Consider the following 124,300-nt stretch of genomic DNA (forward strand, 5'->3'; position numbering starts at 1 on the left):
TCCGGGCCTTCTTGGCCTTGGGTGATTGGACCGGTCTATCGGACCGAGTCTGGCCCATGCGGGGTGATGCGGGAAATACATATAACAAATATATTGATTCAAACTAGAATCAAAACCAAACTGTTGAAAACTAAAATCGAATCGTCAAGGAATTAAAATCGGAATCATTTATAGATGGTTTTAATCTAGTTTCACAAAAATGTAGAACTAGAACTGCTGATTTAGGAACTATGGTCAAACTTAACATAAACAATATAAACATATATAGAACTCGCTTAATTTATTTATTTATACGGTCTCTTTTTTCCCAACTTCAAGGATTTAACTTCATTATCTGATGGTTTATTCAAAAAAATTCAAACAAAATTCTTCATCTTAGTTGCATAAACGATCTTAGCTCAAGTGATATATTTTTTAGGTTGTAGGCAAACGGAAATAGGGAACGATATTTATTTAAAAAATAGAAACGCAAAAAAATGTATAAATAAAAAAAATATAGAAATTTTTTTGTAAATATATTTTTTAATATATAAAATTATAAAAAAGATATTTAATCTAAAAATAAACATAAATTTTATAATATATTCAAATAAATTATGGAACCAAAATCCAAAAAAAAATTAAAAATTTTGAGTTCGAGTCCCAAACCTCAAATCTCTTTATAGGCAAAAATACATTTATAATATTTTTTTAATATTACAAAATGAACTTGAAATATTTTTAAAATTATCAAAACAGTCTAAAAATATTTTCAAAAGTGTATTATGCTGAATAGCTAAGATTTATAATTAATAATAATTTTAAATAAATTTATCAAATAACATATTATTATAATTAATTAAATTTTTTAAATAAATTAATGGAATAATTTTTTATAATAAAAATCATCCCATTTCTATCTACTTTTACTTACCTCGGGGCTTAAGTCTCGTCCACACGGTAGCTATGTTACAAGCAGGTGGAAGTTGTTTTGTCCTAACATCGATAACTTAATCCATTCCAAAGTATCCCCTACGGCCTAAACTCTCTCTCTCTCTCTCTCTCTCTCTCTATGTCTTCGAAGCAAGCAAACACCGACGCGCAAGTGCCGGACCCGGAGGTGCGGCCCGTCGGCGGCACCGAGCACAGCTGGTGCAGGGCCGTCCCTGGCGGAACCGGCGTCACTGTCCTCGCCCTCCTCCTCTCCAAACCACCAAACCTCGCGCTTCTCCAAAATGCCCTCGACAATCTCCAAGTTTCCCACCCTATCCTCCGTTCCAAGCTCCACTTCGATTCCACCACAAACATTTACTCCTTCGTCACTCCCGCCACTCCTCACGTCCAAATCCAGCCGTTCGATCTCGCATCAACAGCTGAGATTATCCGGCGCCTCGCCGATCCATCGGTGTCGCCCTTCCACCTGATCGTGGAGCACGAAATGGAGCAGAACAGTTGGCGCGACAATGCTGAAACGGCCGTGATGTTTGCGAGTGTGTATGATCTGAGCGGCGAGGAGTGGGTGGTGGTGCTGCGGCTGCACACGGGGGCGTGCGACCGAACGGCGGCGGCGGCAGTGCTTAGGGAGCTGTTGGGACTCGTAGGTGGAGGGACGGGAAGGGAACTGGGGGGGAAATCGAAGGTCAATTTGGGAGTTGAGGATTGTATTCCCAGCGGCAAAACAAACAAGCCGTTCTGGGCGCGTGGAGTGGACATGCTTGGGTACTCTTTGAACTCTTTCAGGCTGGCGAATTTGAATTTCCTGGACGTTGATTCGCCCCGGCGGTCGCAGTTCTTGAGGTTGCAGATGAATTTGGATGAGACCAATCGGTTTCTTGCTGTAAGTCCTTTTATTGATCTTGATTTGATTTATCTGGCTTTATTTTGCATTTGTTGAATATTTGAAGAAAATAGGCCGTAAATCGTTAAAATCAAAACTAATATGATAAAAGGCCGGGAAATCAAAGTCACGTGAGGGATTAATGACGGCTGAGAAAAAGCCGAGAAGGGTTCTGATCAATCTCTTATATGGTCTTCATGATGGTCTTCATTGTGGAGTATCCTTGGACATTGGCTTTATCCTTTTTTCTACCTGTAAAGAAAATTTGGAAACTAACACTTCAATTAACAAATACTGAGTTACTGTGTGGGTGCAAAACAACAGGGTCTCCAGAATAAGACTTTGGGCTTCTGTTGGCAGCAGTTCTTTTCAGTTGTTTTTCTTATGAAGTTTACAGGTATTTTTAAGTTAATTTTTTTGTCTTAAAATGGCCCTGGAGCATTATAATTCACCTACCCTTCCCTAATCCAATATTAGTATTTGATTGTCAGCGTTTGTCTGCCTTGGGTTTACCCCTTTCCTTGGGTTTACCCTTCAGTATTTCACTAGGAAGGACTATTAAGGGTCCGTCCTAGTGAAAGTTATTGCAGATTGGATGCTCCAAGAAAAATACAGCAATAGGCAAAAACTTGTCCTTCGAATGGGCCCCATTACAGTCCAATAATGTAAAATCAATGATGTTCTTGTCATGTCATCTTTTGGGGTTTCTACCATGTGCTTTCCTTTGAGTAGAGTACTTTCGATTGATGACAACTGTATTTCAGGTTGAAATTTTCAAACTTTTCAGGAGACACGTTACAACGTTTTGATTTGATCTTTTAGGTTATTATATGTTATTTAAGTTTTACACTCCAGACATCTATCAATATTTTCAAATTGAGTGTTAAAAGAGGTCTATAGCACGAACAATTTAAATTTTTTTGTGTTTTTGTAATTTTATTTAAAAATTTTAATTTTGACAATAATGTCATGTTTGATTAATTGATTGCAATTTTATACCCAAATCCAATTCGAGATGCGTCCAAGACCCGTTGACGTGACATATCACCTGATATTTTAAAATATTTTGAGTGAATCCCACATGTACACGTGTAAAAAAATAAAAAAATTAAAATAATGTTAAATATATTATATATATGTGTGTGTGTGGCGGAGGATAGGGACAACGACGATGGTGACGATGCTGGGCTGGAGGTGGCAATGGAGGTCGAATCTTGAAGCTTGATGGCTGATCGTTGACATCGAAGGGGCCAGCTTAAATGACTAACGATGAGGGCGAGGCAACCGGCAAAGGACGTCATCGGCTATCAAGAGCAGAGGGTCGTCGGTTGCTTTCTGTGAGGTGGTCCTAAGCAGGAGTAAGCCCAAATTGGTGGTCGATCTAGCTTCCAAATCGATCATTGTTGTCATGAGTAGGAGGAAACCTAGATCGATCGTCGCCTCAAGCTTCCAGATCTGTCGTTGTCTTAGCTGTTGCCATCCTCCTTCGTCACCGTCATCGTCCTTCGGCTGGTTCATTCTCTCTACGCACACACACACACACACATATATATATATGTAACATCATTTTATTTTTTTATTTTTTTTACATGTGTGCATGTGGGCCTACTCAAAATGTTTTAAAATGCTAGGTGGCATGCCATGTTAGCAGGTCATGGATGCCTCTCGAATTGGATCCGAGTCGTGGATAAAATTATAACCAATTGATAAAATTAGGACCATATTGCCAAAATTGAAATTTTTGGATAAAATCGCAAAAATGCTAAAAGGTTTGGATTTTTCATGCTAATAAGCCTTTTTACTATTTCTTTTTTCTTTTTCTTTTTTCATTTTCCATAATGGTGAGAAGTTCGAGTTCTCATGTGTTTAAATAGACCTAAAAATTAACTCAAACCAAGCTAATTGGGTTTTTTCTTTTTCTCCTTTTTGTTTTGGTTTACATTTGAGGCTCACACAATCGGGTCTAAGGACTCAACCCAAATTGATCATCTTATATAAGATCTGTAAGAAGTTTTATCTTACCCTATACCCAAATAAGAGTGCCCCAATTTTTTGTTTTCTTCTAGTGGATGGCAGAATGACCCGACCTTGTGAGACCTCACCTTGCACTGATTGAGCTCGGCGTCAATGTCCATTGACTTGGGTCAAGGCAGGGATTCCCCTATTAATTTTAGTTATGGACAGGGTCGGGAAGGTATTTAGTTGCTTTGCCTTGCCTCACCCCCGTCCCAATTACCCCAATAATGTATTTATATATTATGGTAGTGTTTGTTAAAATAAGTAAAATAAGGTTGTATTAAGATAAGGTTGGAATGTTTTCCGGACTAAGATATGAGAATGGTCAAGAGAAGACTGGAAGTATTCTAAGATTTTTATCAAACTGTTTTTTAAATTTTTTGGAATGCACTAGAGGACACAAATGTAATTTTTTTTTATCTATAAGAACTAAGATATGTTTATCTTAAAGGGGGAAGGGGGAGAGATAAGTTTATTTGGAAAAACCAAAATAAGAAATCACGTGACTTCTTTGCTAAGGATTACTAGATAGGTTTAACAAACATATTAGAAAGGACAAAAGTGTGGAATGCTTTTCATGTCTTACCTTTTCCGGTCTATATCTTAGTTAACAAACACTATCTATATGTATTATATATAATCAAATATAAATGTAAATTTATTTGTATATTCTTAACTGAAAGATTACCCAAGGGGGGGGGGGTGAATTGTGTGTTTTGGATCTTTTTACAAATAGTGAAAATATCTTTAGAAAAATTATGATACAGTAAAGTTATTTGATGAAAATATTTTTCATAAACTACAAACAAGTGAAACAACAGATAAACTAAATAAGAATGCTTAATCACGCATGATTTCTCATAGAAGATAAATTAAGAAAGTACTTTTGACATTTGATTTATATATGAAGATATTGGTATGAGAATGTATGCATATTAGAAAGATGTTTAGGAAACATATTTGTTTGCAGTAACACTAATGTTTGAAAAACTTTGTATGTAACTAATGAAAACTGAAACGACAGAGAATGCTGATGGAAATTTCATGAAAGAGCATAGAAGAGATTGAAAGAGATGCTTTATGAAAATTGAATGTGAAGTAGATTTTGTACATATAATTTTTATGTAAAGATAAAGAAAAGTGCTTAAAATGAGAAGATTTTGAAACAATATTGAAAATGTAGAAGAGTATGATATTTAAAATAATTTGGACCATAAAAATGTTTTAATGACAGTTTTAAAACAATGTGATATGCTGAATTTATGTATGGAAGATATAGCATAACAGATAAAGAAAAATACTGCTCAAAAGAATATAGAAAACAACCACCTTGGATGTAACAGTTTTTAAGTGGTTCAGCCAACTGGCTTAGTCCACTACCTTAGTTTCTCACTAAAGATTTTGAAACCATCCACTAAGGATTGTAGTTTTTACAAGTTCAACTATAACCTCCACTTTTAACGGGTTAAGTAGGAATCCCCATTTTTACAGGTTAAGTAGTAACCTCTGTTTTTCACAGTCTAAGCAGTAACCTCTTCTTTTCACGAGCTAAGTAGGAACCCTCACATGAAGCTTTTTCATTCTAGGCTAAGGTACAACCACTACCTTTTAAAGGATAAGGCATAACCTATAACATGAGGCTTTTTCATTCTAGACTAAGCCACAACCACTATCTTTTAAAGGATAAGGCGTAACCTTTACAAGTTTGCAATACATATGAAAGGATTTCTCAAGAGAAAAATATAAGATGTACAAAGATATCACTTTTCTCTTGGACAAAAGAGAGTTCGAAAGAATAAATGAATAAATCACTCAACTCTCTTATACAATCTAGTTTAGACAGGTGTACAATTAATCTCACCAGATAGTAGTTTGGAAGTGAAAAAGATCAAGAATGAAGAACAATCACTTCAAGTATTGGCCCGAAAGAAGTTAGCTAGCTGAGTTTGGAATAGCTTTCATTAATTTCTAAACGACAGCTTCATCTCTAGATGCTCTTAGCCTTTTATAGAAGTTTGAGACTTGAGAAGAATGGCATGGAAACCTACACACACTCACAACTTCTTTGATTTGACCACTAACGGTCAAATTCGTTAGAAATATATGCATAATATATATAGGAAGCGTTTAACACACTTGCATAAATATATTCTAATATTCTTTTATAAGTGAACACAGTTAGATGCATTAGAATAAACAAATAAAGCTTTAACGGTCAAAACTGGTTCGTTTTTAGTTATTGAGTAATGGCTATAAAATTTGAATTCAGCTGTTAGTTACTCAACTAAGTCCTAGATTTACTCGAATAATGAAACACACACTTAATTGGACAATTTAAGTAATCGATTGTATAGAAGCCTTGCTAGGTCTTACTCGAGTATGACAAAGTCATTACTCGACTAACTCAAAAGATACAGATGCTTGACATTAGGCATTTGACTACTTGGCTAAGCTTACTCGACTAATAAAATGATATACTAGACTAATACTCGATTAAAAATAAGCTCAGAGACTTAGCCATTCTTCATCCAATCTTTACTTGATTAACATATATAAATAATCGATTGTAAAAATACATCAGTCGATTGAGAGAAAGATATACACAACTAAGGAGATTTTTGGACTTTTGATACTAGAAAAATACTTGATTGAAAATAGTCCTTACTCGATTGATTTTGAAAATACAGAGAGCTTGTAAAATTTACTCGAGTAGGAAATCTTAATGGTCGATTGAAAGAGGATTTTGCTAAAGCATATAATTGACTGTTTTTGAAAATAACACAAAGCAATACTCGATTAAAAATATGCTCATATTTTAGTTTCTATTTGATTTTAGAAATATCATACTTGATCGTAGCTTTGAAAGATATAAGATTTGTATAACACATATTCGAGTAGGTTTTTGATACACTCTATTAATTTGAAAATATACTAAGCAAATGATTCAAAAGTTATTTTTGATTGATGGCAGTTTTGAAAGCTTTGAAAGAAATGTTTGAGTACTTTGCCTTCAAAAGTTTCAAAAATACATATACTAATTTTAACAAAAGACCTTTTATACTTAGTCGAACTTTCTAACATATTTTCTCAAACATTTAGCATCAAGCTCGATTAATTCAAAATTATATTTTTCAGTTTTGAAGTATATAAGAGTATATGAGCCTGAAGTTCTTCAATTTAAAGGAAAGGAAAATATACTTATAAGTTTCATACTCCTTGATTAACCAACAATACTTAGCCATTTTGAAATATATTCATAACTATATGAGTATAAGGTTTTCCAATAAATGAAAATATTTTGGAAATCATCAATAAACTAAATTTGCTAAAAATATATTTTTCAAGATTATTTTCTCCATAAATCAAAATATAAATTTCTCAACAATAACTATTGAATAAGTAGTAAGTTCACTGACTAAATATTCTTAGTTATTAAATTAGTGAGCTTACTGCTTGCTATTTGCAAGCAACAAGTTACTGCAAGCATTTGTGCAAGTAGCCCCCTTTACTGCAAGCATTTGATTTTATTTCATTCAATATACTGTTCAATCCATAGTAGGTTATCCATTTCCTTGTTTAAATTTGGATATAGAAAATATTGATTGTTATATGTTGGGCTATAGTAAATCATCGGTTACAATCACAATCATCTTGCACTTGTTATTTTATTTATTTTTCATGGATGGCGAGGATTAGAGCAAGGTCTGGGATCCTGGTTCCCCTCTGTGGCAAGGTTTGGGATGAAAATTTTTGCTCTGACAGGGACCAGGGTGGCTAAAACCCAGCCCCTCCCTGTTTCCATCCTTAGTTGTATATACATTTTTGTTAATAAATGATATTCTTTAGAAAATAAATTGGGTTGGGTTTGATCAGGCTCTTTTTTGTGATTTGAGTTGGTTTTGGGTCTCAAACTACAAGCCCAATCATGATTGGGTTAGGTCCAGTCTTATATAAAACCCGATGAAAATTTGATCTTGGTGATAGATGAGGTTAGTAGATAACTCCTTACCATCAAATTAGCCCTAGATGTTGAGGTCTCTATTTCTTTAAAGCCATAAGTTTGTGCTCTTCACTTTTTAGGTATTTTCACGCATCTATAGAAATTTCAGTTTATATCTTCTCACTAGACAATGCAATGCCTTGGGGGAAACAATTAGATCTTTGAAAAATATATATATATATATATATAAAAGAATGACTGGTAGAAAGGGGAAAAAAAAAGAAGAGAATATTGAGTTTTTCAACAAAACCATGAATATGTTCTTAATGTGCCATTTTTTGTCCTGGATTTTTTCAGAGTTGAAAATTTAATGTTGTCATGTTGGTTGAACATGGAAGTACAAATTACCTTCCTTCTGTCTAACTCAAAACCAAGAGTCAATGTTCCAATTTTAATTTTTTTCCCTTGGCTACAATTTTTAGATTTAAGTTGTAGGCATTTTATGTGTTATCAAATGTAAATTTTGAAACAATTTGCATGCCTCACTTTTTTGCTGAAAGGTAAGGATTCTTTCTTGTAAGTTCTAAGAATTTGAGTAGTCTCAAAGAGCAAAACTTGTGGACCACAGTATTAGACATTTCGATGAAAGTAAATAACTAAATAAGGGCAGAGTCAATTTGACATGGTTGGTGGACATTTGACATTTCTTGTGCTATACTGCTATTGACCGGTGAAACTCCATGTTAGGTCTATATTGAATATGATATTCTTGTAAATTCCTATCAGCTACCCTCTATCCTTGCATAAACTTGTGACTTAATGTGTGAATTTTGCAGTGTTGCAAATCAAGAGGTATCGGAGTATGTGGAGCTTTGGCAGCTGCTGGACTGATTGCAGCTTGTGCCTCCAAAAACCTTCCTGATGATCAATGGGAGAAGTATGCTGTTGTGACCCTCATAGACTGTCGTCCAGACCTTGAACCAAGTTTTAATAGCCACGGTCTTGGTATGCTTTACTCCCCACTCTCTAATCACCCTTTGATCACTTTGCAAATAGGGGTTTATCACTTTTCTTGGCTATGCATTGCCATCCATTTTAAAAGTTTTGGTCTCATACCACCAACCCTAATTAAGTCAGCGCATGACATCGAGGCCGATTTCTAACCTTGTGGGCCAAAATATAGGATAGCACTCTTTTAAGACATCAGTTCTAGATGTCTCCAACTTGAAGAAAAGACAAAAAAGTTGGAAAAGGAATTTGGAAGAGTATCAAGTGCCTAAAATTGTATCTTTAACTTTAGTTACTCTGGTAAACAAGATAGTGATTAAGAGTAAATCATCCACTTTGTGAGCCCATAATTCCTCAAATAATGTTGGGGACCAAGTTCACTTATTTTCATGCTGAATGATGACAATAAAGATGAACTTAGTTTAGGTTGGATTTGATAAGTGAGAAGCTCTGCTGATGAGGACTGTTATATCCTGTTTTATAAAATTAAATCACCTGATTCTAGCTCTTCACAGAGTGCCCCTAATTTTATACATTTTCCTCTGTTTGAATTGGAAATGTATGTGCGCACGGTATTATTTCATTCATAACTAATCATGTTTTCCGTTAATGCAGTTTGAAATTCTTATTTTATTTTATCTGGATATAGACCAACCTTGATGAATTAATTCTTTTGCACATAAAGCATAGACAATCTGCTTGATAAAGCCAGTAATATGCTGTAGAACGATACACTCAAGTTCTCTTTTGTATTACTTAATTTATATTGTCTTACTGAATATGGTGCACCCGACCTATTCAGGGTTTTACCACTCTGCCATCCTGAACACACACGACATAAGAGGCGGAGAAAAACTCTGGGAGCTGGCGAACAGAACTTACATGTCCTTCGTGAATGCAAAGAAGAGCAGCAAGCATTTCACGGACATGGCAGACCTCAACTTCCTCATGTGCAGGGCCATCGAAAACCCGGGCTTGACTCCATCTTCATCCCTGAGAACTTCCCTCATCTCAGTATTTGAGGACCCTGTGATCGATAACTCTACCGAAATGCATAGAGAGATTGGACTCGAGGACTACGTAGGCTGTGCTTCTGCGCACGGTGTAGGGCCCTCCATGGCTATATTCGAAACGATCCGTGACGGACAATTGAATTGTCCATGCGTGTATCCTTCCCCGTTGCATTCGAGGGAACAGGTGCAGGGGCTGGTTGATGATATGAAGAGGATTCTTGTGGATGCTAGTTCTTGTGAGGATGGTGAAAGCTAAATCGTTCCTCTTTATTATGAGCTTAGCTTATTGGTGAACATGTTCTAAATGAGCTAAATTGTTTGATGGAGTGCTTAGCTTATTGGTGAACATGTTCTAAATGAGCTAAATTGTTTGATGGAGTCTCTCTCTCTCTCTCTCAAGTTATTTATCTGCAGGGCACTGAACTAACGAGATTGAATGCAAATGCTTTCTATCTTTTTGCTTGGGCCAAGACTTGAGGATCTTAGGCTCAAGTATAATGTCTAGTAGTTGTTTGGATATATAGTCATTTGTCTAACCATCATGGGTTTAATTAAGATCGAGATAACTACTGGACCATTAGCTTAATTGAAGCATCTTAGTACATTGGATGAAGATCTTTGTTCTACCGAGAGAGAAAGAGAGAGAGAGTCATCTCCCGTATTACCAAACAAGTCAAAGCCTATAAAGCAGAGAGAAGAACCCTCTTCCATTTTGATCAAAACTTTGCCACCCATCTTCTAATGGAAACTCAAATCCTTATGTACAACATATCTCCTACTCCAAACTGTACTAAACTCTTCTTACACAGTCTTTTGTATGTGGCTAGCTATCTTCTTCCCGCCATTGCAGCTTCCGGCCGGCGAGATCCCTCACAAAAACTCTTCCATCAGCTTCCCCAAATCAAACCTGCCATGGCAGCTCTCCACGGCGGCGACCACCTCCTGGAACGCCTCCACGCTGCACGGAACCACCAGCCCGTTTCGCTGATCGAACCCGAACTCGTCGTAGGCCTTCTCCAGCAGCATCTTGAACAGCGGGTGCGAGAGGTATCCCGTTGGCACCACAAACCGCCGCCTCTCCTCTCCCACGTAGATCGCCAAGAACCCCGTCGGCGTCTTGCCGGAACTCGATTCCTCGTCTCCACCGCAGCACTCCGCCCCCATCAAGAGACACTCATGCTCGGCTCCGCCCATAACTTTCACCTTCTTCTTGGCCAGCTTTTTCACAGAACCCATCTTCTTTCCCAGCATTTTCACAGAGAGAGAGAGAGAGAGAGAGAGAGGGGGGGGGGGGGGTTGCTTGATTGGAGCATTAACGGGGGAGAGGGTGGATTATTTGTAGTGTGGTTTGAGAGGGAGAATTGTCACCACTAAAATGATGCTCTTGCCAATCAAAAAAATAATAAAAAAATAAATGATGTCCTTTGACTATATACAGAGACCATATAAAATGGTTAGTTTTTGCAATTTCCACTATAAATTGTGATCAGTGGGTGGATTATTCCTCGTCTTATATGCAATCAGATGGCTTTGACTTGTCAATAGTTTAGACCACGGTTTAATACCCTCCTTCAAAGTCTCAGAATATAATTTGCATTAGCAGCATTACCAAATGACGAGGCTTCCCACTAATTCATCATGTACTGTTTCATTTTAATTAATATAAAAAGAGACTTGATTTATATATAATTTATATATATGAGTTTTGATCTTGTAAGCGACATTATAGTATTAAATAATATAAATTAAGCAACGTTGCATAAGGGACTAAAACTCATATATATATATATTTATTATGTATAACCAACCCTACAGTGGTGGTCCATGCCTGTTTTGCCAATGGGTGAGACCAAGATGTAAAGTTGGTAATAATAATGCCTCTTGTTTGAAGTATTAAGTAGTCTTCTCTTTATAATTCTTACTAAAAAAATTATTTTCTGAACTCAAATTTACTTCTCTGTAAACTAAAAAACACAGCACTTAGGACCATTTAATGACGACCGACACAATGCGTTTGCAACCATCTCGACGGCAATTTTGCAACTGGGAGGAGGAGGGGAATCTAGATTCAGTCATCTTGAGTTGGGAAGAGACAGGTGGCTGCATGCTGGCTGCTTGCAAGGGTATGTACATCCTTGTTTATACGTATAGCACTATAGCTTCAGCCAATTAATTAATTAGTTAGTTCCATATATATATATATTTTAAATCTCAACTTTCCTCTCTCAGAAAAAACAAAGGAAAGAAGGGAAGTGAGTCAACTTCTCAGAACAAGAGAGAGAATCAAACCAATGAAGATGACATCCCTCAATGTACCCACCTCCCAATAACTATATATATACATATATATATATATGGAGAGAGAGAGAGAGAGAGAGAGAGAGAGAGAGAGAGAGAGATGGGCTTTCGGTTTGGTGGACGGCTGAAAATGGCGGATCAATTAAGAAAGTGGAGGAGGTTGGAGCAAAGCATGGCCTCTTCTATCGCTTTGGGTGATAGAAGTTCAAAGCTACCGACTTCAGTTTTGTGACCCTCAGACGTGCTTGGAAGAAAGGAAGTACAACTCTGACCCACGCTTACAGACAGATGTATGTATATATACATATATATATATATCATTTAGGTGTTAATATATATCATTTCTATGGTAACTTAGTGGTTTAAGAATTTATCGGTCCAAATTTTAAATCGATTTTACTTGCTAAATAGTTTAGACTCGTGACAATAGCATTAAAAAGAATGATAGACGTAAGATATGAGAATGTGCACATTTGACGATCTTACGATATTCATTATAACTCAAATTATCGTTAGTTGACAATACCCAAACAAAATTATTGCATTAATTATCTTTTTTTTTTTCTTTTTTTACTAAACAAATGTATTTATATATACATATAAAACAATTATAATTCTATTATTACTCGAACATCATAATGAATTAATAAAGTGAAAATGTCATCATCAAACAATTTAGAGTCTGCAAAAATAAAAACAATCAGAAGACGTAAGAAAATTCTTATGTAAACATTGCAATACTTAAGTCAAATCTTAAAAATTTGAAGGTCGAGTTTTTCTAAATCCCCATTAAAATTCTTATCAATAATATCTATCTTAATATTTTAGACTTCTCTGGTATTATAATTCATATGAATAATATTTCTTCTAATATTCTAAAATTTTATTAGAATTAGAATTCTTTATTTATAATGTCTATTCTTTTCATATAACGCTTAAAAAGATTTTTAGATATCTAAGTTATCTAATTTACGTGTTATACAGACCTTCGATTTAAGAAAAAAATTACATAATTTTAACTTAAAAAATTATTTTAACCTTTTTTTTAATATCCTAATAGACATTTCGCTATGACACAACAAACTCGTTTGAGTCTGTTTTTTTACCGTCAATTAACTGCGATTCGCCATTGAATTGGGTTGGAGAGAGAGAGAGAGAATGGAATGGTTGACAAAAGAAAGGATCCAGTGAGAAGAGGACAGGAAGGAAGGACTCTGAGTGAGCATTAACTTGGGTTTGGGTTTGGGTTTGGGTTTGGTTTGGTGGGTTGAACAGATGATGTGATATGATACGATATGAGTGATGGAATGACAGTAATGCCACTCATAAGACAGAAGACTAAACAGACTTCCAAAGAGTCGCTATATATTCACATCATATATTAAAAAGTCTTCAATATATATGTCACTGTTAGTTAGTGTTAGGCCTCTTTGTTTCATATCCTTTTGCTTAATTTATATATTAATATTAATATTAATAATAATTCCTACTCACATATGTGCTTGCACGTACAATGCATGTACATATATATATATAATTAGTATTTTTATTAATAAATTAATCTGTGATTATTAAAAATACCCTTTGAATCTTCTCACCAAGTTTCAATTTCACACATGTGATTTTGGGTTTTTATTAGTAAAGAGTGTTTTGATTTTTAATTGAAATATATTATTGTTTTACAAATATACCACTATAATAAATTTAGATCAATATTTTTTTTTTATCAAAAATATAATAATTAAAATTTATAAACTGAGATGTTTGTGGTTGAGTCAGATAAGGAATTACAAGTCGACAGGCTGCTCGATTCGTTGTCTTGAAGAATTCAATGTCTTTATTCAAGGGAGAAATCAATAGTCAATGCTCTTGAATAAAGAGCTCAATGATTGAAGTAGGAGAAAGATGAGTTACTTGAGGAAGCTCCGAATATCCTTCTATTATCTATCTTATTTCGAAAAAACTAATATCTTGTCCTAGATGATAGATTATAACAGATATAAATCATAATAATTAAACTTATTAAAATACTCAAAATATTATACTATACTTAACATTAGTTTAAATAAATAAAATTGGATCATTTTGATCAAATCGTTTTTTTTTTTAAAGTTTTGTATATGATTCAGTTTTTATTACATACAAAGTCAATTAAATCAGTTTGGTCCCGAAATTAACCTAAATCATCGGATTCTTTCAACCTTTAAGAATAATTTTATTGACTCTCACTCCCACGGGGTCTTTGGCCACGTGATGTCTTTATAGATGATATATTCTTAAATTGACCTTGAAATGGGACCATGCGAGAATAACAAGTGCCATAAACGCTAATTTTCAAAATTCCTACAGTTTTAGCCTTTAGGGGACCCCAAAGGAAGAACATTTTGTGGACGTTTTTGGTCCAAGGGAGACACTTGGGCTTTGAAATCATGAGAGCCCCTCTGGGTCTGGGGGGGTCAGGGTCACATCTCATCGGGTGCTGGCCGTAATGCTTGACCGTACGGTCAATTTTTTAATAAAAAATTTCCATTATCTTTAAAGAATTAACAGGACTAGTTGATGTTAGTAAACATGATTGGATCATACATATTTAAAAAATAAAATTTAATTTTATTGATATCATATTTTTCAAATCTTACGGTTTAAATCGAAGGCATAAAACGAAAAATTACCTTAAAATGAAATCTGATTTTGTAGCTGATAGCCTACCTGATATCTCCCACGCATGAGATGTCAAGTCTGTCCACCCGAAATCTTCAAGATTTCGATAGACTTGAGAGAAAAATGGACACAAAAATTTTCTCTAAATTTTATGTTCTAATTCAACTGATTGATTATTGGATTCTGAGTTTAATGTTATATTTATAAACAAAAAACCCTAAAACCCTAAATGCTATTGGACTGGGATTTAGGTGCTAGCAAAAAGCCAAATTCAACTTAATAATTAAATAAATAATCATATTACTTATTTAATTATTCTTATTTCTTTAATAAATAATTATACTTATAATTTAGTAATTCCATAATTATTAAATTTGCTCTTTTTTCTTTTAAAACGATTTCTATTGGGTGAGACTTTCTGGATTAACAATTAAATTGGCAACGAGAATTAATTATTAATTCTGGAAAATCATGAGTGACACCTAGCAATATGTTATGATTACCCAATTTAATGTGAAGCGGGAATGTAAACCTTATACTACGGTGCCCTGTAATATAATCTCTCTACCATACTATATCCCAACAAGATATGAGATCACGATCAACAGTTCAAATCTCTCAATCTCGTCATATGACCAAATCCAATAATCACATTCGACTAATATGACACAATCTCTACGGAATTCAAATTCCGTCGTCATATTATCTTGACCAAGGATTTATCGTCAAGTGACCACTGGATCGTATAGGATATCCTCTTCGTATATCTCGAGGTGATAGATTCCATGTCTGATGCACACATACCTCATGTGTCACTGAACTAGGCACATAGATACGTATGGCTATCCCTGATTAGGACAACCATATAATATCGTTGATATCCTAATCCACCAACACACAGATATCCATGTCATCTGAGGTTTAAGGACTAATACAAATCCGTAGTTAATATTGAATCATTGACCCGTGAGATAAAACCCATGTGATTCAATATTAATAGTCCTATTCAGTGAACTCGTTCTTACAATGAGCACCCATTCGTATTCCTTATGTATCTCATATAGAGTGGTACGAAACCCACCAATCTTATCTTTCGGTATCTTATACTGAACAAAGATGAAGACTATGTGCCATCCTTTGCGAGTTGCTAATTATTCGGATTAGGAACTTTATGGCCAGGAATATATTTATAGTATAACGTATTGTGGATTATCTATCTCGATTATTCTTAACAATTAAGAATGGTATCCCACTCCTTATTATACTAAAGGATATTTCTATGTTCAATTCAAACCATATTGCTATTTAAATTAAACATAAAACTTACAGGTAAATAGTGTTTAAAAAATTACAAGATCAAATCATATTGTGTCACTAGAACTGATCTTAAGGGTTTATATCTAACAGTTGATGACTAACCAATTATTCTTAGGACTATTAACATGAAAAAATTAAATCTTTTTCAAATTTTGTGATTTTATCTAAGTATTTTAATTTTGGTATTAGATGTTTGATTTGGTCGATTGGTTCCTGGACCGTTCGGGCCTAATCTCAGCCCTCTTCTTAAGCCCAATCTTATCCCTTTCCTTAGGCCTAATCTTGGTCATCCCTTTGGACCTAACCTTGGCCCAGCACCAGCCTACCACGACATCATTGCGACTCTCACTAGGTATCTGCACGGCCGACTCAAATCATGTTCTCATTAATGGTGAATCTCATCCATATTAATGAGGGTCTTATCACCACCTTGCTACCACCTGGAATCTACATCGGCGCCGGATAATGAGTCTCATCACCTACAAACGCGTGATGCATGCATGCATGAGAACAACATCTCCTCCTCCTCTTACATCAATCAGATCTCTTCAGAGCTAATGTATATTCTGACATCTGACCTATTGATACACTGTCTCTCTTTACTCTTTTACTCACTCAGGCGTCGGAGTGCTTGCAGGTGCCAACCGCCCCCGGATGGACCCTTCGCTGGAGCTTGTGCCTTGCCGTTGCAATCCCGCCTTCGATCATTCTTCTTTGGTGAGAAAGGAACATATGTAATTTTAACCATGACCCAAATTCAATTTGAGAGGCTTGTATGTCTACTGACGTGGCATGCCACATAGCGTTTAAAATGTTTTGAGTGGGCCTCACGTTGACACACGTAAAAAAAAATAAAAAATATTAAATATATATATGTTATATATATATACACACACAAAGAGAAGAAGCACGCAGAAGACAGGGACGAGGATGATAACGAAAGAGGACAGCGACGACCAATCTGGAAGCTAGAAGCGATGATTAATCTGAACTTCCTTCTGCTTACGATGATCGATTTGGGCTTGCTCTTGCTCACGGTGATAATGACTAATCTGAAAGCTGGACCGACAACTGATCTGGGCTTCCTCTTGCTCATGGCCATCTCACAAAAAGTGACCAACATCCCTTTACTCTTTTTGGTCGATCACATCCTTTGTCGGCCCCTCAACAATTGGCCATTGAGCTTCCAGATTCTAGATCAGCCTCCATCGCTGCCTTCAGCTTCTAGATTGGTCGTCGCCTTTAACCCAGTACCGTCACCGATCGCGATCTCCGTCCTTGTCTTTCGCATGCCTTTCTTCTCTTTGTGTGTGTATATATATATAACACATATATATGTTATTTTCTTTTTTATTTTTCCCAAGTGTGTCAACGTGGGCCACTCAAAATATTTTGAAATGACAAGTGGCGTGCCACATCAACGAGCGCACATGCCTCTCAAATCGAATTTGAGTTGTGGCTAAAATTGCAACTAATTGATCAAATATGACATTTATTGTCAAAATTCCAATGTTCGGATAAAATCGTAAAAATGTAAAAATATTTGGCCTTTTCATACTATTAGCCCTTATTTTTACAGAGAATAGTAAGTGACATAAGTTTAAATTAATTAAAGTTAGGGTGCGTTTCATTAGCCAGATTTTTCATGAAAAATGCTCATTTTTCACCTAAAATCTAACATTTGGGGTGTTTGAATGTTTTTTTTTTAATAGGCAACTTATTTTCTAACTTTTGCTCACATGACCTGATTTTCCTCCAAAAGTTGAAAAATATTTTCTCAATCTCGCATTACCCTCTTTCTCTCAACAATTGCCACATCTTTTACCTAGTCTTAGGCCCACCATCGCTGCCTCTGCCTTGGCTCATCCATTACCGCCCTCCTCGGGGCCGTAAGAGGCCAAGTCATCTCCATCCTCGCCCCTAATGTCCCCACCATGTATGAGCTTTACTTCGTCGTCCCTATGGCTGACATCGTCCTCAACACCCTTAATACCCGCCTCAATGCTCCATCGCCTCCCTCCTCTGCCACATTAGCTCTAGGATACTCTTCCTCGACTCCCACTTCCTCCCCATCACCCCCCATGCCTTCATCTTAATTCCACACCAACCCTCGAAACTCATTCTCATTGCCAATGACACATCCGCAGGCTTGTCGACCATCACCAATTCATACAAGGGATTGGTGGAGAGGGGCAACCAAGAATTAGAGTGGATCCTGCTCGAAAGCGAATGGGACCCAATGATTCTGAACTACACCTCCGAGACCACATTTTTCCGGAAAGATGTCATGCATAGCCATCATTTGATCTTCATCATGGTCGTCGATTTGTTGATCGAGTGGTCTGTGTTGAAGCATCCCATGTATTTGTGGACCCTTTCCATGTGCCACTCCAACGGGTGATGCTTCACCTAGAGCATGGCTGTCGTCGGCAATAGCAACGTTTGTCTTTGGAAAAAGGTATAATTTTTATGGAAAATAATGGCACTACCAGACAACAAAAATTGAAAAAAAAAAAAAGACTATTTTTCATGAAAAAATATCAATTAAACACCAAAAGATTGAAAAGTACAATAATTTTTAGGTTAAAAATTAAACCAATCAAACACATAATTTATAGGCAATTCAATTGCTATAAGGGTGTGTTTGATTGTATTATCTAAAATTTAATTCTAGGTAATAATTGCCTAAAAAATAAAACCACCCCACCCCCTTGAAAAATGAATTCCATTAAAAAAAACTTTAAATGCTTGTACCATACATAACTTTTCCATATAAAAGTTTAAGGTGTTTGATTGTTTCCACAGAAAATATGTGTAATAATTACACATAATTATACATATTTTCTATGAAAATAATCAAACACATTTAACTTTTTTATTGAAAAGTTATGTATGGTACAAACATTTAAAGGTTATTTCCATGAAATTCATTTTTCATGGGGGTGGGGTGATTTTTGTTTTCTAGACAATCATTATCTAGAATTTCATATTTTCGGGTGTGTTTGATTGCATTACCTATAATTTAATTATAGGTAATGATTGCTTAGAAAACAAAAATCATCCCACCCCCTTGGAAAATGAATTCCATAAAAAAAAGTTTTAAATGATTGTATCATACATATATTTTTCATAAAAAAATTAAGAGTGTTTAATTGCTTCCATATAAAATATGTATAATAATTACACATTTTCTATGATAAATGTATGTAATCAAACACACTTTTAAGGATGTGTTTAATAACATTTAGTTGGAAAAGAAAACATTTTTCAACTTTTGGAGGTTGAAAAATGTTCATATTTAATATAGGAGCCTATTAAGTCCATTTAGATTAGGTTTAAAGGTGATAAATCTGACCTAGAATAATAAGCTTGAATATAAGTCGACATCTATATTATATTGCCAACTAACTAAACTCATAAAAGAATCAAGATTTGACCATCCAGATGTTACAATTCTAACTCTTGACTAGTCTTACATTGAACTTATATAAAGACACGATTTCTTAAAGAGTTAAGAGTACTTCATTTAATGCATATTGATGGCAACATTTAATCTTGAGTATAATAATTGATTTAAGTGTAGAATGATATGTCAAGTAATTTAGTCTTACCCTTCTCTTGACGAGTTAGTTCAAGTCAAGCTTAAGGATAGCAAGGAACACCTTAGGACTAAGCAAAATCAATAGCACCCCTAAAATCTCATTGATTACAATAACACCCCTAAAATCATGTGCATGTAGCACCAATTTTAGAGATAAATAAAATAATTTCTACTAGTTCTAAGTGGTACTTGACAAATTCAATTTATTTGATTTTGGACATATATTGATTTAAATCTCCCTCCATTAAGAGGGGTATGGACCATAATCCCAAATTGTAATATAGTTTATTTGTGAAAATGAACAAAATAATTTACGATTCATTTATTTTCACTCTTTTCGTACTAGGATGTTGACGATTAAGAACGTCGATCCATGCTAATAAGAAATTGGAAAGAAGATTATTACTATTACAAGGTGCAAGGAGATTTATTTTTATCCGTTAGGTGCTTCAATAAATTATCTTGTGAATTTGTGTATATTTTTACTATAATACTAAATATATTTCTTAATCAATTTAACAATAACATGATAAAAGCTCTATGAAATTTCACCAACAAGGATCAACCTTATTGTGTGATTCACGATCTAGTCGTTAACTAGTATTTTAAAGTTATTGTCTTGATATTTTTTAAGTGTCCGTTATTCATAAACTCTTAATTAGTTTTAACTTGTTCTAAACCCTAAAATTGAAAAAGAAAAGTAATTAACAATCTTGCTTATGAAAATTTAGCTGCTTGTTTAACTTGTAGAGTGTGTTTGATTGCACATATTTAACATAGAAAATGTGTAATTATTATACATATTTTTTATAGAAACAATCAAATACTCTTAATTTTTTTTATAAAAAAATGTGTATGGTACAAACATTGATTTTTTTCAATGAAATTCATTTTATAAAAGGGGTGGAGTGGTTTTTGTTTTCTAAGCAATCATTACCTAAAATTAAATTCTGCATAATGCAATTAAACACACCTGTAGTTTAGTAGATAATTTGACACTTTGTGCTTTTAAAAATTATTTTTTGAAAAAAATAAATGTTAAATTGGTCATTAAAATTTAAAATAAGTCAAATAAATTAATAAATTTGTATGAATGAGGCTAAATTAATCAATCATCAACTAAGATTTTCACACTTTAGAATAAACAAACTCAATTATTAACTAATATTACTATATTTATAAATATTCAATAATTTACACCACCAATTTTAAAAAATTTTCTTTTGTCCGTAGGGTTATATTTTTGGGTAAGAGTGAACAAAATTTCGATTTAATCCGAATAATCGAACCAAATTAATCAGAACCAATTGAAATTATCAGTTCAGTTCCATTTTTAGGTTTGACATTTTTTATTATTTCAATTCGGTTTGATTTTTATATAAAAAAATATCAAAATAACTTAATCAATCGAAATATAAAAAATAACATATTTTTATGAATTTATTCATATTTTTTTTAATTTTTAAATTTATTTAGTCAGTTCAACTTAATTTTTGATAAAATTTAATTATTTTAATTTTAATATTTCAAGGGATTCAATATCGGAACCAATCCAATCCTCATCCTTCACCCTATAATTTTGGACGAGGTCTCCTCCAAAATAGGTTCAGGGTTAAGTTACATATTTACCCAATCAGCAGACGTCAAGATTTTGGAGCCATAAATAAATAAATAATATTATTGGGCGTTTGGTCTAGTGGTATGATTCTCGCTTCGGGTGCGAGAGGTCGCGAGTTCGATTCTCGCAACGCCCCGTGCAACGACAAAACTGCCATTTTTTAATTGGGCCCCAGGTTGTCAAATTGGGCCTGAAGAGAAGTATCTTTTTCATGGGCTTTCGATTATCAAATGGGCTTGGAGAGAATCAGCCACTCCGACACCATATCTTTCTACCGATTTTTGAGCCTAAAACCACATTTACCTAGGGTTTTGGCTCTCTCTCTCTCTCTCTCTCTCTCTCTCTCAGGTAGGGTTTCACAATGAGCAGGTCGGGGCAGCCTCCGGATCTCAAGAAGTAAGTTGTTTCGGTTTCTGTCTTCTCAGTTCACGCGTTCTTCGGTTCTCTATTATGGTTTTCGATTGATTTCCTCCGATTTCCTGTTTCTTGTCGCTGATTGTTTGCCTCGTTTGTTGTTTCCTTTTCTTGACAGATACATGGACAAGAAGCTTCAGAGTAAGTTTTTTTTTTTCGTTCTCTAGAATGATGTAGTTTGGATACCCTGCGCTAATTTACTTCTCTGTAGTAGTTATCTGCATATTTTGCTGAGAGAACAGAACAACCAGTCGAGATCTTATGGTTCTTCTCCTGAAATTGGCGCTTCTTTCACTTGAAAAGTGAAACGTCATAAGCAAAACCCATAGTGGCGGATCTTTGTTGCGTGTTATTTATACAATAGCTGCCGCTCAGGGATGTTTTTGGGTCTTCGTTATGCCTTATCGCGTCTAAACAATTGTGTTCTTAAGTGGGATTTCTTATGCGATTTTTACAAAACATGCTATCTAAGGTTGTTTTATGTGGATGTATGTTTCATGTCTGAAGAGGAGTTATGCATCGTGATCTGTTAACTTAGTTTTTATGGCGTGCTAATTTTCCAAGATGAAACCTTACCTCATAGGATGTTTAAGAAGTTCCCAAGGTTAAATTCATTTGGGCAAAAGTTGAAGTAAACATACAGCAAAGAAAAACTGGTAGATTTATTTTCTTATGGTCAGTGTAGGTTGGGATTCCTCACTTCTTTCTCTCATTCAAAACCGTGCATGAGACTTTCATCTCACACGGCTCCTATGTGATATAAGTTCTTCTTTCTTTTTTTGATTTCCTTCCTTGCCTATGTATAAGACTGAATCCATTCAATTTCTAAAAAGGATTACTAATCCTTAACTTTTCGAGGAATCCTTCATCAGTGGTTGTGAATGACTGATTTTTTCAATCTTTTCGACCTTGGTTCTGTAGGAGCAAGTCAGAAAGATTGATACAATATTTGTTCATGAATTTATAGGAGGAATGTTTAACAAGCCAAGAACTGAAATATTTCTACTGGAGGAATCACGCCAACAAGGGCAGGAGCCGTCATCTCTCATGGACTCTATGTTGCATTTCATCTAAGCCACATATCATTGCAGTTTGCAGTCTAATTCTGTCACATGTGTTTTAATATGTTTTAGAAATGTTGTCCTCTATGGACATGCATGGTAGTGAAGGAAATAGCTTCAAAGCCCCCTTTTCAGCTATTTTTTTGTTTCCACTGTTCGGTTATATTTATGAACAGTAAAAGTATGCAGCCCACTTGAAATGCAGCGGAATAACTATACGTCCATTACGTGTTCTGTAACCTTACTTAATGTGGATACGAGTTCGTGCCCATCACTTTGAAGTTTATACCTGCTCTCTGCAAACTAATGCTTCTTAAACATCCTCGATAATATTCTGACTATATCTTCTCTAATTTGGCTGACCCTGGAGTTAAGTATGATCACTTGGTTAAGTTTTTAAGTTCTTGTAGTATGGCTGTTTGGATTTAGCTGGCAGTTTGGCTTTTTCAGTGTACCCATGAAAAACTTGCATAGTTGTTTAAAGCTCTAAGCTTTTTTGCAGTCAAGCTGAATGCTAACCGGATGGTGGTAGGAACACTCCGTGGTTTTGATCAATTTATGAATCTTGTGGTTGACAATACTGTGGAGGTCAATGGCAACGATAAAAACGAAATAGGCATGGTGGTGGGTTCCTGCTATTAGGCCCTTTATTTTATCCCTTTGAAAAGTGCTGTTTTCATTTTATGAATGCACTTTCATGATCTCGTCTTTTTAACTTGTGTATATCTTCACTCTGCAGGTTATCAGAGGAAATAGTGTGGTTACTGTGGAAGCACTTGAACCAGTAAGCAGAACTTAGCAATTGCTGGTAGAATGTATTAAGGAAAGAATGATGTACTAAACCGTTTTCAGCGGTTGACAGAAATTATTTTTTTTTCTTTTGAGCCTATTGTGGAACTGACTTATATCATGATTAGCCTTTTGTTATGTACAATTAGTAATTTGGATGGTATAACCTTTGGATCTTGCTTATCCAATCAAAGCCTATGACTGGCTAGTGAGCATGGAGGATATCTATGGATATATATGATGCAAATCATGCGTGTGTTGTTATTCTGAGTTAAATATCACCCTCACTTGTCAAAGCTTAAGCCTCAAAAGTTAACTAGGTAGGAGCGGCTGCATGAGTTTGATTTTATTGTATGGATAAGCTTGAGCTTGATAACCCAGCATTCCAAGTCCAAGCAGAACCCATTAATTGTGCATTATTTGAATTAGACTAATGGGTAAACGGTCGGACATTATGTATGGGAGGATTAGCTGTCTTATCAAAACCTGGTCAGCTCTCGGAATGGTAGGCTTGTTCTTCATTATAGGGAGTCAGTTATATGAATTTTAGCTTGTCTGTTAATTTTATCTGTGGCCTCATTTTTTATAATGGTAGGCATTTGTCTGTTTTCAATGGCTCCGTTTGTTGTAGCTTAATTAAAGAAATTATAGTTTCTAATTTCTTAGATTATAGTTTCTAAAATTTAGAATAAGTTGTGAACTTGTTTGTTGTAGTTTCTTATAAATTGTAGTTAAGTAGTTGTGGTGTTTGATATCATAAGTTGTAAAATAACTTATTTTTATATAATTATCCATAATACCCTTAGTAATTATAGAATGATAATTTAAAAATTAATTAATGTATATGTATAAGTTTCAAGTGTTATAAAAAAATTAATTAAAGTATAGAGAGGAAGATGGCGAGAGAGAGAAAGAGATCTGAAAATGGAGATGGCGGTAGAGAAGAAAAATCTATGATTGCGTAGACAAGAGGGTAATTTTTTATTAAAAATAAGGATAAAATTGTCGTAATAATATAATCATTTAAGCAGAAGTTGTAAAAGTTGAGGTTGAAAAAGTCAGGTTCTACCCTTTTTAAAAATTAGTAGAAGTTATAAGTTAAAATTCTATAAATTAAAACAAACACTACATCCTAATTTTTTTGAAGTTAGAAGCTAAAAGTTACAGTTTTTAAGCTATAACAAATAGGCCCGATAAATCATAGTTCTCAGCTGGTTTGAATGAAATTTTGCATCTTCTTTCCTCTTGGAATTTCTTAGTTTAAAAGTGTGTTTAAACGGCTGAATGTGTAGATGGTAATAATGTGTTAAGGTCATTAAATTTGGATGACTTTTAACTGGTCCAGGTTTCAAATTGCAGCATTATATTAAATGGATTTTGTTCTGTTGCCCTCATCCGGCAACTTCTATGTTGCTCTACGTGGGCAAAATGCCCACCACCCTTGCAAGCTGCGTTGGGCAACTCTACATAACAGGGCCCTATATTAAATCTTAAGATATTTTTTGTATTTTTTTTAGGTAACATTCTTTAAAATGAACAAGATAAAAGAGTATCAAGATAAATTTAGAATGATTTTTGGACTAAGTTATGGAATGATCAAGATAAAATTGAAAAACATTCTAAAATTTTTATCAAACTATTTTTTAAATTCTTTGGATTGCATTAGAGGATTTATGCATCATTTTTTTCTTATACGTGGGAATTAAGATATTCTTATCTTGAAATGAGGAGAGAAATGCATATTTTGAAAAATCAAGATAAGAGATCACAAGATGGTTTTTTTAAAAATGATCAAATAATTTTAATAAACATGTTAGAAATTATAGAAGTTTAGGATGCATCCTATATTTTGATTAACAAGCGTCCCATTAAATAATAATGAGTATTTTTTGTAATTACTTTAATTTTTTTAAGAAATGTGTAGAGTTTATCCTAATATATATATATATATAATTTACATACAATTATAATTTTTGTCATTTTAACTCAACCTACTTTAACATTAGATCAAGCAATTATAATTAAAATTTACCTTAATTTGAGAAATTTACCAAATTACTTCACACAATCACCGACACCCACGCCATAAAAATCTGAGTTGAGTCGTTTGGTTGAACAGTAGAAATCTATTAATATATCACCCGTCCTTTTTGTTGGAGGCCGGGATGGAACGTACTCAAATCCTGGGATGGGTTGGCGTGTGGCGCCTTGGCTGCTGCACCTGCAACGGCCGGCCAAATGACAAAAGGCAAAAGCTGTGTTATTATGATAAAAGCTCCTTTTATTATTAAACTACTGACAAGGAGGGAGTGAAAAAGCAGCGCAGCTGCCCAGCCGAGCCATAGAGCCCGCCGCTTGGCTTTTGAATTTTGAACTGTGAATGAAATAAATGAAATCTATTTCTTCCTCTTTAGCAATGCAACGGCACAGTATCTCTCCGATTCTGTACGTTTCCTTCTTTCTTTCTTTCTGTCTCTCTCGAAATTCCTCTCCTTTCTATTCTCAACTTTGCCGGCAAACCCCACAACAAACTGAAACCCTTTTGCATCCAACAGACATTGCCCAGTGCCCACATTCCAAACTCCTCTTTTATCAATCCATGTCTAATAATAACAATAGTGATAATAGAGAGCTAGCTACCTATGTGTGATATGCTTGGTTTGTATACTGTTACATATATCTGATCTTTATTCAATATATACCTAAGAAGATGATACATTCATGTTCCTCATTAAAAGAAAGAATCAGAAGAACGAAACAAATTACAGATGATGGGTTGTGGATTGGGTTGTTAGTTTGATTGCTATATTCTGTGTGTTTCTGATTTTTTTTTACTTTACATGCTGTCTGCTTATGATTGTTTATCCTGAACTGCATCATTCTGGAAAGGAATACAATGTAATGAGAGAAGATTCTTGGGTTCAAGTGACATGGTGATGATTTAAAATCCCCATTGTCTCTTATTCTAAAAAATAACCAAAACAGAATCTATGTTAATTAAAGAGTATTGGAAACAATTATTCTGTTTATGACCCCCTCATTTGGATGGTAATTAATTATTATTTGGAACCTCAAAGACTAACTACATCATGGGTTTTAGACATTTGGATGACTGATACATACCCAACTTACAGGAAAGAGATGGAAACCATCACTTTCCATTTATGCTTTTACACCCATATGAATATTTATTATATTATAATCATTTTATTCACTACTCAATGAAGTTTAAGGGTGAACTTTAGAAGTAAAATATAGAATTAGATTGAAAACCTTCTTAAAGCGGAAAATATCTTGCATTAATTCAAGAAAAAGACTGATTAAGGTGCATTAATTGCCTTCAATTTGAGGGTTTAGAAGGAGAAAAGAAATAGGACATACAGGATACAGCTCAGCTGCATGTTAAAAAGAGAATTATTCTGCATTATGAGTACCTCATTGCCAGAGCTTCCTTCTAAAAAGTTCATAATTTTGGTTAACCACTCCATTCATTTCCTTTTCCTTGTCCTCCTCCTCTGCATCTGTCTCCTCTTTTTCTCCATTTTTACTCTTTCAAGATGCCATTCAATCACAAAAATTTACATGAAACATGTAACAACATGTATGAATTCTTAGTACTTTGTCAATTGTTATTTGTCACCTTGTGTTTGTTTTAAACATAATTATAAGTATTTATTTATAACAATAATATATTAACTTTTAATCTCATTAGTTGAAGTCAGTAACATGAATTCTAATAGCCATAAGATCATATCTTTTATAATAAAACTTTTATAACTCATATTTAAATTACTTCAATAATGTGTGTCTTATTTTTAATCAGAGTTTTTATGATCATATTATTTCTTAATATATAGATAATATGATTTGTTAATAATATATATATATATCTGATCTTGGTTTGTAATTTTTGAGCTTATTAATGGTGTGGGATATATTTAGTTATGGCCCATAACCACCCCACTTTTAAGGGGCACAGCTTTTGGATTCTTAGGTAGTGGGGAGCCACCTGTTTTATGGCAGTGGAATTAATGAACCCAAATAAATATAAGCTGTCTAAGCAAGAATCATTGCTCTTATGACAAAGCCATCAATGTTTTCACACTAATCTCCTCCTTATCATCCAACCCCTTGCCTAATTGCTTGTCATCATTACTAAAATTGGTAATTAAAAAAATAATGTAATAATCATATCTACATAAATAAAAAGTATTTTTACTTAAAAGACTCGAGATAATAATAATATCTTTTAGCATAAGTTAATATACAATTTTTTTTTGTGTATTTATCTATTTTACTTAATTAGTAAGTGTCTTAATGACTATATTTAGTATTGTTATCAAGATACAACAATAAATTTATTCGATTGTGAAATGTCATTGTCAAATCGCCCAAATCTGCAAGGAAGAAAACAGTTAGTTGGTGTGGGAGGATTTCCGTATAAACATTCTAATATTTAAATTAAACACTGAGAGTGATAAAAATTATAAAATAGAATTTTTATTAGTATTAAAAACGTACATTTTATGGAATAAGTGATTACTTATTTATAAAGAAATATTGAGTAATTTAAAATATTATATAATTAGAATTTTCGTAGATAACATTTATCTTAATTAATCCAAATCTAACTAGGACTAAGATTGTTATAGATAACATTTATATTTTATAAATAATATTTATCTTACCCTTTTTTAGAATGAAATTTCTTGTAGATGGTTATCTATCATTTTCCTAGAATAATTTTTAATTATCGAAGTTATCAATGTTTGTGAGTTGTGTGGGACCATCTCGCATTTGGCAAAATATTTTGACAATGCACCGAATCTTCCTACGTACCTCGATGGAAGGAAGGGGGCCACAAGCCCCTAGCGCTGCGTGTCTTTTACAGTTGCCGGCCGTTCCCTTTCCTTGGGTCGTTCCATGGCCTCGAGCCTTTCCCAAGCCTAGGCCCATTCACACGGTCGCAGACCATCCCCTCACCTTGGGTTTTCGTATATAACACTTATCTTAATTAATTCAAATCTAACTAGAACTAAGATTGTTATAGATAACATCTATATTTTATAAATAATATTTATCTTAACCTTTTTTAGAATGAAATTTCTTATAGATGGTTATCTATCATTTTCCTAGAATAATTTTTAATTGTCGGAGTTATCAATGTCTGTAAGTTGTGTGGGACTATCTTGCATTTGGCAAAATATTTTGGCAGTGCACCGAATCTTCTTACGTACCTCAATGGAAGGAAGGGGGCCACGAGCCCCTAGCGTTGCGGGTCTTTTACAATTGCGGGCTGTTCCCTTTCCTTGGGTTGTTCAATGGCCTCGAGTCTTTCCCAAGCCTAGGCCCATTCACACGGTCGCGGGCCATTCCCTCACCTTGGGTTGTGCCATGGTCTTGGGCCATTCCCCCGCTTTGGGCCGATTTTATTTTTTCTTTTTTGCTTTGTCTTTTTGTATTATGGCATATCAAATATATTCATGAAAATTAAGTGAAAATAAGATGTTTTTTAGTTTATCATATGTTCCAAAAAATAACCAACCTTTATAGGTTTATAGTTAGCTATTTTACCTAGTAGATGCTAATGCTAGACATGACCATTATTATCATTATTATTGTTACTTGTGAAAATTACGACAGTTAATTTTTCAAGTTTCAACTTTTTTGGGTAATGCAAATGGTTCATCACATGCATTCAGGAGATTGAAATACTGTGAGATCGTGAATTTGATTCTATCTTTCGTACATGAGTGCGCAATTGCATGTGTCTATTCGAAGGGTCAAGTCCTAAACTTCGACTTGCGATCAAATCTATTCATATACCTATGTCGGGTTCAAGGCGAATTGTGGGTTTTAGAGAGAATGAAATCATCAGGGTCAAAGGTTATTAGTGATTAGGGATCCCTTGAATTTTTTATGTTACAAAAAAAGAAAAAAAAATGATTTTCAGTGCTAATTTATTGGGCATGTTTAAATATTTATAAATTGCATGAAGTAACTAAATATAAAAAAAATTTGTATATATATATATTATTTTTTAGGGATTCAAGCAAACTACTTATTCTATGTACATAAATAGTACATGCATAGTTTAATTAAAGAGGAATTTAGGTTGCATGATAACGAAAAAAAAAAAGATACAAAATAAAAAAATAATATTTTTTAATAAAGTAGAAAACAAAAACAAGTAAATAAAAAAATATAAGTATCTTTTTATAAATATAATTTTTAATATAAAAATTAATTATTTAATCACATATAAATATAAATTTTATTATTTATTCAAACAAATATAAACATAAATTACTTTTGCCTATAATGTGGTCATCGAGATAATAGATACATAATTACTTTCATTTTTAATATGATCGCGGAATAAAAATATATTTTTAATATTGCAAAAAAGATCTTAAATGTTTTGAAAATTATAGAAATAGTTTAGAAATACTTTGTTAATATTTATTGATGTTTTGAGAAAAAAAATATTTTAAAAATACTAAAAGGATATTATTTTGTTGTTGTAGTGGAGGGCATTATAGATGAACCTAGGATGCCTAGAAGTGAAAAAGAAGGAAGCCAAAGCGCGAAACGAGGACTTAGCAGTTGACGCAGGAATGTGCAAGTGGAGACATTCACCTATTATTCCCTAGAGATTATAATATATAGGCTTTTTTTTGGCACCATTACCGAGAGAATCTAAGTTAAATTGGTAAAATATTGTGAAGTGGTATTTTCTTGCTTGTGTTAGGTTTGTCCGACGCAAACAAAAGAGGGTGGCCGTGGGGGTGGAACTCACGCTCTTCTTTTGATTTTGCTCGTGTCAGGTAGATATTATGTTGTTCGATTCAAAAAATATAATAATTTTGTATATATTTATATATTATATATTTGTATTAATACATGACATGAATATAATATATTAATACATAAATATTATTAAAAAAATATTATAATTGAAACAAAAAGAGTCCAAACCACCTCCAATCCTCACCTACTTTTTTCTTAATCTAAACTCATCTAGAGTTAATTTAGAAGATTTTTTATGATTAAAATAACTTTTTAGGTAGGAAGAGTAAGTAATAATAATACTTTTAAATAAGAAGAGTATGTGTAGTCTTTTGTTTCACCAATTAGGTTTAGACTTGGCGGATTAGTGGTATTTTAATGGTTAATCTTCTTTTGTTGTATTTGAATATTGGTTTATAAAACTAATATTACCTTTTAATCAAGTCCCAAGAGGGAAGAGAGCTAATTGTGAGACTCAAGCCCGGAACTGTTCTCAAGTTGTTGGAAGTGCTGTGTCAGTATCCTTGCTAAAGTAAGGGCCTGAAAATACAATCTTTGGCAAGAAGAATGATCAATTTTCTAGATTTATTCTGGCTAGGTTTGATTTTGATTAGGATAATCTCAATCCAGTTCTGGTTTTAGTATGTTCTCGATGCCACCTTACTTGAACATGGCCAAATCTGATTGGCCATCTGGGAACTATTATAAACCAGTGGTTACTGTAGAGGCGCTGAGCCATCAAGTTGCTTTAAAGAAAGGTTTCCATTTCAAAAAGAAGCTCTAGTGTTCCACACTTCATTCCCAGCCCCTCTCTCTCTCTCTCCCTTTCTCTACTTTCTCTCTCTCTCTCTCTCTCTCATTGTGAAGCTCCAAATCAAAAGCCAGCCAGCCATAGATCAATTCATACATTTCTACATGTACAATCCACATGTGTATGTGTAAAGCATTGGAAATTGAGGATTTATAATGGAGTCATGATGTTCACTCCTCACCATCAACCACCTTTCCTTCAATCCAACTCCACTCAAGGATCCCCCAAACAAAATTCATTCATACCCCAGTTTCCAGTTTCCTGTTTCCTGCTCCTGTAATCTACTAATCCACCAACCCATTTCCATACCCACCTATTATTATTATTCATTACAGATTTCCTGCTCTTTCTTTCGTCTTTTTTTCCGGTAAAATATGACCGAGATACTGCAATCTCCATCCCCTTTGCCTTCATCCCCAAGCTCCATAACCAGAGAAAATGATGGCCCTGACGCCCTTTTTAACAGCCCCACTACATACTCTGTAGCTTTATACAGGGGAGAGGGAGATACAGGAGGAGGAGGTGGTAGAGAGAGAAAGAGGAGAGAGAGAGAGGAGGGCGACCAGCTTTCCCTGGTGGCTGTTGTGGCGACTGTGCTGAGAAAATCCTTGGTTGGGTGCAGGAGCAGTGGGAGAGTTGAAGATTTCTCATCAATGGAAATTGGGGTGCCTACTGATGTCAGGCATGTGGCCCATGTCACATTTGACCGCTTCAATGGCTTCCTTGGCCTTCCTGTTGAGTTTGAGCCTGAGGTTCCCAGGCGGCCTCCCAGTGCCAGGTATGTTCTAGTCTTGTCACCACAATTCAATCTCACGTCGGCAGTATTCCTAGAGGTCTTGAGTATGTGTCACTTGATTTTTTGGGCACATTGTTTGGTTTGGCGATCCTATAAGCTTATCTACGGCTTAACACATTTTGGTGACATCAAATCCCACATGATAATCTGTTGAGGAGGTCTTGAGCATGTGGTCTCATAAACTTATAAGTTAGCTTCAACAAGCGTATTTGGTTTGAGAAGCCCTGATGTTACATGTCTCTCCAATTAGTTTTGCAATATGCAGGAAACCCTAATTAAATCACTTCCCCTCTTAATCAGTTCTAATCCCTAATATTCAAACCTTGGAGTCATTGTTTTATCATAAATGATTTCTTTTCCCTCCCAATCAAAAGCAATAAACAATGATTTTCTCATATCTTTGTTCATCAGAAAGTGGTAAAATGGGAATTCAGTATGTTTGCACATAATTCACCATTCTGTCTTTAACTTTGTGTGAAGAATTCTTCAGTAGATGAGAACAGGTCAAGTGCTCATCTTTATCGTCCTACACCTCTCAACTCTGGTTTAGAATTTTCTTGCCATATTGAAGTATGTTCCGTGTCTTCCTCTCTGCATCTGTCTCATCCTTTGTTATTCTTTTTGCCTTTCCTGTCGCCTCGCACCTTTGGTATTGCCATCTGAAATATTGACAAATGCTTCATAATTGTTTTTCCCACTGCTGACTTGAAACTCTTTGATTTAGTACAAGTGTGTTCGGAGTTTCAACAGAGTCGATGCAGCTGTCCTTCGACTCCAGAGGCAACAGTGTGCCGACCATACTTCTGATGATGCAAAGACGCTTGTACGCACAGGGAGGCCTGCAGGTTTGTATCCCTGAAATATCCATGTAAGCTTAGCATTTTCCCAGTGGTTTAGCTTCTAAAATCAAGCTTTGAACTTCAACACATGCTCAGGCAGAGGGAATCTTCAGAATAAACGCCGAGAACAGCCAAGAGGAGTATGTTAGGGAACAGCTGAACCATGGAATCGTGCCAGATAACATGGATATGCACTGCTTAGCAGGTCTTATTAAGGTAATCTCATATCCATTGATGTTCACCGAATTCTTATTTGGAAGAAGGAAGTTGGTCGCTCAAGTGTGTCGAAAGGTTTCTTGCTACCAGTTTATAATTCAACAGATGCGTGTAGAAGTTTTCGAGGCATCCATTTAAGTTTTAACAATCTTCACATACAAACAACTATTCATGCAAGAAGTTGCAAATGAAGAGGTCAAACCAACATTCAAATACTTTGCTTGTAAACACCCTATTCAGACACTACTCACTCAAGGCGTGCAAAATGTCATGCACAATGTTCTCCACATATATTTTGTTTCTATCGATGTAGGATCTCTTCTCCCTAACTAGAAATACCAACCATTATTTGGGTTTGATTTTGTGGGGATCGATGTTTTCTTAGGCTTGGTTTCGAGAACTCCCAAATGGTCTGTTGGATTCTCTGTCACCAGAGGATGTAATGCAAGCCCAGTCGGAGCAGGAATGTGCCCGGCTTGTGAGACAACTTCCACCAACAGAAGCTTCTCTGCTGGACTGGGCGATAAACCTAATGGCCGATGTAGCTCAGCTGGAAAGTGCAAACAAGATGAACTCACGCAACGTTGCTATGGTGTTTGCCCCAAACATGACTCAAGTAAGTAATCCGGTGGCATTACCATTAAACTTATCTTGTGGCATAGTTTTCTGTGTAAGCCATTTGTTTAGTGACGATGATGGTGATACGGTTATTTCAGTTGATGGAAAGTAACCATTTTGATAACTACTGAATCTGGTTGCAGATGGCAGATCCTTTGACGGCATTGATGTACGCAGTCCAAGTAATGAATTTTCTGAGGACTCTTATTGACAAGACATTGAGAGAAAGGGAAGAGACTGTAGTTGATCAAGCTCCTCCATCCCAAGTCGAGCCTTCTGACGAGAACGGACACCACAGCTCCCAACAGCCGTTGTTTGAGGAGGTCGATGAGGTGACTGACAACGAAGAACGCGTCTTCTTAGCTGAAGAACCGTCAGCAGAAACCCCGGCTCACCATACTAGCAACGACTCAAACCCCGAAAATGATCATGGTTTCCTAACCTCGATCGAAAACATTTTTCCCGGGGGGAAGGTGCATTTGACTGATAGCTGCCCCAGGGAGGTTAAGGATGCAGCAGCCGAAGAGGGTGGCTGTGGGTATGGCTCTAGCTCTGCACAGAATACTCGAAAGAAGAAAACTGGCCAATCCAGCAGTCGCAATCTCAAGAAAACATCAAAAAAAGGAAACGACCGGGCAACATCGACAGAGAAGAACCGGGGGACGACCATCATTAGCCGGCTAAATTCAAGAACAACTGATAGGATCGAAGCTTGGAGATGAACGTATTGCCTGTAGAATTGATGTTTTGTTTTTAAGGAGATGAATTTGAGTGCAGACTGGGGGGGAGGAGTCAGAGGCTTTCTTTCTAAATTGGAGATAGTGTGAATCATTTTTTTTTTTTTTGTCATTTCTTTGGGTTTATGTATCTTTCCTTGTGAGTCAATTGAAGTTTGTAACTGCTTACTTGATTGGTTTGATCTTTAACAGAATTTTCGATTTTCAGCTAATAATCTCATCCTGTTCATTGTTATCCCTTCTTCATCGGTGCAGACTGGGGGGAGGAGTCACCCAGAGTCGTTGGGAAGCAATGGAAATTGCTACTTTACTGAAAGACTTATTAATTAATTAACAAAATTTGGTCAAAATGATAAAAAATATCCCACACCCATTTGCAAAATTACTTTCCCTTCCCTTTTCATGAGTGTATTCTCTCTCTTCTTCCCCTAGTTGCTTCCAGCAACCCTTTTCATCTCACCCCCATTGCCTCTTCGTCTGGCCTTACGTCGATTGCTACTACATCTTCCCTCTCTGTGATTAGTGCGAGAAGAAGGCGATGAGAGGAAAGGAGTTACTTGAGGTGGCCATGAAAAAATGGGGGAGAAAAGAAAGGAAGCGGCCATAAGAATGTAAAGCGAAGCAATTTTGCATTTGGGCGGGATATTTTTATTATTTTGGCCAAATTTTGTCAACCAATCAATAAATCTCTTGAGCCCTATAAAACGATTCGGAAGTAATTGTCCCTACTCCGTTCTAGTCTATCTCCCCCATCTATTCTTAGTCATTGAATGGTGGCTGCCATTGCTGTTGATCATTGTTGCCATTTTCTCTTTTGACACATTTTTTTTGTGTAACTTAATCACTTATATTTGTCTATACAATCACAACCATTAATTACCTTACTCTTATGGGGTGCAATGTAACTCTTAATTTTTTACAATTTGTTAGGATTCAATTTAAGTTTAAGCATAATAAGTACTTGAATTTAAATCAAATTCAAATGAGTTTGTCCAAACCCAAATATAAAGAGTTTGAACTTAGTGGTTGTTGATGTTTAGTGACCACTAATTTTTTTTCTAAATTATGAAGAGAGAGAATAAAGAATAAAATAATTATTTTATTTAATAACAAAAAATATTATTATTTTGAAATATAGTGAATATTTTTATAATTATATTAAATCTCAAATATGATGATTATAATTAATCGTAAGTTTTGAGTTTGACCTGGCATTGAGAAGGTGTTTGGCTAATCTTTAAAGGTGGTTAACACTTAACGCCCATTTAAAGTTAATAGGAGTGTTTAAACGGGTAATAACTGCCAAGTTTTAAAGGTATAGCTTTGAGCGATGGAATTTGATGAATTTAAGGATTATACTAAAGTACCCTCCAACAAATCCAAAACTGCCAAATCATGTCCTAAATCCCTAACCCAAAATCACTCCTTGAGTCAGTTTCTCATCTCCCTTCTCCTCCCTCGCAGCATCTCCTGTCCGTCATCTCTTGCTTCCATCATCTCCGGTGGCTGCGCGCGTTTCCGGCGTCCCTCGTCCGTCGTCGCTGACACATATCGAGAAGGTGTTGCTGCTGCTGTTTCCCGCGTTCCTTGTCCCGTTGTCCGTCGCCGCTGCTTCATCTTCCTCGCTCCGTTCGCCCTGTCATCTCCGGCGTCACAGCGTTCCCGATTCGGCTTCACATCTCCGGCGTCACAGTGGCCCATCATCTCCGTCTTCTTTGCTGTTGCCACTGCCGCTGCTCGCCGGCGTCACAGGAATTCGGATCTGAGAGGTATCCCATTTTTTTGCTGTATTTTGTCGCTGTTAACAGATTTTTGCTGTATTTTGTTTTGGGATTTGTTGTTCTGTTTGCTTTTTAGGGTTGCTGTGAACAGACATTTTAACTGCTGTGGTTTGTTGCTATAAACAGATTTTTGTTGTCATTCATCCCCTAGTGGAAATTTTTACTAGTAGACTTGTTCACAAGTAAACTGCAAGGTACCATAAGCAGCTCCAGTTGAAATTTTTGCATGTAGATTTGTTCAGGTGCTCCTGTGTGTCTGCGTGGATGCATAAATAGGACATTCTCCAATTCTTTGCCAATGGGCTGAAACTTGGAAGTTACATCCTTACAACTACAGACATCGAACATCGTGTTTTGTATGGTGACGGAATGATCTTTTTGGATCACAGATCATTGATATGGTAGTTCTTGTCACAAACTGATCCCGACACCATGAAAGAATGATTTAGCACAATCCCTGGCACACGTGCCATTTTTGCTCCTCAGAGGAAGTTCCATGTTTAAACTACAATGCTTCAGTCAGAGGTTCTCCAATGCTGCATCAACTCTGGTTCCTGTGCAACTTCCACAACAAATGTATGTAACCTTGTATTTCTTGATTTTGAATGCCATTTTAGACTTGCTGTCAGCTGGAAATTATTCTTGCACCACACAACAGTTTTGTCATGGATTAAGATAGTCAATGACCTTTGCTTTTGACCAGAATATTGCATGTGCAATGCTTACAAATACTCTTTTGCAGAAATTGTATTAGTCTTTTTTCTAGATATTTGTGTGAATCAAAATCTAGGAGGAGCATCTTTTCATAATAATGGATTTTAAATTTGAGGTCATCTTGCTTATTCTGGGGTTTTAAATATCCACCTACTTTCATGTAGCTTCTGGACTCTAGAAGTTAGTAGAGAACAAATATGTGAAAGTCTCTTTTATTTTCCAGGGAAACGCATTTTTGGTATATTGTACCAGATGAAGTGAAGAATGAATCGCTTCTTAATCAATATGTGGAACTACTATCATCATGTGAGAAAGAAAATGTTTTCCGCATGTGTGGAGAGGAGCTTAAGAAAAGGGCTCTGCTAGCTCGTGCCTTGGTTCGCACTACCATAGCAAGATGTAGGACTTGATATCTCCTTTTCTATTTCTGTAAGAAATTAAAATTTTCTATCAAGTAGATATTCTGAGCCATCCAGACAATGTAATTTGGTTGTCCTAAATTCAATACTTTTTATTTTACTTTTTTGATGTTTCATTTTGTAATCTCTACAAATTCTATAAGTACGGATGAAAAACCTGGGACTGTTCTCTTCGTATTTCAGTTTTAAGTTTTGAATTCATTTTCAGTTTTATGTTTTGAGTGTCGGTTTTGAGATTGCTGAAAACGTGTTTTTTTTGTCTGTGGCGTTCTGTGCATTTTGGAAATTTTGAGCGTGTTTGTGATGAAAATAGTCAAAACGATTTTTTGTTATTTTGAGTTTTCTTTACAAAATTTTTCTTTGTTTTCGAAAATAAGTTTTTGAAAATATGAAAGTAAAAACGTTTTTATTGTTTTGGAAAACTGAAAATTGAAAACGACATGAAAACAACAAAGAAAACATGGCCCTAATTTTTCATGTCCATCTGTCAGTAAAAATAGGAAAGATCTAATGGGTTTTCATATATATAAACATCAATATTAGATACACGAAAATGTTTAGAAGTTGAATTAGATGCAGACTCATGGACAATTAGCAACCATTAATCCCACTAGGTGGAGTTGGCTACATAGATGCAGACTTGTGATGCCAAATTTTGTTTTGAAGCACTGTTAAGCTAAAAATAATTCCAAACCGTTTCTCTCTATCCGTCCTCTTGAAAATTAGAATTTCGAGAGCCAATGGACTAACAAGTCATGTTAGGCACAAAAACTTATATTGCTAACTGCTGCTAACATCTTAGAGGTTATTCTTTCCAAATTTGGTGGCAAATTGACAATTCTCTTTACTGTATATTGGTTGTAAGTGGCTCTAAATATGATGGATGTAAATGACGGGAAGGAAAAAAAATAATAAAAATAAAGAAGAGGGGAACCCACAGTACTTGTATTTCAATACCAAAATTTCTTTTGTTTCTACTTTGGTGTCTAATGCATTAACACGTGACATTTTTGACTAATAAATAGAATATTCTGCTCTATTCTTTCTGCCCTATTTTGTTACTTTAATCTATCAATGTTGTAGAGAGAGATTGACAAATGGTGCCAAATAACTTGATTAAAACTTTTTCATGCTAGATCAGATAAATTCTCAAGTTAGTCCAAGATCCTTGAAATTTAGGAAGAACATCCATGGGAAGCCTGAGGTTTGTTTTCTTACTTTGAGTGGCTAAGGAGCTTTCCATCTATCTTCTCACAAACTTTGTCTATGTTTTTATGTTTTTGAAGACAATATGTTTCTTGTATATACTCATATTTTCATATGGAGTACATTGATAGGTTGAGAGGCAACTAGTTGACGGATGGGACCAGCCTATGCTACATTTCAACCTTTCACATTCTTCTTCTTTGATAGCCTGTGGGGTGACCCTTGATTCACCAGTTAGTGCTATCATACTTCTTATGGACTACATATACATTAAGTTGATGCAATTTACCTGCCAATTTTGTTTTAAAGTAACTTCTGATGTAATTTACCTTTCTAATCATAGATTGGCATTGACGTGGAAGAAAAGCAACGGAAAACAAAGAATGATATATTATCTTTTGCTAGGCGGTACTTTTCACACCATGAAGTGGATTTCTTAGCTTCCATTCCTGACCCTGAAATTCAGCGCCATGAATTTATAAAATTATGGACATTAAAGGTTAGCTATGCTTTTTCTTGATAACTAAATTAGTCACCTAAAAAGTTATTAGTATTGTCAGCAATAGTTGTAATTTATGTTTTCATCATTCAATTAAAAAGAATCAAAATCAAAAGTTAATCAGAATAATGTTTTTGCAATATATTCTGCTAAAAACCTTAAAAACTTTAAGAATAGAAATATATTGATGAATGGTATGTTGGTTTTAGGACACTGATGGAGAATAATGATTAGTATTTTTTTTTTTAATTAAGGAGTCTAGATGTTGTAGCAAGTTAGTCTTCCAGCCTGGCCTTTAATTGAGTCCATGGAGGGTTCTGGGGAAAATACGTTAGTTAAGGAGTCTTGGAAAGTTGATTTTCGTAATTAAGGGTCTGAGCAATTAAGAGCAGTCCAAAAGTCAGTCAAATGTCATGTATTTTAGTCTGTTAAGAGTCCAATATGTCCTAGAACCCGGAGGGGTCTATGAATAGGGGTTTCCCTCTGTATTTTGGAGCAGCTTTGAAGAATATTTCAATCTGATATCTTTTGATATTAACTTCTATTCTCTTGGATCAGTTATCTGAATTCTTCAGGTTTCTGTCCAAGGAGGTGGACTCCTCCTCCTACACATCCAACCTTTTTCTAATTTTCCTCTGGGCTGCATCCGACACTTAACATGTCTTCCAGATTGATGTATTTCCTGCAATGAGTTGCCTTCATCTTTCTGTCCTTATGTGTAGATGTCATGTTTTGATTGTGGACAGTCATCAGATTTATGCAATCATTTTCATCATAATTCGTTGGTATGTGGTCATTATTGGAGAAGATGGTCATATTGAAATAATTTTACATTTTTAATCAGTATTATGTCTAAAACTTATAGACCACACCAATAAAAAATGTCTAAAAGTTATTGTGGATGTTACTTGATTGTATGCTCTTCCATTTCATCATGATGATTTACCTTCAGATGCTATTGCAAAAGACAGTAAAGCATATGACTACCATGGCCCTTTCTATGGCCAATGAGACCTTAATCAAGTGTAGCATATCTTCTTTGTTTACTTGTTATGGGATGAATAAGCACGTGGGTTCTTATGATCTTCTGTATGTTCCATGAAACAAGCTTCTATAAATTTGCTTTGGGCCACTTGATTTAATGGAGTGGAGATTGTATATTTATTGATATGAAAGATAAACAGATGGCTTTGGTATGGTTGAGCTACTGAATTCAATATTTTTTGCTTCTCTTAAGTTTGTTCCTGTTCAACTTTTAGGAGGCTTATGTCAAAGCCTTGGGAACAGGTTTCTCGGGTGCACCTTTCAAGACCTTCACCATCCGGTATAGCACTGCTACTGGAGGAAGCTTTCACCTCCCCTGGAATTCAGACTCTGAGGTATGTAAATAAAACCTTCAACAGATGGGATCTAATGAACTAGTTAACTTATGGTTATTGCTAATCTAGCACTGTAATGTGACTACTTCATCACGTAGTCCATTTGTAGGAACAATTGAACTCCCAATCAATTGGATGAGTAAAAATTGTTATTAACAAAATTTATGTTTTCTAAAATGAGTTGCAGCAGGAGAAAAGATAAGTTAAATAGTGGCCTGAGCAGTTTGATGTATCAAATTTGGGACAATAAACTAGCTGGGATGTAGTTGAGGTGGAAAAATTACCATGCAAGCTCCCTCATTCTCCTTATTTTCCTCAACTAGTACAAATATCATTCATATAAATAATAAAAAGCAAATTAAATGACTGGTACAATGTCATGAAGATGTTATGAATATTTTGAACTTTTATATAATTTAGAAGTCATGAACTTGCCCGATTTTCTTGCCTAATGTTCCTTTGACCATCAAAGAACTTCCTTTTAACCATGTGAATAAAACCAGATTAAGGGTTGAGATAGCCTTTTTAGAGGATCTGGGCATGGGTAGTAAATCATGTAGCCTACCTAACCTAATGGGATTAAGGCTTGTGATTGTTGTTGTTGTTATTCAAGGGATTTAAGACAAAAACTTTAGCTCTCGACAGATGTTTCATCTTTGATATTATAAGTACTTTTTTTTTTTTTCTGAGGGGATATTTAACTTAATAGGATTAATTTCTTTTGTTTTTTGGGGGTACTCAAGAGGTGCATGCTCAGCTGCTATTTAGATGACTGTGTTACAGGATGACATTAACATCACATTTCACCTTTCTATTGTCGGGGGAGGGTGCTTACAGATGATTGATGTTTTCTTTCTTATTTTTGTTAGCCTTCCTGAATTGGGATCCCTGTTTGTTTATTTAAGGGATGAAAAATCCTACCTCTTAGATAAAGACCAGAAAAAGAGAGAAAAATGCAAGTACTAAATGTGAAATGGATATGGGGAAGAATGGTATCTGTTATCTGATATTCTTTTAGAACCTTGTGGGTTTGGCAGGAAAGTGTTAACCAGCAAAAAAATTACAATTTTCCTTTTTATTCTCCTTCCTTTTCTTAGAAAGATTCATGGAGTCCTTGAAGATGGAGGTGCAAAATAGTGGGTGTCAGAAGCAAATTGATCACGATGTGGGTTGATCAATTGCAGGGTTTTTACTTATTTTAAGAAAATACTACTTTGGATTATTCTTCAATCCATTATTAATTGACAAAAAAAACAAAAAAATCCAGTAGATATTACTTTTACGAGAACACCTTGTTACTTATTTGAAATTGTAGAAAATGTGATGGCAGTATGTATGAAATTTTAATCCTAGTCTCTTGGTGATTTATGTTTTATCACATATCTTTTGCGATCTAGTGTTTTTGAAAGTAGGGGGAGAAACACGGAGGGAACTTGTTTTTGCCCAAGTTAGTGAATTGCAGATATGTGACGGCAGTATGTAGATATTATTTTCTTGTTCTATTTCCAGTACTAGTTGTGAATTGCAGAAAATGGATTATAAAGATGGGGAGAAAGGAAAGCTGAAGAACAGTAAGAATCCTGTAATAAGTCTGAATGGAATTTTTAGAGATGATTGTCCATAAGCCTTTCGTTTTCTTGTTCACCTTCTGTTCATTTCTACTGAACTAACCTTAGGTTTTGTGTAGGGCCAGGTCAATTGAGTGTTATGACATTTTGACAATTGTCCATGGGTCATTAGTCTTCTGCAATATTTAACCTTTTGTTCATCTCATATGAGGCAATGGTTAGGTTTTATGTAGGGTCAGGTCATTTGAGCATCTCTGGCGTTTTGGTATATTCCACCGTGTCATATATTCCTGCTCCTTTCTGAAGGTTTTTAGGGCCTGTTTGCCATTGATGTGCCGTGTTGTGTTCTGTTTTTTTTTTTTTTTTTTGCGCTATGCGAAAGTAGTGATGAAAAAGTAATGTTTGATAACGGAGTGTAGTAATGTGTTTATTAATGTTTTAAGTAACGAGTGTGAGTCCAAGTATGAGTTGATTTGCTTTATATAAAAAAGTAAGGGTCCCTTTTTTGTTTAAAAACAGCTTAATCTATTTTTTATGAGTGCGTGGTTAAAAACAAAGTGCTTTAAAAACAGCTTAATCTATTCTAGAACTTTTTTGTTAAAAAAAGCTACCTTGCTTTAAAAGCGCAGCAATAGCAAACAGACTCTTAGTTTTGAAAAAGGAATTATTTGCTTTGCTCTAAACATGCAACGCATGAGACAACACAGTCTGCTGTGCTCAACATTTAACATTTTTACTTGACCCAAAATGAAACAGAAATCAGTTTTTATTATCAATCTGTGAGGCATCGACGAAGTTTTTTTCCAGTACTAATTTCTCAATTATCCTGTCAGGCATGTGAAATAGTTGTTGATCCTTCTGACTGCCCCTCAAACTCTGCAAGGAATTGGCAGTTTGCCCTCCTTGAATTGGCTGGTACTCATTATGCCGCCATTTGCAAGGACAATAGTAACCTTGCTGAAGGTGAGAATTTGTCTTTATGTGAACTAAATGGCGTGAAAATATAAAGAAGCTAAACTGTCTTCCATTACATGTAGACAAAGGAAGCAGGCCAATGAAGTTGACAGTGTGGAAGACTGTCCCATTTGTTGAAGATCAGTGTGTTTCTGGGACGGATGCAGTTATAGGGATTTGTGGCTTATCTTAGCAATAACTAAAATGAGATGATTTAGTGGAGGTGACCTCACATAGTCGGCATCACTTAAAGTACAAGACTTGCATGTTTCTGGACAGCGTTGCCCCTTTTTTTGGCTACATAATATCATACCAGGTTTTTAATGATATTGAGCATATTACCCTAATTCATTGTTGATTAACATTCATCTTGGCTTCTGTTTGGAAGTGATGCAAGTATAATGAGGTACAACAGTGGATTCTTTCCTAAAAAGCTTGTCACATAGTTTCTTGCAAAATAAACTCTTTACATTGAGAGGTGTGTACAAGAAGCAACTTCAATCAGCTGTCCCATAGGTTTTATCACCTAAAGCCATAAAAAATCCCCCGCCCACTACCTTTATACAGCTTCTTCCCTTAAGGAATGGATGCTGACCAATTATCTTTCCCGCATCCAACTTCATCTAGTTGTGGCAATCCCAGGTTCCCAGAATTCAAAGTTAAAAAGGTGCTCGAGTTTCCCCCTCTCTTCAAAATTTAGTATCTTTTTACTAGGTTAAAAGGGTAAGTTCTCAGTAATCAGGAACATAACATACTACCTCTGTTAGGATATTCGGAAAAACCTCTATTGGGAGTCATTTGAGACGGCGTTATAGCTCTCTCATCCTTAAACTTAAGGACCATATGATGAGTGACCACTCTAAGATTCAGTTTCTATAGGGAATCCTGACTGTCAAATTCAAAGCCTCGGGCATCACCAGTAGTCATTGCAAGAACAGACTCCATCTTTGAAATGATGAAAACGAGTTGCATCTCTAACAACAAATGGCCGATCTGCAATCTTGCTAACCGACTTTATAAACCAGTGGCAATCTCCACATATCCTCAGGTTCTTTATCACAAGAATCTCCATTCCTGGGTTAGTGTTTAGAAGCCCAAATGCAATGGCCAGTTTTTCACTGTGCACCTCCATTCCACTTGCAAGCTCTCCATTTCTTCGCTCTTGATAATTTTTTTCCTTTACCAAAACTTCCAACCTATCCAACATTCTGTAAATCTCCCCTGTTTGAGGGTGACTTCTATCTCCAACTGTAAAGAGGTGAGTCTCATCTTCGTGTTCAACATAACTACACCCGGGATCCTTCCTAAGCTTCCGGTCTCTCATCATAATGTGAACCGCTAATACTCCATCCAGGTTCGCTGTCTCTTTGTACAAGTTTGACATCAAAACATAGTATCCAGTGTTTGTAGGCTCAAGTTTGATAACATAGTCGAAAGCTATCTCGGCAATCTTAACATTCCTGTGGATCTTACAAGCACCCAAAAGGCTCCCCCATACAACACTATCAGGCTCCATTGGCATTGCTTCAATGAGCCTCTGAGCTTCTGCAAGCCGACCTGCCCGACCCAAAAGATCCACCACACAAGAGTAATGCTCTGGACCTGGCTGCAACCCATAATTCCTCTCCATCATAGCAAAATAGTCCAAGCCCTTATCAGTCAATCCTGCATGGCTGCAAGCAGATAAAATGCTTACAAATATCGCTCCATCAGGTTGAATACCTGTCTTAATCATCTCATCAAAGAGCTGCACTGCAGTTTCTCCATGTCCATGCATTCCATACCCACCTATGATTGCTGTCCACGATATCAACTTTTTCTCCGGCATGTCATCAAAAATAGCATGAGCTCTGGCCAAATTACCACACCTAGCGTGCATGTTAATCAAGGCATTTTTCAAGAAAGGATTAACCCCGAACCCACTAGATTCTATCAGCTGCTCAACCTTCCGACCAACCTTTCGGGCACCCAAATTAGCACAAGATGACAAAACCCCAACAAGTGTCACCGGGTCGGGGCAAATCCCTAGCTCTTCCATCTCTTGATAAAGCTCCAAAACATGGGTGGCATGACCATTCTGTGCGTACCCAGAAATCATAGCATTCCATGTAATCAACCCTTTGTCAGGCATGCCATCAAACAAATTCCTGGCAAGTTCAATCGACCCGCATCGGACGTACATTGTCAGCAAAGTATTCCCAACAGAGAAGTCAATAATCAACCCACACCTCACGCAGAAGCCATGAACAGACATCCCAAAGCCCAGACGCAATGGCACAGTACAGCCCGGAACCAAACCCAACATTGTGACGGCATTAACCGGCACCCCTAACTCCCTCATTCGGCAAAACAGAGTAACCGCAGGCAAAAGCTGAGAATTGTAAGTGTACCCAGAAATCAAAGCATTGTAACACACAGTCAGCATTCTTGATTGAGGGCTTTCGTCGAACACCTTGCGCCCATGGCCAATTAACCCACATTTGCAGTACACAGAAATCAGTGCGGTCTGGACAAATGGCTCGGACCCGCAGCCTGTCTTGGCAACATGCGAGTGGAGCTGGGCGGCGGCCGCCGGCAGCGAGAGGGCGGCGCAGGACTTGAGGACGAAAGGGAAGGTGAAGGCGTTGGGACAGTCGCCTGATCGGAGCATCCGGCGGTAGAGGTCGAGGGCTTGCTGGAAGTGGCCTTGCTTCGCCAGCAGCCGCAGTTGGGTGTTCCATGAAGCGCTTGCGTTCCTGCGGCTTAGAGAGTGGACGAACCTGCTTGCGCAGCGGCATGAGCATAGTGGTCGTCTGGTCATGACATTCCCTGCTGGGCGGGGTTGCCCCTTTCAACTTCATTCCAATTATATAGTTTTCTTTTTGAAATTAAAAAAATTGTGAAATTAAATTCTATCTTTTAAAACATATTTCATTTTAGCCTCAAACTATTTTCATATGTTTTTCATGCTTTTAATCATGTTGCTCTTGATTATAATAATAAATTTATTAATTAAAAATATCATCTCTTATATTATATTAAAATTAGTATCATAGACATTTTTTTTATAATAAAGATCATCTATTTATAATAGAGCATTGAATTTTTTAATTTTAAAATTAGAATTTTTTAAATAATACTTATCTTAATATTTTGAGTCTTATTAGAATTGAAATTCTTATATATAATGTTTATTTTAATATTTTAAGGTCTATTAGAATTAAAATATTTATGAATAATATATATCTTTTTTGTAAAAGTCTAGTAAGAATTTTCGAATGTTATATTTATCTTATTTACATTTTGTTTGAGATTTTAATTAAGAAAAAATTACATATTTTTAGCACAAAAAAATATTTTGAAATGTTAAAGACTTTTTTAATTTTTTAATCAACTTTTGGTTGTAACATATCACATGGTAACACTATATATACGCACACAATTTATATATATATATATATATGCATACACAATTTATATATCCACTGCAGTTTATATATATGGTTGATGATTAAGCACTAATAAATGTTTTTTATTTTCAAATAAAGTACATTTATTGTATATTTTTTAATAATTAAAATATTTATTATTATTAATTAAATTATTTAAAATATGATATATTTATCATAAAATAATAAAATTACTTATTTATTAAAAATAAAATATAATAAATACTCCTTATCTAATAACAAATAAATTGCATGTGTATATTTGTTTGTTAATTTGTTCTTGCATTAATTATTAATTATTAATTATTAAAATTAATATAAGAGCATACTAGGTATTTTACAGTGTAAGACTACTAATTTTGATGACAAATAATTTTGAATAATTAATAATTAATAATTATTGTAAAATATGTTCAATTAAACACAATTTATTAAAGTAATAAAATAGAAATCCGTACTCCATTATAATATAATATGAAATAATCAATTTAAGATAAATTAACTACACATCCTTTAAATTTTGGTCACGGAGAGGGTACATGATGTTACGCTACACCGCGTTGCTCGTGAACCGGCAACCGGATAGAACACCGATTCTCACTCTGCTCCGGAGGATAAAACCCACCAATAACTGACAGTTCATGGAGAAATCGCGGAGAACCTTTGCTCATCTTCTCTCTCGCCGTGGAAGCAGCCACTGCGATGCCTTTCTCAGCCGCTGCTTCCCGCCATTTCTCTGCAGCCTCTTCACCTTCACTTCCACCCCACAAAACCCTCTTCTCCATTTCCAGAAAATCAACCAAGTTCTGCTCCTCCTGGGCTGGCCCATCTCTATCCGTTGCCGTCTCTCTCAGGAATTCGTTCACTGTAAGTCCACAACTGACGCCGTCTCAGTGAATGTCATGTTTCTTCGGAGTTCGTTTATTATAGCCACTTGCCTTGGAATTTATATGTGCCTTTATTATTATTATTATTTTTGAAATATGACTCTGGATTGATGAAGAAGCAGACTTCAATTAGTGACACGGGTTTGGGAATTGTCAGTGGAATCATAAACCAAGTGGGTTTGGCCATACAAATCCACTTATTTCTGTTCAAGGAGTAAAACGAGATACCAAACCTTTATCCTACTACCTCTTTTGCTAAATATTTGTTTCATTTCATCCACCCTCCTCACAATAATCTGTAATTGTATTGTTCTTTTATCTCACATGATCAAATCATCTTAATCACGTTTCACACATCTTATCTTCACCAAGAGTACCTCTGCCATTATCATGAATAACCTTGTTTCTAGTTTTATCTTTTGGTTGTATATGTTTTGTTTGCAGAGAGAGATATGGAGCTTGGTGAATTCCAGCAGTGTTGTTACTGTAAGAAGGGATATGCGTGGCATTATCAGGGCAGAAATGTTTGGTCAGCTTACAAGTGGCCTGGAGGCAGCTTGGAACAAGCTCAAAGGAGAAGGTTTTTCCTTTTCCCTTTGTAATGTCATAAGATTTCATCACAAGTATAGTGATAGTCTTTTGACTTCTCAAGAGTCATTAAACTTGACAAATGTTCTATATAGCAAATAGCAAGTATGTTTGAGTGAAACAAGGAAACTTATGACTTTAAGGAAATGAATGTCATTTTCTCTAATATCAAACTAACATAAAGAGAATTTTATGAACTTGGCCTAAGGCTACCAATAATTGGATTTTGGTGGGTTTAGAATATAGGATTAGGTTTTGGAAGCAGATAATGAGTTCTAGGTTTCTTATATGGGAAAAAGAAATAAAATTAGTTGGTTTAAAAGTCTTTTGGCTAAACTTTCAAAGCTAAGGCAAGTTAAATGGTGAGTAATTCAGCAGTTATAATGGTTGAACCAAAGGCCCATAGGTAAAAGAGGGGCCTAGACTAGGTAGTTGATTAGTATTTGACTTCTTAATGCTTGGAGTTAAAAGCACACATTCTGAATATTGTGAACACGTAATTTGACCACACTTTTGTAGTTTTTTTTAATAGAAAAAGAAAGGGGGAGGGGAAGAGAGGAGAAATTAAACTTTACTTACTCAAAAGTGTTGGCAAATTTACATAAACACAATCTCAAGTTCTCATAACATTCACTTCTCTTCAGTAGAAAGCTCTAAGTCACATCATGGGCTGCTAGGTAAAATGTAATGCTATTTAGATTTTGACTAGCAAGGAGGAAACTAAGTTTATTAGACCGACTTAGAATATTATATCTTCAAATATATAGCATTTGTAATGTTTTGATATTGACAGAAATACAGTTTGCTTCTTTTGTAACTACTGATTAGTTCCATTATTCCAAAAGAATTGTTTGTTATAGGATGGATGTAGGCTACCTCTTTCTCAATGACCTGTCTTGTTCTCAAGAAGGTTCTCAGGTGCTCAGAAGACCTTTGAACTCCATATTTAATGGTCCTTTATAAGAATGAGATGTTCCCCCTCTGGCATGCACCTTTCACAGAATGGCGCTTCCAAAGCAGGAGGCTAAGCATCATGGTAGATGTATGCCTTAACACTTTGCACACAAAACCTAACTCCTATTCGCCTTGATGTCTCTCCAGCTTTGATTCTTTATTCTCAATTGTGCCCAGAAGCCCTACTGTCTCTTGCCAAAACTTTGTAAGAAAGCAAATGCTTTATGTTTGATCCTATCTGCCGGTGAATTGCTACTATTACCTAGTTTTTGATATTACAAGGAGAACCTCAAACTTATCCCAAAACTTCAGCTATAATTTCATAGAATGCTCCAAGTGAATTTAAGATTGCTCATTTTTGTGTTGACATATTCCGCACGATCAACTTCAGGATTTCTTGCCAACATTGAATTGATTGTGTTTTATTCAAGTTGACTAATTGACTTTTCATATCTGTTGTGGTGCAGAGGTCTTGACCAAGGAAAACATCGTGGAACCAATGCGAGACATTAGGAGAGCGCTATTAGAAGCAGATGTAAACAAGTCTATATGAATCTGTAGTCCAAAAGAAATTTCATATTTTTATGCTTTTACGTTTTACTTGTAGGAGATTGTATTTGATGTATAACATTAGTAACTATCCTTTGCAGGTAAGCCTTCCTGTTGTTAGAAGGTTTGTGCAATCTGTAAGTGAACAAGCTGTTGGCGTTGGCTTGATTCGTGGTGTGAAACCAGATCAGCAATTGGTCAAGGTATGATTTGCCTTAAATTAACGACACTTTTTATTGGGAAACCATCAGAATGCTATATAATTATATTGGAGTGCAATAGAGTCACCTACATGTTGAACATTTAGTGGATGATCCTTTATGCCTATAAGGGCTTTTTTGATCTTTTCAAGTGCAAACAAAATTTCTGTGACAAAGCTTCTATGCCCATATCCACAGACTGAGAATCAGCACAAGTTGAGAAATGTTTTAGCTAATTTTTGTACTTTATGGTAGAAGCTTTTGGGTTATTATTGTTGTTGGATATTGCCAGTAACCTGTTGAATTACAAAGAGGTATTACTTCCTTCTGGTATGCTTCAACTTGCACTTGAGCTTATGCCATTTCATGCAAGAATCTATTTCCGTTAATGTTCTGCGGATCAGAGGTGACTTGTATATACCTATACTTCCTTGTGACAAGGAAACATGAATAGATGTGAGTGTAATTCATCATCATCATCCCCACAAGCTTAAATCCTGTTATGTGAGGTCAGCTAACCATATCTTCTGTAAGACCATTATATCTCATGTCATTTATAAGGATTTCCTAGTTTTCTTTGGTCTTCCTCGTATCTCTTTTACTACAAACTTCTTTCATTCCATCCGTTCACCTTAAAGATGCATGTGTTGATCTTCTAACTGAAACATCATTTATGTTGCAGATTGTACATGATGAACTTGTAAAATTGATGGGAGGAGAGGTTTCTGAACTGGTTTTTGCTAAATCTGGGCCCACAGTAATTTTATTGGCTGGTCTACAAGGTGTTGGAAAGACAACTGTTTGTGCAAAGCTAGCTTTTTACCTTAAGAAACAGGTGGACTTTCAAAAGCAATTCTCTCTCTCTCTCTCTCTCTCTGCACGCGTGTGTTTATGTTTGTGTCTGTTTGTAATGTGTCCATGAGTGTGGACACACATTCACACTGTGCAAGTTAATATATTGAAGCTGTGAGATAATGTGGATTACAGGGGAAGACTTGCATGCTGATTGCAGGAGATGTTTACAGACCTGCTGCAATTGATCAACTTGTTATTTTGGGTGAACAGGTATTTGGCTTTCATTATCCATGACAAGTCCTGCTTCCTATTCTAAGGTGGTGTAAATCTTGTCAGTTTAATATGCAAATAAGAGTGCTAAGCATTTCTCTTATTTTTGAAAACTTTGCCATGCTAAGTTTCTTTAAACTGTAAACAAGTATATAGTGTCACTGATGAACGAAGAGTTGGGGGCTTGGTGTAGCAAGATATCTTGTTTGGTTTCTTTGAAGTCAATCAAAAACAGCTGTTTTACTTATAAATATTTTAAGTGGTTTGCTTGTAAAAGGAATAATATGATAGGATACTGATTATCGAAAGGAACTACAAGCTGGAAATTAACAAAATGAAAAGAAACCTGGGCATTCGAGAGGCCCTTAACTCTCCCTAAGACTCAATACCAAAATCATCTTCCCTTTCTCAATATCTTCACCCTCTACATATATCCCTCTCTCCCCCCTCAACCGCATTCTGTTACGCAACAACTCAGCAATTTCCCCACTCTATCCCTTATGCACATGGCTGGCTGTTATGCCAGCCAGCCAATTTACCTACCCCACCCCTGCCTCTTAGACCTTCTTTGGTAAGTCCCATGAATCGGGACCTATCATAATACTGAACAAACATCTCATTCCTAATTTTTGTCTTTTGATCTGCTACCAATCCTGTCTTCTTCAGCTTCAGGATTGCATAATTCATTCTCATATTGAATAAGCTTGGGACAGGTGGATGTTCCTGTTTATACAGCTGGAACTGGGGTTAAACCTGCAGAAATCGCTAGACAAGGTCTAGAGGAGGCCAAAAGGAAGAACATAGATGTGGTCATAGTGGATACAGCTGGGAGACTTCAGGTTATATCACCTGCTAGTTTTGAAGATAGTTTTAATGTTTTTTCAAATTCTCTTTACTTTTAGTATGGCTTTAATTTCTCTTTTCTTTTCATTCTTTTTTGACAGATAGACAAGTCAATGATGGATGAATTGAAAGAAGTCAAACGTGCATTGAATCCCACAGAAGTTTTGCTTGTTGTCGATGCAATGACTGGCCAAGAAGCTGCAGGTGCTTGAATTCATGTCCAATTAAGCTCTATATTACCTTTCAAAGTTGCTTATTAAATAAAAAGCAAACAAAATATTAAAGAGACAAAAGTGGCCTTTTTAGTTTTTTCCTGCATTCTTGCTATTAATTTGCTATCTTTCACTGGAGTAAATAGTCTGTAGCATTAGCCTACTATATGTGCAGGCCTTTCTTTAGTTCCTTTTTTTGAGAGAAGTAGTTCTATTTGTCATTAGATGCAGTTCTGTTAAGTGTAGTTATATAGTTTAGTTAAGTTTGTTAGTTAGGATTTGTCCACTTGTCTTTGTACAGTTGTCAAGGTTAGTTGTATGTCTAACAGAATTAGTTGAGTTCACAGTCTATAAATACTCAACTACTCTTCTGTATCTAATGTCAAGAATCATTTTTAGTAAATTCAGTTTCAATTCTCTCTTTTCAGTTTCTTTCTTTTTCTTCATAGTAGCTCTCATTTCATGGTATTAGAGCCAACAACCTGCGTCAATGGCTGGAAATCAAGAACAATTGAGTTCTTCTTCTCAAAGTCGATACTGCTCCCTTTCTTCTGCCTCGCAATATGATTTCTCCTCCATAACGACAGCTTTCAATTACAGTCCCATCAAACCAGATAGTAATAACTATCTGTTTTGGAAAGCTCAGATCTTGGCAACAATTAGGGCTTTCAATTTGATCCCTTCATCAACAAATTAGAAAAATTTCCAGTCAAATATCTACCAGATCTAGATTCTGGTGATCCTAACAAACAGAAAGTAAATGAAGAATATCTCGCCTGGCTCAAATCAGATCAGTTAGTCCTAGGGTGGTTCTTCTCTACAATTAACAAAGAAGTTCTAGCTCAGGTGATTCATTGTGAATCCTCAGCACAGTTATGGTATGTTCTTGAGAACTTATATTCTCAGCAAACTATTGACAATTCTTTTCAATTAAAACAACAATTAAGATCTATCAAGAAAGATTTTTTATCTGTGAATGACTATGTCTTGAAGATTAAAACAATAGGACATGCTCTTGCTGCAATTGGTGAACCAATCAGTGACAAGGATCTTTTATTGGCTATTTTGAGTGGACTGGACAGTGATTATGAAACTGTTTTTAGTCTAGTTACCAATCAAATGGATGATATTAACCTAGAGAAGGTTCAATACTTACTATTTATGCATGAAAAAAGGTTATCTGTTAAGAATTCTTTTTCATCTTTCGTCCTAAGTTTTGAAGGCATAACTTCAATGAATGCAAATGTTGCATCTCATTCAAAGAATGACTGTGGTCAGTAGAGGAGGTTTTTCTAACAAAGGAGGTAGAGGTCAAGGCATATCTAACACGAGAAAAATATATTGTCAGTCGTGTGGGAGACCAAGTCGTCTTGTTGAGAAATGTTACCATAGGTTTGATAGAAATTTTCAACATTTTTCTAGTAAAAATTCTGGCACAGGAGGGTTATCTCAATCTGATTCAAGAACGTTATCTCAATCTGATTCAAGAGCTTATCTTGTAGCTCCTGGTGATCCTAGTAAAGTATTTCTAAGTGAGATTGGTTATATCCAGGGTTCTCACTATCACAATTCTTTGGATAATCAATTTACTTCTTCAAAAACTTGCAGTGATCCATCTTGGTTTGGTTACTCTGGAGCAACAAACCTACCTCCAATCTTCATAACCTTACTCTTCACTCTCCTTCTTAAGGCCCTGAGAAAGTTACAGTTGGCAATGGTAAGAACCTATCCATTTCAAATGTTGGTCTTAGTCAACTTTATACTCAAACCAAACTTGTTCCTATTGTTTCTTTACCTAATGTGCTTAATGTTCCTCACATAACTAAAAGCCTTATAAGTGTTTCTCAGCGTACAAAAGACAATAATGTGATAGCTGAATTTTATTCTGATTCTTGTTGATTAAGGACAAGGGCATGGGAATTGTACTACTCCGAGGGTTGCTTAAAGATGGTTTTATCAGTTGATACTTGCATTCAATTCTGTTTTTGGTTTAGCTTCTTTGCCTCATTTATCTGTACACTATAAATCTACCAAGTCTAAAATGTTAGTTTTGCAGTCCTCATCTTGTCATGTCACGTCTCTGAATAAAAAACACGGTAGCTAATAGAATTGCGTGTGATTAGTGGCATGCCAAATTGGGACATTCTTCTTTTCCTGTACCACAAATGAGCTTGAATAAAATTCATATTCCTTGTTCCAGTTCTTCTCTTTGCTTTTGTGAATCATGCAAACTTGGCAAACTGCATCATCTTCATTTTTCTAATTGTGAAATTACAGCCAAGAAACCTTTAGAATTAGTTTATTCAGATCTCTAGGGTCCAACTCCTAATGTATCTACTGAAGGCTATAGATATTTTATCATCTTTGTAGATACTTATACTAGGTATACATGGCTATATCCTTTGAAACTAAAATCGATGCTCTTTTTACTTTCATTGCCTTTCACAAATTTGTTGAATTAAAATATCACTCTAAAATAAGGGCGCTACAATCTGATAACGGAGGGGAAGTTCAAGCCTTCTTGCCATATCTTAACTGTCATAACATTCAACCTCGTTTGACTTGTCCTCATACTCATAAGTAAAATGGGGTTGCTCAGAGGAAGCATAGACATATTGCTGAAATGGGTCTTCCACTGTTAGGTCATGCTTATATGCCTTTAAAATTTTGAGTAGAAGCTTTTCAAATAGTTGTTTATACAATTAACCTTTTACCGACTTCTCCTCTCAAATTTGCCTCTCCTTTTGAACTTCAACCCTTTGGGTGTGCCTATTTTCCTTACCTTAGACTCTACAACAAACACAAGTTTACCTTTCATTCCACCACATGTGTTTTCATTGGATATAGTCATGTGCAATCTGGGTTCAGATGTTTACATCCCATAGGTTGAGTCTACGTTTCCAGACATGCTCAGTTTAATTCTTCCAAATTTTCTATTCTAACCCTATTTATGTCTTCTTCATAGTTTGTTTCTTCTTCTTTCTACAGTCTTCCTAGTTCATTTCTTCATTCCTCTTCTTTTTCTAATCCTCAAGTAGTACAATCTCCTACTCCTTTTTTAGTCTATATACCTACTAAGCAACCACAAAGTTCTCCTTCATTACCTACATCATCTAGGTCACAACCTGAGCAACCTCAGCATCATCCTCTTCCTTCTATTCATCCTAATATCACTTGTTCCAAATCTAAGCAACTTTTGGCCTCTTCACCTCATGCTTTGGTGAGTACTATCGAAGCTAGCTCAATTAGTGATGCTCTCTTAGATCCTGGGTGGGTTAAGGCTATGCAAGAAGAGTTTAATGCCTTGCAGCAAAATGGTACATGGGAGCTTGTTCCTTTTTCTCCTGATATGAATTTGGTTAGCTGTAAATGGGTGTTTCATGTTAACTATAACTCAGATGGATCAGTTCTGAAGTTTAAAGCTCAGTTAGTGGCTAAGGGTTTTCATCAAAATCCTAGTATAGACTATGCTAAAACATTCAGTCTAGTGGTTGAAGCACCCACTATACGTGTTCTCTTTTCATTAGCTATGCTTTTGGCTGGGATATTCAATAGTTTGATGTGAACAATGCCTTTCTCATTGGAGATTTGACTAAAACAGTCTACATGTCCCAACTTGAAGGTTTTGTTAGCTCAGAGTTTCCTTCCTATGTTTGTAAACTAAAGAAGTCTCTCTATGGTCTTAAACAAGCCCCTCATGCTTGGTACACAAAGCTTAGAACAACTTTGCAAGATTTGGGTTTTGTAAGAGTAGTTTCTGATGTTTCTCTTTTCATTAAGAAGTTTATTCCTGCTATTATGTTCATTCCTGTGTATGTTGATGATATTCTTATCACTAGTTCAGATCCTAAGGCTTTCAGTCCTTTATTCATGAGTTAGACACTTACTTTGCTCCCAAAACTCTGGGTTCTATGAATTATTTTTGGGGTTTCGAAGCCTACAGGGATAGCAAAGGTCCCTATCTTACTCGGTCCAAATATGTTGTTGATTGGTTGAAAAAGGCTAGTATGCAAGACTACAAGCCATGTTCTACACCAGTTAATCTGGGAAGTCCTCTAACTGATGATGGTGAAGTATTTTCAGATCCCTCTCTATATAGAACTATTATTGACTCCCTACAATATTTGACTTACACCTGACTCAACATTGCTTTTGTGGTGAATAAACTTAGTCAGTTTTTATTTTCTCCTAAACAACAACATTGGTTGGCCTGTAAGAGGTTATTCAAATACTTAAAGGGGACTATTAGATTAGGCTTATTGTTCACTCCTTTATCTGATTTGCTAGGTTTATACAGATGCAGACCATTCTGGGTGTAGAGTAACATGCAAATCCACAAGTGGATTGTGTGTTTATCATGTAATAATCTCTTGTTTGGAATTCCAAGAAACAATCAGTGGTTGCAAGGTCAGTTGGGGAATCCGAATATAGAGCTCTAGCACAGGGAGTTACTGAAGTTTTGTGGCTAAAGTCTCTATTTGCTGAACTGGGCTATTCATTTACTATCATCTGGTGTGGCAATATTGCAGCTAAAAGTATTGCTGGAAATCCTGTCTTTTTCACTCACACACCAAACATATTGAAATTGATGTTAGAGAGAAAGTTGAAAATGGTGAGGTGGAGATCAGATATATTCCTGCACAATATCAAACAGCTGATATTCTTACCAAAGATCTGCCTAGAGATAGGTTTCTCCTTTTATGTAATAGACTCTGTCTAACATTGTCTCCTAACTGTGCTGTTTAGGATAAACTACAGTGGACTTCTAAGAAGGATGTTTCAAGAATATTACTCTAGTGCATTCAACAGAAGACTCTCAGATCTGCACAAATTCTAGAGACTAATTTGAGGGGGAATGTTGAGGGAAGTAGTACTATTTGTCATGAGCTGCAGTTCTGTTAAGTGTAGTTATAGTTTAGTTAAGTTTATTAGTTAGGATTTGTCCACTTGTTTTTGTACAGCTGTCAAGGGTAGTTGTATCTCTAATCGAATCAGTTGAGTTCACAGTCTATAAATACTCAACTGCTCTCTGTTTCTGATGTCAAGAATCATTTTCAGTAAATTCATTTTCATTTCTCTCTTTTCAGTTTCTTCCTTTTTGTTCATGGAAGCTCTCATTTCACTTTGAGCTATGAGTTTATTGAAATTTTTAAATCTCCTAAAACAATTTAAGTAATGTTAGATAGCAATTACCAAGAGAACATTTTCCCTTCTATCAGACCTTATGATGCAGATACTAACTACTATGTCATAGATGTAATTCCATTCAGTGATCTCTAATAGAAAAGACATTGTTTCCTTCAAATTATGGTTGGCCCCTGATCGATGTGACAGTAAAAATATAGTCTAGAACCCTTATTGCTACCCACTTTTTCTATTTATTTTTTTCTCCCAATATGTAGATGAATGTGCATTGCCAACTATAACTCCCACTTGTCTTCATCTAAAAATGCTAGCTGAAGTTATCTTTTGAACCCAGGACCTCTTGAATAAACTACCCAGATGTGGGATTGGATCATGAGACTCTCCTTTAGGTTCTAGTGCCAAAAATTTTATGAAACAAGTCAATCTGAAACAAACTCTCTGATATCACTTCTTGTGTGATAGACTTGTAAGATCAAAAGTTCGCTCTAATACTATTTGTAACTCCACAGGCCCTCATGTATTATCCAAAATAACTCTTGGTTAATTGGACCTCCTAGTAAACTATAAATATGGAATTGAATTCTGTGAAACTCCCTCTTTTTAGCCTTTTGCGCGTCCTTACTAGGCTAGAAATCTAGGCCCATAAATTTGATTTAGGTCAATCTCAAAACACTTTCTCTTGTCTAGAAATCTAATCTCGTAAGTTGATTTAGTTCAATCTCAAATACTCTCTCTTGGTCCACATCCAGGTAATAGTGGTTGTGAGTTACTCTGCTAATTTTTAGAAGGCTTGCCCCAAAATGCTAGCTAAAGTTTTCTTTTGGACTTTATGGCCAAGAATTTACACAAGAGCAGTCCATTAGACTAATAATCTGGAATTGGGTTGTGGCACAAACCACTCTTGGAAATGGTTGAAAATTAAAAAAAAAAAAAAAAAAAGGGTTTCCTGTTGCTGAATTGCTTCAGATTTCTTCTTGTCTTTTCTTTCTCTTTAGGTAGATCAAAGCATTCTGTCTTTTTTTTTTTTTTTCATTTTATTGCCTCTTCAGAAGAACTTATTGTTGTTTGATCACAATCATCTGACTTTTTGTTTGGACAATTAGTTTCTATCTTGTATTGGCATATTCTTGTTTATATTGCGAAAGATTTTGTGATGATGACATAAGTATGCATTCCTTGTATTTATTTGACCATAATTTCTATTAGAAGGATATAGCTTCATAGTCAAATGGTCAGTCACACCATGTCCTTGAGACCACATTTGAACAGAGGCTGACCATGATAGATAATTCTTGCCATTCAATTTTTCAGTTGTAATGGCAGGAATACTAGAAAAAGACGGTACAATCACAGGTACAGTCACAGGAGAAGACAAATTCTCCCTTCAGGATTTTACGATGCCATATCTCAAAACCCAATCACAACTGAAATCTGAAGCAACAGCAATAGCAAATCAAATCAGCAACAGCAAGGAGGTGCTGTGAACCAGATGAACCAGATCTGGAGGTGTCGCAAGAAGGTGTCGCTGGATCTGGGTAAGGTGTCAGAAGGCATCACCAGATCTGGAGATGTCATGATCTGAAGCGTCGTGAACTTGATCACAAAGAAGAAGATGCGAAGGAGTTGTCAATCAAAGGGCCAAAACTTGCCTGGAGATCTCGCTGCATCTGGAAGTAATTGCAAACTTTGAGAGATCACGAGAAGAAGAAATGTCGTGAAGAAGTCACAGTCAGTTATTGCGGCGACAGTGATTGCGGTGAAGGCGGTGGTGATGGCAGCAGCTGTTTAGGATTAGGGTTAGGGTTTGGCTGCTGTTTAGAATTAGGGTTATGGCTCTGATACCATGTTTGAGAGAAAGAAGAGGGATAAATATTTTATTCATAGTTAGGTATATATACCCAATTCTACAAGGTACAATGAAGGGAAGACATAACACCATGTCAACACTATAAAGCTATATCCTTCTAAAAATTTCCACTCTCATTGCTCTAGAAAAATAGTTTCATGGTATCATCTGAAAGCTGTCCCTGAAAGTTTTTGAGAGTAAGTGAAAACAAGTGCAAGGATGCAAGTACTACCTTTTTTGGTAGTTCTGTCAAGACCCTCTAGGTTTATAAGAAATTATGGTCATCAGACCAGTTAATCCTTCTTGTTTGAATTTGACTATTCTTAAAAAGAAAATTTCTGCATCTGCCCTTTTATGCATGGCTGCAGATATTTTTATTAAAAGATTTTTCAGTATAAAATTTATTCCTCGTAATATTTTGCTGACAACTTTCACAACTGTGCCTTTCATTATAGGCAGCTACAGCTCTGATGTCTATTGATGCTCTGTTTCATGATTTCGCATTGTAGGCATTTTGTGGATCATCTAATTCAGTTTTAGGCTTCATTTGTGTAAGAAATAGTAGCATGCTTTGCCATATGGCATAAGTATGGTAGAAGAAGTACATATCTTTTGCAGGCAGAAGACTCTCACTAAAGCAGTCCACTTTTTTTCTGCCTGCGTAATCATTTGACTGCATTTCTTAATTTACAATATTTGTGCCATGCATGTGTGTGTTTGCACCATTTGTTATTCATGCAATAATGTTTACTGAAATTCTGTGTTTTAATTCCCCTCATTATCTTTATTAATCTTCAGCTCTGGTCACAACATTCAATCTTGAAATTGGAATTACTGGTGCCATCTTGACAAAGCTCGATGGAGATTCCAGAGGTGGAGCTGCTTTGAGTGTTAAAGAGGTTGGCATCATTATTACCATGGGACTTTAAAGCTATCTTGCTTAGAGTTTCTTTTCTCATTGCTTCCTTCCTCGTGAAATCAACTACTAACTTTCAGTGTCAAAAAGGTAGGCACTTTATGATAGTTTAAGAAGGCTGTCAGTGGTTTGTATTATCATTTAATGACAATTAGGCTAATTGTGAAAAACCTCTGTGTGTGTGTGTGTGTGTGCATGCACACCCATGTGTGCCCTCTTCTGTTGTATGATACAAGATGTATAACAATAGAGCTCAGAACATCTAATTCAGATACGAGTTTGATCCTGGTCAAATCTGAAGATGCACATTGATGACATAGTGCATGGATTTTTTGGTGTTTACTAAGGGTTGATGCTTGAACTCTTCTATTCCCCTAGTGTACTTGTGTCCACGTGGATATGACTAGGGAACAGTGTATGGTATATGTGCGCAACTTTACTAAATTAACTAGTTGGATCTTTCATTTTTAAAATTGTCCAGGAAGAAGAAAGCAAATAGCATAAATGAGATGTGTGCAACCTAACCAATTAAATAATTGGATCCTTCATTTTTAACATTTTCCAGGAAGAAGCATCCAAATAGCATGTAGATTCCTTGCTTCTATCAGGGACAGGAGTAAAGCCTTGGTTTTGCCCTAAATATCTAGTACAATCCGAAACAATGATAAATATGTTATTATTTTAGTATATGCTCCTGCCTTAAAGTTCATGACATATCCATGACCTTACCCAATTTTGCATTCATATTCCTATATTCTAATCTTAAGGTTTTAGGGAAGTCTGATGCCTAACATGTATCCATACCCAATGCTAAAGTCCTTTTATATATTATTAGAAAACCCAAATTTTCAAGTTTTCTCCTGTCAGCATGCTGGAACATTTTGAAACCCCAATTTAATATGTCAAGTAGGAAGAAACAGTTATTTCTAATCAGTTTTGGAAAAACACGAACGTTTCTTCTTTCTAAGTTCCAGAACCTTTCTTGTGCAACTTACTCAATCCTGAATAAAATAAGTGTCTTGCATGGTCCATAGCTCTTTTAACTGTGAGGTGCAGAATTGCATAAATTTTAGTTGATAATGATAAATTAGATGATCGAGGACCATCATGATATGGACTTTGGTGGTTGGATACTTGTATAATGTTGATGTGGCTAGTCATATGGGCAGACATGGTACGTGAAAACAAAATTTTCAATTCTTGTTGTTGGAGTAACAATTTTAAGGGTTGAAGTCTTAAAACATTTGTTCACTTATTTTTTTTTTTCTCTCTATTTGGAAGAGAAAGAAAGTAGACTCATGGGCTCTTTTATGTAGTAGAATGATCTGCACATGTTTAGCTGTTAAAACAATTTGCATCTGTTGATTTTTCATAAAATTGAAAAACATGTATAAATTGTTTATTCAAAAAAGTAAAACATGATGTTCCAATTTGTTTCACAATTTTTGTTTTATAAAGAAAAAATACACCCACATAGTTTTTTTTGTTGTATTTTGCATGAACTTTGATAGTGGCTAATGATGGATGATATTCTATCCTACTGGTTTGAGATATTTAAGCTGTGGGTATGGCAGAGTTTTCCATCTGTAGTTGCAACTCTTCCTCAGTTCTTCTTGGGTTCTTTAACTGTGGAAGATTTTTCAGTTTAATCATGAAAAGAATTTTTGTATTGCTTGTTTCTTGTGTACTGCACCATTGTAGGTATCAGGAAAGCCAATCAAACTTGTAGGGCGGGGAGAGCGCATGGAGGACCTGGAACCTTTCTACCCAGATCGTATGGCAGGAAGAATTTTAGGAATGGGAGATGTTCTCTCATTTGTGGAGAAGGCACAAGAAGTTGTGAGTACCAATTGATTTAATAACTATTTTTTCTCCAATGAATTGTTGCTTGATATAGCCCTTAATCAAATTATGAGTAGATGCGCCAAGAAGATGCTGAAGAATTGCAGAAGAAGATCATGAGTGCAAAATTTGATTTTAATGATTTCTTAAAGCAAACCCGAGCTGTTGCACGTATGGGTTCCATGAGCCGTGTTATTGGAATGATTCCAGGCATGAGCAAGGTATGAATTTTAATTTCTCTTGTCTCTGCACTTATTTTACATTTTCCCCACTAGTTTTTACTATGTGTTTGCATGAGGTGGGCATTATGTTCTTAAAACAAGTAGAGTGAAATGTCAGTTTCAGAGTTCAAGAACTCTCTAATTATGTTCAAGTTTCCACTCACTTCTTTATGAAAACAGATCACTCCTGCACAAATTCGAGAAGCAGAGAAGAGCTTGAAGATAATGGAAGCAATGATTGAAGCAATGACACCGGGTTATTTTCTTTCCAATCTGTTTTATAGTGAGAAATAAAAATTGAATTGTTTATTTTCATAGAGACCAGAAGTGCTCTATGTATGCCTGGAGAGGAAACTTTTCATGTCATTTGCTTAGCCACAGTAATAAACAAGAATAATTTTAAGTGAGGGTGGCAGACACAGAGAGGGAGAGAGAGAACCACACAGTAGGTGAGCAGAAAGAAAGTTATAAGGTGTGAGAAAACTGGACTAAAAGTAATATAAGGAAATGCCCTTAGAAGATAAAACAGAGGGAGAAGATCAGTTGCAGCAAATACTAGACAAGGAATAGAAATACCAAAATTAATTGCATGGAAGGGAATAAATTGATGAAACTTGAAAAATCAGGAAAAAAAATGGAAACAAGAGATGGCAAAGGGAGAACCAACCATACAAAAGAGAAAATTTTACTGTTGAAAATAGCTACGAATTCCTCCTGTCCACTTGCTTCAATCTGCCCACTTTGGAGCCAAAGGCACCAAAGAAAAAAAAAATTCCTTGTTTTATCCACTTTTACCACCCCCGCTAAGAATAAACATATACTTCAAGGGAAGACCTGCAAAAGGCTGGACGACCACAAGTCATAAAGCCAAAGGCCACTTATATCTGGTCACCATGCTAAGAATAAACATATACTTCAAGGGAAGACCTGCAAAAGGCTGGACGACCACAAGTCATAAAGCCAAAGGCCACTTATATCTGGTCACCATGCCATAAATGAGAAGGTGGTCTGCTACCTCTCCATACTGCATATACATGCAGCAGTAGCTGATACGTATCTGCCATCTTTTATCTGAGTTAATACTAGTGTTTAGCTGACATACATAGAACTATAAGAGGTTTATATGCACTTGAGGAAGATGAACTGGGGAGAAAGGATGCACATTGTGGAACAATTTTTAATTGTGGTAACTCAACTCCAGGTGCTGAAGAGAGTCATCCTGCACATAACCCACAATTTATCCACATGTTATGTCTTCATACGAGATGCTAAACAGGTTTCTGAAATGCAACACAGGGAATCATATTGTATAAGTTATATTAGACAATGTCTGCTACTTGGATATAGTATTATCACAGGGAATCATATTGATCTGAACATAAGATGGCGGAGGTCATTTTGCACTGTCCTTCCCATCCCTTGGATCATGCTTTAGTTTGGAATGATTTCTCGCTAGGATTTCCTTGGACAACTTACAGAACAGATCTGACTAGAGAAAATATATGTTCATTTTATGTTCTATGCATTCTGATTTGAGAATGATATCACGTAACTAAGTAGTACTGTATTTACTAAAAATTTCGTCCCCTGCCTTCTGCTTATGTTTGGAAATGAGTTGCACCTTCAGTCAAACCTGTTTTTTGTTCAAAAGTTATATGCATTTTACGTTCCCTCCTTAAACCATATTATCTTACTTCAAGCCTTTGCTCCTCCACATGAAGTTTTACTTCTGCTTTTATTCTACTTGTATCCAGAGACAATCAAGGTTTTAACCTTGATTGTGCGGCCTTCTGATTAAACAGACGTAGCACTGAATCTAGTTATGGAACTACTCTCAGTTTGTGATGTATTTATTTTTTTCTTTTTTTTTGGAGTGGATTTATTATCTCTTCAATTTTGAGTAATCCACGTGTTCCAATTAAGTAAGAGTTCTCAGGGTTCTTTCCTGAAAATTAGTTAAAGAGTATCACCTATTAATCCTTTCTGACTTGAATGAACTTTTGTAGAGGAAAGGGAGAAACCAGAGTTGCTGGCAGAATCTCCTGCTAGGAGAAAGCAAATTGCTAAAGATTCTGGTAAAACAGAGCAGCAGGTATGTAGAGCTGCTGCCTGCAGAGTGATGTAACTCAAATTAATACCAATTGTTTTACTGTAATTTCCCTACTAATTACCGTCATCTAAATTTTCTCACACCAATTAGGTAAGCCAACTTGTTGCTCAACTTTTTCAAATGCGGGTTCGGATGAAGAATTTAATGGGTGTAATGGAAGGTGGATCTATTCCTGCGCTAAGTAATCTTGAGGAGGCTCTTAAATCTGAACAAAAGGTGCCTGCCTTTGCTTATGTTCTCATTGCATGCCAATGTAGCTTTTTACTCATTCCGTATCATGGATACTTCCACCCAATTCAACTCCTGCATATCATATGCTTTCATTAGCTAGTTATTGTTTGAAACTGTATCCTGTATTTCCATTATTATTGAATCATATTGTTGCATAAATTTGTTATAAAAAATTTCAAGTACCTTGCCCAGGCCTGTCGACCTAACTAGCATCCTGGATTGGTCAGCAGGCAAGGTTGAATGTCCAACTTTGCCAAAGTTTCTTGATACAAAATGAAGTTACAATCTTTAGTCACTACTGTTGCAAGACTAAATAAAATTACTTGTCAATGACAGATATAGTACGTGTAATGCAAATCTTTCAAGGTCATAAATGTATGTTTAAACAGATGGGGAACCTATTTGATGTCCTCAGCTTTTTGCTGCAGCATGTGCATTTTCAATGGTATTTGGTAGTGCATCCTTTTTCTGGTTTCGTGAACTCCTGGATGATAAGAATTATTATGATAGGGAGGGGCAACCTCTCTAATTCCATTCAGGCCGTCTGATCAAAACTTCTACCCATTAATTTTTCTGTAATTATAACTACACGCCTATTCCCACTAGGTGGGCTAGCCTACCTTTCGTATCTATCTATGCCCATTATAACCTATATCATGTCTAAGATTTTCCCATCAAGTTCTTTCTTAGTCTTCCTTTATCTCTTTTTTTTTTTTTTTCTAATTTTTAATTATTATCAACTTTTGCTCTGTCCACTCTCTTCAAAGGGGCATCTATTGATCTTTTGTTCTGTCCACTCTTTTAATTATTATCAATTTAATAGCGTCTCACGTATCTTGTCCTTAATGAGAGCTCTTTTGACCTTATTACAAAAAAACCCCATTTCTAATTTGTCTTTCCTTGCATGCCCACACATCCACCATAACATTATCATTTTAGTTACAGTTATATTTCTAGTTTTGTCAGATAGAGGTACCAGAAGTTCTTGTGTGGTAAGTCCTGGTGGAAACATGCTTCCCTCACCTCCGTTAATTCTTTTGTTATTGGTTTATCATTTTAGTTGTTGTTTTTCGCGGTTTCTGAAGATATTTGCCAGATTGCTTATATGAAGTGGGTTACAGAAACAAAAATAGTTGCTGTGTATATTTTCCTTTAATTGTCTATGCTGTTTTCTCGATTTCTCTCTCCCCTGAATTGGGAAGTTAGTTACTTTCAATTGCAGAGTTTGTTTTTTAGTTGCTTTTAAGGTCATGAGACATGCTGGCAACATGAAATATGAACTCTTACATGTCAGGCTCCTCCTGGGACTGCACGGAGGAAGAGGAGGTCAGAATCAAGGAAGCAGTTTGTAGATTCGGCGTCCGCAAGGCCAAGTCCTCGGGGTTTTGGGGCCAGGAATTGAGCATCCAACCTTCACCCGAAAGAGAATGAAGACTAGAGATTAAGGGCTGCTGGCTCTCTGTTTGTATCTTTTCTCATTGGCTTTCTACTTAACATGGAACAACAGAGAGTTCCCAGATTTTCCCAGCTGGGAGTCTGAGCATGTAACTGGTTCTGGAAGTGGGCATTAACAGAGATGATTCGGGGCTTGTTCTTAATCTGAATCTATTGTTTCATGTGTATATCCCTCTGTTTGTAAGACTGCATCAATTGGTCTTTCATTTTCTTTAAATTAGATGCTGAGATGCTATTTTTATGTTAAAAATTAAAGGATTGGATTCTTTTTCTTTTATCTTTTATTAAAGGCACACGCAACGCGATGCTACGTAGATGCTGTCATAATATATAAATATTTCGAAAATATTAACGTAGATGCTCTTGAGTGTTCCCATGGCTGTTATTATGAATGGAATCCACGGAACGGTTGTCGAAGAGATGGCTCTGCGCCTCCAACTCGCGCCTCTGTCTCCATTTTCCAAATCCCTCCGTTTCAAAGTCGCCCCCAATTCGAATCATTCAATCACCAATCTCAATCCGAATCGCATCAATTTCCATTTCTCCGCGAATCAAACCAACGCCTCTCTATCCAACCGCCGCTCTCAGCCACTCTCCTCCCTCCCCTCCATCTTCCCCTACCTCCGCGCCCAATGGCGGCCTATCGTCTCCGGTTGGGTCTGCAGCGCCGTCTCGGTGTACTCTCTCTCCCTTATGGTCCCCAAGCTCGGCCAATTATCTGCGGTGATGAGCGCCGTCGATGCGGTTCGGCTCCGAGACGAGGCAGTGGCCGTTGGAGCTCTCGCGCTGGTTCGCTTGCTCGCGAGCTACTGGCAACAGGCGCTTCTCTGGCACGCGGCATTGAAGGCTGTGTGTGAGATTAGGGTTTGTGTGTTCGAGAGGGTTTTGCAGAGGGACTTGGGGTTTTTTGAGGGCGGCGGCGGCGTTTCCGCGGGTGATGTCGCGTATCGGATCACCGCCGAGGCTTCCGACGTTGGTGATACGGTCTACGCCCTCCTCAATGCGAGTCTCTCTCTCTGTGTGTGTGTGTGTGTGTGTGTGTGTGTGTGTGTGTGTGTGTACTGGAGACGTCACCACCCAATTCTATGTTTAGCGGACTAGGAAGCAATGAGCACAAAAGTTGAGCACTTTGGGTTTAGACGACTCCTGTCACAAGTTGTATTAGAGGCGACACATATCCACTATTGCAGAGGAAGATAGTATGTTTTGGTGGTTTATCACGCATCAGAATTATGATGAACTAAAATTCTGGGAAGAGTTAGTTATAGACTGACCAAGACTGTAGGGCCTGAAGCTATTCCCACGATGACATCCGTTGTTGTATTTCTTTAAGTACTATTTCTCCATTTCAATCCGCACTTGATAGTTATAACTTTGACATATTACCAGATACCTTTCTAACTCGGATTTTCACACTTAACACTAATGTTGCACCATTCTGGTATGCGGTGTTATGGAAGAAGCTTCTCATTTTTTGTTCTCTGTTGCATTTGTTTGGATTCGAATCTTTTCTTTTATGTGGCAGACAACAGTACCTAGCATCCTGCAGTTATCAGCGATGGCAACTCAGATGCTGGTCATTAGCCCTATCCTTTCATTGATTTCTGCCTTGGTAAGAAATTAACATGAAGTCTTTGCCATCATTCCTTAGTTATTCTTTGCGTTACTCTAAGGTGTAAAATACCTATTATGCAATTGAAGGTGATTCCATCAATGGCTTTTGTTACGGTATATCTTGGTGAAAAGCTGCGTAAGATATCAAAGAGGGCGCATCTTAGCATTGCTGCTATGTCAGCCTACCTAAATGAGGTATGTTTAGTCTTATTTCTGAGGGTTGAATGGCTGGGACTCTTTCTTTCGTAAGCATGGGTGTTAATTCTTTTGAATCCTTTTTTGCTGCCACGGGGGAGGAGTCGGGGAGAGTTTAGCCATGTGTTTAACTTTTTTTATGCTTTTGACTCAAAAACGATTGCAAAAGTGATAATCATTCTTCCTTGTCTAGAATGAGTTGTTCTTGTTGTAGGCATGCTCCTTCTAGCTCACCTTTTGGTGACTTACCATTTTCTCAAACACAGGCCTCACCTAGTCAACGTGTTAGCCTCATGAGGTGACAATGGAGCCAAGTACCAAAGTGGTGTTCGGCCCAAAAGGAGACACTTGAAAATCAAGCTATTTTAAATATGAAACACTTAATTCAATATGGATATACTATTTTTCCTATGAGACAGATGGTCCTATTAATTTTGAGCTCTTCATGTCACGTGTCACTTCTTTTTGCTTGTTTCTTTTCCTTTTTTCCTTTCACTCCATACTTCTCTTGAGAGGTGTTTTCGCCTGTTTTTTATTCATTGTTCATAATCCCCATATACTCTTTGCTCTTTTTTTTCTTTTTTTTGGCTTTGTTGATAGTTCAAGACCTTTATTTGCTTATTTCTTTTGGTTGAAGAGTTTGATCTTGCTGTTAACCCTAGTTACCAGTTGGCTTCGGTTTGGCCATCTGGCCCTGAACCAGGCCAGAGCAATTATATTTGTTGAAGAATTTTTCCATGATTTCCCTGTATTTGCTTTCTTTTCGAGATCCTGCATTTTGTGTTGGGAAGCAATCGCATCTGTTAATTTCTGAAGTTTCATGAAATTTGCCATCATCACTTTCTTCTTTCAAAAATATTCACACCCTTCTCAATAAGGTTTCTCAATGTTGGAATTTACTTCAATTCTTTGTATATATAGTCTTCTTGTTTTCCTAGTTTGCCCTTTGTCCTTCAGTTCAGCACATTGAATATGGTTATACCATAAATTTTTGTCATCTATCGCTCTTGATGCTCCATAATGTTGTCTGATTTCCTACGAGTTCCAGACTTCCAGTCAGTATAGTTTTGGAAACCTTTTCATGTATGATTCTCTCTGTATGTGCTCATGCACGTGTTTTTAGGTCTTTTAATCTCATATTTAGTGTTGCTCATTAACTTCCTATTTTATGGACTAGGTTCTCCCATCAATACTTTTTGTGAAGGCTAGCAGTGCAGAGCTCTCTGAGACTGTTAGATTTCAGCGATTAGCTCATGCAGACATGTCTGAACGATTGAAAAAGAGGAAAATGAAGGCATTGGTTCCTCAGATACTGCAATTACTATATTTTGGGGCATTATTATTACTTTGTGTTGGCTCAAAGGTGGTCTTAGGTGGTTCTTTTGATTCTTGTGGCATGGTTTCTTTTATAACATCATTGGTTTTCTTGATTGAGCCGATTCAGGTAATTATCTCCCTCTAAAATTGCTTCTTGCCACTCATTTTACCTCAGAACTGTGCCTGAATAATTATTATAACAACTACAACATATGCTTGTGGTTTCTGGCTCTGCCAACTAGTTCCCTTTGTGTTAGATGCCACTTTGCCTTCTAATATTTTGAAAGGCTGGATTACTGTTGACATCATATATTTGTAGACAAGAAGACAACAACAATCACAAGCCTTAATTCCACTAGGTGAATGAATTCTAGACCTTCAACCATCTTTGTCCATTGCAATATCTTGACATCATATTTGTATATACATATTCAATTTTATGGTACCTTTTGGATATCTGTTTATTAGAAAATTCTGGTACATTGTTAAAAGAATCTTTATTTTCTTGAGTTGACTAGTTTGTGGAAGGGTGCAAGCGATGTATGGTTATGCCCTTTCTGGAAATATTAGGATCCTATTGATTGGGTTACTGGCTTGTTTCTTAATATCTTTAGCTGTGGGTGAAAGCTCTGTTTTATGAAACGCAATTCCAATTTAATAGACGTAGGATAGAGCTATTTTCAGATGTTTTTCCAGGTTGAAGCTAATGTGGGTTAGGAACTTCATTCTAATAGTATGAATAGACTTCAAAAATGTGGCAAATGGCTTGTCAAAAATGCTTGTGTTCATATTTTTTAACATGATAGGGGGAGGACAGAACATAGTCTTCGTTTAAGACTAAACATAAGAATATATAAAATTTAGGCCTTTAATTAATTTATAAAATAATATAATAACTCTTTTCATCTGGCTAAGTGAATACGGCTACCTCTGATTATGATCCACACATAGCTCTGTTTTGAAAATTATTCCTACTGGCTGAAGGTGGTACAGTGCTAACACAGGTTACTGCATGGCATTACTCATCCAAAAAAGAAAAGAAAATGTTTGAAGTACTATGCTATCATTTGTTCTATCCTGTGTTTTTAAGCTGTGTTCAAGGGTTCACTTCTAATTTAGAAAACAATAGAATGCATAAAGGGCATACTGATGTGGGTTATATTTGCTTGTTTTATTTCATTGACAGGACGGAAATGGTTCTAAAATTTATTTTGTCTAATATTTTCTTTTCGACCAGTGCAGATGCCTTTTTCTCATATTTTCCGTTCTTGTTATTGGTTCAGCCTTTGAGGAGCTATCTAGTGTTTCAATCTGAATTTGAAGAATCACGCAGGGAGTTGGAAAAGCGTACAATGAGTTGAAACAAGGAGAGCCAGCAATTGAACGCTTGTTTGATTTGACCAGGTTTCAACCTAAGGTAAATTTTTGGCTTAATAAACTTTAGTTCTCATCTGTTTTAAAAAATGTGGATATCCAGGTCCTTGTGTATACTCTGTTGGCAAGTGAAAGTAAATACGGCACAAGTTCAAACCATAGATATTAGCAATGTCAAAGTCATTGCATATTTGTGGAATGCGGAGCTCACATTCAAATTGCATTTTGGAACTCTTCCCTTCTTTTGTGGCTCCACTATATGGCTAATTGAGCAAAATTCCTTTGTATGTCCTGTTTGATCATATGATAATGTTGTCTGTGAAGGTCACATTCAATCTTTTTTCTATGCTGTGCAAGTTAGTTGAGGTCATCTATTGGCCATTGAAAGAGCATGATCATTCTGAACATAGTCATGTATCTGCCTTAGAATTTGGGAGCAATCTAAGAAAGATGCAAATAAGATGGACATGGCGGAGGTACCTTTTACATGAGGTTGGACCCCGTAAGTGTTTTTGTGTGGTATATATATTGTTATTCTATATTAAAAATGTTAGATAACCTTGTATGCATAAAAATAAAAACTATTTACTTATATATTACATTGCAATTGTATGTATACTATTTCCACATGATATTTTAAAGCAATATATGTAAATTCATTATGTAGAACTAGTGAGTAACCATTTTCCACATTGAAAGATGTAACATCCCATAATACATTGTAACTTTGAGGATATTTAATAGAAGTATAATTTTCTGCCCAGAATTATTTTATGGAAAATGTGACTAATTCATAAGGTTATTAGAAGGTATTAATTAATTTATTTTTAATTAAATAATGACTAGTGATAAGGGATAGGTTGAGCATAAATACTTGAGTGACCATAAGACGCTGCATCATTTCAAATTGAGAATAGGGTTAAATTTAGTGAAATGTATGAATAAAATAATTAAAAGTGCGAATGATAGGATTGTGGTAATCGCTCGATACATCTCAAAGAGTAAACTTAATGGCCAAGTTAACCAAATGCATTGAATAAGATTTACTAGTGTGAATGCAAGGAAAATGTGAAATGGATGGAGTGAATGCATATTCTCATTAGAATTTGCATTTTATTCTCCACGTCATGCATATATTGACTTTATGCATGAAGAAATGACAAGACGGTGGATGAGTTTTCCAAGTAATTGAAGTGGATTAGTGCCCAAGTTTCCCCTAGTATAAATAGAGATATTGGGAGCATTCTTGGCTTCTACGCCAAAGTGAGTGATAAAGAAATGGAGAGAAATCGGAAAAGAAATAGAGAAGGTAGGTAATAGAAAGCTTAAGGAAATTTAGTGAAAGTGGGGAAAATAAATAGAATTTGAGAATTTATAAGCTTGACTGTGAGAAAGAAGGAAGAACTTAGGAGGTCTAAACTCATCTCCAAACTATACAAGGTAAGGGTTTAATGCTAGTTTTAGATGAGTGTGAAATTGCATGTTAGATTAATTGTAAATAGTTACAATTTTTTGTGTGCATGATCTAAAGTTATATGCATAAAGTGGTAATTTTTGCATTTTTTTGAATTGTTGTGGCCATGGAAGTTGGTTTCCTCCTGGGATTTGGTAAATGATTTGTCCATGTTGGGATGGCCAACGAGGGTCATGTCACAGTTATGCTATGACAATAGCAACTCTTCTAATTCAATGTGAATTAGAAGGGGTTGTTGGATAACAGTGAAGAAGAACAGGAAAGGGTGAAGAAGAGAATAAGAGAGAAAGATTGTAGACAGTAGAGAGAGGTTTGAGAGAAGAAGAAATTAGATTCTTGATTGATTTTTGATGATCTCTTACAGTAGGGGTCAAGAGCTTATATAGTTTGCTCTAGTTTGCTACCATAGCAGATCACCTCTCCTATAACCAACTATTTTGTCCTATTCTAGTCACCTTTACACCTGACTATACTAGCTAACTAACTATCTAGCTAGAAAAGGAAATTACAATTAAAAGCAATAAAAGAAAGCAGTTAATAGCAACCAAAATCCGCAGCAAAATTTAGCCAAAATTCAGCCTCCTTTTTTGTTCTGTGACAATACCCCTCCCTTCAACAATTTCTTGTTCTCAAGAAATATTCAAGAGGCTGGTTGCCCTTGGAAACTGTTGTAGCAATTGGGGAAGGTATTCCCAGGTGTCCTCCCTCGAAGATCCTCTTTGCCACCTGACCAACACTTGGATGAGAGGGGCTCTTTGGTGGTAGACTACTCTTCTTTCCATTATAGCCTCTGGCTCCCTTGTGGCTTCTTTCTCCTTAGGAAGTGTTGGTAGCTTCGAATTACTTAACCAGCTCATTGTCGATTGTCTTCTTCAATAAAGAAACATGAAAGATTGGATGGATTTTGGATCCCTTCGGTAGCTGCAAGCGGTAGGCCACTTTGCCTACCCTGGCTGTTATGGGAAATGAACCGAAGTACTAAGGGTTGAGCTTAGATACTTGCCCCTGGGAGATGGACTTTAGATGGGGATACCTGAGTCTTAGGTAAACATTTTACCCAACTTCAAACTCCTGGTGACTCCTCCTATCTGCATATTGTTTTATCCGGTTTTGAGCTGATGCCAACTCCTGCTTAAGTTGCTGCAACACCCCTCTCCTTTGTTGCAAATACTCCTCAACAGCTGTGGCTGAGGTATGCCCTTCAGTGGTTGGTAGGATAGGGGGTTTATACCCAAATACAACCTCGAATGGTGACATTTTTATAGAGGCATGATGGCTGGAGTTATACCACCATTGTGCTAAAGCCAGCCACCTATGCCAACTCTTGGTAGTACTCGGTAATGCCTAGGCTCCATAGGCTCACGACAGTAGAGTAAATAGTAAATTTAATTAATAACAATTTATTATATGAAAGGTGGTTTGAAATCATGCTTGTCACACAAGTTTTGTGTGGATGGTGCAGTTGACAAATGCTCACTAAGCAGTAATGCTCATTGGTGCATATTCTACATGCCAGGAATTGTAGGAAGTTCCAAAGGAAAAGACAAGGCTGAAGAGTAGCATGAAAATATTAATTAATTTGCATGATGTATGTCTAATACGAGTAGTTGAGACTAAATTTTGGTCGTGTACATATTTTTGGTGATGTGAACTTGGTTATAATTGGTTTCTAATAAACATGTTTCAAGCTTAATTGCAATATTGTAAACTCTTAATACGTAATGCATGAATCACTTGTGGATTTTTAATAACAAGTCAAACGATGACAAATGGGGTTGAGTTTTGGACCTATGTTGTATTAATGGGCTAGACATGAAAATTTTTGTTTACCATTTTTAATGAAGTTTTGGTTAGTCAAAAAGTTAAATTATTGACCAAATAATGTAAATAGGTTGCGATCTTGTGCGCATTTTCACTAGTGTCAAGAACCTAAGCCGGACTTGTGATTATCTTGAAGATAGAATCAAGAGAATAGGAGAAACAGGGAGAAATGGGGAAGGCTCAGACGGAATGAGGGAAAATAACAGAGAGATGGAGAATTAGACAAGAAAATAGAGAGAGAGATAGGGAAATAGACTGGAGATAGGGAGAATTAGAGAGAAACTGAGAGAGAGGGAGAATTTCAAAGAGAAGGAAATAACTTTTTAATTTATCCAAAGCATAATTGGCACTGTGGGATTACAGTTTTATATAGGAAGCTAACCAATAATTATTTGTGGTAGTTTTCAGTCCTCCACTAGAGGTAATCGCTCGTAACACTACACAACTGTCACCAATCTGTAAATAACTAACTGATACAAAATATAACTAACCTAAATTGTGACATTCCCTCCCCCTTAAAGATTTCTTGTCCTCAAGAAATCTCAGCATCTAGCCCACTGCTTTAGCTAATCCCTGCAAGATCTTTCCCTTCTTGACCTTCATCCAATCCTTCCATATAGTGCAATTGCCTTTTGCATTGGTGGCCTGGACTGAATTTCCCTCCACAGCTGTAGCACAACCCTAGTTGCCTGCTTTGATCCATGGCGAAGGATTTTGCTAAAGTATTAACCCTAGGATTCCATCTTAATGTTGTAGTCCCTAAATTTCCTTCCAATTGTTGGCCTGTTGAAGGTTGAATTTTCACTGGGATGTGGTGCCTTTTAAAGATTGTTTCCAAGGCCATTTCTTGTAATCTTGCCTTCTCGATAGCTTACCTGATAGTTGCAGGCTGCATCTTTTTAACCATTGGCCTCAATTCATCATTATGTCCGCTAATGAAACTAGAAACAAAATAATCTTCAATCAAGGCAGGATGTGCATTCATCATTAGAGACCTCAATTCTTCAAAACGGACTTGGTAGTCTATCGCCGACTCTTCTTGCTTCAACTTGTTGAACTCCTCGATTGTGTCTGTCATAGGTTTCTCACCAAACATTACACAAAAGTCCTCCACAAAGTCTACCCAATTTGTCTCATCTCTCATTCTGTTCCACCCTTGGAACCATGCATTAGCCATGTCATTGAAGTAGGTTGTTGCAAGGTTTAACATCCTTAAACATGGGAATTTTCAGCCCAGCTAGGGGTGTGTGTTGGTAATTTGGGTAGGGTCCCCTTACCTGGATGGCCTGGTCTATTACTGGTTGTTCCTCGTCTTCCTGTGACATGGAAGCATGAGGGGGATGCCTGCTCGTGTCAAGATTAGTTCTGACACGACTCTTGGAGAGAAATCTTCCAGCAGGCTAGCTTGAGGCATCTTGGAAAACATCTTCAGGAGCCCATCCAACCTTTGGCTTATGTTAGCCACTTCCCTTTCCAATGACTACACTACTTCTTTGGTGGCAGTGTTGGTGGCAATGTGCTCTTCTTGGCAGCGGCTTAGTTTTTCTTGGGTATGCTGCAAACCCAACTGTATGGTGTCCAACCTTGCTTCCGTCTACTTTGTGCGGGTTCCCTCTGCCATCGCCTTGGTTCGTTTCTTCTATCTTACTTTGATAGGCGATGAAACTGCTTCCAAAATTTTAGTAATTGCCACTAATCTTTTGTCAGAACTGGTGGCTACCTCTGGTCCGTCTCCAAAAACTGGTAATTGCAATTGCCTGGGTCATCGGAGTCCAGTTGAGAACTGGGTGCTTTGATACCAATTTGTCAGGAACCCAAGCCTGACTTGTCATTATTTTGAAAATAGAATCGAGAGAATAGGAGAAATAAGGAGAAATGGGGAAGGATCAAATGGAATGAGGGAGAATAACAAAGAGAGGGATGGAGAATTAGATAGGAAAATAGAGAGAGAGAGAGAGAGGGGGGGGGGGGAATTGAGAGAAACCAAGAGAGAAGGGAAATAACTTTTTAATTCAAGCGGCACCGTGGGATTACAACTTTATATAAGAAGCTAACCAACAGTTATTTGTGACAGTTTCCACTCCTCCACTAAAGGTAATTGCTCCTAACATTGCTCAACTGGCACTAATCTGTAAATAACTAACTAATACAATTTTGTAGAAATAAAAATAAAATATAACTAGGCTAGAGAGAGAGATGGAGAATTAGATAGGAAAATAGAGAGAGAGACGGGAGATAGGGGGAATTAGAGAGAAACCGAGAGAGAGGAGAATTTCAGAGATAAGGAAATAGCTTTTTAATTCAAGCAGCACTATGGGATTACAACTTTATATAAGAAGCTAACCAACAGTTGTTTGTGATAGTTTTCACTCTTCCACTAAAGGTAATCGCTCCTAACACTACACAACTGGCACTAATATGTAAATAACTAACTACTACAATTTTGTAGAAATAAAAATAAAATATAACTAGCCTAAATCGTGATATTTAGATTATTAATTGTCAAGCTAGTCTATGCCAGAAAATAATTATATTTAATTGAGTAGCACGGGGAAATAATTAATCTTAGATTCGATAAAGGAAAAAGAAAATGTTTTGACATTTATTTGGATTTATGAGAAAAAAATATTTATTTATTTATTGCCTAAGTTTTTGGTATTTATTATTTATTTAGTAATGTTCTTGAAAGGCAGGGTGTTATAGTAGTCTAATATTCAGTTATGAATATCTAATTTAAAGTGCTCCATTGATGACAAATTTGAACTAATGGTGAAATCATAACACCTTAAAATTTATTACTTTTTTTACCTGAAATAGAACACAAAAATGACTACTATTTGAAGGCAAAAAGACCATGCTTTTGCAAACTACTTCTCCATTTACATAGAATACATGGGCGTCTGAGTTCCATGTAAATGACATGGTAGAGTTCCACTAATGACAGTAAGCATACTTGGTTTTGGGTCCATGTTCTTTTTACTAGTTTTTTTATCAGTTATATCATTGATGTTATTCACATTAGCGATACTTGACTGCATGGCATTGTTGAGCTAAAGATTAGTGTGGTCAGTCTGGTAGTTTGGTGCGAGTGCCCTGACTAGTTGATTCAAGGGTTGGCCTTCATGTAGAACATCCTCAATTTTGCTTGATGTTGTTATGCTCAACATCCATATAGTCAGTTAATTTAGTTGTTGACACTGGTAGGATTTGATTCAAAAAGTCATTTATCTGAGAGAAGATAGAGGAATTTGATTTAGCTGCTTATTGTATTGTATTGTAATTTTTTAAGGTTATTGAAAGACCGGATGCCATTCATTTGGAATATGTTAATGGAGGGGTGAAATTTTGTGACATCTCATTCAAATATGATGATGATATGCCTCCTGTATTGAATGGGTTGAACCTTCATATTAGAGCTGGAGAAACAGTTGCTCTTGTTGGGCCCTCAGGAGGAGGAAAGACAACACTTGCAAAACTGCTTCTTCGCCTCTATGATCCTCTATGTGGTGAGACACCTTTAATTACATACTACATAGCCTCATTTTTCTAACATTTTTTGTCACCTGAGTATTTCTTCATAAATATTTTTATTGTTTCTTACCTGACCTTTTGTTTGCCCATGTTGACAGGTTGTATACTTATTGATGAACATAATGTCCAAAACATTAAATTAGAAAGCTTAAGAGGGCATGTTGGGCTGGTCTCTCAGGATATAGTGAGTACTGGGCAACTAACTGATGTTGTTCCTGTGCAATTTTACTTTTGATTTGTAGCAAAGTTTTTATATAAGTTCCATAATGTTGTGGTTCATAAATAGTGATTCAATATACAAAACGGGAGGGGGAAAAAGGATGTAAAACTATAGTTCCAAAGTCATGTATATTTGCTGTTCGTTATATCCATCAATAACTTAAATTCACTTGACGATTGAGAAATGAACAACTCACAGTCTCATTAAGGTTGTGTCCAACATGGCCCTTTGGCTGTACTCATCCGATTGGCTTGATAGTTGGGGATGGATGCTGGTCCTTGGTTGTGATATTGGCCATTCATCACTCTTGAAATTTCTGAGAGAGAAGTTTGCTCAATTCAAAGTTGTCATTAAAAAGGTGATAATGAAAAGTTAAGCCAGTATAAACTGCACTTGATCTTTATATTTTATTAAGAAATACTTCTATATCTTCATCAGGGATTGTAAACTTGGCATTGGGTATATATAAATCATAAACTTTTCTACTACTGTATTGATTTTGTTTAAATTTACATTAGTTCTACTATTAATTGGCAAGTCTTGCACTGATCCACAATTGATTTGGCTCTTAGGGACAATTATAATTTTCTGACCCATAGTTGGGTAGAGGCCTAAGATCAGGCAGTTTATGTAGAACTTTGATCACTGTTAGGCAGGACTCTGGACTGGAGTGAATGCTTGAGTCGTCATTGCTTTTATAAAGCTACTTAAAAAAATAACATATAGCTGCAAATGTTTACAGAAAGTTACACCTGGTTGTATGTTTTATCTGTTTCTGTCAGACACTTTTTTCAGGGACAGTTGCAGAAAACATTGGGTATAGAGATCTGATGACAAAAATTAACATGGAGAGGGTAAAGCTTGCAGCACAAACAGCAAATGCTGATGAATTTATTGAATTACTTCCAGAACAGTATGAAACTAATATTGGACCAAGGGGCTCGATTTTAAGTGGTGGCCAGAAGCAACGGTGGGCATCAGACCCAAAGTTGATTCCTAATATTGATTTCTCTGTATATGTGATAGCTGGCTGAAGTTTTGTTAAGTGTTATTCATGCCTTCTTGTTTTAGTAGTATCTCAGTGTGAATTGCACTATATCGTAGTCATGATTCCTTTGACGTCTATTGCCTACCTTTCAGACTTGCCATTGCGAGAGCAGTATATCAGAATTCTTCTGTCTTGATTTTGGATGAAGCAACTTCTGCTTTGGATAGCAGATCTGAGTTACTGGTGAGACAAGCTTTGCAGCACTTAATGAAGAATCGGACTGTAAGACCATTGATCTATTCATGTTCTCTTGTCCATTTTATCTTTTTAATATGTGCATATATTTTTACCTCAAAAATATTGTATGTACATTTCTGAATCTTTTTTTTGGAAATTAGAACTATAGCATATGCGAGACAGAATAGGTTATACCAAGGACTAGTTGTGGCCACGTCAGTTCTGTGCACATGCAAGGGCATCTTTGCTGTGCATCCGGAATTGGGGATGAGTGCCTCAATGGTGGGGTTGGATTAAATTGCTTTAGTCAAGTTTATATGCAGAATTGCACATTTTGAAATGAAGGTCATTTTCTGGAATGCGTTTTGTGTTTCTTTGTGATCCTCCTTGAGCCATGTAGTTGAAGGGCGTCCTCAGTTCTCTGAGGTTCCCCAGTTTGTGAGGGTGAGGGCGTCCTCAGAAAAGGTAAGGACCTTTTCTTTGCAAAGAGACTTTTCATAACTTGAACTCCTGACTTTCCAATCATAAAGGAGCAATCTTACTATAGCTGCCAAGGCTTGCCCTCTCCTTGAGTAATGCAATTGCTTGAATGAAATTGATAGCACTTTCTGGAACGTTTTAGTAATGTAGTTCATTGAGGTAAGATAACCAATGTTCCCATCATGCATGCAAGGCTTTGAAGTTTTATGCTGAGATAGGGGGAGGCTGGAAATTAGTTTCCTCACAAACGCTACCGTTATAGTCTTACTTGTGCATGAAACAGGCTGGTGAACTAGGATGCCAAACTTTTTGAAGGATTATTGTTCACGAGCAACACTTAGTATTGTGCTGATTTTGTTATGTAGGTATTAGTTATTGCTCACCGATTGGAGACAGTCAAGATGGCCAATCGAGTTTTTCTTCTAGACAATGGGAAGTTGCAGGAGGTAAACTACTCTTCTCTTGTGAGCGGTCAGCATGACTTCCTGGCATCTTCAGGACTTTCGATATAATAGAATAGCATTGGAAAAGATGTAGCTGCCCAGCACGCAGACACGGAAGGCAGATTCTATTTATTCCATTGCCAGCCTATTGTTTCATTCTTCTCTCTGGGGTTTTCTTCTTTCTGCAATGCTTTGGGGGCTGTGGTGGACTTCTTTTATAGATGAAATAGCGATCTGTGTGATGTTAATGAAGCATTATGGTTACTGGTATCCCGTTGTGATCGGTTACGTCTACCATACTATGAATTTACTTTTTACATTTTATTTCAGATTAGGAAAATTATATTAGTGAGAACATCTGGGCTATTCACAACAGCCAGTTCTGGATCTCAATAGGAATCAGAAGAGTTGCAGAGAAGGTAACATCTAGTTTCTGGTTGTATGAATTTTGGTATCATCACACAAGCTGGAACTTAAATGATTTATTTTGGGTTCCTTCTGATTCTTTAAATTTAAGACAGAGAATGTGGTGAGATGTCCTAGTGGCTAGGTAGGTACGTCTTGTGAGTTGAACCTTTCTGCCTGTACGTGCAAGGCCAGGGTTTGAGGGTACTGATGTGAATGGGTTTTATTAATGCAAGTATAAAAATAGAAACATAGGTATAAGATTTATTTAAAAAATTATTAAAATAAGTATACAAAATATAATTAATTGGGGGACTTAAATACGTCCTATTTGAGGCATCATTTTGACAGAATGTTAGAGAATTGCAGTTTATCAATGACAGCTGCACCCAAAATATTTATTTCCTGTGCAATTAAGCTATAATAATAAACACGTAACCTCTTGAGACTATCCACATTCCAAGCCCATAAAACAACTTAATCTAAGATTAAGATAGCCCGAATTAACCTCTTAGACATAGATTAAGTAGTCAGATGAGTAATATATCGATATCAATTCGGTGGGTTGTGAGTTCGATTCTTATCCTATGCAAGGAGCAAATACTCAATTTGCGATTTACCTTTTCTAACATGATCGATGGCACGAGTACGGGGGGTCGTGTAAGGACAATCATCCCAAGATGACCCTGAATTAAATACTCTTAGATCACATATCAAGTAGTTGGGTCACGATAAGATGAGATTCACATCAATAGATTGTGGGTTTGATTATTTACTCTGCGCAATGAGGCAAAGTCTCTATCTGTGATTTATTTTTTTTTGTCGAAATCGAAGACACGAGCGACAAGAGACTATGCAAGGGCGATAATTTTAAAATAGCCAAAATTGAAGATATAAACCGAAACATTTGTATATGCGTGCGTGTGTAAAGAAAAAAAAGTTTTCCAAATAATCCTTGTTATATATAAATAAACAACAACAATAGAGTGATACGATGGCCAATCCTTCCATTGTCTTTAGATTGTCATCTTTTGTCATTGAAATTCATGAATTATGTAAGGGTAATCACCCGTGAACCCAGAAAATCAAAGGGTTATTTACTTGAATTTGAGATATTACCATGTCAAAGTTATAATAATAATAATAATAATAATAATAATAATAATAATAATAATAGGTATTAAATTACGAAATAATAATAATAATAATAATAATAATAATAATAGGTATTAAAATAACGAAATATTTAAAATCTTGAATTCAAGTGTCCCATATAGTCCTGCATAATTTCATTTCAGTTGATATAACATTTTTTTTACCAAAAATAAATAAATAAATAAATTGACAATCAAATTTGTGTACGAAGGGTAGGCAGTGGCTTGAACCGTTCCAAAGTGGGGGTGGGTGGGTGTAGCTGCTGTAGCAGTGGCTTTCGAACGGGTTGAACCGGCATGGGTATAATGGTAAACCGGAATCCACCACGGGTGCCTTTATTATTCGTGCAATTGAACCAAGAAATCGACGACAACGCTGCTAGTAGGGTTCGCAAACTTTTACGTTTCATTTGTCGACGAGGAAGACGACTACTCTCCCATTCAAGGTTCCTCTCTCTCTCTCTCTCTCTCTCTCTCTCTAGCTCGCGCGCTGTATATATCCGTGCATAGGTTATAGATGTTACCTAAATTTCGATACACGACACAGATGATGTTTCGATATAAAGTAAATTTTGACTCCGAATGTTAACACTTCTACTGATACGTCTTTCTAGTTTTTCAGAAAAATTTCGGAACTAGGAAAGCGAAATAGAAATGGTTAAATGTTGGAATAGTATCTGAAAAGGGGGAGTAAAATCAAAGGTTGTGCTTATTGATGATGTACAAGAACACAAAAGATATATATGTATATATGCCCACATATATGGATGAAGCATTCTGGCTTGCATTGATTTTTACCGCCCATATCCATGCTGCAGCAGCATGAGTAGATAGTGCAAAACATTTCTGTTAGCAGTGACCTAGAGATCTACTTTTCTTGTTTTGTTGTGTATTTGCTTTACTCTTTCCGTAACTTCACATTCGCAAATGCAACCTTTTTAAAATATAAAGTAACTGGTGGTTTTAGTGCAAAGCCTCCTTTTCGCAGTTAAAATGTGTGCATTTTTTTTTCTTTTTTTGTACACATTGAGCTAATAGAATCGGTGTCAATAATTTTTTGGGTTTTTTTTTTTTTTTTACTATCACTTGTTATTTTCAAGTGCCTTTCTGATTGGTCATTAGTCTCTGGACTCTATATGGTCATGGTTTGGATGTTTAAACACGAGTGAAATTGTAACATATATTTCTGGTTCTGGAAGGTACTGATTCTTGATGACCAAACCAAACCCATTCAATTCATGTTTGCACACGCTTCTTGATTTTTGTTTTGATATTGCCTTAGTTTATTTTCCTGCATGAAAATATTACCTTGCAACTTTCTGCTTTATAGTTCAATTTCTTATTCCTCTTTTTTTTTTTTTTTTCCCCTTTTCCTGTTGTTCTTTCTTTCATTTGTTGTGAATGCATTGTTCTGGATGGATAGTTAAAACGGTAATGGTGGCCATTATTTTTCGGGCATCAATCGATATTCAAATTTCAGGAAATCATTTCTTCATTGATTTTGCACCTGTTGAGCTTGAGCATCATCTTCCTCTTGATAATCATTCAGAATTCTCACTTGCTTGTTTCTATTACTATTGCTACTATTCTGTGGTCCCATTATTGAAATTTGAATATTCACATTGCAACCCCTTGGAGCCATATCTAATGGCATGGATTCAGTCAAATTCTTACTCTGGAACTCCTTTTTCCATTTCATTTATTCTCCACCTTCCCATACTATTCTTTCGTCTGCAAATGTTTCTGGCTTCTGTGCCTCCATTACAGTTGCCGTGGGAGTTTATCTTACTAGATTCCTAAGATGCCGAGGACAAGAGCAAGTGCTTCAGCAGCTAATTCTGACATCTCTGAGAAGCACACCAAACTTGAAAATCCTGTTGAGTCAGATGAGAAGGTGGACCTTGATGGAGACAACGATCTTGAGGAGGCAGTAGATGAGGAGGTTGAGTATGAAGAAGTAGAAGAAGAAGAAGAGGTAGAAGAAGTTGAAGAAGAGGAAGAGGTTGAAGAAGTAGAAGATGATGAAGAAGCTGCCGATGGGGTTGAGTTACAAAAGGGACCAGATGATGATGTTAAGAAACCAGCTGATGCAGATGAGAGTTTGGAAAAAAGTCATGCCGAGCTTCTTGCTCGCCCTCCTCATGGGTCAGAGGTATACTTGGGTGGTATTCCTCAAGATGCTTCTGAAGAGGATCTGAGGAGCTTTTGTGAATCTGTTGGTGAAGTCAAAGAGGTAAGATGCATGATTTTATATTCAACTGCATGTTTATGTGAACTCAAAAATACATTTTGCTATATATGACAACAGGTAAGAATAATGAAGGGAAAGGACTCAATTGAGAACAAAGGTTATGCCTTCATTACCTTTGGAACAAAGGAACTGGCTTCAAAGGCCATTAAGGAGCTTCATAATAGTGAACTTAAGGTAATTTTTTTTTTTTTTTGGTTTTTTGATATTATTTTGGTTAAGTCAAGTGAGAAGATTATTGTTTCAGTGCTTCTTTTTTCTTTTCTTTCGCTTTCCTTTCCTTTCTGGTCCTTCTCTTATGCAGGTAAGACCCGTAACATGTGCATGTATGGTCCATCTTTCTGTATATTTTCTATATATGTACATTTTTGTTACTTTATAAACATTATTTGTTTTGAAGTTAGTTTCATAAATGTTTAACCTTGTTGCCAGAGTTTTCTGAGGCAGTGAATGCATTAGTGCTAAGATTTTTTGTTAATTCTTTTCCTGTCAGGGGAAAAAAATCAAGTGTTCCTCATCTCAAGCAAAGCATAAATTGTTCATTGGTAATGTTCCCCGGAACTGGGGAGAGGAAGATTTGAGGAAGATTGTATCTGAGATAGGACCTGGTGTTACAACTGTAGAACTGCTGAAGGTTTGTGCTCTTTAGTCTTTAATTTCTGTTCTTGTAGTAATTGTTCTTTTTTGGCACTTTGATTGACACCTATTTGTCCATCTTATCCAACTTTACTTCGATTTACTTCCACCTCTTTAACTTTTTTTCATGTATCCTTCTACTGATTTCTCTTAACTAGCTTGTTTACTGTTACAGGATCCACAAAACTCCAGCCGTAACCGTGGATTTGCATTCATTGATTACTATAACCATGCTTGTGCAGAATATTCAAGGCAAAAGATGTCAAGACCAGAATTTAAGCTCGATGAGAACTCTCCAACGGTAAGTTGGGCTGACCCAAAAAATGCAGAATCTTCAGCTGCTTCACAGGTACTATCCACTTATTTTTATGTGTCTTTAACTTTTTATTTCTTTTGTAACAATTGCCAATTTTTTTCAATGTCTACTGTTTGTTTGGCCCATTTCTTAAAGACTACTGTGACTTTCCTGTTCGATCTGGAATCTTATGTAATATGGTCTGCTAGCACTGTGGTCATGTGATATGCATCATAATTGAAATAAAAATATGAATGCCTAAATTATTATTTAAAGAAAATGTGTCATGATTATTCAACAACTTTTATACATGCACTATTTTATGTAACATATAATCAGAGTAATATATCATTAAAGATGATCTTAAAAATTTAAGCACACTGATCATCATTACATGCCTTAATCCTACTATGCGAGGTTGGCTACATGAACTATAACTTTTCAAGCATCTATGATAGTCATAGTTTTAATAAGGCCATTATATTTTATGTCATGTCTTAAGGGTTTTCTACCAAGTTTTTTTAGTTTTATGCTACCTTTCTTCCTATGAACTTCTTTTTCATTCACTATTAACAGGTTCATCTATTCATATTTTTCTCACATGTTTAAATTATCTTAATCACGTTGTGAGAATCTTATTTTTCAATAGGCGTCATTTCAACTTTATTAAAAATAATTATAAATTTTAGTTGTCTTTTCTATATGGCTACATGTATATCATTTCTCATTATTTGTAAATTTACACATTTGGTACTTAATTGCTTGGCATTTCGTGTTATACAACAAAAATGGTCTTATAAGCATTTGACAATATCTTTCTTTTAGCTTTAAAAGGATTTTGTAATTGCATAAAATGTTAACATGTTTTCTTCACATGACTATTTTGTCTTGATTTTATGGGTAACATCCTCAGTAATTTCTCCCTTGTTTTTGAACAAAAATTGATCCTAGATGTCTAAATTGTTATTTTCTAGGAATAACATGGTTTTCAAGTCTTACTACATCATCTATATTATATCATATATTTGTTTTTTGATCTGTTCAACTTCAAGCCTTTAGATTCTAAGGTGTCCTATAATTTGAGCTTAGCATTCATATCTTCTTTTGTACATTCTCATAAGCATGATACTTTATAATTCCATAAACAATCAAAATACTACAGACATTGTAAGTAACATGGTTGCTTAGAAAAATGAAGGATAAAATTACATTATTACATGTGATAAAGATAAACTTATCCTTATATATATATATATTGAGATAGTGTTTGTTAACTAAGATATGGGTTGAAAAAAGTGAGATATAGAAAGCATTTCGGACAAAAGTGTTTTCCATTGTGTTTGTTAAATTTATCTGGCAATTTTTGGAAAAGAAGTCACGTGACTTCTTATCTAGAATTTTTCAGATAAATTTATCTTGAATCTTACAAATAAAAAAAAGATGACTCTTATGCTGCCCAATGCATTCCAAATAATTTAATAAATAGTCTGATAAAAATTTTGGAATACTTCCTATCTTGTTAGATTGGGAGCACTAGTAGCTCTCGATTCAAGTCCAAATACACACTCAAAACACCCTTACACACTCTGGTTTAATTCAATATAGAAATATAACAAGAATATAATTGAAAAGATTAAAGAAAGAACATGCAAACCGCACAAGAAACACCGAGCTTTTATCCTGGTTCAGACCACATAAAATGGTCCTACATCCAACCTTCGATCAAAGAGAGCAATCCACTAAGATCTTGATGAAAATCAATACAAGATTATCATTCACACAATCCCTTCTCTCATTGATACACAAGAACTCTCACTATGAGATTACAAGACTATATTCTCTAGCTTTCTCTCACAATACAGCTCTTGCACACAACAATGAGAATAATCAATCACACGTCCCCAGCACTTTACCCCACGCCTCTTATTTATAGACTTAAGCGCGTGAGTTACAAATGGAGATATAACCGGGACATTTCCCTAACTACCCCTCAATTAATATAACATACAATTAGACTAAATTACCTAACTGGCACTGCCACACACATAACCTCAAATAAAAATGTCTGAGTCTGTCTAATCTTCCAGCCACTCAATACAAAATTGAGTAACACATCCTTATCTTGACTATTCCATATTTTAGTCCGAAAAGTATTTCGATCTTATTTTGATACAATCTTATCTTGTTCATTTTAACAAATGCTTCCTAAGGGAATAGTGAGAGTTAATCCATGCCCAATAAGGAAACAATTTGTTGTGAATAAATTTAAATAGAAAGAAATAAAAGAGATATCATAAGGTAGAGTAACCAATTACACCTAGGTACATGATCTTTGTGTATTTGAAAAAATAAAAAATGAGAAAAATGATTAAAGTTTTGAATCTTAATATTGTCTTACATAGATTCATTTTGATTAGTGGTTCCCTTGAATACTTCTTTCATTCAAAAATTATATCTATCTGATTGATGGGTTATAAATTGATAATTTATGAAAGGATAATTCATAGTTCAGATGCTTAGGCTCAGTACAAATAAGGAATGACTGAATTGTATTCATGGATTTACCTCAATCGGGTTATAGATGAATAAAATAAAGGACTTTTATCTTTGAAACCCATTAGAAGGGGCATTGCACAAGAAATGATACATAAATGTTCGAATCTTCAGACGCCCTAAAAATGCCATGAGGTGTTTGAAAATGGTCTTAGTGGTTGAATAGGAGGATTACTATGACTATAGGCTATAGCCATTGGTAAATACTAAAAACGAGTGATTTATTTGATATTATGTTAGACTGGTTATGGAGGGACCGTTTCATTTTTTTAGGCTGGTCTGGTTTATTGGTCTTGTGCCTATTTCGTTTTAGGGGGTTGGTTCTCAGGTACAACCTTTGTAACTTCATGGTATACTCATTGACTGGCCAGTTCCTATTTGGAAGGATTATTCATGAGAGGAGAATGGTAAAATTTTTTAGTTTGTTGTATCCTTTTTAAGGCAATTAATACCTAGTTTACTGATCTACCATTTTAAATTTATGATAGTTTCTTAATTTTGCCTTCATTTCTTCTTTGTTTGCTTGAAAGAAAGAGGTAAATAAGCAAGTGAGAGCTAATGAAAAGGAAAATTTATGTGTGGATTGTAACTTATTAGTTTTTTTAAAAGAATTTAAGAATTAATTCTTGGAACCTTTGAGAGCTTACTACATTTGCTTATATTATAGTACAGTTTCATGTCAAGCATTGTTATTGTGCTTTAAGGTACTAATGAATTTTGCATTGGCTATGTTGTAGTACCTTTTTTCTTTTGTTTTCCCCACTTTTTAATTTGTTTTCTCTAATATCTGCCTTATCTTATTGGTATCCTACTCTCTTGTACTTGGATTAGACAGGTTGTTAATTAGATGTGTGCTTTTGTTTTTCGGATTGGTTGTGACAAATGTTGGATGTGGGAAAACATGTATGCTTGCTGTTCTTTTATGCTGATTGTTGCCGTTACCTGGTGCTTTGATGTAATTAGGGTAGCTTGTCCAAAAAGGGCATTTAAGTGGACTTATTTTGGAAGTTACAGTTTATTGCTTAGAGATGCTAAAATTTGCATTTTTTATCCATCAAAATTTGTACCTGATGAGAATCAAATCACAATCTGAATTTAATACAGGTTAAAGCTGTTTATGTGAAAAATTTGCCCAAAAGCATTACCCAAGATTGCCTAAAAGAGCTATTTGAACATCATGGGAAGATCACGAAAGTTGTTCTTCCACCACCTAAAGCGGGACAGGAGAATAGCAGATTTGGTTTTGTTCACTTTGCAGAAAGGTCAAGTGCTATGAAGGCTCTAAAGAACACTGAGAAATATGAAATTGATGGTAAGACTTTCCTTTTTCATGTGGATAATTCCTCTTGATGAATAAACTAGAGAGGTTCAATCCTTGAAAGTACCACGTGCCTGTGATGCTGGGAATGAGGTGGTATCCGGTCCACCAAGGGCCATGCATTCAGTTTACTGGTTGGTGGTGGAGGTTGGTGAGTGAACCAAACTGACATGTAGAAAAACTGATATAACCATTTTGAAATGGTCAAACTAACCAAATTTTACCTAAGTAACTTAATTGTAAAACATTCATTTCGTATTCTCAATAACCAGTCCAACAGTATGTAAGTATACAGCAAAATATGCTGTGCAAAATGACCTGTCCAACTTTAAACAACTTTTGATCATTATCAAAAATAAGCTGTGCATTCATTCAAACTTGAAATATTCCCAACAACAGTGAAGGATATAGGTTCTCATGCAAGATTGACCAGTTTTGGGTCTCTCATTTTATCTTCTTTCTCATCCATGCAAATCAAAAACTTCCCACCCCTGCTTACTGCCCCCTTTCTAGGGATGGCAATGAGTCCCTAAATGGGTCCCAACTACCCATTTAAAATTAAAATTAGTTTAAAAGCTGAGGTATAAGCATAAGATTTGTTTGAAAATTTGTTAAAACAATGTGAATGCCTAATGAGTCCCAATTACCAATTTAAAGCTAAAACAAGTCTAAAAATTGAGATAGACATAAACCTTATTTAAAAATTTGTTAAAATAAGTATGTAAATGTGTAAACGAGCAACCCATTTCCATCCTTACTTGGGCTTTCTTTATTTTTTCACAGGAAAGTAAAATGTCTTCTATTGCAGGTTCACTACCTGCTCTTCATTTAAATCAATTGGCTGCAAGTTTTACCATTTCTAAACTTAATTACTAATGAAACCACTACATGAATGAACTTAAAATTAAATGCTACATATAAATTCCATACATCAAGCAAAACTAACCAAGTCCAAGAATGCTTGCTCCTCCATGTACATTTTGTCAATCTTAATTCCTATCCCCTAAGATGAACCAGGGGTTCTACCTTACGAGCATCTTCTTGAAGGGGGAAAGAGAAACAAAAAATATAGCTACAGGAACATTGAAAGTTCAGGAAATGATATGCAGATTCAATTTCGCACAATATCACAGACGAACAAAATGAGAGAGTGAATCGAACACAATGAAAGAAGGAAGGATAGGAAACTATAACCTTAGCAAGCAATTGACTGATTTAATGCAGATTTGAGCAGTTGACTGATTGAAACCACTTTTTTTTTCCTTGGATGAGCAGCCACAGCCTTTGTGTGAGACTTGAGTGTGCTTCTTCGAACCTTAGAGCTGAGGTGTAAGCGCAGTATTTATACCCTATGACATTTTTCTAAATATGCTTATATGATGTGGATATTTTTGTAAAATTGACATGAATTTTGGTTATTTTAGTCTACTAGATTAAAAATCTGAATTATAATCTTCAAAAAATGAACTAAACCAAATTGACAAAAAAAAAAACCCAAATTAACCAAAATTTGTCAGTTCGGTTTGAAATTTGGTATTTACTGAATAATGTTCACCCCTATCCACATTCGGCAACATGCATTGGCTGAACCAACATGTTCAATAATCCCTGTTCCTCTGACAGGTCAAGATTTGGAGTGCTCTCTCGCAAAGCCACAGGCTGATCAGAAGCCTTCTGGAGGGCCAAATTCACAAAAGCCAGGTCTACTTTCAAGCTACCCAACTCATCTTGGCTATGGTTTGGTTGGGGGGGGTGCCTATGGGGCTCTAGGTGCAGGATATGGTGCTGCAGGTGGCGGACAAGTAAGATACCATGTTCTATGTAAACATGATGTATATGTTGTCTTTTCTTATTATCTATATGCTCTCCCACCACTTTCAGTTAATTGGATTAAGACATTGTGCACTCATATGCCTTGTAATTTACTTACTATAAACAGTGGACTTATTCTGCATTGTGCCCAGGTCGTTTTCTTCACCCTCTATCCTGCGCATCCCAGCTATGATGGCATGTTCACTTAATTGGTGCCCATGCTTTAATGCATTTAGTTGCATGAAATAGCATAGACCATGTACTGAGGAAGCTGTTTCTTATATATTTCTTTTACTTCCAGAAAATGAAAGGAGAAAGAAATAGTACATTCTCTCGTGGAAAAAGATACCCATGTCTAAATGTGGGTGATAAATAAGCTCTACATGAGTTTTCTAGTATCACCGATTTGCCAAATAAACTATGTAAATGATGTGTCAGTTACAATGCCTCTGAGTGGTTTTTGACTTTTTGTTGGATGCATTGCCTAAACTATTCTTGGTACCTTTATGCATGCGTGCATACAACAACAACAACATATCCAGCCTTTATCCCACATAGTGGGGTCGGTTACATGAATTCTAGACTTCCATGTATTTCTATCTTTTGTCATATCTTCATTGAGATCCATACACTTCATATCAAATTTTAATGTCTCCCTCAAAGTTTTCTTAGGTCTGCCTCTACCTCTTTTTTTGATTAATTGTTCCATTTCATCAACTCTCCTCACAGGAGCGTCTCTTGATCTCCTTCTCACATGACTAAACCATCTTAGTCTAGTCTCTCTCATCTTCTCCTCTATTGGCACTACTTTTATCTTATTACGAATAACTTCATTTCTAATTTTATCTTTTTTTGTATGGCCGCACATCCACCTTAACATCCTCATCTCCGCTACACTCGTCTTTTTCTCATGTTGGTATTTGACTGCCCAACATTCTGAGCCGTACAACAAAACTGGTCTTATAGCTGTCCTATAGAATTTTCTTTTCAATTTTAATGAGATCTTACCATCACATAACACCCCCGATGCATTTCTCCATTTTAGCCAACCTGCCTTAATTCTATGTGTGACATCCTCGTGAATTTCTCCATTTTTTTGAATCACTGATCCCAAATATCGAAAATGGTCTTTTCTTTGTAAGATTTGGTCTTTCAATTTTATTATAACATCCTCCACTCTTGCATTCTTACTAAATTTACATTCCATATATTCTGTTTTCTTTCTGCTTAAGTTAAATCTCTTAGATTCTAAATTGTTTCTCCATAACTCAAACTTAGTGTTCACTCCTTTTGTTTCATCCACCAACACTATGTCGTCTGCAAATAGCATACATCATGGCACCTCTGTCTGAATATCTTTAGTGAGTTCATCTATTACTAAAGCAAATAAGTATGGACTTAGTGCAGAATCTTGATGCAATCCTATTGTAATTTTAAACGGTTCAGTATCCCCTCTGCATGTTCTGACCCTTGTCTCTGCACCATGATACATGTCCTTAAAGGCTTGTATATAGGCTATTCAGACTTATTTCTTCTCTAAAACCCTCCATAATACTTCTCTAGGGACCCTATCATAGGCATTTTCTAAATCTATAAACACCATATGTAGGTCCTTCTAATGATCCTGATACCTTTCTATTAGGCGCCTCAGTAGGTATATAGCTTCCATTGTTAACCTACCAGACATGAAACCAAACTGATTTTCTGAGATCTCTGTTTCTTTTCTGAGCCTCTGTTCTATTACTCTCTCCCAGAGTTTCATGGTATGGCTCATTAACTTAATTCCTCTGTAATTTTCACAGTTTTGAACATCTCCTTTGTTCTTATATATAAGGACCAAAGTACTCTTCCTCCACTCATCTGACATCTTTTTGATTTAAGAATCGTGTTAAATAATTTCGTTAGCCAGGAGATACCCTCTTCTCTCATGTATTTACATGCTTTTATTGGTATATTATCCAGTCCCACCGCCTTATGATTTTTCATCTTTTTTAATGCTTGCCTTATTTCATTTGGGCTTATGCGTCGATAAAATGTATAGCTCACGTTCCCTTCGGAGTTACTAAGATATCCCAACCTAACTCTTGTGTCGCCATCATTATTGAATAATTTTGTGAAATACTCCTTTCATCTCTCCTTAATCGCTCCTTCATTCACTAATACATTTGATTTTCATCTTTTATGCATTTCACTTGATTTAAATCCCTTATTTTTCTTTCTCTTGCTTTAGCTAATTTATATATATCCCTTTCTCCATCTTTTGTATCAAGTCGTTTATATAGATTCTCGTATGCTTTTGACCTTGCTTCACTAACAATTTTTTTTGCTGCCTTTTTTGATTCTTTATAATTTTTTTGATTTTCTTCATTGTTGCACTGATATACAATCTTATAACAATTTTTCTTATTTTTAATTTTCAATTGCACTTCTTCATTCCACCACCAAGACTCCTTAAGGTTAGGGGCTCTACCATTTGTCTCTCCAAGCACTACCTTTGCTGTGTTTCTCAGGACATTAGCCATTTCTCTCCACATTTAGTTTGTCTGTCCTTCTCCAATCCATTCTCTTCTACCCCTTAATTTTTCTTTGAAAAGTAGTTGTTTTTCCCCTTTTAAATCCTACCACCTGATTTTTGGATTTTGTTTTATATGATTTTTTCTCTTCTAATTTCTTACTTGGACATCGAGTACTAGAAGTCTATGTTGAGTAGTCAAACACTCTCTCGGTATCACCTTACAATCTCTACAACATATCCGGTTCTTTTGTCTCATGAGGAAGTAATCTATTTGGGTGCTTGATATGACATTTTTATATGTGATTCGTCATGTTTTTTGAACCTAATATTAGTTATGATGAGTCCATATGCCATTGCAAAATCTAGAATAGACTTATCCTCATTATTAATTTCCCTGAATCCATACTCTCCATGCGTGCATGTGTTAGCAAATTAAGGAAGGATAGAGAAAAAAAGTTTAGCATGCGAGTTGCATTAGCTGATATGGGTACCATTGTTTTGCAGCCACTAATCTATGGAAGGGGGCCTACTCCGGTTGGTATGGCAATGATGCCGATGCTTTTACCTGATGGAAGGATTGGCTACGTCTTGTAAGTAGAGTCACTTGGTTCTGCTGTTTATTTGCATAGCGATAGACCTTTGTTTACTAGACACGATGATCCACATGCTTGCTCTCATGGATTTATTCTTTTATGGATATCACATAAATAGTTGTAATCTATCAACTGTATTATACCATAGTAGGACTTGCCCATTTACCCGGAGATACATATTGTGGCATTCTGGATTTTTATGACTCGTGATTTCAAATTTCCGTATTGTGATTTCAATTGCACAACAATAATATATTCCTTAATAATTGTACCCGGCTTATTCAAAAACAAAGTATAAAAGAATTTATGGATGCAAATTGCATACATGCCCCCTTCTATGTGCTGGCATTGGTTAAAAGAATTTGACCTGGAAAATTGTATAGCTAACAACAGCAAGATTTTGAGATTGGACCTATAAGTAACAGCGAACTGCTACTTCGCTTCTGGTGCTTCAATATTGGTTATTGGCTTTGGTGCTATGATCACTATGGCTGATTCATCTCTACTTCTCCAGTCTGAAGAAGAAATAATTGTCTGCTCTCTATTGTAGGCAACAACCAGGAGCACAGCCACATCCACCACCACCACAGCAGAGATTTGGTAGGAGTGCTAGCGGAGGCGGCTCGAGTGGTGGAAGACGCGGTGGCGATGGTGGACGAGGGCGTAACCGATACAACCCATATTAATGTAGACGATGGCGTAGCTGGTGATGCAACCCATACTATTTAGTTTGTTTTTAACGGATGCAATTAACGGGCATTACATAACCATGACAGCGCTCTTTTCCTTGTATTGTCTCCCGTAGTTAGGTGCCCTGAATTCCGCTTATTATACCTTTCGGAGCTTGTCACTGGCTGGATGTAGTTACACGTTATGCTCTCTCGACATACATATATATACACATGTATATGCATGCCGGACTAGTGGCGCTTTTTGGCGGCATGGTATTGACTAAATGATGATGGCTGTTTAAGATTTATGATTTGAAAGTTTTAAAGCTCATTCTCTCACTTGGCTTATTGGCTAGAATGCTTTCCAGTCCAGTCGAGCTGGTTTCTTATGGTTGCTAGTGAATGAATTTGAATCCCCATTCCTTTAATCTTATTACCCGATGAAGGAAGCCTCAACTGGATCAGATGTCCCATTTCATCCGGTTGGGTTATGCAGTTAAGCAAGGATCCAACAAAGATGTTGATCCCGTTAGAGCTGCAGCTTGGCGATGGTCCAAGAAAGAAGTCAGCTCCAACACAAGGAAATAAACTACTTCAAACAAACGATATATGCTTACTTGCTGATCCCATAACAGACATGGATAGATATGGTACTCGAGAACAAAACTACTAAATAAATATGATATCTTAACTCATAACAGTTCATGGAGAGACTGCCAGGAGGCTTCAGCTTATTTCTGTACCATAATCGCTTTCAAGATCCGGAAACCAGCCTGGGCACTGTCAGACACCCAAGACAAAAATCTAACTTTCTTGGGTGAATTGGGTTTGCTTTGTCATTTGTCATAATGCTGTTCCTTCAAGCTTAAACACTGTTGGACTCTTCCAAGGTCTTGTACGGCTCCTGCGAGAATGGGGCATACTCCAGAGAACTTCAAGCCATTAATCAGACAATGGACCTGGAAAATGTAAATTGCTTAAGATGGTAGCCAAGGAGTTCTGAAATGAAGGAGAAAGGAACAACTCGAATGAGAACACTATAAACAACAGTTTAAATAAAACGGAAAAATAAAGACAGCAAATATTCAAGAGTTACAAATTTTCTCACAGCATGGCAGTTGAATGTTGTGTTAGGCATCAGACTGTGCAAGGCCATATATCATTCAGGTAAGGCTCCATCAGCGCCCTGGATTGCCTGTACTTGCCTATGTTTTGCATTGCAACTTCCTCAAAGCCATAAACAAGCATATGCCCACTCAGTATCAATGGAAGAAACAAGTCACTCACAATTCACAATTTCATATTCTCCTGGCATTTTCCAATTGTTTTCCCTTTTTCTATGCTGATAATTTGGCAATATATTGCAGAGGCATCAGTAGACAGGTCAAAGGAACAAAAAACCACATCCCTATTATGTATGGCATTTACTCCAGCAAATTAATAAAATTCAAAAGTTAGCACATACCAGTGCCATCTGATCACCAATTATGTAGAAGTGATGAGATCTTTCTCTTCAATCCCTTTAAGGTCCACTTATCATGCTCTCGCCAAATTGGCCACATCAAGCATGAGAAACTATCAACCACTTGTTTTCTCCCTAAGGCCAACTCTAGACCCCTCCAAGCTATTACAAGATTGAACACTTTCTTCTGAAACACCTAATGCACCCAAACTGTCCGAGCAACAAAGGCCAATAAGGAGTCAGATCATTAACTGCCCATCCTATTCATGGAACAAGAAGTTAACACAAATCTGTTACTTTCCAATCAAATTCTCAGTAGTAGACATCTTGCTTTGCACTGACATCTAAACCAAGAAAGACATCTAAGAGGGAGCATTAGAGACCATCAATCCTTCCTGTGAGAAGGATGCTTCTCCTTGCTTATTATCATGAACACACTATAATAAGATTCTAACTAAAAATCACCTGCCTAATTCCATCAGTTGCAAGATATCCTCTCTATAATACCAACAATCTTTCCTGAGAAGGATGGTTGACCTTGCTTATTATGAACACGCAATAGTAAGATTCTACCAAAAAGTCACCTGCCCAATTCCGTGGATTACAAGACATCCTCTCTCTAATATGGGACATGAGACAGAATATCTAAAGAGTCAAGAAATTCAGCATGCAAAACACCCAATTGTCTGACAGAGATATCATAGAATAACTAATCTGAGGTAGCACTTTACAGCTTTGCTGCAGAGCCTAGCAAGAACAGGCAAAACATCTTCCAACTCGAGACACCTATGGCTTTGAAAGGTGAGTGAGCTCTCTCACTGTTACCTACTACTGCCAGAAAAGGAGAACGATTCTCATGCTTCTCCCACCTAACCCAAATAACTTGAACATAATCTTGTGATGAAGTAAAAGAAAGCTAAACAACCTGCAAATACGACCAACCTCCACATTAAATCCAAGATTTCAACCTCGCATGCTTCTCCAAAATTTATCTTGTAATTGTACCTCCAGGGTAATTTTGAAACAATAATTGCTTAAAAACGCCAAGCTTTTGGTTCCAAATCAGCTTCCCCAAGAGAAGGAAAACTACACCCTAATCTGATGATATTTTGAAATTTCTCATTAGAACCATTTAAGAAATTCCATTTCTAATTCACAAGATAAGCAATAATGATGTAAAAAATATTTGAGAGAAAAGAGGAACTTAACTTCATTCTCTCGGCAAAAGTGTGTATAAATACATGAATACAAGACACCTACTCTCTATAGAAGTTTACTCTATTTACAAGATACTTAAACTATTTAAAATACAAACTCTCTCTCTCTAATTTTTAGGAATACAATTTTAAACTTAATTATATTCAAATTGACTTATCTTCTTCTCCTTTCATCCCTTTATCCTTCCTAGAATTTCGCCTTCCTTATCTTTAGCAAATCGGCAGCTCCTATATTTCCACACTCCCCCTCAAGCTGGGCTAAATATGTTATTCAAGTCAAGCTTGCAGCTTAATTCATCAAATAGTCTTCTTGGTAGGGCCTTAGTGAGAATGTGAGCTACTTAATTATTTGTAGGAGTGTAAAACAACTTAAATACTCCCATTGTTATTAAAATCCTAATTTTACTAGTACGATTTTACGCTTCGGAGACCCCCAAACAATTCAAATCCCATGTAAAATCTTATTTGGGGTAAAATTCTATAAAATCCCGATTTTAGATGTACAATTTTACGATTTTACGCTTCAGAGACTCCCAAACGATTTTACGCTTCAAGTATAAATTGCAACTTAAATCTAATGGAGAATATTGGAATCATCCTCTAAAGAATTTTAAGCTATATTTTGCCTCTAAATTGCCTATATCAACATGTTAGTTTTGAGTTATAATAAGAAATAAGCAGGTTATTAAATGATATTAATTCATTTTTTATAAAATTATGTTATTATAAACATATATTTATAAAAATTAAAGGGTATTTTTAATTGTCTCTAAAATTTTACGATTCTATTTTACAAACTCTTTTTCGATCCTACTTAAAATCCCGTTATGAACTCTTTTTCGATCCTACTTAAAATCCCGATTTTAACTACCTTGAATACTCCTTCTATCTTCTCTTTGATGAAGTGTCTATCAATCTCCACATGTTTTGTCCAGTCATGATGGACCAGGTTTTTTGCAATACTGATGGCTGATTGGTTATCACATAATACTTAAACTGGCTCTGTCACAGTTACTTGTAATTCATGAAGTAGTCTTCTTAGCCATATTCCTTCACAAAATCCTTAAGTCATGGCTCTAAACTCAGCCTCCGCACTGCTTCTAGAGACAACAAATTGTTTCTTGCTACACCAAGTGACTAGATTTCCCCACACAAACAAACAATATCCAGAGGTTGATCTTCTATCTAGTGATCCAGCCCAATCAGCATCACTATAGACTTTGATCCCTCGGTTTGTTGTTTTCCTAAACATTAATCCCTTGCCTAGAGTTAATTTTAAGTACCTGAGGATGCGATAAACTGCTTCTAGGTGCTCTTCTTTGGGATCATTCATGAATCGACTTACAATACTCACAAAAAAACCTATATCTGGCCTAGTATGTGATAGGTATATAAGTTTTCCCACACCAACCTTTGATATCTCCCTTTGTTAACCAGTGTGCTTTCTTTGCCAATATCTAATTTTGTCGTAGATTCCATAGGAGTATCTGTTGGTTTGCAACCAAACATCCCTGTTTCATTTAGGAGATCAAGAACATATTTTTTTTTGGAGACTGAAATCCCTTCTTTGGACCTTACAACTTCCATACCTAAGAAGTATCGCAAACTTCCTAGATCCTTAATTTCAAATTCCCTTGCAAGGACATCCTTAAGGCTTTTGATTTCAATAATATCATTTCCTGTAACAATGATATCGTCCACATAGACAATAAGAATGAAAATTTTACCTTCCTTGGAGTACTTGATAAATAAGGTGTGGTCTGCTTGGCATTGATTACATCCACACTTCTTGACTACCCTTGTAAATCTCTGAAACCAGGCTCTCGAGGACTATTTAAGTCCATAAAGTGATTTCCTTAGTTTGAATACTTTGTTTCTTGTAAGCTTCGTTTCAAATCCATGAGGAATTTCCATGTAGACTTCTTCTTCTAGATCACCATTTAGAAACACATTTTTTACATCTAACTAATGTAAGGCCCAATCTAAGTTTGCTGCTAGGGACAACAAAACCCTAATGGTATTTAGCTTTGTCACAAGGGCAAATGTTTATTGGTAGTCAATACTATAAGATTGGGTAAATCCATTTGCTACTAGTCAGCCCTTGTACCTATCAATCCTTCCGTCCTCCTTGTATTTTACTGTAAAAACGCATTTGCAGCCCACAGGGTTCTTTCCGAGAGGTAAATCAATGATATCCCATGTCTTATTCTTCTCCAACGCCTAATTTCCTCAATAACAACATTCCTCCACTTAGGGTGTTGAAAGGCCTCTTGAACAGTGTGTGGAACCTGCACTTTATCCATATTTGAAACAAATGCACTAAATTTGGGTGAGAGACCCTTGTATGAAATATAGTTTTGTATAGGATGTTGAGTTCATGATCTTACTCCCTTTCTCAAAGCAATAGGCCAATGTAAATCTTCATCATCAAAAGAGGTAGTGTCCGAATTCTCACCAGTTGCAGGATCTGAATTTAGGTCAACCTTTTGATTAGGCCTAGGGCATGTTTGGTCCTTACTCTCCTTCCGGATAGACTATCTCCGAGAATAAACTTGAAATTCCTTGATGGGAGAGTGGCTGATTGAGGAATTAGGGGCTGGTTGGGCTGGTTCTTGGGGTTGCTGGTTACTGGTAGGTTGCTGATTTTCAGTAAGTAAGGATGGGATATCCCAAAACTGATATTCCAAAGAGTTATTTTGAGTGTTCTCCCCTTGAATATCAGGTCTAGGATAATAGGACTGATTATCAGCAAAGGTTACATCCATAGAAGTGAAGAATTTCTGAAGTTCGGGAGAGTAGCATTTGTAACCTTTTTTATGAGAAGAGTAGTCTAGGAAGATGCATTTGATAGACCTAGGATCAAGCTTGCTCCAAAGGTGGTTGTGAACATGGACAAATGCACAACAACCAAAGATTTTTAGCGGAAGTTGTGAAAGAATATGAGTGTGAGGAAAGATAGTTAAGAGAAGTTGGCTAGGAGTTTGATGCTTTAGGATGCGTGAAGACATTCTATTAATAAGGTAAGTGGCCGTAAGAATGGTTTCACCCCAAAAATGTTTAGGAACATTGGTAGAGAATAATAGGGATCTTGCCACTTCTAAAAGGTGCCAGTTCTTCCGTTCAACAACTCCATTTTGTTAGGGGGTATCGACACATAAGCTTTGATGTATAATGCCTTGTTGGGAGAGATAATGACCAAGAATAGAGTTGAAAAATTCTTTGACATTATCAGTCCTTAAGATTTGAATTTTGACATTAAATTGTCGTTGCACCATTGAATGAAACATTTGGAAGATAGAACCAATTTCAGATTTATCTTTCATGAGAAATACCTAAGTAAGATGGGTATGATCATCAACAAATGAGATGAACCACCAAGCCCCAATAATGTTTTTAACCCTAGAAGGCACCCACACATCACTATGAATCAAGGAAAAAGGGTAAGATGGAGTATAGGATTGTCTAGGATAAGTATTTTGACTGTGTTTAGAGAATTGACAAACTTCACATTGCAACATATGTGGATCTTGATTCTCAAATAATGAAGGAAATAACATTCGAAGATAAACAAAGTTTGGATGTCCAAGTCTTGTAGTGCCATAACATAATTGCACTATTATTGCTAGAATGAAAATTAGAGCGACAACCAGAGGGTCTAGAGTAGGAACACTTGCTAATCGGAGCAAGTTTATTGTTGGAAGTAGTTTCTTGAAGGATATATAGCTTCGCACATACTTTAGCATTGCCAATTGTCTTTCCTGAAATCCGATCCTGAAATTCACACTGATTTTATGAGAATTTAACAACACAATTATGATCAGCTGACAGTTTACTAACTGATAATAGGTTGCAATCTAAATTTGGCACCAAAAGTACTAAATGTAAGGTTAGATTTGTAGATATAACCACTGAACCTACTCCAGCAACCTGTGATAGTGATCCATCAGCAATTTTTGCCACCCAATCTTGTTGGCATGGTTTAAATCTAGTTAGAAGATTGGTATTTCCAGTCATATGATCCGAAACCCCTGAATCAAAAACCCAAACAACAAAAAAATCACCCTTAGCAGTCAAGGCATGGAGAGAGTTACCTTTATGAGCTATAAAACCGGATGCCAAAGTAGGAGACTGAGTAATCTGAGATCTGCCAAACAGATTTTGAAGCATTCCATTTGTTCTTTGCTAAAAACAATGGTTGATGGAGCTACTGTGGTTTCTTCGGTAGAGGCCAAGGTTCCCTTACACCTTTCATGGGCCAACTTCCAATCAGGTGGCTTCCCATGAATTTCCCAGCAAGTATCTTTGGTGTGTCTCGTTCACACCAAGGACACCCCCTTTTTTGTTTAAATGAAGTTTGATGGCTCCCTCAGGTGATTAAGGCCGATTGCTCCAAGGTTGGGTTGGTAGTTTTCAACATGACCTTCATCTGGCTTTCCTCCCTTCGTACTTCTGCAAATGCCTCTCTAAGACTAGGCAAGGGCTTTGTACCAAGAATTCTTTCTCTTACTCCATCTAGGTTATTATTCAAACCTATAAGAAACTTGTATAGTCTCTTCTTTTCCACAATCTGCTTGTATCTTGCGAAATCATCTGTACACTTCCATTGGATAGTATCACACTTATCCAATTGAAACCAAAACTTGTTTAGAGAGTTAAAAGTACTATGTAACATGAGAATCTCCTTGTTTTAGATCATCAAGCATGTTCTCTATCTCAAATAATTCAGAAGTATTCTCAATATGAGAGTATGCTTCCTTAGCAGCCTCCCAAATTTCTTGTGCAGAGTCATAAAGGAGGAAATTCTCACCTATTTCGGTTGTCAAAGAGTTGATGAGCCAAGACATCACCATGTTATTTTCAGACTTCCAAGCCTTGAACCCTGGTTCTATTTCTCCCAGTTTTGTTGTGCTTCCAGTCAAGTAGTCTTCCTTTCCCTTGCTACATATGAACATCAACACTGATTGTGACCATTGGAGATAGTTCTGACCATTAAGTTTGTGTTCTGTAATGGAGAACATGTTGTTGTTGTCCATGGTTACAGGATTGTTGTTTGGTAGGGGTATAATCTTGGAGGATTGGCTAGAGGTTTGGTTGTTGCTTCTGCCAGCTATTGTGGGTACTGGCGAGTTTGTAGTTCCGGGTAGAGGGTGGCTAGGTCACAACTGTTAATCCTTTAGGGTTTGGTAATTAGGAGGAAAAATAATCCTACTCGGATACCATGTAGAAAATATTTGAGACAAAAGATGAACTTAACTTCATTCTCTTGGCAAAAGGGTGTATAAATACATGAATACAAGACACTTACTCTCTATAGAAGTCTACTCTATTTACTAGGGGTGTGCAATCGATTATAACCGAACCGAATCGACAGAAAATCATAACCGAACCGAACCGAACCGAATCATATGTAATAACCGAACTGAACCGATCGACTAACCCTAACAAATCGAACTAACCGACACCTAAACCGTGATAACTGAACCGAATCGAACCACAAACCAAACTGAAGCACAAAATAACCAACAGACCAAACATTAGCTCGGCCTTGCTGTTGCCGCGGCCACCTAGCCGACCGATGATTCTGATGATTGGAACTGATCATCAAATTCCCCCGACCACAGTGACCCACATACCCAAAAATCAAAAGTATATAATGGTTGGATTTTAGTAGATCTAGGTTTCAATGTAAAATAGAAGTAGCTGAAAAAGTTATCAAATGGGCCATCGGCGTCGTCTCCGGCCTGCGTCTTTGTCTCTAACTTTCGTCTTCGTCTTCGCCATTGGCAAGGGATGGTAGAGGGAGAGAGAAGGGACGAAGAGATGAGGTGAGGAGATGATTGGCACTGTTAGAAGGGACAAAGAAAAGAGTCAAAAGACAGACATTGCACTATCGGCAACAACGAGGAATGGAGATGCTATCGACGATGGCGAGGGATGGAGATTGGAGAAGAAGGGCCAGAAGACTATCGCCTATCGGGATTCGGGTGTCGCACCCTTGTTAGGGGGGGGGGTGTTCGATTTGGTTTGGGGGTACACGATTCGATTCGATTCGGTTTTTCGATTATTTATATCAAAATAACTGAATTGAACTGAATAATCGATTTTTAGAAGAAAATATAACCAAACCAAACCGTTTTCTATGAAAAGCCGAATCGAACCAACCCGACCAAACTTGTCAGTTTGGTTCGGTTTACTCGAACTTCTGCTCACCCCTACTATTTACATGATACTTAAAACTATTTAACATACAAACTATCTATCTCTAATTTTTAGGAATACAATTTTAAACTAAATCATATTCAAATTGACTTATCTTCTTCTCCTTTTATCTCTTTATCCTTCCTAGAATTTCGCCCTTCCTAGAATTTCGCCTTCCTTATCTTTAGAAAATCGGAAACTCCTATATTTCCACAAATGAAGTATGCAAACTCAATTTACTACTCTTCATTAGGGTAAGCCTTACCCCTTTGCAAGCAAATATCTACCAAGAGACCATGCATGAGCCTGACTCTATGGATATCATTGTTTGGGGTTGGCTGGATTGGAGGTTTTTAGATGCTTTGAAATCTGAGAGAGGTATTCGAAAGTCCCTTTGGAATCAAGGGTGCTGAACTAAATTGGTTTTTGTCTAGCTCCTCTTCTATATCGTATTGCAATGTGGAAATGAATCTGAGTGGGTCTTGTCATTAATCTATGGCTCCCATGGGGAGAGGGAAAGAAGGATATTATGGTTGGTTTGTCGAATTTCAGGCCGTATTGGGGTAGCCCTTGATGTTTGGAGGCTGATTTTAATGTCATTCATTTTTTTCCTTTTCTTTCATTGTGAAAGGACCAGTTGTGTCCATATTAGATCTTCCATGAGGGCTTTTGCTGATTTCATCGAATCCTATGAGTTGTCAAATTTTCCATGAAATCAGGCCCTCACACTAGGTTTAGATCAGCAGAGAGATTATCCATTTGTAGTATTGACATATTTCTCATCTCATTAGACTGGGAAATAAATCCTAATTAGTGATCCTAACTAGGATTGTTTCACATCTACCCTTCATGCACTGAAGATGCCCTTTAATGCATAGCTTTTTTGCGTGCGCGCATTTTTTGGGTTTGGGGGGGGGTGGGGGGGAGTAACTTTAAAACATAGCACTTAGGGAGGATGGTTTTGTTGATTTAGTGAAAACTTGGCGGGAACATTATGATGCTAGAGACTTCCTGATTTTTCCTTTGGGAAGCCAAAGTTTCTGTAAAAGGGCATCAGGAAATGGAATAGGAATAATGTAGTAAACTTTTTTCTAAAGGATTGAGAGGCTCCTTGAGGCTATTAGACTGTAGAAGTCTGAACGGGATGCAAAAGTCTCATTCTAGAGTTCCCTCGAAGGTTGAGAGCCTCTTTGTTTCGAATTCCATAAATTGCCTAATGCCTGTAAGAGGAATAATTTTCTTATGTAAGATGATTCTTAATGAAGTTGAATTGTCAAAAGATATTGATATCTGTAATGTGATTGTTGATTTTGATAGTAGTTTTTGCTTCAAGGAGGAGATTTAAAGACCTTGTGTAGGTAATCATATTATGTACTTTGAGGAGGCAAGCCACATTACCTCCACATTATCAATCTCTCCTTCTGTGAATCAAGCCTCCATGACTGACTCTTCATTTCCCAGCCTCACATAGGTGGCTCTTGAATCTCCAATCTCTCTTTTAAGGATCAAGCTCTCAATATATTTCTCCAACTGCCAACCCTGAAAGGTGGTACATGCATTTTTCTCTCCTTGTGCTATTGACTCAGTTAAACAGAGTGTATCACACACAGTGCCCTACACATAGCCAATTGTCATAAGAACATTCGTGGCACATCCATGGCTCAGTCAATGGGACCCTTCATTCGGGTGGCTCCATGCCACCTATTTCTCAATAAGGATGCTTGCAGTACTTGGCTAATGACTCGCTGCTTAGGCATTCATGATTCATCACCATTATATACCCTAATAAAGATGATCGTAGTTGCGGAAGCACACGGCACCTCCATGACTTCACTAATGTAACTCTCTGTCAGAGTGGTCCATTAGACATGTACTTCGTCTTCCTTGAGGCCAAGTCTCCATTTATATTGTCCCTGGCATGCTGAGTTCTCCAAAAGATAATCATTGATCTCCAACTCTTAATAGTCTAGGAAAAGACTGCCTGGATTTCTCTTTATATCTTGATGGTATTAATGTTAAAACAGGATCATAGAAATTTTCAAAAGAATAGTGTTATCCCACCACTCTGATGGAAAATGTTGTGTGCTTTCACATAGAAAGATACGAATTTTATGTTTAATATTAAACACGTCAAAATTGGTGCCAGTATTCCCATAGGATACAGTCATATATATTTGATTTTTTATGATTGTTTTTTTTTTTCTTGGTTTATATATTTGTGTATTAATAAAGTAATGTTGTGATTAACTAATAAAAATCTCATATTTTCTAGTTGTTATATTACTTAAACTGGATCAAGTAACCTTTTATCTTAAGAACTGTCTAGTTTATTAATCTTTTACACAGTTTACCTTGACCCTTTTCCACAATTAACAAAACTAAAAGGAACATTAAACCATTAGCTCAATTAGCATCACAATATTAGATTATGTATGAGTAAAAAGTAAAAAACATATGAAGAGACATATAGATTATTGTGTAACTTCAAAAAACCACCCCTCAGGTTTGCCCTACCCCTCAGGTTTTAAAAATGGCAGTGATCTCACCTACTATTAAAAATTAGGATACAATTACCATTTTGCCCCTACTTTTTAGAACTCTCTCTCTCTCTCACCATTTGGCCATAGCTAAACTAAACCATGGCCGAACCCTCTCTCTTCCCCCCCCCCCCCCTCTCTCTCTCTCTCTCTCTCTCTCTCTCAAGCAATGCTGAGTTTTGCGGTGGTTTTGGGCTATTGACTTTTAATTGAACCTCTTGGTGGTAATTTCAAGATTGTGGATTTGGTTACTGATTTGGTGATTTTCATTTTGGGGATTTTCAATTGTGGATTCAATTATTGGTTTGTGGATTTTCAATTGCAGGATTTGGGGATTTTCGCCTAACCCTCTGTGTGTGCGCGTCTATCTACCTTTTTCTCTCCTATCTCTCTTGCCAGAGGGGTTCGACCATGGCGTCTGAACTATATCTGGTTCAGCCATGTTCAACCAAACCTTAGGGATGCTAAGTGCATTTTTGCAAAAATTATTTGAAAATAGGTATCCATGATGTGTGTGGATTGGTGGTTAGTTTTTTCACTAGGCAAGATGTTTTTTTTAGTTATTCATTATTTCTTTTTGGGGAAAAATGAGGCAGAACAATGATGAGGTTGTTTTTCTGTGAATGGGAAGGTCCCAGGTTTGAGTTGTGGAAACAACCTCTTTTCAAGGCAAAGGATGCATATAAAGACAACACTTGCAAAGCACAAAGCCTCATGCACTAGGAACACTCCTATATATTTCAAGTAGAATCTCACCAATTTGGAATTAGAACTTCCAAATGAAGGCTGGCTGAAGTTGGAGAAGGTAGGAAATACAAGATATAAGGGGTTGATAGAACCTAACTGCTGAATGTATGCAATGCACTCACTTCCTACCACAAGCACGCGTGTGCAAGGGGAAAATGTTGGGCCCAGCTGCCTCAAGCTCAAGCTCACTTGATTTTGGATCTTTCCCCAGACTTATAAATCAAACTCTAGATCATTTGACCTTAGGCCTCACTTCCTTAACTTTGAAGCGCTTCCTAGAATTCTCAAAATTGCAAATTCAGCCATTGAACGAGTGGCATAGGTGTGCTATATCCATGCACCATGGTTCTTGTCATCTTTAATAATGGATCTTGTGCCTAAAGCAGTAAACAAGTATCTGATAGACTAGTAAACGATTAGTCAGATTCTAGGTTGAATTGTCATTAACATAGTCCAACATGGACCAAAATTCTATAGAGATAACAAAAGCATAATGCAAACCGCCTAAAGAAGGCCAGAGAAGGATACAAGGTGGCCTCCTGCTAACCAACAAGAAATTGGTTGCTTGGTGGGACCACAGAAGGTGGAGGATCAATCATAAAATTTTGTATCAAAAGACATGACAGAAAGAACTACTGAACACCTCACCTCAATATGGATTTCCAACTGGATAGATATAAATAAGTTCAAGAAACAACATAATAATGTGGATTTTCCAATGCTTAAGGCCTACATGTGTGTTTTACTGTGCAAAACTACCAATGAGTATCTAGCAAATCCAACTACAGTAAAATAAAGTAATCAATGGAGAACAGAGAATTACTCACTTGAACATTCTCACCTCCCTCCCAGGACCTCTCTATATGATGGTTGAGAGATCTTTGGGTGGTTCAATCCAAATGCTCTCAAATGGATCTTCTTCTCCCCAGTCATGACATTGCTTACGAGGATAGTACCTGCCATCGTCAAGCGAGTACGATATGCACCGCTTTCCATAGAAACGAACTTTAGAGAAGTAGATGCTATTTCTCATCATTCCTAGAAGGTCAACTCTTGCTTGTGATGACAGGAAGCTTGCGAAAAGGGTCATACCACCAAGGGAGTTCATTTCTTCCCAGACTTTGTTTGTCTGATCCAGCTTAAATACAATAGGGTTTTCACTGCAACATGTGTATATAACAAATATATCTCCTTTATGCTCCACCATGAACTTGCCCTTCCACCAATTTTTGGCAAAAAAGTTCACAGGGCATTTAGGTGGAGGCACAACATGGATAACCCATGTACGTTCTTGTGCATCAAAGACCCCAAGCCAACCAGTAAGACTCAGACAATAAAAGAGCCCATTGCAGAAAACCAGCTTATTCCAAATACTGCTGACGAATGGCAAGCGATTATGGTAATTAATGGTTGTCCACTCCACTGCCCCAGGGTGACAGGTGCTAATAGCAACGACTGTGGGACTGACATGCTTAACTGTAAAAATGATACAGTCTGGGGTAGTTGGAGCAGAAGAAAAGGCAACAATCTGGTAAGTCATCTCAAATTTTGGCAATTTGATCAACTCCTTAGTGAAGGGATTGAAAAAGAACACCCGGTGAGTTTTGGGCCTGTATAGTAGCAACCAACCATCTTTAGCATAACAAACCCTGGATCCATGTAACTGCGGTAGTTCAAGGGCATAGGTCTTGCGTTGTGCTGGGTCATAGAATTCATACAAGTTACCAAACTTTGGAAAGAACATAATCCATGGGGGTTGATGCACTACTCGGACTGAGATAGCAGCTGAACACCATCTCTTACAAACAGCAGAAGCCCGGAGGTTTTCCTTTAAAGTTAAATGGGACATAATCACTTCCAAAAGCTCTATTGGTAGCTCAGACCAAGTTTGTTGCTCCTCTGGCTCTTTCTTCTCCCCAGCCATAACTCTTTTCCCGTCCTTGATCGTTTCACTTAATCTATAAAAATACACAATTTCGGTTAGTTGTGATGCAAAATGAAACAGCAGTAAGTGGTACTACAGAGCTTACCCCTAACAACCAACACCAAGACCTTGAAAATGTAGACACTGTGAGTAGCAATACGAATACAGAAAGGAAAATGTTCCTATATCATTATCGGCCATAGAAATCTGAGTTGCAGCCCAAGGGGGTTGTTAATTGTGATTGAAAGGAACAGACACGTCAGAGAAAATGCGACGACTAGATACAACCACCTAAAACTAACTGAATTAAGGCTGACCACTAAACCCTGGTGAGGGGACTGGATATGATCATCATAATGATCAATTGAAATTGACAGCATAAAAACCTAGAAATTCAGTAGGCCGATGTCAATCCAACACCATCAGCGAACCATACAATTAACATACAGAGAAGCAAAAACCCTAGAACGATGGAGTGAGAAGCCAAATTATTCGAAATTTAACTCAAACCCTCCAAAATTATCATACGATCTACAGAAATCATAGTAAGAGAGTGTGAAAGTGCAAAGGCCAACAAATTGTTCGGCTTCAAACCAATTCAGAGGACCCAAGATCGAGAAACACTAGCATACTTTATGATAATGCACCAGAAACCCTAAATTGGCATGATCTGAATAACCCATTACGAATCCATTCCGATTGAATTTGGCTTATAAAGAACTAACTCGGAGGATTGAACGAGAAAGAAACTCACAATTTCACTTTCCTTCTTTTCCTCCCAGCCATGTCGATAACCCAGACGGGTTTCCCTCGATGAAGAGAGGCTGCGGAAATTTCTACCGGAGGGAGAGAGAGAGAGAGAGAGACAGAAATGGATGTTGATGGTGGCGACCTGTAGGCACGAGAGCCTCCCAAATCATTACCACTAGAAACGTGCGCAGGAGATTTTATCCGCTGCTGCCGTGACTCTAATCTACTACAAATTAGACCCTCCCTATGCTTAACACGTCAACAAGGGGTTTGCTGACTTGTCACATGCTTAGCTCTTATTTATCAAAAATTCTTATATAATCTACACTTTGATCCGCATAGTCAGTCCATCATCGTACGGAAGATTAATTTTATACCATAATTTTCCTTACTTTATAGATTATTTACTTGTTTGATGAGGTAAATGTTTTATTAGTTCTCCTACTTTATTTTAAATTTCTTAATAAATGTCTTATGATAATTGTCAAAAATAATAATATTATATTTACAAATAAATTTAAAAAATAACTCTTTCCACAGAATTGATAGCTTATTTGGTGGGTACTTGTCAAAACTCTCTCCTGATATTAAGAGTTTTAATATAAAAAAATATAATTAAAAAAATACAAATATATTATTTAAAATACCTAATAAGTATCGGTAGGCTAGCAAATAAAAACTCCTATCCTACTATGATATTATGTATACATATATATTATAATTGATAGATTCAAAAAAATCAAATCATATATGATGATGGTTTTTGGGACCGACCACCACGTGCCACCTCTACAAATGAACCTCGAGAATAATACCTTGGACTTGACAATGTTGGACCTCGGTTATAGAACTTGCAAGACAATGGAGTAACGGGGTTAGGGTCCTTCGAGGTGGACTTCAACGCTCAAATTAGTAGAATAAATGTAGGTAGTAATGAAGATAAGAGCAAAAGAGCTTTTCATACCTAATGAGAACCTCAATCAAGATGGAACGGGTTTCGCGATTCGGCCCAAATCTTTTGGACTCCGCACCGGATTGTTGACTTGTCACATGTCAATCTCTCAGGCAATCCACATGGCGAGTGAGACCACTAGCGCGTAGGGGTATTATTGTAATTTTAGGTAGTGCCACATCACTTGCCCCCCAATCTTTGAACTAACCTGAGAATCACGCTAGGTCAAGAAATAGCTTAATTTCTGAGGTTATTTGACTGTAGATTTTTCTCAATGTGCATAAGAGTATTTTTAGCTCGACAAATGATAATGATGATATGTGAGACCAACCACCATGCGCTGCCTCGACAAATGGACCTCGGGAGTGGAAGCTTCGGACTTGGGTATTCTTATCCTCGGATTTGTAGCCTGCACTTCAAACTTGGTTATGCCTGGCGCTGTTTGTGGGGATGTAGCCTGTAAGACAATGAAGGCTATGAACAAGGCTGGTCAGGTTGGGATTCCCTGGTCAAGGCAAACTGGGATTCCCTAGTCTAGCTGATCAGGCTGGGATATCCTCTGGTCAGGTTGGGATTTTCCCTGATCAGGCTGGGATCCCTTGGTCTGGCTGATCAGGTTGGGATATCCTCTGGTCAGGTTGGGATTTCCCCTAGTCAGGCTGGGATCCCTTTGTCTGGCTGATCAGGCTGGGATATCCTCTGGTTAGGTTGGAATTTCCCCTGGTCAGGCTAGGATCCTCTAGTCTGGCTGATCAGGTTGGGATATCCTCTGGTGAGGTTGGGATTTCCCCTAATCAGGCTGGGATCCCTTAGTCAGGCTAATCAGGCTGGGATATCCTCTGCTCAAGCTAGGATCCCTTGGGCTCTTGACCCATGGATTTCAGTCACTCCCACGCAAAAAATGGTGTTGGGCTTTGAATTTTTTTCGGCCATTAGTCCATCTTCGGCTTGTGGACGGCCTAGGGCACTTGACTCTTGAATTGCTGTCACTCCCACGCAAAAGAGGATGTTGGGCTCTGAATTTTTTCTGGCTATTAGTCTACATTCGGCTTGTGAATGGCCCAGGGAACTTGACCCTTGGATTTTTGCCACTCCTATGCGAAGGAGGGTGTTGAGTTTCTTCCAGCTATTAATCTATCTTCAGCTTGTGGACAGCCTAGGGCTCATGACCCTAGGATTTTAACCACTCCCTCGCGGATGAGGGTGTTGGGCTAGAGTTTTTCCTTGACCATTAGTCCACATTTGGGGACGACCTAGGACACTTGACCCTTGGATTGTTGTCACTCCCACGCGAAGAAGGGTGTTGAGTTTCTTCCGGCCATTAGTCCATCTTCGGCTTGTGGACGACCCAGGACTCGTAACCTTTGGATTTTAACCACTCCCTTGTGCAGAAAGGTGTTGGGCTAGAGTTTTTCCTTGGCCATTAGTCTACTTTTGGGGACGGCCTAGGGCAAATTGTTGTCACTCCCACGCGAAAGAAGGTGTTGAGTTTCTTCCGGTCGTTAGTCCATCTTCGATTTTTGGACGGCCTAGGGCTCGTGACCCTTGGATTTTAGCCACTCCCTCAAGGAGGAGGGTGTTGGGCTAGAGTTTTTTCCTTGGCCATTAGTCCACCTTTGGGTCGGCCTAGGGCACTAGACCCTTAGATTGTTGTCACTCCCACGCGAAGGAAGGTGTTGAGTATCTGGGCCACATTCGGCTTGTGGACGGCCCAAGGCATTTGACCCTTGAATTTTTGCCACTCCCACGCGAATGAGGGTGTTGACTTTCTTCTGGCCTTCCATCTTCGGATTATGGACGACCTAGAGCACGTGACCCTTGGATGAGTTTTTCTGTGGCCATTAGTCCACCTTTGGGGACGGCCTAGGGCTCGTGACCCTTGGATGAGTTTTTATGTGGCCATTAGTTCACCTTTGGGGACGGCCTATGGCTCGTGACCCTTCGATGAGTTTTTATGTGGCCATTAGTCCACATTTGGGGACGGCCTAGGGCTCGTGACCCTTTGATGAGTTTTTTCGTAGCCATTAGTCCACCTTTGGGCATCCTAGGGCTCGTGACCCTTGAATTTTTCTTTGGCGAAGTGTTGGGTTTTGTGAGATTGCTATTAGATTGAGAGAATCCGAAGTCTTGCCATTAGTCATAAAAAGAGTACAAAGAAGTTCAGGGAATTCCCCTGCTTATTGATAAAATTTTCTTAATTTTTGCACATTCTAGGTATGCTTCAAGGGCTTACCTTCCATGTCTTCTAGTCGATATGCCCCCAGACTTAAGGATTCCACCACCTGGTAAGGTCTTTCCCAATTTGGAGTTAGTTTATTCGCTTCTCGAGGATGACTCACATCAAATCATCGAAATACAAGATCTCCTGGCATGAAACTCCTAGCGTGGACTCATCGATTGTAGTATTTAGCAATGCACTGATTATACGTGGCTTATCGAATTTGCGCCAGGTCTCAGTGCTCATCCATCAAATCCAAGTTGCACCTTAGCGCTTGCTCATGGGTTGGTTAGAGACGAGATAAGGCAGTTCTTCATTTCCCTTCTTGAGTTCCTGGACTTGCCTCTCCAGGAAACGCAATCGCCTTTCCTACGAAGTCTCTCCTTCTCGTGAGGGGGAAGAAGTAGATCTTTCCACCTTAGAGGGATGGATTTCTTACCCAATTGGCGAGATTGACGAGACTCCTGAGTAGGAGGAGGTGACTGGTGCTCCTCCCATTGAGAGGGCACATGCGGACGATGTTGTTTATTCTAGTGTAGATAATCAGTCAACAACTCAGTTAACTGTTGGACCTGATTCTCCAGCCTGGTGAGTCGGTCCTCTGGCATTGGATTGGTCGGAGGTGGTAGATTCTCCCTTTGCGGCGGGGCCTCTAGATTGGCACCAACCTGGCTACGAGTCATATCCCTTCGGGGAGCTATGTAGTTAGTTATGTCAAGGAGCAAAAGTCGTTTGACACTTGTGGAAAGATCGAGGTCCGAGATGAGGAGTTGAAGTTAGAAGCGCAAGATAGGGAGAGAAGAGGCTGGTGAGTATGGACATTGGCCCCACGGTGGGCGCCGAATGATGATGGTTTTTGGGACTAACCACCACGTGCCATCTCTGCGAATGGATCTCGGGAATAATACCTTGGACTTGGCGATGTCGGACTCGATGATAGAACCTGCAAGACAATGGAATGACGGGGCTAGAGTCCCTCAAGGTGGACTCCAACGCTCAAATTAGTAGAGTAAATGCAAGTAGTAATGAAGGTAAGAGCAAAAGAACTTTTTATACCTGATGAGGACCCCGATCAAAATGGAATGGGTCTCACAATTCGGCCCGGATCTTTCAGACTCCGCACCAGATTATTGACTTACCACGTGTCAATTTCTCGGGCAATACACATGACAAGCGAGGCCACTAGCGCGTAGGGGTATTATTGTAATTTTAGGTAGTGCCACATCAATATATATGATCAAATCAAAACATCTTCTCATAAATTTAAAACATAATCTAATTATGTCATTTCTTACCACTCACTTTTGTCATTAACAAACCAATGTGATATTTTTATTACTTAATGTATTAATGAAACTCTTGTTGCTTGAACACATAAATATTATGTAGGGAAAAATTATCCTTCAAGCTTGAGAGTTTTGCAAAAACGAAATTACAAATACTTTAATATTTAAGTTAAATTAATTAAAAAAATAATTAAGAAAAAAATTTAGTGTTTTGTCATCTATTATTTATAACATGTTTAGAGTAATGGGATCTCCATTATTTATAAAAAAGATTGTTGGGAAGAGTTAACAATCAAATATATTTTAGGATTCTTAACTTGTTGGAGAAAATTTCTAAGATATTATTTGCACATTTATCATGAGAATACCCCCTCAAGAGACTTTTGAGAGTAACTTTGAGAAAGTCTCCCAATTTTAGTGAAGTCTCTCTTGGTGGGCTTGGTGGCCAGGGACCTTCTTATGAGAGTTACCTAGGAGTGCCTTACTATTGAGAGAGAAGGCTTCTTAGTCCTCTTCTTGTGGGGCTTTTTTTTTTATATATATATATCTTCAACTTTTTGACTTGGTCTTCGTGAATTTTGTGAATGGACCCTCATCCATGTACACTTTAAAAACAATTTAAAATGTTTCAATTGTTGTTTTTGACCTTTTTGCTTGCATCTACGTTAAATTAATTTGTTATCAAATTATTATAAAGTTATTTAAACTATTAATATATATTTGTTAGAATGAAATATATAAGGCATCCAAGTATAAGGATAGATAATTAAACAAAATATCTCCAAAAAAACAAGTATAATAACAATAATAAGAATATAGATATGGGTATGAAAACAAACAAAGGGATCATTTACCCATATCTTCTTCATTGTCATCCCTAACTTATACCTTGCAATCATGTTAGAAAATTCACCACGAGTCCTCTAAATAGTTCTCTTGAAAGTTATTTTAGGAAAGATTACAAGAACTTGAAAAAATATCTCGAACAAAGAGACTAAATAATGGAAAAGATAATCGCTAGTAAATCAATTTGTAATCCCTCAAAAAATCAAGTTTCTAACTTATTTTCCACATCTCTCAATGATGCCATACTTGGTCTCTAGATTTTTTTATTAGATAAATTGCACCTAAACCTCTATGGTACAAGTTATTTGCAAGAGGATCTTCTATAATTTAATTTTTTTTTTGAAAATCTTTATAGTTTACTTTTTTATTTGACACCTCATATAGAGATATTTTTAAATCCATGTGGTCAAAACATATCTTTGAAGTCATCGTGATTTAATTTTTTTTTAATTTAGAGAACTTATCTAAAGACATTTTTATATTGAGAGAGTAAGTGTTTAAGCAAACAAAAATAAACCACAAGAATCTTTAAAAACATTTTTAAACCACAAAAGATCTCCTTACAAATCACACAAGCAATAAAAGGTCTAATTGCAATTTATATTTCTTTATTTGTCAAGTATCATGCACGCTATGGTATTTATAAGATAATTCACAAATACGATGGGTGATTTTAGACTTTAGTTCAGTTCTACCCATCTTTTATACGATAAAGACTAATGATAATTATTTTTATGATTATAATTATCATATTATTTTTTTAATTTTGAATAAATTGATATGAAAATTCACCTTATTTTAATCATTTTTTTTATAACATTACCTATTCCTATTATATAAATATGTAATTTTGCTAATACTGACAACAATTGAATAATAACATGAAACTAACATATGAAAAAAAGAATATTTCAAACTTCATATAGTCGTATTCAAAGCCCAAGATAGATAAAACATAATATTCAGATCATACTATTAGTGATAATTATAATCTATTCTCTATATAATAGAGATGATTCAAAGAAAAATTTAGACTATTATGATAAATATTTACTAAGCTTTTAAATAATGACAAGTACACTTGTAACTTATCAAAAAAAATGTTGGTGACATGACAAAGTTCTTGGCTCCATAATACTACTACTACTACTACTACTAATAATAATAATAATAATAATAATATGAGATAGTTAGAAAGTAGATATTCACAACTTGAATATTGTCTATCATTTTGCTAATGATACCAGTATTTTTTTTAGTTTAAATATTTAATCTTGAATTTTATTTTATTTTCATCCTAAATTTATACTAATATTACTGTATAAACTTTTTCTAATTGTAGTATAATGTTAGTTGATACATTTTTAAATCTATTGAGTATTATGCAATGGATTTTATTTTTTAAAATTTTTATATCATAGTTTAATAAATATATATATATATTTTATAAAAATATATCTTTCTTCGACTTTAATCTGACCACTAAATTGTGAACCTCTTCTCTTTTTAATTTAAACATTAATAATTACAAACTAATTCATTAAAGAAATTATTGAAATTACCTTTATCATGCCACATGCTTCAAATTAAAACTAATTTGAGTGTTCAAAATAAAAATATAATTGCTGATGTTGATGTATTACTAATGGAAAGTGAAAATAGTCTATCACCTCATAAAAAATTAAAATATAATTATTAAAATAATAGTCTAAAAGTGTTGATAGTACATTATCTTAAAAATATTTGATACGTCCGTGACAATAATAAATCTCACTTTATTCCTTTTGGCTTGATTGGTTTATTAACTTAAAAATCATAAACTTTATGTATGGTACAAATATTTTCAAATTAACGTCTATATTAAGCAATACCTAATTCACTTTCATTCTAATTTAAAGCTTACAAACATATAAACCAACATTAAAATATAACATTCAACCTATCGAATAATAATAACATTTAAAGTTTTAACTCGAAAAATCGGCAAGCACCGATAAATATTTAGGGTAAGATTTACATGCGAAACTTAGTAAAAATAACTGGTAGTGTTACGTACAGATGAAACAAACACTTTTAGATGGTATCAGTAAGAGCCCATCAATTCTATTCTTTCTTGGTTATCGACACTTAGTCTCACCCTTGGAAATAGTATCCTTCAAGTATTTCATATGAGCAAATACACAGACCCATATGGACTAATAGAAAACAATATGAACGCCGTAACAGCAGTAAAATTAACTTAGAAACAAGAACAAATAGGGCATTTTATCAGTCCATTCTCATTGCACTGCCCACACCTAACTGCTCTCTTACCATCCTCATCCAACACCTTGCAACTCCCATCGCAGTCCATACACACCACGAACCGGACTCCGCCGCAGCCGTCGCACCCGGGCGCAGCCGCCCTGGGGATCCCGTCTAGCAAAATTTCCAATTTGCCTTCATCCTCCAACTTCATCACTTCATCAGCACCCCCTATTAACCGCCCTTTCACGAACAGAACAGGGACTTTCACCCCATTCCTCCCCATTAGTCCCCTTAGTTCCTCCTTGAGCCTCGAGTCCATGGATATGTCGCGCTCGAGAAGGCGAACTCGATGCGACTCGACGGTTGAGCGGACGCTGTTGCAGTCCTCGAAAGTCTTCCTAATTCCCCGCAAGGTTGTCGTGTATATCACAGCCGCATTTTCGCCTCCCGGCGGGCATTTCTCCTCAAATGAGTCGAGAATGGACAGGCAATCTCTGGAGTTTATGGGCTTGTTGGAAGTCGATACTGCAGAAACCATTTTCTTGATCTGTTCTTCGTCTTCGGAGAGTTCTTTCTCGTAAAACGCGACGAGCTCTGGATCAAACAGGGGACTGAAACAACCACTCTGTGACAAAGCCACTGAATCTTCTACTGTCTTCCTCAAGTTCAATGATGGCTTCAATGAATTACCCATCAAAGTAAATTCTTTCGAAGCCCTTTTCGGGCTGAAAGCCGATCTCTCTACGCCGCCACTCCATCTACAGACACTTCCCCTGTTCTCTTTTCCTCCCGATCTCTTCAATCTCTTGGGCGAAGCCATCTGATTGATCAATTTTAGTGGACTCCTCGCTTCAGATTTCTGTGTTTTCTTCGCTTGAACCGAAATTGGTAAATTGTCTTCGAGGTCTCCCATGAGCTCCCAAGCGTCGATGACTTCGGGCTCTTCTCGAGGCGGCGATCTCTCCCAAATCTCCATCAAAACCTCTCTAATGGGCTCTTCTTCTCGTTGGAAATCATCTTCGCTGAGCTTGAGAGCCCCATAAGTGGTGGAAGTGAGAGAAATCTCGTGACTGGAGCAACCGCCATTGCCAATCATAAACTCTTGTCTGAAATCTTTCCTGAAGATTTTAGAAGATCCACAACCCATAGATTTGGATGATCTTTGAGTCTCTTTTGTTTTTTTTTTTTGGTTTCCCAATTTGTAAGGGAACCGTCAAGGGTGGTGGGGGTTTCTCTTTTTGAAAAGTTTAACCGTTACCTCCAACGGGCCCCAACGGTCACCAAATGTGGGGTAATTTGGTCACAGCAGCCTACGATTTGCTTCATTTCTTAATTTTTAATGCCCCTATTACTCCCCCTAACTTTAGTGTTCTTATCTCCCTATTTTAGTTTTTAATTTTAAAATTTAAATTTATTTTCAGTTTTATATTTGATTATTTATCTTAACAACGCATTTTTTTATATCTATAATATTTTTCACGTTTTGAAAATTTTAAACGTGCTTGTGATGAAAACAATTAAAAACGATTTTTTATTACTTTGAGTTTTCTTTACAATTTTTTTTTATTTTTGAAAATATATTTTTAAAAATATGAAAATAAACACGTTTTCACTATTTAAAAAAAAAAAACTAAAAACGACTTAAAAATAACGAAGAAAATAGGCTTTAATCACCCTTGCCATTGTTGCCAATTTCATCATTTTCAATAGTTTTTTTTATACAAATATCAACATTCTATGGTTTACTAAAAATTATTATCTACTTGTTATTTTCAACAATTTTAATTTGTATATATATATATATATATACATAAGTTTATCGCACACAAACTTTTAGAGGACAAATCTATACTTTTCTTTTTATATTTTCATGTATTTTTTGTGTTCACTCAAATTTTTCGTTATTTTGGTTATATCCATACATATGTATTTTCAATTCAATTTAACTCTTATACTTTAACTTTTTTTTTTGTGACAATCCAAAACTTCTCATTGTTTCAATTACATCCATGTACCTATATTTTCGAGTCAATTTAATTTCTGTTCTTTAATGTATAAAAAAAAAAAATAGAGTGATTCAATTTAACTCATTTTTTTTTTACACATCAAAATACATGAATTAAATTAACTTAAAAATGCAAGTACAATGGTATAATTGAAATAAAAAAAAATCCAGATTACCACAAGAAAATGGTCGAAGTATATGAATTAAATTGACTAAAAAATATAGGTTCAGAAATATAATTAAAACAACACAAAAATATAGAAACAAAAATATCGGTTTGACCAACTTTTGGAATATTCCGGTATCCTTAGTTTATTTCTTTTTCTTTATATATTTACATATTTATAAACTAGGGTAGCATGCTTAATGGATTTATAGGGGTTGGAATCAAATAAAAATATTAGAAATTGAGAATTGAACCTTTTGAAACAAATTTGATCAGAAATTTAGTCATTCAATTATATTATTATATATAAAGTAGTTATTTTTAACATTTAAAATAACCCATATTATAAAGGGCTTCTATAGCCTATAGGTACAGACTTGGACAATACTTTAGGCCCATTTGTAGTATTGGGCTTGGGCTATGATGTGAGTGAATAGACAGACAGTATTAGCTCTCAAGTTTGATAATTGTCAATGACATTCTGCACATACATACATTGCATGATGGTTGCTATTTATAATCGAATAATGCTATTTGTACAAATAGGATTTTTTATAGATGGGTTTACAGGTGGCTTGCAGTATCATTTTGCCCTTTTCTCTTCTTTCTCAATGATCATTTTCCCCCTTCACCCTTCAGCAACCTCTCATCTCTCTCTCATTTCTCTCGTCATTGTCGCCGCATCTTTGTCGCTGCAATCGACCCTTCATTGCCGACCCTCTTGTTACCGTTCTTTGTCTCTCATCATCTCGCCTGCTCTTGTCGCTACAATCTCGTCGCCGCAACCCGATATAGTGCCAAAGCGACGACAAGAAACAAATCGATTGTTAGAGAATGCAGCGGTGACTAGACGAGGCGGTAATAGCGAGAGGCGAAGAATGATAATGAGAGGGTCGGCAACGGAGGTCGATAAGGGGAGAGAGAGAAGGAGATGAACGAAAATCGTGATATATCACCCTGTAGACTCACCTATCAAATTCTCTCATGTACAAATAACATCATTTATTAGATCACTCATTTATAATAATAGCAAGCAGGACAATGAAAGTGAGTTAAGGATGATGTATACTTGGCACAAGCACGTTCGGTAGCCTCAAAATCAGGGAAGAATCACAACAAAGAATTAATTTCAATCGGGAACTGCCCCAATATGTAGGGCGTTTCCTGCATTATTGAGCCTCACTCAGGATTTGATGTTTAGATGCTGCTGCTGCTGTCTTTTTACCTGCGATGCAAAGGCCCCCATTCTGACCCAATCCCAATGCCCACTCCCAGCGCTTCCCATTCCTCACGCTCAACTTTATTAATGTTTGAATAGTTTTACATTAAAGACTTTTCAAATTTCTCTTTCAGATTTTTTCCTTGGCGTTTTCGAAAAGTCAAAAATCTTGTTTGTTAATATGATCAGAGTAAATTTAGCGAGGTAATGTAAATGGTCCTCCCACACGTTCAAAAATTTAAGTATCGCAAGATTATGAGTTTAAATATGATCCGTATGAACACAGAGTATATTATTTATGTTTACTCAAGAGGTCGAATTCAAGTTACAACCCGTATACTTACCTGTTCTACCTGTTAGCCCAATGACTTGGACCGTGATTTATAAAAAAAGTGTGACAAGCTAGAGTCAAAAACTATTTGTGTATCGAGAATCTCTCGATTTTCGCATTACAAAAAAAATATAATTAGAGTTAATTTCAAGATACTTTTTTAATTTGCAGTCACTTAGTTGTGAATCTTGACTAACTTTTGTATCACTTATAATCATACTAATTCTCATCTAAAAATACTAGTTGAAGAGGAGCTATGAATTTAGGAGACTATACTATATTAATATGAGATTAGGTTACATCGGATAATATTAATAATGTTATTTAGTATGCTAAATACAAATATATATATATATATATATATATCATCCTCTAACAATGCGAACTACAAGACACTTGCCTTGGCTAACTTCTTTTAACTCATATGGGACAAGAATTCAAGACAACAAGATTGATTGATTTCATCTCCCTAGCCTAACCTTGTTGATTGATATATGCCATATTTGTTAAATGAAAAGTTATGTCTTTACAAAATTTGTCTCTTACTCATGTTTCAATACGTATTAGTACCTTAAAATTGTGTTTGAGAGAGAAAAGTATGAGATAACTGACGAAATGATGGATAATGAAACAGAATATAAGGAGAAAATATATAATATAAAATTTATCAACTTTTTATTATTTGGGAAGAATAAAATGTAAACGAACTTAATATAATTTTACTCTTTTTGGGTAAAAAATAGAAGGAGACGGAAGAGTTAAAAAGAAAAATAGAACTATAATTATATCACTTCACTTTTAAAATAAATAAGTAAAAAATGAAAAGAGAACGACATCTATCAATTGCTTGTGTTTTTCTTTCTTCTCTCTTCTGTTATAGAACTTTCACTCAAACAAGTAAAGGGTCTCTTTTTTTTTTTTTCTTTTCTCTATATCCCATCCAAGTATAAGCCAAAGATTTTTGATTTTGATGTTTAAACTCATTCATTTACTCAAATGAAAAATAAAAAAAAAATCTTGAAATCATAGACTCCTAATTCTATGTGCTATAAACTAGTAGAATATTAAATTTGATGTTAATAAGATTTGGTACCAATATTTGACAATATTAAATATTATTTCAGATATTGGAATCAAAATAGAACTTTTATTAACTATTCTAGAAGATCCCAAGGATGGTGCAGAGGATGGTGACAATTGTTCTAGAAACTCAAAAGGAGGAGCAGAGAACAAACGGTGGGTGCCTAAACTCACCTTTGACTGGCTTTCCCTCCCCTTTCCTGTCTCTTTTTGGGGAAAGTTTTTAACTTTTTATATGAAATAATATTTTAATAATAATTTTATAATTATATTTAGACTTTAAAAACATTGAATAAATTGTTTTGTGAACCCACGAGCAGCCCCATTGTTAGCCTTTTCTGGGTTTGAGCAGCCAAGTTGGACTTGGATTCCTACTAATAATGTGTCGGAATGGACAATCAAGGTAGCTTCTAAGGCTAAATATGTCACAGTCATATGATTAATCATGGACTATGTTTCCATATCATTTAAACCTACTTTATAAATATAATATTAAAGAATGACCAATTCACGAGTTTTTATATTCGAAAGAGCATAAGTGATCTTTCGTGTAAGATTCAACTATTGGGTATATTAAAATTACGTGTTCAAATCTTGAACAATATAAATGTATTAATTATTGTTAATTGAGGGGTTAGGCCCGTCAGGGTATAGATCTTTGACTTAAGTTTAATCGGATCGATCCCTTTGCCTGTGTGGGTCTAGTTCGTGATTTATAAGAAAAATATGACGGTTCTCGACAAATGCGTTGTATATTGAAATTTTTTTAATTTTAAGTTATAAAAAAATATAAAATAAGGAACGATAAATATATTTTATTTGAAAATAATGTATATTTGTTACATTTGGTTTATAAATTCCCAACACCCCCATTAGTTAGCGATGTATATGAGAATAAGGTAAACTTATTATCGACTAAAAAAAGTGTCTTAAATTTGAAAAGATATAACAAAAGGGCATAATAAACAAAGATGGGTAGGTAGATATTTTCTCTAATAATTAAGCAATTAATTTACAGGACTCCTTTCATTTTCAGATGCCATAGAAAATCTGATGGGTGCTTTAGTTGTTGTCAATGTTAATAATGCAGCTTTCAACTCTCAGACATTTCTAATTCAAACTACAAACATCCCCAGGAATTTCTAATTCAACCCAATTCACAATTATTGAGTCAATTCCAATCTATTCATCCATTCTACTTTGACTGCTTATAGCACTCTTTATCACCCCAAGTTGCAATATCTTATCATTTGACCCAATAGTGTTGACGATTATCTAAATTAATAAAAATAATTTTTATTAAAAATCACTCGAAATAATATCGTTAACACTTAATTCTTAAATTTATAAATCATACGACGATTAACCATTTAAAAAGAGAAAAGAAAAACTTAAAAAGCAAATGCTCAAACTAAAACTTTGACATCTCATGTGAATTTGTCAATTTAAGGGCTAAAGTAATAAATTAATTATAAATATTAATCCATATAAATAGTACTAATATTCTTCACAATTTTTCCTATAGAAACTTGCATAAATATCGTATGAAACTGTTATGAAATTTGATCGATAACAAATTACAATCAAATCAATCAATCATACACGAATACAGAATTTAACATAAAAAAACTCAAATCAAAAAAAATTACGGGCGAAAAAAATAAAATATCACTAACTAAATATTAGTAATATAAAAGTGATATAACTGTAACTAATTCCAGAACAATGAACACATATTTATAGACTTAAAATTATCTATGGATGAACATAAGAAATTATATTTGGATCAAAAGATGATACATAAGGATATTGTTCTAGATGAGATAAATTTTATATAAAATTAAATTTAATAACATCATAATTATAATTAAATTTAAAATTATAATTATAATCAAATTAAGAATTTTAATTTCAGTCAAATTTAAATTCTCCATGTAAGAAAAATAATTATTTGGGGGCAATGACAGCTATTCTAGTTTGTCATCCATAAAGTATGAAATTAAATATAATATAATATATATATATATGTGTGACTAATGAATATAATATGAATTTATATTTTCACATGATAAGTCATCGGGATTTGGGCATGACAATGCTTTTCGTGGTTCATTAATGTTAGTTCACTGCTATATATAGAATAATGGTGCCAGCTACTTAAATGTAATTAATTTGTGGGTATGTCTTCTTATTTATTTTAAAAAGCTAAGGTTGAAGTAACGCCCTCGATCAAGTAGTTATTTAATTAATTTGCCACCTCTTTTATCTTCCAATTTAACCTTGAAACATGAAATCTGGCTGCAAATTACCTTGTTTTTGTTGGTGATTTGTTCATAATTTGTTATTTTAAGTTATGTCCGTTAACTTAACGAAAATATATATTTTATGCACACTCACTTTTAATATTCGTATATTAATGTGTTATATTTTATGTCGTATTAATATATAAATATTATTAAAAATATTAACATTTTCACCACCTTAATGACTCAATAAATTTTATTTACAGCTACCCATTTTACTCTTCACAAACACGTTTCAATATACCTAAGATACTCTCGTTTGAAAACTTATTTTTACCCTCACTATTGTAATCTCGTTCTCCTTCAATGAATTGCCGCCATATGCGGCCATCCATTCATGCCGGAGGCGATGCAGCCAGAAATGCTGAATACGATGCAATAAAGACAAAAAATATATGAAAATACAGTCATGAAATAGAAGAACAATGGCAATGTATCTAAACACATACACATACACAAACATATATATATATATATATATACACAATTGATGAATCGAAAATGACTGGAGAAGCTTTTGGAGATCGTCAAGGAAGCAACCTTGGTGGCGGGTATGGATGCCCCCATTGCGCCCAAGACCTTGGGTTGTGACCTTGATGCTGCCTTTGATTTTGCAAAGGCGACTCACACCCACACCGGCCTACACAGTTTTCCTCTGATTTTGCAGTCTTTCATCTCTTATGAAGCTTGTAATTGTTGCAAACATTGGTCGACAATTCAAATTGTTGGGGTTTGAGGATATGCTTGCTTTCGGGATGACTGTGTGAGGATGATTGTGCTTGTGTGATGGTAATAAAAGATGGTATTTTTAAAAAATATTGACTAGAAAGAGTTATTAACGTGACTGCAAATAATAAAAGGGAGAAAATAAATTTTTATTAACTACGAAGAACAAAAAAGTTAACCGAAAATAGAATTTTCCTAATGGCTCGTAATAAAAATAACATTCACACAATCATTTTAAAAAAAAAATGATTCAATAGAATAATATATCAACGATATTTTTTTAATAAATAAAGGTGGTTCATTCATTCATTCTAGCTGGTTTCAGTTGGAAAACTAAGGACGACGACGTTCCGATCATTTCAACTGAAACGGAAGAGAGTGCAACCACTATAAATGGGATCATCATCATTGGAAAATACTTCCTACCTATATATATATCTACCTCTAAAATGGCCATTTAAGGATCAAATTCTCAATTATATAACGTTACAAGACAGCTGCATGCATACAAACAAATTGAGTGTTATTATTTTGATGAACTGATCAACACCTAATCAACACACGTTTGTACAAAGTTAGCTACACCAAACCAGATCGAAGACAACGTTTGGTTGGCACATCTCTTGTCTTGAAATACAATATATAGAAAATTATTATGATTGGTTAAGAGGAGGGGATAATGTATTCCAGCATATTAATTTGTGCAATTCATTAAATTAGGTTTAATAATTAACCTCATCAACCCTCAATTATTCAACTACCCTCATTAGTTAACGGATTTTGATTTGTTTGGTTTGGACCCAGCAGCTGCCTGCCTGCCTG

At 36.1% G+C, this 124,300-nt stretch overlaps 11 protein-coding genes and 1 non-coding gene across 24 annotated transcripts; 8 read left to right on the forward strand and 4 right to left on the reverse strand.

Moving 5' to 3' along the window:
• The first annotated feature begins 962 nt into the window (after nt 1–962).
• Nucleotides 963–10,174, forward strand: LOC127788489 (uncharacterized). Its single transcript, XM_052316824.1, has 3 exons — nt 963–1,816; nt 8,609–8,777; nt 9,583–10,174. Exons 1-3 carry the CDS (start codon nt 1,052–1,054, stop codon nt 10,047–10,049), a joined length of 1,401 nt encoding a protein of 466 aa, XP_052172784.1. The 5' UTR covers nt 963–1,051; the 3' UTR covers nt 10,050–10,174.
• Nucleotides 10,175–10,324: 150 nt separating this feature from the next.
• Nucleotides 10,325–11,096, reverse strand: LOC127788491 (auxin-induced protein X15-like). Its single transcript, XM_052316830.1, has one exon. The coding sequence runs from the start codon at nt 11,042–11,044 to the stop codon at nt 10,664–10,666; it is 381 nt and encodes a 126-aa protein (XP_052172790.1). The 5' UTR covers nt 11,045–11,096; the 3' UTR covers nt 10,325–10,663.
• Nucleotides 11,097–21,352: 10,256 nt separating this feature from the next.
• Nucleotides 21,353–21,424, forward strand: TRNAP-CGG (transfer RNA proline (anticodon CGG)). The gene has a single exon. It is a non-coding gene; the product is annotated as a tRNA-Pro (tRNA).
• A 115-nt stretch (nt 21,425–21,539) lies between these two features.
• LOC127787880 (probable small nuclear ribonucleoprotein G) lies at nt 21,540–23,786 on the forward strand. Of its 2 annotated transcripts, XM_052315947.1 has the most exons (5): nt 21,641–21,684; nt 21,821–21,843; nt 22,670–22,730; nt 23,266–23,387; nt 23,503–23,786. In XM_052315947.1, the coding sequence occupies exons 4-5, from the start codon at nt 23,286–23,288 to the stop codon at nt 23,560–23,562; spliced, it is 162 nt and encodes a 53-aa protein (XP_052171907.1). In that variant the 5' UTR covers nt 21,641–21,684; nt 21,821–21,843; nt 22,670–22,730; nt 23,266–23,285; the 3' UTR covers nt 23,563–23,786. The 2 variants fall into 2 exon arrangements, with proteins under 2 accessions (XP_052171906.1, XP_052171907.1); XM_052315946.1 differs by lacking the exon at nt 22,670–22,730 and having other exon boundaries at nt 21,540–21,684.
• A 7,330-nt stretch (nt 23,787–31,116) lies between these two features.
• LOC127789347 (rho GTPase-activating protein 5-like) lies at nt 31,117–34,552 on the forward strand. The gene is made up of 5 exons (XM_052318310.1): nt 31,117–31,930; nt 32,673–32,793; nt 32,884–33,003; nt 33,389–33,619; nt 33,765–34,552. The coding sequence occupies exons 1-5, from the start codon at nt 31,527–31,529 to the stop codon at nt 34,341–34,343; spliced, it is 1,455 nt and encodes a 484-aa protein (XP_052174270.1). The 5' UTR covers nt 31,117–31,526; the 3' UTR covers nt 34,344–34,552.
• Nucleotides 34,553–35,729: 1,177 nt separating this feature from the next.
• LOC127788632 (uncharacterized) lies at nt 35,730–43,205 on the forward strand. 8 transcript variants are annotated; one of them, XM_052317134.1, is made up of 10 exons: nt 35,731–36,127; nt 36,266–36,333; nt 36,529–36,715; nt 37,077–37,252; nt 38,409–38,476; nt 38,610–38,711; nt 38,822–38,977; nt 40,237–40,356; nt 42,758–42,887; nt 42,962–43,205. In XM_052317134.1, the coding sequence occupies exons 3-10, from the start codon at nt 36,636–36,638 to the stop codon at nt 43,069–43,071; spliced, it is 942 nt and encodes a 313-aa protein (XP_052173094.1). In that variant the 5' UTR covers nt 35,731–36,127; nt 36,266–36,333; nt 36,529–36,635; the 3' UTR covers nt 43,072–43,205. The 8 variants fall into 8 exon arrangements, with proteins under 8 accessions (XP_052173097.1, XP_052173098.1, XP_052173095.1 ...); XM_052317137.1 differs by lacking the exon at nt 37,077–37,252 and having other exon boundaries at nt 35,730–36,127; nt 38,414–38,476; XM_052317131.1 differs by lacking the exon at nt 36,266–36,333 and having other exon boundaries at nt 36,372–36,715.
• A 22-nt stretch (nt 43,206–43,227) lies between these two features.
• On the reverse strand, nt 43,228–45,700 carry LOC127788631 (putative pentatricopeptide repeat-containing protein At3g11460, mitochondrial). The gene has a single exon (XM_052317129.1). The coding sequence runs from the start codon at nt 45,676–45,678 to the stop codon at nt 43,792–43,794; it is 1,887 nt and encodes a 628-aa protein (XP_052173089.1). The 5' UTR covers nt 45,679–45,700; the 3' UTR covers nt 43,228–43,791.
• Nucleotides 45,701–46,938: 1,238 nt separating this feature from the next.
• Nucleotides 46,939–65,537, forward strand: LOC127788323 (signal recognition particle 54 kDa protein, chloroplastic). Its single transcript, XM_052316467.1, has 15 exons — nt 46,939–47,173; nt 47,638–47,773; nt 49,203–49,270; nt 49,386–49,487; nt 50,167–50,319; nt 50,472–50,549; nt 51,263–51,388; nt 51,494–51,596; nt 59,394–59,494; nt 61,213–61,350; nt 61,431–61,574; nt 61,755–61,830; nt 63,581–63,666; nt 63,775–63,900; nt 65,210–65,537. The coding sequence occupies exons 1-15, from the start codon at nt 47,009–47,011 to the stop codon at nt 65,315–65,317; spliced, it is 1,710 nt and encodes a 569-aa protein (XP_052172427.1). The 5' UTR covers nt 46,939–47,008; the 3' UTR covers nt 65,318–65,537.
• A 187-nt stretch (nt 65,538–65,724) lies between these two features.
• On the forward strand, nt 65,725–79,482 carry LOC127788322 (ABC transporter B family member 29, chloroplastic). The gene is made up of 10 exons (XM_052316466.1): nt 65,725–66,372; nt 66,896–66,982; nt 67,072–67,179; nt 68,357–68,623; nt 69,830–69,913; nt 76,455–76,671; nt 76,795–76,880; nt 77,699–77,886; nt 78,057–78,186; nt 78,987–79,482. Exons 1-10 carry the CDS (start codon nt 65,728–65,730, stop codon nt 79,131–79,133), a joined length of 1,959 nt encoding a protein of 652 aa, XP_052172426.1. The 5' UTR covers nt 65,725–65,727; the 3' UTR covers nt 79,134–79,482.
• Nucleotides 79,483–80,932: 1,450 nt separating this feature from the next.
• Nucleotides 80,933–93,572, forward strand: LOC127789257 (heterogeneous nuclear ribonucleoprotein Q-like). Of its 3 annotated transcripts, none has more exons than XM_052318117.1 (9): nt 80,933–81,069; nt 82,416–82,856; nt 82,932–83,048; nt 83,365–83,505; nt 83,683–83,856; nt 87,460–87,667; nt 89,297–89,475; nt 92,505–92,590; nt 93,144–93,572. In XM_052318117.1, the coding sequence occupies exons 2-9, from the start codon at nt 82,425–82,427 to the stop codon at nt 93,277–93,279; spliced, it is 1,473 nt and encodes a 490-aa protein (XP_052174077.1). In that variant the 5' UTR covers nt 80,933–81,069; nt 82,416–82,424; the 3' UTR covers nt 93,280–93,572. The 3 variants fall into 3 exon arrangements, with proteins under 3 accessions (XP_052174077.1, XP_052174075.1, XP_052174076.1); XM_052318115.1 differs by having other exon boundaries at nt 80,946–81,069; nt 82,391–82,856; XM_052318116.1 differs by having other exon boundaries at nt 80,966–81,069; nt 82,047–82,856.
• Nucleotides 93,573–93,849: 277 nt separating this feature from the next.
• On the reverse strand, nt 93,850–108,273 carry LOC127789260 (F-box/kelch-repeat protein At1g57790-like). Of its 3 annotated transcripts, none has more exons than XM_052318122.1 (3): nt 108,104–108,273; nt 106,267–107,383; nt 93,850–94,223 (listed from the first exon to the last, which is right to left on the reverse strand). In XM_052318122.1, exons 1-2 carry the CDS (start codon nt 108,133–108,135, stop codon nt 106,285–106,287), a joined length of 1,131 nt encoding a protein of 376 aa, XP_052174082.1. In that variant the 5' UTR covers nt 108,136–108,273; the 3' UTR covers nt 93,850–94,223; nt 106,267–106,284. The 3 variants fall into 3 exon arrangements, with proteins under 3 accessions (XP_052174082.1, XP_052174079.1, XP_052174080.1); XM_052318119.1 differs by having other exon boundaries at nt 106,253–107,383; XM_052318120.1 differs by having other exon boundaries at nt 93,850–94,263; nt 106,253–107,383.
• A 7,155-nt stretch (nt 108,274–115,428) lies between these two features.
• Nucleotides 115,429–116,826, reverse strand: LOC127789259 (uncharacterized protein At3g28850). Its single transcript, XM_052318118.1, has one exon. The coding sequence runs from the start codon at nt 116,793–116,795 to the stop codon at nt 115,641–115,643; it is 1,155 nt and encodes a 384-aa protein (XP_052174078.1). The 5' UTR covers nt 116,796–116,826; the 3' UTR covers nt 115,429–115,640.
• Nucleotides 116,827–124,300: the final 7,474 nt, after the last annotated feature.

The sequence above is a fragment of the Diospyros lotus genome, chromosome 13 (assembly GCF_014633365.1).
Source record: "Diospyros lotus cultivar Yz01 chromosome 13, ASM1463336v1, whole genome shotgun sequence".
NCBI lineage: Eukaryota > Viridiplantae > Streptophyta > Magnoliopsida > Ericales > Ebenaceae > Diospyros > Diospyros lotus.

Bases quoted from the DNA above. Each gene is read 5' to 3' on its own strand.
- LOC127788489 (XM_052316824.1), top strand. From the start codon at position 1,052: ATGTCTTCGAAGCAAGCAAACACCGACGCGCAAGTGCCGGACCCGGAG. The intron at 1,817-8,608 runs GTAAGTCCTTTT...TGAATTTTGCAG, and splicing joins AGACCAATCGGTTTCTTGCT to TGTTGCAAATCAAGAGGTAT. The intron at 8,778-9,582 runs GTATGCTTTACT...CGACCTATTCAG, and splicing joins TTTTAATAGCCACGGTCTTG to GGTTTTACCACTCTGCCATC.
- LOC127788491 (XM_052316830.1), bottom strand. From the start codon at position 11,044: ATGCTGGGAAAGAAGATGGGTTCTGTGAAAAAGCTGGCCAAGAAGAAG.
- LOC127787880 (XM_052315946.1), top strand. From the start codon at position 21,650: ATGAGCAGGTCGGGGCAGCCTCCGGATCTCAAGAA. The intron at 21,844-23,265 runs GTAAGTTTTTTT...GCTTTTTTGCAG, and splicing joins CATGGACAAGAAGCTTCAGA to TCAAGCTGAATGCTAACCGG. The intron at 23,388-23,502 runs GTGGGTTCCTGC...TTCACTCTGCAG, and splicing joins AAAACGAAATAGGCATGGTG to GTTATCAGAGGAAATAGTGT.
- LOC127789347 (XM_052318310.1), top strand. From the start codon at position 31,527: ATGACCGAGATACTGCAATCTCCATCCCCTTTGCCTTCATCCCCAAGC. The intron at 32,794-32,883 runs GTTTGTATCCCT...ACACATGCTCAG, and splicing joins ACGCACAGGGAGGCCTGCAG to GCAGAGGGAATCTTCAGAAT. The intron at 33,004-33,388 runs GTAATCTCATAT...ATGTTTTCTTAG, and splicing joins GCTTAGCAGGTCTTATTAAG to GCTTGGTTTCGAGAACTCCC.
- LOC127788632 (XM_052317134.1), top strand. From the start codon at position 36,636: ATGTTTAAACTACAATGCTTCAGTCAGAGGTTCTCCAATGCTGCATCA. The intron at 38,477-38,609 runs GTTTGTTTTCTT...GTACATTGATAG, and splicing joins ACATCCATGGGAAGCCTGAG to GTTGAGAGGCAACTAGTTGA. The intron at 38,978-40,236 runs GTTAGCTATGCT...TTCAACTTTTAG, and splicing joins TAAAATTATGGACATTAAAG to GAGGCTTATGTCAAAGCCTT.
- LOC127788631 (XM_052317129.1), bottom strand. From the start codon at position 45,678: ATGACCAGACGACCACTATGCTCATGCCGCTGCGCAAGCAGGTTCGTC.
- LOC127788323 (XM_052316467.1), top strand. From the start codon at position 47,009: ATGCCTTTCTCAGCCGCTGCTTCCCGCCATTTCTCTGCAGCCTCTTCA. The intron at 51,389-51,493 runs GTTATATCACCT...CTTTTTTGACAG, and splicing joins ATACAGCTGGGAGACTTCAG to ATAGACAAGTCAATGATGGA. The intron at 51,597-59,393 runs GTGCTTGAATTC...ATTAATCTTCAG, and splicing joins GACTGGCCAAGAAGCTGCAG to CTCTGGTCACAACATTCAAT.
- LOC127788322 (XM_052316466.1), top strand. From the start codon at position 65,728: ATGCTCTTGAGTGTTCCCATGGCTGTTATTATGAATGGAATCCACGGA. The intron at 67,180-68,356 runs GTATGTTTAGTC...TTTATGGACTAG, and splicing joins TGTCAGCCTACCTAAATGAG to GTTCTCCCATCAATACTTTT. The intron at 69,914-76,454 runs GTAAATTTTTGG...TAATTTTTTAAG, and splicing joins TGACCAGGTTTCAACCTAAG to GTTATTGAAAGACCGGATGC.
- LOC127789257 (XM_052318117.1), top strand. From the start codon at position 82,425: ATGCCGAGGACAAGAGCAAGTGCTTCAGCAGCTAATTCTGACATCTCT. The intron at 82,857-82,931 runs GTAAGATGCATG...ATATGACAACAG, and splicing joins CTGTTGGTGAAGTCAAAGAG to GTAAGAATAATGAAGGGAAA. The intron at 89,476-92,504 runs GTAAGATACCAT...ATTGTTTTGCAG, and splicing joins GTGCTGCAGGTGGCGGACAA to CCACTAATCTATGGAAGGGG.
- LOC127789260 (XM_052318122.1), bottom strand. From the start codon at position 108,135: ATGGCTGGGAGGAAAAGAAGGAAAGTGAAATT. The intron at 107,384-108,103 runs GTGAGTTTCTTT...GTATTTTTATAG, and splicing joins AAAAGAAGGAAAGTGAAATT to ATTAAGTGAAACGATCAAGG.
- LOC127789259 (XM_052318118.1), bottom strand. From the start codon at position 116,795: ATGGGTTGTGGATCTTCTAAAATCTTCAGGAAAGATTTCAGACAAGAG.